At 33.1% G+C, this 137,108-nt stretch overlaps 22 protein-coding genes and 1 pseudogene across 37 annotated transcripts in view; 7 read left to right on the forward strand and 16 right to left on the reverse strand.

Moving 5' to 3' along the window:
* Positions 1–7,254: 7,254 nt before the first annotated feature.
* Positions 7,255–10,582, reverse strand: LOC127240241 (dehydrodolichyl diphosphate synthase 6-like). The gene is made up of 3 exons (XM_051258798.1): positions 10,459–10,582; positions 8,799–8,846; positions 7,255–8,299 (listed from the first exon to the last, which is right to left on the reverse strand). The coding sequence occupies exons 1-3, from the start codon at positions 10,483–10,485 to the stop codon at positions 7,367–7,369; spliced, it is 1,008 nt and encodes a 335-aa protein (XP_051114755.1). The 5' UTR covers positions 10,486–10,582; the 3' UTR covers positions 7,255–7,366.
* Positions 10,495–13,553, reverse strand: LOC127240240 (probable serine/threonine-protein kinase PIX13). Of its 2 annotated transcripts, none has more exons than XM_051258797.1 (6): positions 12,613–13,553; positions 12,049–12,377; positions 11,767–11,902; positions 11,522–11,664; positions 11,323–11,446; positions 10,495–10,805 (listed from the first exon to the last, which is right to left on the reverse strand). In XM_051258797.1, the coding sequence occupies exons 1-6, from the start codon at positions 12,686–12,688 to the stop codon at positions 10,495–10,497; spliced, it is 1,119 nt and encodes a 372-aa protein (XP_051114754.1). In that variant the 5' UTR covers positions 12,689–13,553. The 2 variants fall into 2 exon arrangements, with proteins under 2 accessions (XP_051114754.1, XP_051114753.1); XM_051258796.1 differs by lacking the exon at positions 12,613–13,553 and adding an exon at positions 12,485–12,601.
* Positions 13,554–15,729: 2,176 nt separating this feature from the next.
* On the reverse strand, positions 15,730–17,139 carry LOC127240242 (HMG1/2-like protein). The gene is made up of 8 exons (XM_051258799.1): positions 16,979–17,139; positions 16,828–16,881; positions 16,619–16,732; positions 16,467–16,524; positions 16,331–16,375; positions 16,163–16,243; positions 15,988–16,077; positions 15,730–15,907 (listed from the first exon to the last, which is right to left on the reverse strand). Exons 2-8 carry the CDS (start codon positions 16,872–16,874, stop codon positions 15,884–15,886), a joined length of 459 nt encoding a protein of 152 aa, XP_051114756.1. The 5' UTR covers positions 16,875–16,881; positions 16,979–17,139; the 3' UTR covers positions 15,730–15,883.
* A 3,567-nt stretch (positions 17,140–20,706) lies between these two features.
* LOC127240561 (N-acylphosphatidylethanolamine synthase) lies at positions 20,707–25,454 on the forward strand. 2 transcript variants are annotated; one of them, XM_051259287.1, is made up of 5 exons: positions 20,707–21,025; positions 21,223–21,350; positions 21,865–21,959; positions 22,460–22,597; positions 24,865–25,454. In XM_051259287.1, the coding sequence occupies exons 1-5, from the start codon at positions 20,820–20,822 to the stop codon at positions 25,156–25,158; spliced, it is 861 nt and encodes a 286-aa protein (XP_051115244.1). In that variant the 5' UTR covers positions 20,707–20,819; the 3' UTR covers positions 25,159–25,454. The 2 variants fall into 2 exon arrangements, with proteins under 2 accessions (XP_051115244.1, XP_051115245.1); XM_051259288.1 differs by having other exon boundaries at positions 20,708–21,025; positions 21,874–21,959.
* A 202-nt stretch (positions 25,455–25,656) lies between these two features.
* On the reverse strand, positions 25,657–32,113 carry LOC127240555 (serine/threonine-protein phosphatase 7). Its single transcript, XM_051259279.1, has 5 exons — positions 31,507–32,113; positions 28,784–29,275; positions 26,940–27,086; positions 26,420–26,527; positions 25,657–26,193 (listed from the first exon to the last, which is right to left on the reverse strand). The coding sequence occupies exons 1-5, from the start codon at positions 32,038–32,040 to the stop codon at positions 26,092–26,094; spliced, it is 1,383 nt and encodes a 460-aa protein (XP_051115236.1). The 5' UTR covers positions 32,041–32,113; the 3' UTR covers positions 25,657–26,091.
* A 2,093-nt stretch (positions 32,114–34,206) lies between these two features.
* On the forward strand, positions 34,207–36,951 carry LOC127240654 (uncharacterized). Its single transcript, XM_051259453.1, has 2 exons — positions 34,207–34,539; positions 36,611–36,951. Exons 1-2 carry the CDS (start codon positions 34,256–34,258, stop codon positions 36,813–36,815), a joined length of 489 nt encoding a protein of 162 aa, XP_051115410.1. The 5' UTR covers positions 34,207–34,255; the 3' UTR covers positions 36,816–36,951.
* A 2,090-nt stretch (positions 36,952–39,041) lies between these two features.
* On the forward strand, positions 39,042–52,964 carry LOC127240080 (protein GRIP). Its single transcript, XM_051258532.1, has 22 exons — positions 39,042–39,386; positions 39,652–40,193; positions 40,428–40,543; positions 42,124–42,293; positions 42,791–42,884; positions 45,053–45,139; positions 45,249–45,329; positions 45,529–45,654; positions 46,354–46,462; positions 46,551–46,630; positions 47,423–47,551; positions 47,641–47,741; positions 49,000–49,133; positions 49,248–49,345; positions 49,420–49,539; positions 49,694–49,718; positions 49,830–49,888; positions 50,399–50,470; positions 50,788–50,835; positions 51,476–51,581; positions 52,340–52,398; positions 52,560–52,964. Exons 2-22 carry the CDS (start codon positions 39,728–39,730, stop codon positions 52,659–52,661), a joined length of 2,382 nt encoding a protein of 793 aa, XP_051114489.1. The 5' UTR covers positions 39,042–39,386; positions 39,652–39,727; the 3' UTR covers positions 52,662–52,964.
* Positions 52,965–53,301: 337 nt separating this feature from the next.
* LOC127240081 (serine/arginine-rich splicing factor SR45a-like) lies at positions 53,302–57,145 on the reverse strand (annotated as a pseudogene).
* Positions 57,146–58,069: 924 nt separating this feature from the next.
* Positions 58,070–61,159, reverse strand: LOC127240683 (cation/H(+) antiporter 2-like). Of its 2 annotated transcripts, none has more exons than XM_051259484.1 (4): positions 60,965–61,159; positions 59,818–60,816; positions 58,710–59,626; positions 58,070–58,599 (listed from the first exon to the last, which is right to left on the reverse strand). In XM_051259484.1, exons 1-4 carry the CDS (start codon positions 61,115–61,117, stop codon positions 58,314–58,316), a joined length of 2,355 nt encoding a protein of 784 aa, XP_051115441.1. In that variant the 5' UTR covers positions 61,118–61,159; the 3' UTR covers positions 58,070–58,313. The 2 variants fall into 2 exon arrangements, with proteins under 2 accessions (XP_051115441.1, XP_051115442.1); XM_051259485.1 differs by having other exon boundaries at positions 60,961–61,108.
* A 149-nt stretch (positions 61,160–61,308) lies between these two features.
* On the reverse strand, positions 61,309–64,347 carry LOC127240687 (UPF0548 protein At2g17695). 4 transcript variants are annotated; one of them, XM_051259492.1, is made up of 5 exons: positions 63,874–63,947; positions 63,607–63,777; positions 63,331–63,529; positions 62,432–62,662; positions 61,309–61,538 (listed from the first exon to the last, which is right to left on the reverse strand). In XM_051259492.1, the coding sequence occupies exons 1-4, from the start codon at positions 63,930–63,932 to the stop codon at positions 62,456–62,458; spliced, it is 636 nt and encodes a 211-aa protein (XP_051115449.1). In that variant the 5' UTR covers positions 63,933–63,947; the 3' UTR covers positions 61,309–61,538; positions 62,432–62,455. The 4 variants fall into 4 exon arrangements, with proteins under 4 accessions (XP_051115449.1, XP_051115447.1, XP_051115451.1 ...); XM_051259490.1 differs by having other exon boundaries at positions 61,309–61,543; XM_051259494.1 differs by lacking the exon at positions 61,309–61,538 and adding an exon at positions 64,292–64,347 and having other exon boundaries at positions 62,265–62,662.
* A 183-nt stretch (positions 64,348–64,530) lies between these two features.
* On the forward strand, positions 64,531–69,485 carry LOC127240684 (thiol-disulfide oxidoreductase LTO1-like). Its single transcript, XM_051259486.1, has 7 exons — positions 64,531–64,795; positions 64,928–65,225; positions 65,737–65,993; positions 66,091–66,203; positions 67,910–68,057; positions 68,784–68,921; positions 69,100–69,485. Exons 1-7 carry the CDS (start codon positions 64,658–64,660, stop codon positions 69,178–69,180), a joined length of 1,173 nt encoding a protein of 390 aa, XP_051115443.1. The 5' UTR covers positions 64,531–64,657; the 3' UTR covers positions 69,181–69,485.
* Positions 67,844–74,641, reverse strand: LOC127240685 (probable prolyl 4-hydroxylase 10). 5 transcript variants are annotated; one of them, XR_007836352.1, is made up of 9 exons: positions 74,308–74,638; positions 74,122–74,206; positions 73,694–73,791; positions 72,928–73,025; positions 72,307–72,436; positions 72,006–72,193; positions 70,674–70,758; positions 69,954–70,043; positions 67,844–67,862 (listed from the first exon to the last, which is right to left on the reverse strand). XR_007836352.1 is itself a non-coding variant. In XM_051259488.1 (9 exons), the coding sequence occupies exons 1-9, from the start codon at positions 74,502–74,504 to the stop codon at positions 69,809–69,811; spliced, it is 990 nt and encodes a 329-aa protein (XP_051115445.1). In that variant the 5' UTR covers positions 74,505–74,641; the 3' UTR covers positions 69,130–69,808. The 5 variants fall into 5 exon arrangements, 3 of the variants coding, with proteins under 3 accessions (XP_051115445.1, XP_051115444.1, XP_051115446.1); XR_007836351.1 differs by having other exon boundaries at positions 67,849–67,867; XM_051259488.1 differs by lacking the exon at positions 67,844–67,862 and adding an exon at positions 69,130–69,844 and having other exon boundaries at positions 70,691–70,758; positions 74,308–74,641.
* A 1,064-nt stretch (positions 74,642–75,705) lies between these two features.
* Positions 75,706–76,839, reverse strand: LOC127240632 (uncharacterized). Its single transcript, XM_051259412.1, has 3 exons — positions 76,291–76,839; positions 76,160–76,211; positions 75,706–76,050 (listed from the first exon to the last, which is right to left on the reverse strand). The coding sequence occupies exons 1-3, from the start codon at positions 76,431–76,433 to the stop codon at positions 75,883–75,885; spliced, it is 363 nt and encodes a 120-aa protein (XP_051115369.1). The 5' UTR covers positions 76,434–76,839; the 3' UTR covers positions 75,706–75,882.
* A 614-nt stretch (positions 76,840–77,453) lies between these two features.
* LOC127240754 (NEP1-interacting protein-like 1) lies at positions 77,454–80,623 on the reverse strand. The gene is made up of 5 exons (XM_051259596.1): positions 80,344–80,623; positions 79,726–79,904; positions 78,454–78,537; positions 78,196–78,363; positions 77,454–78,102 (listed from the first exon to the last, which is right to left on the reverse strand). Exons 1-5 carry the CDS (start codon positions 80,510–80,512, stop codon positions 77,980–77,982), a joined length of 723 nt encoding a protein of 240 aa, XP_051115553.1. The 5' UTR covers positions 80,513–80,623; the 3' UTR covers positions 77,454–77,979.
* Positions 80,624–83,108: 2,485 nt separating this feature from the next.
* LOC127240188 (la-related protein 1C) lies at positions 83,109–89,403 on the reverse strand. Of its 2 annotated transcripts, XM_051258713.1 has the most exons (6): positions 88,371–89,402; positions 87,637–88,213; positions 87,413–87,560; positions 87,212–87,302; positions 83,952–84,023; positions 83,109–83,690 (listed from the first exon to the last, which is right to left on the reverse strand). In XM_051258713.1, the coding sequence occupies exons 1-6, from the start codon at positions 88,851–88,853 to the stop codon at positions 83,547–83,549; spliced, it is 1,515 nt and encodes a 504-aa protein (XP_051114670.1). In that variant the 5' UTR covers positions 88,854–89,402; the 3' UTR covers positions 83,109–83,546. The 2 variants fall into 2 exon arrangements, with proteins under 2 accessions (XP_051114670.1, XP_051114671.1); XM_051258714.1 differs by lacking the exon at positions 83,952–84,023 and having other exon boundaries at positions 88,371–89,403.
* Positions 89,404–99,373: 9,970 nt separating this feature from the next.
* LOC127240199 (rac-like GTP-binding protein ARAC1) lies at positions 99,374–103,349 on the reverse strand. The gene is made up of 7 exons (XM_051258733.1): positions 102,831–103,349; positions 101,565–101,652; positions 101,314–101,423; positions 101,134–101,197; positions 100,009–100,073; positions 99,858–99,923; positions 99,374–99,736 (listed from the first exon to the last, which is right to left on the reverse strand). The coding sequence occupies exons 1-7, from the start codon at positions 102,927–102,929 to the stop codon at positions 99,638–99,640; spliced, it is 591 nt and encodes a 196-aa protein (XP_051114690.1). The 5' UTR covers positions 102,930–103,349; the 3' UTR covers positions 99,374–99,637.
* A 565-nt stretch (positions 103,350–103,914) lies between these two features.
* Positions 103,915–110,519, forward strand: LOC127240198 (cell cycle checkpoint protein RAD17). 2 transcript variants are annotated; one of them, XM_051258731.1, is made up of 12 exons: positions 103,915–104,256; positions 104,750–104,807; positions 105,179–105,258; positions 105,337–105,384; positions 105,997–106,053; positions 106,197–106,299; positions 107,370–107,680; positions 107,775–108,126; positions 108,836–108,958; positions 109,067–109,262; positions 109,337–109,397; positions 110,121–110,519. In XM_051258731.1, exons 1-12 carry the CDS (start codon positions 104,047–104,049, stop codon positions 110,334–110,336), a joined length of 1,815 nt encoding a protein of 604 aa, XP_051114688.1. In that variant the 5' UTR covers positions 103,915–104,046; the 3' UTR covers positions 110,337–110,519. The 2 variants fall into 2 exon arrangements, with proteins under 2 accessions (XP_051114688.1, XP_051114689.1); XM_051258732.1 differs by having other exon boundaries at positions 107,775–107,892.
* Positions 110,520–111,203: 684 nt separating this feature from the next.
* Positions 111,204–115,515, reverse strand: LOC127240197 (protein ALTERED PHOSPHATE STARVATION RESPONSE 1-like). Its single transcript, XM_051258730.1, has 4 exons — positions 114,467–115,515; positions 113,378–113,583; positions 112,385–112,608; positions 111,204–112,306 (listed from the first exon to the last, which is right to left on the reverse strand). Exons 1-4 carry the CDS (start codon positions 115,161–115,163, stop codon positions 111,532–111,534), a joined length of 1,902 nt encoding a protein of 633 aa, XP_051114687.1. The 5' UTR covers positions 115,164–115,515; the 3' UTR covers positions 111,204–111,531.
* A 2,112-nt stretch (positions 115,516–117,627) lies between these two features.
* On the forward strand, positions 117,628–120,611 carry LOC127240533 (thiosulfate sulfurtransferase 18-like). The gene is made up of 7 exons (XM_051259256.1): positions 117,628–118,046; positions 118,140–118,213; positions 118,306–118,376; positions 118,863–118,916; positions 119,043–119,711; positions 120,043–120,164; positions 120,239–120,611. The coding sequence occupies exons 1-5, from the start codon at positions 117,880–117,882 to the stop codon at positions 119,136–119,138; spliced, it is 462 nt and encodes a 153-aa protein (XP_051115213.1). The 5' UTR covers positions 117,628–117,879; the 3' UTR covers positions 119,139–119,711; positions 120,043–120,164; positions 120,239–120,611.
* Positions 119,341–125,282, reverse strand: LOC127240532 (O-fucosyltransferase 38-like). Its single transcript, XM_051259255.1, has 11 exons — positions 125,019–125,282; positions 123,954–124,032; positions 123,620–123,687; positions 123,212–123,300; positions 122,843–123,020; positions 121,919–122,047; positions 121,515–121,651; positions 121,091–121,304; positions 120,810–120,994; positions 120,029–120,121; positions 119,341–119,698 (listed from the first exon to the last, which is right to left on the reverse strand). The coding sequence occupies exons 1-11, from the start codon at positions 125,226–125,228 to the stop codon at positions 119,575–119,577; spliced, it is 1,506 nt and encodes a 501-aa protein (XP_051115212.1). The 5' UTR covers positions 125,229–125,282; the 3' UTR covers positions 119,341–119,574.
* A 309-nt stretch (positions 125,283–125,591) lies between these two features.
* LOC127240098 (uncharacterized) lies at positions 125,592–130,186 on the forward strand. The gene is made up of 11 exons (XM_051258565.1): positions 125,592–127,053; positions 127,227–127,337; positions 127,438–127,470; positions 128,179–128,356; positions 128,448–128,629; positions 128,759–128,895; positions 128,969–129,064; positions 129,202–129,271; positions 129,393–129,467; positions 129,564–129,609; positions 129,761–130,186. Exons 1-11 carry the CDS (start codon positions 125,866–125,868, stop codon positions 129,820–129,822), a joined length of 2,178 nt encoding a protein of 725 aa, XP_051114522.1. The 5' UTR covers positions 125,592–125,865; the 3' UTR covers positions 129,823–130,186.
* Positions 130,187–130,294: 108 nt separating this feature from the next.
* Positions 130,295–132,506, reverse strand: LOC127240417 (uncharacterized). The gene is made up of 3 exons (XM_051259095.1): positions 132,354–132,506; positions 131,834–132,192; positions 130,295–131,194 (listed from the first exon to the last, which is right to left on the reverse strand). Exons 2-3 carry the CDS (start codon positions 132,168–132,170, stop codon positions 130,503–130,505), a joined length of 1,029 nt encoding a protein of 342 aa, XP_051115052.1. The 5' UTR covers positions 132,171–132,192; positions 132,354–132,506; the 3' UTR covers positions 130,295–130,502.
* A 623-nt stretch (positions 132,507–133,129) lies between these two features.
* The window catches only part of LOC127240582 (ultraviolet-B receptor UVR8), a 6,877-nt gene continuing 2,898 nt past the window's right edge, over positions 133,130–137,108 (reverse strand). For 2 of the 4 annotated variants that reach the window (XM_051259325.1, XM_051259322.1), the window contains 10 exons: positions 136,698–136,740; positions 136,565–136,610; positions 136,423–136,469; positions 136,216–136,318; positions 135,303–135,357; positions 135,133–135,199; positions 134,884–134,920; positions 134,693–134,772; positions 133,671–133,782; positions 133,130–133,574 (listed from right to left, as the gene is read on the reverse strand). In XM_051259325.1, the coding sequence (XP_051115282.1) occupies positions 133,567–133,574; positions 133,671–133,782; positions 134,693–134,772; positions 134,884–134,920; positions 135,133–135,199; positions 135,303–135,357; positions 136,216–136,318; positions 136,423–136,469; positions 136,565–136,610; positions 136,698–136,740 (598 nt within the window). In that variant the 3' untranslated portion in view covers positions 133,130–133,566. The remainder of the gene's footprint in view (positions 133,575–133,670; positions 133,783–134,692; positions 134,773–134,883; positions 134,921–135,132; positions 135,200–135,302; positions 135,358–136,215; positions 136,319–136,422; positions 136,470–136,564; positions 136,611–136,697; positions 136,741–137,108) is intronic. The other 2 variants (XM_051259323.1, XM_051259324.1) reach the window with 2 other exon arrangements.

Raw genomic sequence — 137,108 nt, forward strand, 5'->3', positions numbered from 1 at the left:
ACAAATGTCATTACCTTTATATCACACATACTAATAAAATTATTTTAGTCATTTCAATTTTATTTCTACTATGCAAATAGATATTTAATTTCGGGACGAATGGAGTATATAATTAAAAAAATAAAAAAAAACAAAAAAAAAAAAAAAAGAAAAAAGAAAGAAAGAAGAAGAGAGAGAGAGAGATCTCTCAATCAAACTCTTTTTATAAGTACCAACACCTCAACATGCAATTGCCGCAGGTCAATACATTATCTTTGTTGGGGAAATAAATAAAATAAATAAATAAATACGCATAACATAACCAACGTCATTTGTCACAACAAACAAACAAACAAAACAATCCACGTTAATTAAATATTTCCCTAAATTAATTATATTTTTCCGATATTTTCTTTAATTTATTTAACAATAAAAAAAATAAAACTAGCAAAAATAAAACGAGATTAAAGGTTTTTAAATGAAATCCAATAGGGTACAAAAATTATTTAAATTTAATGGTAATAAATTTATTTAATTACGTATTAACACTCAATATTATTATAAAATAAATAAAAATGTGTGTACGTATATGTGTGACTAGCGAGCAGTAGATATTTGGGTTTGGTTTTATTTTTTGTATTAATGAAAAGAAAAAGGGAGGGAGGAAATAGAGGAGAGATGAGGGAGGATGCAGAGCAATAAATGCAGCAATAAATGAAGGGAAGCAGAGGACACGTGTACAACCAAGAGCCAGCTGGCAATGTCACGGCATTACCGTTTGAGGCAGTTGGGATGGGGTGTCCGTGCGCTGGACACCTCTGCTCGCATGCACATAACCAAATACTAATACTAATATCAATAACATTTATTTATTTATTTTAATTTATTATATTTAATATATTTATTTTTTATATAAAATAATAATTTTAATTTTAAATTATCGACCTAAAAAATATAAAAGAACATTCCAAATTTTTACTAATAATATGCCAACAAAAGCATTCCAGCTAAATAATTTTAATTTATTCAAATTTAAATTATATCAAGCGACACATATGATGTTATATAAATATATTTGTTGTGCTAAAATTAATAATATATTATATTATGTAAAGTTATATATTGTGTCATTAAAATATACGTGGTATATTATATTACTGATGGGTTAAATAAATAAATTAAAACCAAAAAAAAAAACTTAAAAGGAAATTTATTTCTATGTCGATTTTTTTGTCAATTTTTTTATTATACTATATATATTTTCTTTAAAAAAAAATATGTTATTGTACTTTATAAAATATTATACTCTTTTCGTTCAAAATTAATTAAATTATTTTGTAAATTTAATATGTTGTAAATCAATTCTTTTTTCTTTTTTTTTTTGATTAAGGGGTGTTTGCCAAATAATTTTTTGAAGAGCTTTTAGTTAATAACTTTTAGTTGTTTGACCGGTCAAAAAGCTAATTTAGGTGTTTGGTAAATTAGTTTTTTGGAATAGCTTTTTAGACCAAAAAGCTAATTTCTGAAAAGCTAACTTACCCAGCGTTTTGAAATAGGTTTTTCTGTAAAAAAATTTTATTCCTTATATGCCCTTAAAAATTTATTATAAATTTTACACAAATAAATATATTTTGATTATTTATTAATTATATTAGTTATTATATTATAGTTTTACTTTTATAAATTTAAAATAATTAATTTTTATATAAAAATTATTTTAATTGTAAAATATATAAATTTATTAAAATCAACATAAAATAAAAAATATAAATATTAATAATTTATTTTTTATTAAAATTACATTATATAAATTTTATACTAAAAATAAATTAAATTTATTGAAAATTATAAATATAATGAACTAATCGATAACTAACATAATAAATATATACACGAAAAATTTATTATTTTATATTTTACATCATTTTCAATAAAAAAAAAAACTATTTGTATATTTTAATAAAAATATATTATTTTTTAAATCTAACTGTAATAAAAATAAATACTTTTATAACACTTTTACAATTTTCAATAACTAATAACAAAAAATTTTAAACATTCTAAACTCAAAAAAACATAATTGAATATATTAGAAACAAGAATAAAATATAAATGTTCTCAATTGTCATTTTACGTATAAACAGTTAATATCAAACATTTGTTTTACCAAACATTTTAATACAAACAGCTAATCGAATCATCTAGTCAGTTAATTGAATCAGCTATCAGCTAACAGCTAACAGCTATCAGCTAATTGCCAAACACGCCCTAATTGTATTTCTTATATAACCCTTTTTATTTAAAAAAAAAAAAATATGTATGTCACATATTATTACTATATATATAATATCATGAACTTACATATAAAATACTAATAAAATTTTAAAAATATATGAATATAAAAGCTTTACATTTTACATCTTATTTCCATTTTATATAGCACATATAAATTTATTATTTAAAAATATATAAACTCCACTTGTATTTTCCGAATTTATTTAAATATTAGCAATAATTTTGTAATTGTATATAAAATAAAAAAAATTAATGATATTTTATACATTTATTATAACAAAAAATAGTACTATAATTTTTTGAGACAAAATGAAAATAATATATATATATATATATATGTATATTTGAATGAGGTAGTATGACATGAGTATAATTTAAGAAATGCAATATTTACTACACATGTTCTATAAGCAATAGAGCAACTTCAACGTGATAATTAAATTGGAAATTCTCGAAAGTTATTACAACAAACTCCTAAATATAGAAAAATCAAATCAATAATCATGCATGTTCAATATATATATATATATATATATAATTAAGAAATAAAATGACTAATTATCTCATTCCAATTTAATAAATAAATATAAAATTAATTTTAAAAGAAATTTCATCGAATGATGAGATTCCATTTGCCCTAAATTGAGTCGGATCGATATCAAATTTTTTGTTGAAACGTGACTTGAATTTAGCGATCTATCTGATCCGAAACTAAAATGAAAAAACTGTTTCAATTGGTAGAGTTCTTTTTGGGCTTATATTAATTAATAACAAATGGATTTAGGGTTTAGGGTGTTTTGGGTATTATAATTGCTAGCCGTATGATATACTCAGTATAATAAAATCTCTCCGGTTCCTACCCGTAGATGTAGGTTGACACACTGTAAAACCTCCGTATTTTTTATTTACCTTCTTTTTCATTTTCTTGTAACACTTTTGTTACTGTATTATCCTATTTATAATAAAATAAAATTTTATTTTTAAAAATATTGAATGTTATCAAATATAATAATTTGTACAAAAATAAATAAATAAATAAAAATTGTTGTATGTATGTATGTTTAAGAAAGGGGCCATGTGGAATGGTGTTTACATCTCAATGAGACGAGAGTATCGGGTGAGAGTGAGAACCCGTGACATGTTTCCTTACCACCCTTCTTCTGGGCCCCCACAATCCTTTATCCACACATGACAGTTATAACTGTAATGCTATTTTCATATTGCTCCGTGGGTAGACTATTTTTTTTAGTGACAGTAACGGACTTTTATATCATTAGTGAAAATTTTTTGTTGTTTTAGTCTTTCGGCACCGGAGACATTCGCGTGGCTCACCGGAAGTCACATATCCCGCAAGGTCAACGACACCTGGCGGATACGTGGATTTTACTTTTTTAATTGTTTTAATTTTTTTTAATTGGACCAAATAAAAAAATTAAAAAAAATTAAATTTTAAAAAATAAAAAATAAAATAAAATCCTCGTGTCCGCGGACACGTGGCCTCCGACGAGCCACCCAGGCGTCTCCAACACCAGAGAACTAAAACATCGAAAATTTTTCACTTATAAGACTAGTTTGCGACATGCTCCACTTACGAGACTAAAATGATAAAGGGTCCATTTACGGGACTAAAAAAAAGTGAGCCTGTCGCAAACTAGTCACATAAGTGAAAAATTTTCGCTGTTTTAGTCCTCCAGCGCCGAAGATGCCGGCTTGCCGGAGGTGACGTGTCCGCCAGGTCAGCGAGACCACTGACCTGGCGGACACGTGTATTTTTTTTTAATTTTTTTTAATTTTTTTTAAAACTTATTTTTAATTTATTTTAAATTTTATTTTTTTATCTAGTACAATTAAAAAAATTAAAAAAAATGAAAAAAAGAATAAATCCACGTATCCGCCAGGTGTCGCTGACCTGGCGGGACACCCGGCGGACACGTCACCTCCGGCGAGCCACGCGGATGTCTCCGGCGCCGGAGGACTAAAACAACGAAAATTTTTCACTTATGGGACTAGTTTGCGACAGGCTCCACTTACAGGACTAAAATGATAAAGGGGTCCAATTACGGGACTAAAAAACAGTTTACCAAAAAAAAAAAAAAAAGTTTACCCTTACTCTATTAGTCATAGTACAAAGTTTTAGATAATGTGTAACTAGTAAGTAATTAAAAAAAATATTAGTTAAAAATAATTATGATTTAATAAAAGTAATTATAGATTAAGATTAATATGACTAAATAGTTTAATTAAACTAAAAATATATATAAATTTTAAAATATAATTAAAGTATATAGTTGTATTTATATAAAAAAAAAAGACAAATTGTGAGACAGATAAAAATAAAATTATGGGACAAATTAAGTGGAACGGAGTAAGTAATATTATCATTAGAGTTTGAAGGTTTTTTCTTTTTTTTTTTAAGTTTGAATTTAGATTAAATTTTCTTTTGTTATTAAATAAATATACTAAATGTTGTGTTTGTTTTGTAAAATAATTTTTAAGAAAAATATATATTTTTTTATGTCAAATGTAAATAATTGTGTATATCTTAAAAAGTAATGAATATATTTAATTTATTAATATTTTTTGGTAAAAAATATGTGGAAGAAAAGAACAGAAAAAGCGTACTACTTTTGTTATGTATCAACGTAATCATTTATCTACCTTTCTTTGTTACATGTACTGAAAATATTTTTTGATATAAAATAAAATATTTATTAAATATAATAATTTTATACAAATAAGGATAAATAAATAAATAATGCAGAAATATAGCTGAAAACACAAATTAAGAGTTTTATGAATTTTTTTTCTCAAATTTATATTATTTAATCTGCAATAGTTTTAAATATTATATTTAAAATTAATTTTCTATTTTAAATATAATATCAAATATTATTTCACAAAACAATTATAAAATTTAAAATTAATTTTCATATAATTTTCAAATTGTTTATTATGCAATATTGCATTTTTCATAGTGAAATTATGCACAATTTTTAATAATTAATTAAGTAGTCGACATTATTATTATTATTTCAAATTCGAATTTTTTATTTAGGGTTAGCTGTTAGCTGATTCAATTATCTGGTTTAACTAGCTGATTCAATTAGCGGTTTGTATTAAAAGTGTTTGGTAAAACAATTGTTTGACATTAGCCGTTTATACATAAAATGACTATCAAGTACATTGATATGTTATTTTTTAAAATATTTAATTTTGTTCATTTTGGTTTGAAATTTATAAGAATTGTTGTTATTAATTATTGAAAATTATAAAAATATTATAAAATATTTATTTTTATTTTTATTATTTAGATCCAAGAAATTTTTTTTACTAAAAAATAATAATTTTTTATTAAAATTATGTAACATATAAAATAATAAATCTTTCGTATCTATATTTTTATTATGTTAATTATTATTTTAATATATATAAATAAATTAATAACCTTTGTTTTTTCTATTTTATTTAGTTTTAAATTATATATTTTACAAATAAAATAATTTATATATAGTAATAATAATTATTATTATTTTAAATTTACAATAAAAATAAATATATAATTTAATAAATTAAATATATTATAAATAATTAATAAATACTGCTATAAAAATATATTTATATGTAAAAAATAAATAATTAAGTTTCAAGGGTAAATAAAAAATAATCAAAATTAAAATGAAAAAGCTCTTTCAAAAAGCTGGGTAGACGAGCTTTTCAGAAATTAGCTTTTTGGGTCCAAAAAGCTATTTCAAAAAATTAATTTACCATCAAACAGCTAAAACCTTTTCAACCCTAAAAGCTCTTCAAAACGCTGTTTCCAAACACCCCTTATTATTATTATTATTATTATTATTATTATTATATTGTAATTTGAATTTATAAATATAATAAAAGCGCTGGATTTGATGAGAGGAGCACTACAGGCCCATTACTTAAAAAGGGATATAGCTCCTAAAATTCTTTATATATAGCATTAGGTTTTTTAGTTTTTATAAAAGAAACTACAATAAAAATTAATATTTTAATGAAATAAATAAATTTCATAATGAATTTTTATTTTTTTTTATATAAATTAATTATTTAAGTAGGAGTATTTTTTTTAAATAATTTTATTCATAAATTTACTAATATATATGTTCAATTGTGTTTTGTTTTTATTGTTCAAATAAAAAATATAAAATCAAGTATCTACAAAATAAATAAATATAGTACATCCAATATCACTTAAAAATATTATTAATATATAAACATAAATATAAATTAATACACATCAATTAATCTAAACTAAATATATGGAAAATTTTATTTTATTAAATATGTAAATATTATAAAAATATTTTAATTACTTGTAATCCTCCGTCTTTAACGTTACAGATGACCCTTCTCTTTTTTTGTCCATTTATAAAAATTTACTCATTTCTATATCTTTAATAAATTTATCTATCTTAAAAATATTTATATCTACTTAAAAATATTACTCATTCAGTTCCAAAATTATAATTTTAATTGGGTTGGACACTACGTTTAAGAATATTGATATTATATTGGTAATTGGTAAAAAATATACTTAAAAGATTTTTTTTGTCCTTGTGAGTGTATTAGTTGTGAGTGTATTAGTGTAAAAAGTAGTGACAATTGTGTAATAAAAATGAAAAAATAAGAGTAATTTTATGGTGATATGATTATTTATGGAAATAAGACTATTATTTTATGACAAGACAAAAATAGTAAACAAGACTATGATATTGGGATTGAGGGAGTATATAAAAACTATTTATGTGTTGTAAGGAGAGATAAAGAAAGATAATGTAACAAAAATAGTGACATTTGTTATAAATAAATCATAAATGTTAATGAAATATTTAGTAAAATTATTACTTTATAATTGCGCATCGTAAAATAATAATGTGGTATGGACAAAATATAATATATTTCATATAAAAAATAGTAATATTTTATTGCTAATGAAATTATCTAATAAAATAACATCAACAATAACAACGCAAAGCAAAGCCCGAACAAAGGTAAAAGTATATAAATAATTCCCCCATAAGAACGAACAACACATTTCCGAGTTCTTTGCTACACCAAGTCAATTTTGCTTCCGTTTCTTCTCAAAGTAAAGATGGTTTCTCTGAAAGTTCAGCACCGCCCACACAAGGTGGCGCAGCCCAATCTCCGGCCACAGCGCTGACGGCGAGTACAGCAGGCAGTTCGTGGTCTGCCACAGCAAGAAGTTGCTCAGCCTCGTCTCCCCGGAAGTCCTGATCATAATATCCGGATCCGGAGCCACTCCCATCGACATATGTTTCTCCACGTCCGCTAGCTTGATAATCTCCTCATCTTCATCTTCGTCTTCAACTTCATCTTGTCCGTTGCATTCGCCATTTTCTTCCCCCTCGACGACAATGTCCCCGTCTTCATCTTCTCCTCCGATCACTCCGGCCAATCCCAACTTCTCGTCGCAAGAAACTTGAGCAGCATTCGTGATCTCATCCGTCGAAGTATAGGCGACGCAGATGAGAAGAATGCTGTTGCTGTTGTTCGACGTCGCCTTCATGGCGCGCTCGGCGGCTGCGCGGACGGGATCGTTCAAGAGCTTCAAGTTCCCGATGAAATAGACGCGCACGCCGTACTCGTTCACGAGGCTTTCTTCCTTGATCAGCCCCTCGATCTTCTCGAGCATAAGATCCATCACCGACTGCACTTCCTCCGGCCGCCTCCTGAAATTGTCGATGCTGAATGCGTATATCGTCACGTACTTCACCCCGAGCTCGTAGCAATACTTCATTATCGACATTAGAGCTAGAAATCCAGCTCGGTGACCCATCCCGTCGCCAAGATTGTGCTTCTTCGCATACCTCCGATTCCCATCCAAAATGAAGGCTAGATGCCTCGGAACCGGGCCAATGGACAACACCCGAAACAGCCATTTTCGCATATAGGAAACTGAATTCCCCAAAAATTTAACACCAAGATTATCCTTCTTTCTGTCCATTAACAGATAAGTAGCCAATACCCGCGCCTGCCCTGCGCCGTATTCGACAGAATGTATTCATGTAGCAGAATTATTCAAGTAAAATGATACAGAGTGATTCATGGCTAGTCACAATGTAGAGATAAAAATGTATCAAGTGATTGATTGTTGTTGTTCATAATGCAGATGAATTTGTTTTTGTTCGAATTTATTGATTTTTAAGCATGATGTGGTCTAAAATGCATCGACAATTCAAATCATAGCAACATTTTATTGTCACTCAAATCAACAAACGAAACCTAAGTGGATCAAACTCAGCCCTAATTGCACATAAACTACGAATCATTTAGGGGCAAATTTTGAAACAAGAGATTTCTCGGAAGCAGTTCTGATGAAATTGAGGATTCAAATTTCATTTTGACGATCAAACTTCTTCATATCGCACAAATCACTGTCAAATTGCATCCCCCTAATTTATTCCATTGAATTTTCAAAAGATCACAAAACCGCCATTCCCCGATCAATGCTACCTACCTACGTTACGTACCTTTGCTGCTGAGTATTCCGAGGAATCAAAAACAGAAGAACAACAAACCTGCAACCAAAACCAAAAAGAACATTGAATGAAATGAAATGTTTCAGTGAGCAAAAATGAACTGTGTGCCGTAACATCAAAACGATATTATATCATTGAAGCAAGAACTATGCAAGGCAAAAGAACACCCCCACCCCACGCTCACGCTCACGCTCTTGGGATGGCCAATTGAGAACCAGAAGGAAAGCAATGGCGGAAACGGTGGAACTCACGGCAGAAATGGAGAGCGGCGCTATGGGGAACTGGAAATTCACAGTTTCTGTGCTGTGTTGTTTTGTGTGGGTCCTTCAATTTCCGCTTTGTGTATATATATATACGATTTTTCGGCAAACTTTTGAAGTAGGTGGACCAATAAATCAAAGATTTTATTATTATTATTTTATATTTGTGGAATGATGTGAATTAATTGTTTTATTTAATGTAATTAGGTGGTTTTATATGTATGGTAAAATTTATCATCAGATTCAAGAATGTGACCACATCCTATTTGATACAAAGGAGTATTTTATGTAAATCTTATTGATTGATTGTGACGTTAATGGAAAATTATTATTGGAAAATATAATCCAATGAGATATGGACAGTTTAATTGAGGAAATAAAAATTAATAAAAGGAGGTACTTACGGCTAATCATCAGTTAACCCTGTCTATAATATAGATACATTTGGCCATTCGATATTTTGCTAATTGAGTCAATAATTTGACCCAATTAACACATATTAATAAAAATAAAAATAAATATTTTATGGCATATGTTAATAGAATACTTTCTTTGTTTTAAACAATAGACACATTAGGTTCCATTTAATTTGTTCTAATTTTTTATTTTTGTTTGTTCTACATAATTTTATTTTTTTATATAAATATAATTATATATTTAATTATATTTTAAAATTCATAATTTATAATTTTTTATTTTAATTAAACTATTTAGTCATCTTAATCTTAATTTATAATTATTTTTATTAAATTATAATTATTCTTATTAATACACTTATTATTTACTTATTAATTACATATTACCTAAAAGTTCTTAGCTATATGAGACAATTTAGTTGGGAAGAAGGGTAGTGTTATATTGATAGTGAGTGTAAAAATATTTTTAAAAGATCAAAATACTCATACATATAATTATTACAAAAATTGATGATAATTTTTTTTTAAAAAATGAAGATTAAATTAACAAAAATAAAATAGAGCTATAGAGCTATTATTTTGAAACAGACAAAAATAATAAAATAGACAAAACAGTATAATTTTAGGAATGAGAAAAAGAGTCTAATGGTGAAGCCATTAATCTATTCTTCTATAAAAAATTAAAATTATTTTTGTATTATTATATGATTGAAATGAATATTTTGAATGGATAAATAAAAATTATTAAAAAATATTTTAAATTATGACTGAGAGACTATTAACTAGTCTAATACAAACACTAGTGCAACTTTCAATCCGAAGCTTCGTGCGTAAATAAATACAGATGAACAATGGAGACAACGATAAGCTATGTACAAACATCGAAATAAAAATAAGAACAAAGATGATTCCCGAATGTGCAATGCCATGGAAGAAAGCTTGTAAGTATATATATATATAGAAAGGCAGTTCTACCCGAGATTTCGTCGTCGTCGTCGTCATCGTCGTAGTCTATTCCAAAGCTGCAATGGCTTCCAAGGCGATCACAACCTCTTTCATGGAGGGCCTCTTATTGTGCTCTCTCTCCAAGCATCGGAACGTCAGGCGAGCGAGCTGCTGCAGCGCCACCACCGAGCACTGCTCTTGCAGCCGCGCGTCGACAATCGCTTTCACCTTCTTCTTGCACGAGAGCTTCGGTTTCATCCAATCCACCAAGTGATGCCGTCCGGCGGGGCGACGAGTGTCCACCGCTCGAAGCCCCGTCATCATCTCCAGCACCACCACGCCGAACCCGTACACGTCGCTCTTTACGTATAAATGCCCTTTTGTTACAAACAATACAGATCAAATAATTGAGTTCGAAACAATGGAGATATGCATATAGATGGCAGCGTTACAACACACAATGTCTTAACAAACAATACACAATATTAATATACTCTCTCTGTTCCATAACAAGATATTCATTTACTATATTTGCATCATTGCATTGTACTCAACATTAAAAATAATCTTATATTTGTATAATTTTTTTTGACAAATGACATTATATTAGTATTATAAGACACTAATAAAATTCATTTTCTCTTGATTTATTATACGTTTTGATATTATAATTAATATTCAATATATATACACTAAAAGTAAATAGATACTTAATTACGGGACGGAATGAGTAATATAAATACAGCTCATGAACTAACAACGCATAATATAGTTTCACATAACACATACAACTGATTAGGCACATAATATACTTTTATCAATACATATTGTGTATAATAAAGACATATGTTGTTTCGCTATTTTACGTGTGCTAATTTGAGAGAGAGATCTCACCCGTTGCGACGTATTCAGGCGCCGCGTAGCCGACTGTCCCCATAACTCGCGTCGTCACATGAGAATCCCCGCCAGATGGCCCGAGTTTGGCCAATCCGAAATCGGAGATCTTGGCGTTGTACCCCTAAAATCCAAAGAGGAATAACAATCACAAAAGTTGTCATTTCATTTCCTTACGAACAAACTAAAGAGATCTTACGCCGTCGAGGAGAATATTTGATGCTTTGAAGTCTCGGTAGATAACATGCTTGTCCGCGGCGTGCAAGAACGCGAGGCCCCGAGCTGCTCCGAGCGCTACTTTGAGGCGTACGTCCCATGAAAGTGGTTCGATGGCTGCACCTCCTGCACATCCAAGAAAACCAATTACATATAACCTCGACTACGCGATCATTTGACCATATAGTATGGTATCGATCTGCTTTTCGCCAAGAAATAGCTTCTCACTTCCAAAAAGATGGTTTTCGAGGCTCCCCTTCGACATAAACTCGTAAACGAGCAGAAGCTCTCTGTCTTCCCAACAGTATCCCAAAAGCCTCACTAAGTTCGGGTGCGAAAGTTGCCCCAAGAAGATCACCTCCGACTGCATTCAGCAACTTATCGATGTAGTAAAATTCGATTCTATAGGATAACAAGCTTCGATTATCCAATATTTTACGCAATCGACAACTAATTAACAATTCAACAAGTTGAAGCTAAGCAATGGCATCCATGGTAGGTATATCATACCTGCCATTCCTCGAAACCTTGTGTGCTCTCGGGGTTCAACTTCTTAACGGCGACCAACATTCCGGTGCCCTGTCTAGATGGCGCGAGGGTCTTCGAATCAACCCATCCTCGGTACACTGCCCCGAAACCTCCGATTCCGAGCATCATGTCTGGCTTGAAGTTACGTGTGGCACTCCTCAATTCCGAGAATGTGTACATCTTCAAATTGGACAGCGGCATTATTCGCCCTGGATCGCCGTCGCGGGAAGCAGCCGGAAACTGGCCGAGGCCACGGCTGCTGTTTGTGGTTGTGAAAAGGCTTCCGGCATTGTTGAAACTAGACGACGTACCTAAGTTATGTAGAACACAGAAAATGCAGGATTAACTAAACACAATCATTTTCAAATTCAATCGATTCTCTGAGGAAAGCAATCCAGAATTGAAACTCAAACAATACCGAATGAATATTCATCTTCATCTTCAACAAGGTAATTTAATGATTTGTCCAACAATTGAGGTTCGCGAATTAAAGGTAACTGCTCCATCCTCATGAAGTTCGCGAATCAAAACGGAAATAGATTATACCTGAAGTCGGAGGTCTGGTAGAGTTAATCCGACCATTGGAGCCATTAGCAGGACGACATCCGAAGCAATTCCCCATAAGATATCAAAGCTCGTCAAGAGATCTTCTCTGCACTGTATATATGCGAAAATTACAGAGAGTGGAGGAGAGGAAAGGATGACGATGAGGAAGACGACGATTATGATGCGAAAAGTCGTTCACGGAGGAGTTTGGGAATGAATGCGTCTGCGACTGGAGACGAGATTCATGGAAATGTCTCGGCGGTTTCGATGCCTCAGCAATTCTACGCGCCATTGACATTTTAGGTGCTTCATTCACTTCATTGAAGGTTGGGAATGGACGGACCCACCCTCCCCACCATCGCCATCACCACTACCATCGCCATCACCATCACCATCGTAGTACTTCTTCCTTGTACCGCAAGGTTGAATAATTTTCCTGCTTATTTTACTAATGATTTCACATTCAACTATACTTCAATCTTCAGAGTATCCATCCTTTCACCCCTATACATTCGTCAAACCTGCACTTTCTTGTTCGCTAAGCTGGTTTTGATGAAGAAGAAGAAAAAGAGTAAGGAGGAAGAAATTGAATTTGAAGATGGAGAATTTTTTTTTTTTATGTTTGTTTTTGTTTTATGTCTTCTCTTTTTTCGATTTTAAATTTTAATAAATATTAATGTAACTAATCACTTTTGATCGACTTTAATTTATTAAAATTATTAACGTAGACTATATTCAATGTAACGCTTTTATCAAATCAAAATAGAACACAATACGACCAATAACATCAGCACAAAGTCAATGCTAACACAGGCACAAAGTCAATACTAAAAATTAAAAATACTTCCTCCTCCATGTGTCCACATTTTCATTTTATGTACTCGTATCTTATGAAAATTGATCATGCACCTTAATTTTATTTAAAATTTTTTAATTAATAATTTTATATAAATATGAGATTATTTTAATTTCAAATTATTTATATTATAAAATAATTATATTTACTGATACATCTCAATTATTTAATTATAATTATAATAAATTTCACGTGTTTTACCATAATACTCTAGATAAGACAGAAGGAGTAAAATAAAAGACCATCTACTTCAAGAACTTTATCTGAGTCAACTATCTTTTTATTTTTATTATTTTTTAATAAAATATATTTTATTTTTTTTGTGTCGAATACATATTATAATTATACGGATGAATGAAGTATTTAATTTTACTAAATTGGGATAGATCAGCCACGACCCGCTATATAGACTCGGGCTCAACACAGTTCACTAACGGTGTGTTTGTTTGAAGGATTTTGGAGGATTTTCACTATTCATCCAATTTTTTTCCCCCAAAAATATCAAATCAAACACCTATTTTTCATTTTTTATATTATACTAAAAATCAATTTTACATTCAAAACATCACATCAAACCCTATTTATATCACATCATACAACTATTCAAATTCAAAATTTTTACTTTTCAAATTCCAATCCAAAATCCAAACCCCCAAACAAACACACCCAAATTTTTACAACTTCTTTTCTACCTCGTTCTTCTTCCTCATTCTTCTTCATTCATTTTTTTTAATTTTAAATCTACTAAACAGAACATAAATCAGAAATCTAAAATTTCTATTTGAAATCAAAATTTAAAATAAATTTAAAAAAAAAAAAAAAAGAAAGAACTTACTGCAACAAAAAAATTAAAAAGAAAAAATAAAGAAAAACAAAAAATGGAAAAAAAAAAGATAAAAAAAATTGAAGGAAAAAAAAAAAAAAAAAAAACTGATATTCAACCCTTTCTTTGTGTCTCTTCTTTCATTTCTCTTCTTTATTCTCTTTTTTTTCTTAATGAAGAAAAAAAAAATGGGGAAAAAAGAAAAAAAAAAGAAAAAAAAAAAAGAAACAGCTAGAACTGTTATGACCTGAAAAAAAATTAGAGAAGAAAAAAAAATTGAGGAAAAAGATGTGTGAAAGAAAAATTTGGAAAAGAAAGAAGGAAGAAAAAAAATTATGAAGAAGAGAAAAAAAAAGAACAGAAGAGAGAGAAACCATATGGACATAACAGTCTAATAAAGCTAAAATTTAACGTCGACGACATTGTGATTTAAAAGAAAAGCAAGCGTGCACATTTTATAAACCACAAATAAATTTTTTAAAATTTTAAAACTACAAAAAATTTTCAGCACTGAGGAATTTTTTTTGCTATTTTGAAAAAAAAAAACAAAAAACAAACAAAACAATCAAACACATCATCAATTCAAACAAATTATTTTTGTAAACCCATGCTCTTAAGAGTATTCTGTTACAATATTCCACTAGATTTGCTCTAACCAAGCCAAATGGAATGACAAGTTGTCGCATGGCCGGCCAAAGTGCAACTATTCATAATCTTAGACCAAGTAAAAACAAAACTGTGTTCTTTGATACGGTTAAGATCCCAATTGGAATCGAACAAAATAACATTGAAAAAATGACATACAATATATGATATTGGTTTAAATATCCCATATGTTAAAAATCAATCATAGGACAAATTATATAAACCAATATCATATACTATTCATTCATTTTCTGAGTCATTAACTTATAATTCATATGAGATCTATATTAGATATGCCATCGACACAGTAACTATTAATTCAACACACAATTACAGAAACCTAAGTTCTTGATCAGACCACAATCAGCGCCTCCATAGAAACTACAATGTTTAACATCTAAAACCTTGATACTGATCCAAACAAAAATATCCCATCATAACCATACATGTCTGCAAATTAAAATCTGGATTTTGGAACAAAGACGTATGAATACAATAATAAATGCAACCACCACAAGAATCATACCACATCTTTCCAAATCCAATTTAAATAGAAACATATATAATTTAAGAAGTGTTATTCCTTTCATATGCAAGCATGGCATTAAAATATAGAACAGAGAATAAAATCATATTGCATTGCTCCACTAGTAGGAAACTTCCCCAAAACCAGATTTATGCAAATAAATTAAGAAAAGAATAATGGAAAGATATTACTGCACTAGCTAAGGAGTGGATTATCATTGAACAAGTGCATCTTAAAACAGTACATAACCAAGTATAAACCCATCTATTTTAATTTTTTTTTCTTTTTTTTTTTTAAAGAAAAGCAAGAAACCCACCAGAGTGTAGTAGCATCTACCTTGTTGTAGTGGGGGTGGGGTGGGGTTTACTTGTTTGTACAATAAACGAAGAACTAAAACACAGCCTTACTTTTCACCAATTTTTTACTCGTCATCATCTTCATCATCCTGCATGTATATCCAAAATGAAATTACTCATCAAAACAGCAGAAAAAAAATACTCATTAAAAGAAGTGTGTGATCTGTACCTCTGCACTGCCTTCCTCATCGTCCTCTTCATCATCGTTGACTTCAGATCTAGATTTGTCGGACTCTTCCTCGTCCCCAGGTCCGTCGGCCTGCAATTCAATTAGTATAATCTTTTTCAAAGTTGAAAATCGGTTTGCATGATTGATTGTATTGAAGATCTGAGTGAGATATTACTAATTTCTTGTTGTACGCCTGGAGGTTTTTTTCATACTCTGATTTTCTCTTATCGGCTTTAGCTATGTAAGGAGCTTTTTCCTGAAACAAAATTTTAGGAAACTCAATAATTAAGAACAATCCGTAAGCTCTGACAATTTACTTCGCCGTCGGTGAAACGATGCTTACTTCATCTGACATGGATTTCCATTTTTCGCCTCCTGCTTTACCGACCTATAATAATTTTTCAAAGACAAAATTCTAAACTCAGAAAATAAACTGCAAGATCTTCACAAATGATGAATATAAAGAAGAAATCACTCACGGCGGCAACGGATTTGTTGTTAGGGTGTTTCTCTTTGTACGTCTTCCTGAACTCCTCCCTTCGTTAAATAAACGACATATTCAACACTTCGCGTACCGAAACCAGACGAAATTTCCACGAAATAACATATAAACAAAAAAGGTAAAACATACATGAAAACGAAGAAAGCACTAGCAGGCCTCTTAGGCTTGTTTGGATCCTTCACTGGCTTCCCCTTCTTCGCCGGCTTTTTTCCGGCTGCAGCCGCTCCTTTCTTAACAGAAAGTCTACAAAGTCCACCATGGACGAAAAATCAACACAAAAACAAAAAATACCAAAAACTATAAATCAGATCTTAACCAAAAATTGAGTCAAAACTCACTTCGCATCGGATTTTTTCGTCTCCGCTCGCGATCTACCTCCCTTCATCGCTTCGCTGCAAAACAACAGCGAAAAAAAATTTAAAAAAAAAAAAAAACGTTTAAATCGTCTCGAAATGGTGCGGATTCAGCGGCGAGCAGCTCGGAACTGACCTAGAGAGAGAAAACCAAAAGACGTGGAGATGCGGTCGCCTTAGCTTTGCCCTTCTTCGAAATCGCAATGAAAGCGAGTGTACGTATTACCGTGTAAAGTATAGAGATAGATATATGTGAAGGAAATGCTTTTTTTGAGAGGACTCAAAGGGAAAAGCCCATCAAAAAATCCTTCCGATTTTTATACAAGGCAAAATGGAAGCGCGGGTTCGGGCGGGATTTCAAATTCCTACTGCCACGTCATCGATCCGCGCCAAACACATCGCAGTGCTGTGATTGGCTGGGATGTTGACCTCGCTCCCCCTCTCCTGGCTTTGTGTTTTCTATGTGTTTGTTGTGAAGGCCTCTGAGCCGTCCGATGGAGTGCTGGCAGGGCATCAGGGTGATGTGGCGTGATCTTGGGAATTTAGTGGTTAGTGTAGGGGGATTGTGTAATGACCAAATTAGACTTTGTGAAATGACGGTTATGGGCTCCGAGTGGTCGTTGGGGCTTTTTATTTAAACAAATGTGGATAAGCTTGATGTGATCGAGATGGGTGCGTGGTATTGGAGGCTCTTTTGGTAATTTGCGTCTAAGATATTTTCGATCTCAATAATTATCTTGTGTGATAGACTGAAAGTGCTGTTTGGTAGTAGCATTACAGAATTAGGATTTAGGACGCAATGTTTGGTAGCGAAATTATGTACTGTGCTATGTTTACATAGGCTATCTTCTTCCATTAAAAATTTTTCTGCGTATTTTTTTTTTAGTAATATTATATAAAATATATTCATACAAAATATATAGTAATCTATTTTAATATAAAATATTATATTTTATATTAATGACATTTTTCATATCTGTCATAAAATTATTTCAATTTCAAAATAATATAATGAATAAGGGTGTATTTTTTTTCCTATTCAAAAAAAAAATACTCCCTCTGTCCCATAAATTAGTAAAAAGTACGGATAAAAGACGTTTTTGTCCTTATGAGTGTATTAGTGTAAAAAATAGTGGTAATTGTGTAATAAAAATGAAAAATATGGGTAGTTTTATGGTGATATGTTTATTTATGAAAATAAAACTATTATTTTGGAACGAACAAAAATAGTAAATAAGATTGGGACGGAGGGAGTATATTTTTTAAAAAATATATATTATACCATTCACTAATTTTATACTCCCTTCATCCAGAAATAAAGTAAATATTTATTTTTGACGCGGTATTTAAGAAATATTATTATTTTAATTATAGTTAGTAGTTAAAAATAGTGTAATAATATTTTTGCTCTTGTTTTTTTGTGTAAAAATAATGATGTGATGTAAAGTAAAAATATTTATAAAAAAAAATAATCTACTTAATAAAATATTTACTTTATAATTGAATATCTCAAAATAAAAATATATATACTTTGTGAACTTACGGCGGGTTTGAAGGAGTATGATTTACACAATTACTTCTCTAGTATAAATATATATATATATATTTACAAATAATTTCACTAAACAAATACACCCTTTTTTTTTGTACGAACACCATGCTTTATTATTAACTCTTAAATAATTTTTTATAATACCTACTATGATGCACCATCTATATAAAAATTAAATAAAAATGCTTCCAAGTCATAATTGAACGATGAATCCTCCAAATATGCTTATTGGTGCATATGAATTGATTTTTGATAAAATTTTGATGGTGATTTAATTGCGCCTTGTATGAGTGCAAATCAAATTATTGACATATTATAATATTTAAAACTAAAGGTAAAATCACACTATTCAATCTACTAACACATCTGATGAACTGATAAGCATTCTCATAGCCAGAATCTACCATGCATGAATAATAATTTATTTGTATATTTGTTGCCTTGAAGTTAGCTAATGTAGAAATTGAATTGAGATTTATTTTGATATAATTATTGACTAAATTTTAGTGATCATACCTAATCTGGAACTCTAAAGGTAGGTCAAGTTAAATGTCGTGGATTAACAATTGCTCTGTGTTTCTTCTTCTTCTTCTCTTTTTTTTTTTTTTTTTTTTTTTTTTTTGTGCATGAATTGTAGAATAATTCAGAAACTACCTATCTCTGCTGATATGTGGATAAATTTTGATGTTATTATTCATTTATTGTTAAATTAAATGAGATTGAAACCAACTATAATAAACAAATATAATACTATATTTATTAAAGTCGTATAGAGTTTCCGAAGTGAAATATATGAAGGTTAGCTAATAAGAAATGGAAGATACAAAAAATATATAGAATTGAATGATGAATCCTCCAAAAATACTTATTGGAGCTTATGATTTTATCAATAATTATTAATTGATTGGAGATAAAAAAATAAAAAATAAAAAATAAAAAATAAATAAAATTTGATGATGGTATAATTGCACCTCATATGAATGCAAATCAAATTATTGACACTTTAGTGTTTACTGTTTGAAAGTAAAGTTAAATTCACACTATTCAATCTACGGACACATCTGAGAACTCATAGTCATAAATAATAATTTATTTGTATATTTGTTGTCTCCAAATTAAGCCAATGTATAGATTGAATTGATATTTATTTTGATATAATTATTAACTAAATTTTAGTTATTATGCCTAATTTGGAACTCTAAAGCTACGTCAAGTTAAAGGTCCGATTGGATTAACAATTGCTCTCTGTTTCATTTTATTTTTTACTATTTTTAGTGTGCATGAGTTGTTAGATTAATTCAGAAACTACCTATCTCTGTTGTTGTGCGGGTCAAATTTGATGTTATTATTCATTTATTGTTTGATTAAATGAGATTGAGACCAACAATAATAAACAAATATAATACTGTATTTATTAAAATCGTATAAAGTTCCCGAAGTAAAATAGACGCAGGTATGTGATTAATTGATGAGAAATAGATACAAAAAAATATATAGATTGAACAACGAATCATCAAAAAATGCTTATTGGAACCGATGATTTTAAAATCAAGAAGGATTAATTAATTGGAGAAAAAATTTTGATAGGTGATATAATGGCACCTTATATGAATGCAAATCAAATTATTGATACACTATAGTGTCTACTGTTTAAAAGTAAATTTAAAATTGACACTATTCAATCTATTGACAAATCATAAATATTCTTAGAGTCAGAGTCTACAATAAGTGAATAATAATTTATTTTATGTTTGTTGTCTTGAAGTTAAATCAAAATTTATTTTGATATAATTATTGACTAAATTTTAGTGATCATATCTAATTTAAACTTTAAAAGTAAGTGAAATTAAAAGTTGAATTGAATTAATAATTACCCTGTGTTTCATTTTTTTTTACTATTTTTAGTGTGCATGAGTGGTAAAATTTAGGACCTACCTTTCGGTACATATATGTGGGTAAAATTTTGATGATATTATCCATTTATTGTTTTTAATTAAATGAGATTTAGACCAACAATAATAAATAAGTATAATAAAAATACATTTTATAATAGTATATACAATTCAAGAATAAACTTTTGTTCTCAAGTTGAATTTTTTTTTTTTAAAAAATTAAAATTTGATGTAATATTTTATAAAGAAAAATTTAAATGCTCTTTTCGTCCTAGTTTAATTTTTTTTTAAATACTAAAAATATTTATAATTTAAATAAAAATAAAAATAAAAATATTTTAATATTAATATAAATTATTTGTTTTTTAAATGATTTAATTAAAAAATACTTTTATAAAAGTCATAAAACTGAACTAAAGACTGCCCTTTTATGTTGACATCGACAAGTTGGGGTATATAAATTCAAACCAACGGCTTGGCGTCGGCGGCGGCGGCGGTGGCGGTTGAGCACCATACGAACGAGCGCCGGGGCTATGAGGACCATGGAATGGGCGGCCAGGAGAGATCACCTCAGCGGAATACCCCGAAAGATTATATTCAATGCGGTCGGAGCGTTCGCCAAAGTGGTGGCTAATTTCCTCAATACCACAACCGTCTACAACCTCGAAACCCTCCTTCGGCTAGCCCGACACCGTCCGCCGCACGTTCCTCTTCTCACAGTCAGCAATCACATGTCCACGTCAGTTACTCTCCCAAGTAAAGTTGTAATTTCTGTTAATAGCTTATAAAATTCAGTTTCCTTTGTTTCTCAGAGAGGTTTGCGAGGAATTTCATAGACTGCTTTGGCTTCGGACTGAAGTATTGGTTTAATTCTTTGCGTCGTTGATCCGGTGGTTGTGATTCTGAAATGTGATAAGTTGAATTACTCCTGTTCAGGTTGGATGACCCAGTAATGTGGGGGATGAAGGGTTTCCCTGTGACTGATGCAGAATTGGGGAGATGGGTGCTTGCTGCTGAGGACATATGCTTTAAGAATCCAGTGTTGTCATATCTTTTCAGACTTGGTGTGATATCTGTAGTTTTCCACTCTTCAAAGTTTAATTTGCAATGCTGCATCTGACGATTGATATTTGCCTGAGTACTTCCGCTTAGTTATTACACTGTTCTTTATATCTGGAAGTGGAGAATCCACTAGATTTTTTGAATTTGATGATGCTCTTGAATGTATGATATTAGTTATCCTGCATGTTATAGGCCAGTCCATACCATAGTAAATGAATTGTTGGTGGTGGCTCAAGTTAAAAGATGATTTTTAGTTCTAGGCACTTGGATTGAGATAATTATATTCTGAAATAGCAGCTAGTAAAGTGAATTCCTTTTTTTGATGTTTTCTTTGTAGGAAGTGGACATACATTCTTAGGTAGTAGCTGAGGGTTTTAGTAGCCCTTCTGGTTTAGTTGGAAATGATAGTAATTAATACCTATTCTCACTGCTAGCTATTATTATCCTTCATGTTGATTCTTAGAATCTCGTCTTTTTCTTTTTTCTTTTTTAGTATGCCTCATTCATTAAGTGTAGTGTTCACAGGGAAGTGCATTCCCATAACAAGGGGAGGTGGAATCTATCAGGAGCACATGAATGAAGCCCTCGACCGCTTGATCGATGGAGCTTGGGTACTCTTCTCATTATCATGCCCCTTTTGATGTATTTGAAGAACGAACTGCCTTCCTACTGGCACATGTTACTGAGCACACACTCACATCTGTATGTTAAACACTAGGCACTAGAAATTCCTACACTGAAAAAAATTGCATGGCTATTTGTAAAATGTTGTTGCTGCTGCTGCTTTTGTTGTTGTTGTTGTTATGTTTAAGTTTAACAAACCATGTGAATATTTTGGCCATTCATCATGTTTATTGGGTTCAGAATTTGAATGTATAAAATATCCACTTTTGGGCATTCTAACCCATGGAACTGTTAGTAGCACAGTTGTACTGGGTTCTCATGCCATTGATTTTGTTACTCAAAATTTCATCATGTGATACAGAGTAGCTTATCATGGTTTTACTGATCATTTCTTTACTAGGCTGTACAATTGTAAACATCATATGCACTATGGAAGAATCATTGTCTGGTCTAATTATTACTCCATCTTATTCTGTCCAATTAACAGCTGCATACCTTTCCAGAGGGGAAAGTATGTCAAGAAGATGCACCTATTCGGCGGTTGAAATGGGGAACTGCTAGTCTGATTACACGTGCCCCTGTAACTCCAATAGTTCTACCGATAGTTCACCGAGGTTTCGAACAGGTATTTTTTCTGTCATTTAAGTTACCATGTAATGCCTACAACAGAGGTTGGATTTGAGTCGTATGTGATTCCTGATCTTTGCATGCTAATGGAAACTATCGTGTTCATAGTCTAAAACAACCATGAATCCTATTCACTAATCTAAAACACATGGACTGAATAGCTTAGCCATCAATTTCCAATTTGTTCATCAAACAGTTAGATTGTGTGTTTTGGTAAAGCACGTTCAAAGTTGTTTATAATAAACTGTGATCCAAGAATAGCTTTTGTGCTGAGATCTCCATAATGCCTGAGTAATTACTATGATTTTCTCCATGCACAATGCTTGACTTTGGTTTGCATACAGAATATTCTTTCTCTTTTAATCTCATTGGCCAACAAAGAAAGATACTAGGGGCCTGTTTGTTCGGCATCTTGTTTCCCATCTCGCACTGCAAACACTATGCTTCTCAAAATTCTCAGGGATTTACTTACAATATTATATTTCTTTCTCATTCAAAATTCCCTATTTTTATAATATTTATATATGTTAATCATATATAAATATAAATATCTTTTTTATTTACTTGTATTATGTAAATGATATCGAGAGTATATTTTATTGAGCTACCATACCTTTTAAATTTATTTTAACTAAACAAATCCCAAAACTTGAACAAACACCTCATTCAAAAATCAAAATCCAAAATCCCTCCAAAATCCAAAACTCAGCCCAAAGGCCAAACAAACAGACCCTAGATCAGTTAAATTATAGAGAGCCCCAGTACCTAGAAAATACTTTAAAATAATTTATTTATTTTTCAGAAATTGTAAAATTCATTGTTTTTGGGTTTTGTTTCCTTTTATTTTTTTTATTTTTTAAGCTGTATGATAGGAATGATTGATTCACTTGTGTGAAGAATACACTTATAATCAAATCCAATTACTTTGGTGGGCAGGATAAGAGCTTGTTGTTGTGTTGTTATTCTTGTGTATTTTTATCATATATTGATATTAGACTGCCCATCTGATATTTAGGACATGGAAATTTATCCCATGCATTCAATATACGATGCTTTAAAGGTAAATAAAATTTTTTATTCGATTCAATATGTGAATGTAAACATGACCTTTGTTCATGAGCTCAAATAGCATGATATGCTCAAGCTAATATTTTGTTTAACTTTGTTGCATCCTTTTGAAGATAAACTTCTGAGCAGATAAAATGTGGTGTAACTAAGAACTTTAGTTGACGTTTGGCTGTCCGCTATCATATCTGATCAATCAAAAGTATCTCTATTGGATGGTATGTGAATCAAGAAACATAAATGTGCATAATATTTAAACTTAGAACATGCAACTTCTATTAACTTACTAAGATGCAGTTGAATCTAAGAGGTTTGGGTATGGTTTGTATGACTTGTATGTATTTTGCAAGTGTTGTATTTTATTGTTTTTGGAATAGGAAGAACTTTGAAATTGTTTGGTCAATGTGTGAATCCTTTATAATTGTAAATTTTAGAAAAACACAGAATGGATCTTGTTTAGGATCTCAAGCTTAAGTGCAAAAGATGAAGTGTGGGACAGGTGTAGACTGGTTGAATGATCTTTCTCAAATCTTGTCTTTCCATGTATATCAGCTGAGTGAACCGGGGTGGGTAAATAAAGGCATTGGCACTTATCAGGGACGCCATATTTTTGAAACAAGTTAATTTATTTCACAAATACATCTTCAGGGAACTGTTGCTATTATGTTTGTGCTTGTGGCTATAAGCTGTATGCACGAGGAAAAGGTTGTCACAAAAGGTGGTTCTGCTGAGAATTTCATGATTGTGGACACCCATGATTTCTATATTGCCGTTGACAAACTTGAATAGTTTTGTCACATTATTATGTGTTTGCCAGTGATGTTAAGAGCTATGAGTGAACGTATAAATCCAGCCATTGTCTGAGAAATAAAAACTTCGGACAAAATCTTAAGTCTATGGCGAAATCAGAGGAAATCTGGCTTTGGAGTGCTATGCCAACCTGAAAGCATGGAAAAGATGCTTCTTAGTGCTATGTTGTGATTTTCAAGTTGAAGTTTGTGAGTCACCAAATTTTCGACTTTTGTGTGATATTCATCTTCATTCCACTTAATTTCGTTACACTTGAGCATCAACTAGCATTTATACCTATTTCATACAAAAAGGGGAGAAATCAAGCATGCATGTATGTATGATTGGTGAATACACTACTTAATACTATCATACTTTCATTTTCATTTCTCTTGATTCACCACATTGCAGGTTCTCCCCGAGAATTATATGTTTGGAAGGCGTCCGCTTGTTCCATTGTGGAACAAAGACATAAGAATCGTCATTGGAGAGCCAATGGTATTCAACATCCCTAATCTGAAGCAGCAGGCTGAGCAGATGTCAAGGGAGAAGGATACAGTGCTCCATCATCATGGATGGCCCGAGACACACTGTGGAATGAACGAGGCTGTGCAACAATGCCTTTACACTATCATATCCGAGCAATTGCGAGAGGCTATGCAGAAGCTTTGTAATGTCTGCAAATCGAGTTTCAGAACAAACTGATACTTGAGAATGATTTTTTTTTGGAAAGAATTGAGAAGCATCCTAACAGGTAATATGTTTTTTGTTTAGTTGGATTCATTTTTCAATTTGAGAGTGTTTTGATCTTAGTGAAGATATGATATGCATTGAGATAGGTGGGAAGAAATCCTTTCCTCAAGTCATATTTTTTTGGTTTATGCAGACATTAGATAGAAAAATAAGCATGAAATTTGGTAACACAGTCTGTACTGGCAGCGAATGTATTTTGGATTCTGTATTAGCTTCCAACTTTGTCATATATAATATTGACTCTTGATTTTTTTAACCGTGATTGATTGGTTGATATTTATTTTTTTTAACCTTGATTGTGTAATATAGCTTGAAGGATTTTGAGAATTTTCCACTATTTATACAAATTTTTCTCTTAAAAAGTATCAAATCGATCATTCTACAACTATTTTAATTCAATTTTTTTCCCATTCACATAACAATCCAATCCCAAAACCAAACACAATGATGTCAAATTATTATATGCAAACCAAGCACACCCCAAAGTTTCATTCCAAATATAAACTTCTCAAGTAAATAAATAATATTAATAATAAATTAAAGCTCCAAAAGACCGAAGAATAAACTTCAAGTAAATATGATACCTCACATATCTCCAAATCAGAAACATGGCAAACTCATGTACAAACCAGTCCCAAATTACTCAAAATGTATATATATATATATATATATAGCTCAAGAGCAAGTAAATCTTCCCCTGGCCACAGCATTCTCAAAGCATAGGTAGGCGGTTGAATCTACACTCGAAAAAAGGGGCTGAGATAGTAACATAGCAACACCCTCTCTCGACAATACACACCAAATACACACAAAAGCAAAACCGAGATAAGCTCATTCACAAAACTTCATTTGTATGGTAGCGACAATGCCGGTGCCTCTGCCTTTTCAAGCAGCAGGTTGCTCTGCTCCAGACTCCGGCACCATCGATACCATGTCCAACTCTTCATCAGAATCGATGACATCCTCAAAATCGTAATAAGGGTTTACCTGCCATGATTATCACACACAAGTTTAGACATAGTTATAAATCTTACGAGCTGCATTTGAATTACTCGACATCGTTAAAAATCCATTGCAAATGTTCCATTTAATGATATATTGAACTTAAGTGAGAAGTTAAGTACTTTTTTTATTCGATTTTCTTCTGGCAGGTTCTACTCATGTGACTATCATAAATTAAAACAATATTTTCGAAATCAGGTGGAAATGTTACCTTCGGTCTTGGGGTAACCGCTTCAAAGGTATGGAAAATAGGTGTGTCGAAGTTTGGTGGCTCCAAAATAATATATGCTCCTTTGTTTCGGTACCTCTCTTCTGTTGCCTGTGGATCACATGAAGAATATGGTTTTTATTCAATTGAATCAAGCAATTGGGTAAGTGGATCCTCCGGGTCAAATTACCGGTAACATATACATATTTTAAAGCACTATTCTATTGTATCTATTGCATCATAATTTCAGTAATTAACGAAGACTATTATTCTAAAAGTAAACAAGGGCGAGGGTGGGATATATTTTATGCACCTTAAATCACTAGTGAAAAAGCCTAAGAACATATGAGTTCATCCAAATCAGGAAATGCAGACAACTGATTTGTATCACTGAAATGATAGTGTGTAACCTATCTTCAAAATTATTACAGACGCCTCATAAGGTAATATCTAATGGATGATGCTACAATTCAAATTTAAAGAGCAGCGGAAAAAATGCATCAATGTAATGAGAAGCAGTCACCTGAAACTGTGGATAATCAGGGGCACTGAATAATGTTATAAGCTTTCCAGATTCTACAACATGATCTATAGTATACCCTAAATCCATTCCTCCAAGGCCTGGTCGTTTTCCCCTGGCATCAGGACCCTCATGTGACCTGATAATCAACTGCAATACCCAAAGAATGAATTTAAAGGGGCATATAGCTATACAACAGTGATAAACAAAGGCAATACACATTCGACACCAATAAAAACAAGGATATCCCTTAAAAATTTCATGATAAAGGACTTCGCAGAAAGAGATTCTGTTATTATTTGTTCCGCATATTATGAATTATGACTGTAATACAGTTTGATTCTAGTGCAATTGTGCTCGAAGTTCAATTCACTTTCCATTTCTCCAATTATAGTTGAACTGCATAAATGGTATCTGTTATCAATTAGTAGGAAAGTTCAATCATGATTTTCTAGCATAGCATCAAAGCGCAGTTTTTTTGTGTTTTTTCCTCAGAACTGATGAAGGTTTTTCATTCCCTTTAATTATATGAACCATTGATATTAGTCATGCCAATTGGTCATAGCTTCTTGCTGTCTCTTTAGAACAAAAACAGTTGAGTCATCTACTCTCTCTCTCTCTCTAAAAATCTCATTGTTATCCTAGCTATTACTAAAGCTGTAAAACAAAGGAGTTCTAAGTGAGCTTGACTAAGGTTCATTCAAATTTGTTAAAAGCTCGTTTGCAAAGTTAAGTGGGTCGAACACAAACACAAATTTTAGCTCATTATGCTAACAAACAAGCTCAAACCATGTTGGCAACAATTGATAATGTTTGTTAATAAAATAAATTACTATTATTGTATTAAAAGAATATACATTTTATACAATATTACACTTTATTTTATTTTATTTTTTACATAAAACTATTAACAAAATTTATTATTAATTAATTAAATTTAGACTTGAAATTTTAAAAAATTAACTAAAATTTAGTTTAATGAGCCGAGCCGATACAAACAAAAACAGTTGCTTAATAAGTTGTTACAGTAAAAATCATGTCTATTCAACTTGGAGGGATATATTAAGAAGTTCAATTATAAGATTATTCAATTATAATGTACTTCTAAATTTTTGTATCTTTGTTTCCTTACAACAAAATCAGCACCATTAGACTATAGTCGATGATGTCAAGTGTTTCAGTTAGTTTCTATTTGTACTATAATCTACATATGGTGCTCTTTTAAACAATTAGTAATTTTTTGATTAATAACAGAAACAGAAATCACATTATTGCTGAACGCCAGATTTGGATATAATTTCAGGCAAAAATACTCACAAAGGAACTAGTTCATAAAAACAGCTTTTACAAAATTACAATTTTTTTTCTTAGATACCGAAGGCAAATTAAGTCACCACTAAAATTAACCATCACTATTTCTCACAATTACATCATCCAATTAGTATCATCCAAGCAAAGGAAGTTTCTACTGGAGTTTCTCCAATTATAAGATGAATCCAATAAGCATGGTGTCACTGATTTAAGGATCCTTCTCATCAGTACTCAAGCTCATCAACCAAATTAGATAAAGTCTAAGCTACATAAACAATAAGAATTATGCACTTTAATTTGTTTCAAAATTATCCTAAAGTGAGTACGATTTAAGAGATTAGAACAGTCATGGTTTTTACTCCAACAACAAATAGCAGGTATCAGTCATATTCCCTGTTCAGTAAAGATTGCACAAGACAGTTTTTCTCAACTAAAAATGAAGCAATCAAGATGGAAAAAAGCCTGAACAAAAAGCATTTGGTATGGACTCGCACAAAGAAGTTGATTTGAATGTTGCGCGTAAGAATATCGCATACCTTTAAATTGTACTTATTTAGAAATTCTGCAGTGCAATCTGGACCCCACAAGAGACCAATACCTCTCTCGGTGTTTGGAGAAAGACCAGGGTTCATTGATGGATCCGACCACAAAACGTCACCAGGAATCAAGTTTGGACCTTCCCAGGGAGGATCGAGGACAGTTCGTCTAGCTTTTCCCAACTCTTCAAAGGAACCAAGAGTTAGTGTCTTCACATCAGGGTTGTGAATAACCTTCCGATTCTTCTTCTTAGACCTTTTAGATGGAGTGACAGCTGTGCTGCGGAAAAGCCCTCCATGTGCAGTGTAAACGTGCCCAGCTATGAGGGAAGCAAGCGGAAGTCCTTCGAAACAGCCTAAACACTTTCTGTAGACATGCTTTCCATTGTCTCCATATTTAGATAATACTTCTTTCTCAAATCCGTAAACAGAAGTGCAATACTTCGACTCATGGTTTCCACGAAGTAAATATACTCTCTGAGGCATTAGAACCTGCGAGAAGTAAATAAATAAAAAACCAAGCGCATACTTTTATGCATAGGTCGAGTTTATCAGTTGGAAGTGATTGCAATTTCATAAACTTTCTTTTCAAGGCTAGTTGATAAAAAGAAAGAACTCAATACAATGAAAGAAGCAAATTAATTAGAAGTTTAATTCAGTGTTTATCCACCTTGGGCATGCCCCTTTTTTTTGGAATAAATAATAATTACATCACAACTCCGGTGTATTCAATGAAGAAATAAAACAGACATTATCTGTAATAGAATGATGCAACTTTATAACAGCACATCCAGTGAAACACATCATCAAAGATTATAAACTAAGGGAATACATTAATCTCAATTATTTGATAATTCATATTAATTGCTAATGACAGCCTTAACCACGAACCTTCTTACATCATCAGTGGCTAAAAATATATGCCTCTTTCGGAGAAGCATTTAAAGATTATGATTCTTATTTTAATAGTACCCTAAATTTGGTTTAATTGAAAAATTGAAATTTGACTTAGATCTTATACATAAATACAGCACTAGTTTGTTCAGTAAATGGTAAGAGTCAATCTAAACTTTCACCATGGTCTCAAAGCTCAACTTTTCACACAATCCAAATTCGTCTCGGCATCCATATGCTAGTGCAAAAACGGAAAAAAGTAAACCCCAACCAAAACTGAAGCTTAAGCAGGATCTGAGCACTACTGCACTCAAATCCTACCGAAACCATGGCCACTTACTAGTCCCTATTTCTACAAGTTCCCTTGCTCTGGTTATCTCTGATAAAGAAATAGAGCTGTCAATGTTAATAGAACACTAGAATATTTCAAGCGCGCCAAAGAAATGACAACTACGTTCTCTAGTTGCATGTACCATGCTGTAGTAAGAAAGTCTTATATATCACTAATATATTTAACATAGGACCTTAGTCTATCAAGAGTGGAATATACATTAAAGAAGACTTTATGTTTAATATCACCTAAAAAATTGTTTAGAAAGAATTTGAATTCTTCTTCTATATATAAATATTGTGGTAGCTAATCAATCTGGTGCTCATTTAAGGTTTACAAGTTTCCAGTCAAAACCTCACCCATCGCAGAAACCCAGATAACGCCCAACCAGAACCACCCGCAAACCCTAACTCATACGATACTTCAAGCATCCTAGTTTTGCTTAAACTTTTGCTTCTAGCTGTACCCAATATGTTAATGGCTAATTTTCAGATTCTTTGGTACCAAAAATTACACGAGTTGTTACCTATTTGTTTTCCCGAAGAACCATAATTTATGAAAAAAATCATGATCACTAACTACCTCTGTCAGCTTAATTTATGACATCTACTTACGATCATGTAGTTTACCTGCCATTTTTCTGTCCTGCCATGAGGGGCCACTAGGGTTTTGATGCCATTCACGATTTACATGCCATAATTATGCAATAATCTCTTCAAGTTATCCAATACTATCACCATTAATTAGATCATCATGATATTACACGTAAACTACTACTACGCAATTCAATAATGAACATATTAACCACTGTCCTCATTGATTAGTGTAATCAAGGCAGCCACATTTCATTTCATTTCAAGGACACATAAATATTCTTTCTAGGAGTTAGAAGCCTTCTAGTTCTACCAAAACTTCCCTTTTAGGATACACTTCATCAGGGTAATATTTAATCCATAATATCCACATATTCAATGGGGCTCGATACACAGAATGCCAGTCTAATTATTCAAGACAAGCATCCATTACAAAGAGAAAAATAGACAGCATGAACATAAGATTTAGGGTTCGACCTAACTTCCCAACTGTCGACGGAGCAGCATCAAATTCACATTTCCTTCCAATATAGAACATACATAGTAGATATATCCAAGATAATAAAGCAACTACATGTGGCTTCTCCACCGATCTTCGATTCACAGATATCTAACCACCCACCATAATCATATAATCAGTTCTAGTTTCCCTTTTCCTCTCTAAAAAGTTACAAGAAAAGTGTAGAGAAATTTGCAGTAGCTTGTTTGCCAGATTCATATATTACCATACAACAGCAAAAGGCAGAATTTTAATCCAAGTTAGTTGCTTAACTTCATCTCTAACAACTACAGAGAATCAATAGCCACCTAATCTTCCTCAATGCCACAAAGAATCAACACATTCTCACCTCAGATGAAGAATCCATAAATCAGAAGCTGAAAAATTAAAAAATAAAAATCCTAACCTTCCAAGCCAGTAATATCAGAAAAACCTCAAGCCCCCAAGCACCTCGATCCACATAATCCCCATTAAACACGAAAAACCGATCATCGCCTGGATACCCTGCCTCTCTCAACAAGAACAATACATCATGCAGCTGACCGTGCACGTCTCCAACCACTACAACCCTCGAACTCGAACCCAATCCGGAGTCCCCATCAATTGTCACGCAATTGGGCTCTTTATGCAAAATCTTCGATGCGGTGAGCGCAAGTTTGTCGAAGACTGGAACAGGGAGCACGGAGGGAAATTCCGATGGAGATAGCGCTTTTGAAGCCCAGTCGAAGGCCTGCATCAGATTGGTGACCCAAGCAAGGGTGAGGGCCCCTCCGTCAGGCCATGTGATGGCGATCGGCGGAAGCGGGGAGGAAGGCCTGGGGGTAGCGGATGGAGACGTTGTCTTTGAATCGGAGGAAGTGGACGTGGAGGCGGTAGAGAAGAACTCCTCGTCGGAGGATGGCGGCGGCGGCGGCGCCGCAGCCGGTGGAGAAGAGGTCATACGGGCGTAGTGAAGTGGTGTGCTGGCGAGCAAAGTCGTGCCTTCGATATTGGAAATGTCCTCTTCTCTCCTCTTTTGTTTTCACATGTAAAGTTTAATTGTGTTTGTTCGGGATTGGAGTTTTGAAATGGGATTTCAACAGTAAAATTTTTGAATTTAAATAGTTAGTAATACGATATAAAAAAATTTTGATGCGATGTTTTGAATGTAAAATTAATTTTTAATATAATATAAAAAAAATATTTAATTTAATTTTTTTTAAAAAAAAATAAAATAAACATTGAAAACTAAATCCAATTCCCATGACAAACACACCCCAGGAATTAGGGCATGTTTGTCAAGGATTTTATACGAATATATAAAAGGAAATTGTAAATCGGGATCTCAAATAATTTTTTTTAATATGTAAGTTATATTAATAAAAATATTTCTTAAATCAAAATTTAAATAAAAAATAAATAAATTTAATCATAAGTCAAACAAACTCTTTGGGTATATTTGACTTGTGTTTCAAATACAATTTTACGGTATTAAAAATATTTTATATTTATATTGTATAAATATTACTATTTTTATATTAGATATTTTGTCATTTTTTTTTAATTTGTAATATTAGGTATTACTTCATTTGTCATAAAAATTTGTGCTCATTCTTTCTGCATTATACAAAAGTATTGAGCATAAATTTAGATAAAAGATGTAGTAATATAATAATTAAAAGTATTTAAAATTTATGCACTATTACCAATAAAAGTATATTATTTTATTTTGTGAAATATTATATCAAACTACTATTTAAAACTTAAATAACACTTTTGCGTCATTGTACTTAATATTAAAAATATTCTTATATTTGAATAATTTACTCGAAAAATGTCATTGTATTTGTATTATAAGAGACTAATAAACATATTTTTGCTTTTTTTTTTCGTGATTTCTACTGCGTATTAATAATTAATATTTAAAAATCAACACGGTACAAATGGAGTATTATATTTTTATAAATGTAAAAATAAAAATTAAATTTTAATATAATATTTATATTTGGGTTTACTTTGTTTTATTATTATTATTATTTGGATTTGAACTTTTTTTTTTTCAAATAGTGTTAGTATGATATTTTATAAAATATATATATATTAATAATAGAATTCAGGCTAGTTTAAAGAAGTCATAGAAAAAAAAAATTAACTAATAAACAAAATGTTTGTATTTTTCTTGCAAATTAAACCCGATAGACAAAGCGATGGTTTGAAGGTATTACCTCGTGATTACAAGTCTAACCCCACACCATCAAACCTATTATATCGTAGTTATAAGTCCAACCCCAACCCCACGTATAGGGAGACTATTTTTATAAATTTATTGGCATTTTTTCCAGTCTCTGAAAAGACATTGCACAACGGTTACGCTGTGGAGAGTGTATTTTTGTGCCAGAAGAGACGTAACTTACTGTAGGTGGGGCTTCGTCCGGTTTAAATTTTGGGTGTGTTTGTTTGGGGATTTGTCCCAAAATTTACTATTTATTTAATTTTTTTTCTACAAAATTAAATCAAACACTTATTTTTTATATTATATTAAAAATTAATTTTACATTCAAAATATTACATTAAATTTTTTACTATTCAAATTTCAATTCAAAATCCAAACCTCCAAACATCTCTCCTTTTTTCAAATTGAGATTTAGGGTGTGTTTTGTTTGGATATTGGATTTTCAATCCACTATTCATCCAATTTTTTTCATGTTACGACCTAGTACATGGCCGTGTTCACTCCCGCATAATTCTGTTTTTACAACATGGTCGCATTCCCATACACGTCCGGAACATAAGTGTATCTAATTCTTTTGCACTAATTTTACATATACATGTGGCGGTATCTTTTCCAGACACTTTCTAACGAGAATTTCACATAACTCAAGCATATACGCACTCATTTGGAATCAAATTAAGGACCAAATATGTCTCGTAAAGAATGATTTGGTGGATTTACATTTTCATTATTTTCAAATTTATAAAATTATAGAGAAAAATACATTATCACAAATAAATAAAATCACCCCGTTGGCCATTGGATAAATGACTTATTTGTGGCGCAAAAAAATTGTGGATTTCCTAGCCTCAATCACCCATTGGCCATTGGATCATTCTTCTACTACACTCTGCGCTACAGCCATGGCAGCAAACCTGATAACCTTCTATATCATCTTTACGAAATGGCTAGTCTCACAACTTCCGTGGGCCTCTCTTTTCCCAATTCGGCCTGCTTCAAAGCTGAGTCCAGATACCATTTTACTTCGTCGCCGCCGTCCGTGAAAGCCGCGACTAGGATCACCCCGGCGAAGGGATTGGTACGGAGATACTTTAGCCGCCGCACTCTAGTTTCTCCGAATCTCAGAATCATGGCTTCCGCAGTGGAAACGGAGCAGCAGGGCGTGAAGATTGTCAGAAACCCTTCCGAATCTCAGCTCTCCGAGCTCGGTGTTCGGTCTTGGCCGAAGTAAGTGATTCTCCTTGTTGTTGCTCTGTCTGTTCCGTTTCTTTGGCTGATTAGTTGATTTGTGGCTGGTTTGTGGTTCGTCGTGGTTTTTGAGGTTGTTACGGATGATTGTTTGGTGTATATATGCTTGAGTTAGGGTTATTCGCCATGGATGTGGTTAGGGTTATTAGTTCGTTCTGTTAGGAACATAGAAGTACTATTTCAAGCTAAACTTAACAATTTGATGAATTATTGTGAATCATTTCGACTGCTAAAATCAGCCTGGAATTGGATCCAACTTGAACGTAGACAACTAACTGAAAAGCAATGGATCTACAACATTGATGAGATCCTTGTAAGAGATACTATGGATGCTCTTGAAACTTGAAAGACAATTGTTAGAATTAGAGTAGTTAAGAGGGTTGGAGGGATTGAATAGATAGGTTAAAATAATCTAAGTAATTTAAACTACGAAAAAATTAAGTTCCTTATTTCTTGAAACCGAAATCAACTAGTATTTGGTAAGTAGAAATGTATTGGGTCAAATAAGTGAATTAATTGAGATTTTTTCAATTATCTAGACTTGTAAATTATTAAGTTTTGGGTTGATTCTGTATAATTAAAGTAGCAAGAAGCATGGTCGAGGCACTCACTAGTAAGCCACACGCGCTCAGACCGGTTACATGTCACGAGTCGAGGATCATGGATCTTGAGCTTAGTAATTGCTTGACTTGGCAATATCAAGTTTTGCTTGAAAGCACAATAGCCATTCCAAAATGATTTATTTAGTCTCGAGAACAAAGTCGAAGTCCAAATTGGAATGGTTCAAGTCTATTCGGATAAAAATCTATTCGTTGGTTTAATTAATGACAATCATGATTGTCATTAAGATAGTAACTATGGTCGTAAACTACCCCAGTTACCTTATCCCCTGAGCCGATAAAAGGGCTTTCCCTCGATTCGGTTTCACGATCAAATTTTAATTTTGTTTATTCTCTCATATTATTTCTAACAGGGTGTCGATTCAAATTGTATAAATCTATTCTATTTTGCTATGCAACGAATTTTACAATCTAACCATAATTCTTTTGGCAACTTTTAAGTGATGCCATTTTGTTGAAATAAAGAAATTTGTCTAGTCCGGTTCTGATATTTGTTGCCGACAATATTTAGTGGGGTTTTTTGTGGTTTGAATGATGTTTAGTGTAGTTAAGGATCTGTTTTATGGGATGCTATTTGTGCTTTAAGAGATTGCACCATATACCATTTTCTTAGATATTACTAAGTTTAACTCTTGTATGGGGATTTTGAGTAATGTCATTTTGTTGGAATGAAGAAATTTGTCTAGCCCGGTTCCGATATTTGTTGCTTACGAAATTTAGTGGGTTTTTTGTAGTTTGAATGATCTTTTTCTAAAAAAAAAAATTAAAAAAAAAAATTAATTTTTTCTTTTTTTTTTTTTGACAATGGTTTGAATGATCTTTAGTGTAGTTGATAGGGAGCAGGGATACCGGAGGCGGGGATGGGCTTAGGCTTGCTTTCGCAACCTTGGGTTTTTATTTATCACCCTTTTAATATTTATTTAGCCAAGCTTTTAATTATGAAATTTTATTTTTTGGGTTGGGTCTATTTATTGTTTATTGAATTATTTTAGTTTTACTAACCAGGGGTTGAGGAATTTTGGACATACTGTTGGTACCGTTTTATTGTTCTTAGGCAAACGATTGATATTGTTTAATTCTTCTTATTCTTTATTTCGTTTCTCTCAACAGTAATTTATGTGATGCCATTTGTGCTTTAGGAGACTGCATTATATATCGTGTCATGGTTGTTAACTGCGGCAGATTAACACTGCTTTGGCTAGACTAAGCTTTCAACTGTCCTTTACAAACTATCTTTATTTTACTGTCTCAGCTGTCACTTGAACTATAGCATATGTTGTCGATGAGTGTGATATTTCGGTGCATATTTTTTATCGCAAGATTTGAGTGAGGAAAACTGAAAATTTTGAATGTGTCTGCATTTTAACCGTGGAGTTGTATCACACTTGGTTTCTAGCTAGCGAGCTTTGATAATTTGTTTATGAAAATAGGTGGGGATGTCCTCCAAGCAAATTTCCATGGACATATTCTTCGAAGGAGACGTGCTACCTGCTGGAGGGGAAGGTGAAGGTGTACCCGGAAGGATCGGATAAGGCAGTGGAGATCGGTGCAGGCGACCTGGTTGTGTTCCCTAAGGGCATGAGCTGCACCTGGGATGTTTCGAAAGCCGTCGACAAGCATTACCAATTTGAATGAATCAGTTGCCTAGCTAGGTACCCTCTGCTCTTATCTTGTTGCCGGTATTTACTTGCTACATTGTGTTATGTTTATGTGTTCATCGTGAATTTCTTCGGATTATAAATATGATGAATGATCGATCCATTTCTGAATATGATGAGGTGTGGCCTTTCATTTTATATATAAATGAATGCATTTTATATGTTAGTATTTGGGAAAAGTACGTTTAAGTTGCTCGGGTATTGAGTAAATATTAAATCAAATATTTATTTTTTATTTTTTATATTATATTAAATAATTATTTCAAAAGTATATATACTCGGTGATATTGGTAAAGATAAAGTTTACATTAGTTCATATTAAAATCCAACTCCATGTTATCACAAAGTTTGTTCAATCAATTTATTTTTTTTGCCGATGCCATGATTTTTTCATCGTTATTATAAACAATACAATATATATGTATATATTAACATACTAAAAAAAAAAAAAACATTCATCGAAGTGAACATGCCCTAATCATCATTTAACACAAATTTTTCTATTAAAATGATCACATTCAATTTTATTAATGTATATGCACACATAACTAAATATATTATATAGAGATATTATATATATTGAAACCTAAATAAAGAAAAAATCTAATTAATCACAATCAAACAAGCAATAATATTTAATTTCACTAGCTGATGATTGATTAATTCAAAGTGTGGAAATTGATTGTTATTTATTTATTTTTTTTCATTGGGTAAATATCTGGTTGAAGGCAAAGTTTAGAAATGTCAGGCTCTGAACTAATGACTTTGAACACAAATTAACCCTGTATCATTATGGCATTCAAAACTGAACAAGTTAGAATATTATTATTATTATTATTAGAGGGAATTGATTTTTAGCCTCAATCCTTGTTATTATTTTAGAATTCTAAACGAGACATCGTATGAAAATTGTCCTATAATAATAATTATTATTTATTTTGTAAAAATGGTTTTTTATTATCGAAGTTGATACATCATTGATGATTTCGGTGCTAATGTGTATGATCCATCAGTTCTATATGAGCTATAATTGAATTTTTAAAAATAAAAAATCTACTTGTTGTCCACATAAAATTGACATATTTGACATGACGCCAAATCAGCACCAGCGAGTCACATCATTAACCACTTGTCAATTCCAGTAACAAAAGATTGTTTCTCCAACAATTTATGTCAAAAGTTAACAAAAATTGGGTTTAGAGTATTAAAATGATAATAGAGATCAAATATAAAATAATTTACTTTCTTTTTTATTATTATTAGAGTAACTTGATTTTTAATTTTGTACCTCACATCTGTTATTACTTTAGAACTCTATATATACATTATATAGAAACAATTCCGCAATTATATTTATTTATTTTTTTGTATAAATGGTTTTATATAACTATAATTGATATGTCGTTGATGATATAGCTCGCAGTGCTGATCGGGCGCTAACATGTCTGATTCATTAGCTCCACGTGAATGCAAAGTAAATTTTTTAAAAATAAAATTTACATTAAAAAAAAATCTACTTGTTGTTCATCTAGAATTGATTTATTAAATCCTTATGATCGACGAAATCACATCATCAATTACGTGTCAATTCCGATGATTACCCTAAAAATAAATCATCAATTAAGACTAAAAAAAATGTTTATTATTATTAATGATAACTCTCAATTGCTATTATTCAACTGTAGTCTAGCTAAATTATCGATCAAATTTAATAAATTAAATTCGATAAGACAAATTATACTTATGTGCTTATTGTTATAATCACATATTAATATAATAAAATACATAATATAATTCATATAATAAATATTACTCTTTTTATTATAAATTTAAAATGTACGTCAAAAGTATATGCTAGAAATTAAAAAAAACCTGTTTTTTTGTAAATATTTTTATTTTATGGAATTCTCAGTACATTTTAAAATAATATAAACCGATAAATAATTCATGCTAATTTAATTGTAACAATTTATAACAAGCCATTGCTGAATAGGGCTATCCCACCCTATTTTTTATTTTTTATTTTATAATATATTAATTTGTTCCTATATATGTCTCGCTCAATAATTGCTAAAAGTTGAATATATATATATATATATATATATATCCTTCAAATCCCTATAAAAGTTATTCAAGATAAATAAGAATTACCATGTTCATTACACAGTCACACACCTCTGTTCTATTCTGTTTTTACCTTTTTGGGGGATGATATTTAACCCTTGAAATAAAAAAGATTTCAGTTGAACTTGAGAAAATTGGCCATGAAGAGGGTTATTAGTGAAGCTTGAAGCTAAGGAGGACTAAATTATGTGATCGTAGCTGCGTGTGAAATGCGTGGCAGAGTGCGGGTTGTGATGCGCCGGGAACACAGCCCCCATTTTCAGCGCTGATTGGTGTTCTTTTGCGTAAATTCCAATCTGATTTCTAGATCTGGAGCTCCGCCTTTGCTTGCTCATCAATCCCGCGACTTTTGAGTTTCTCGGGTCGGAGGTGGCCTCTGATCACTCGCGGAATTGCTTGATTTCTGACCTTTCCATGATTCGATGTAAGCTACGGTGTCACTCGATTCTCGATCCTAATGGCCATGGGTGCCTCGACAGAATTATGAATTGCTTGATATCAATTTTCCGCTTTTGTCTGTTTATTTGCTTAATTTATGTGTCTTTTGATCTCTTCTCAAGTTGATTTTGTTTGAATGTTGAAATTTCTCCAGAGTTTAGGGGAACGTCTAATCATTTCGATGCCAATGCTGTTTGCTGTATCTGTTTAATTTTCTTATAATGATTGTATGCTATTTATAAATTTCCCAGCTTAGGGCGAGGATAGCTGTTCGAATAACTAACTCAAACCGTACGGAAGGCCTCTTCAACGGGCTGGCATTGAATAATGTCTGAAGAGGTTGAGGAAAGCAGTGTGGCAGTGGAGAACCATGATGTAGATTCGAAAAAACGTGATGGTGATCCGGGTAACTCAAGTAATTTGATGGATCAAAGTCAAGTCAAGGAGAATGGATATCACGGGGACATGGATTCTAATTACGGTCAAGACGAACTTGTACAGATGGTGGTAGAACTTAATTTCCAGAATGAATATATGAAGTCCCAATACGAGGGGTTGAAGGATCACCTGCTGCACTCTGACCAATCTGGTGGAAGAGAAGTTCAGGTTCACCATGTTTTGGGTGGTCAGGATGATCAGAAAAAGCTTGGTGGAGAATTAGAATCTCTAAGGAGAGAACTTGATGAGGAAAGGCAAACACGAGGTGCTGTGGAAGAGGCTCTGAAGCATCTAAGAGCAGCACATTCTGAGGCCGACATGAAAGCACAAGAGCTATCTGCCAAGCTTGCTGAAGGTTGGATGATCTTTTAGATATATATGTCAGATCTGAGATTGTCAGTAGCATTAATTTTTTTGTGGATTCAATATCTGTACTTTTAACCATGGATATGGTCCACCTTTAAAAAAAAAGTTGGATTGGTTTATAGCTTGATAGTTGATCAATAAGTGAAGATCAAATCTTGTTCTTTATCTAGGTTTATTGTTCGTTTGGACTAACCATTAAATTTTTTTTATTATTTTGGCACAGTTCAAGAGAAGATGAATCAAGAAATAAAAGAGCGGGATGAGAAATATTCAGAGCTCGATTCCAAGTTGAACAGGCTTCATAAAAGAGCTAAGCAACGCATTCAGGAGGTTCAGAAAGTAAGCTATCAATTTCACTTTTACTCATGTTATCCAGATATGTTGATTTATGATTTACCATTCCTCATTCTCCCTCTTTTGGTTTTTTATTTGATTGGCTTAGATGAGACATCACTATCATGGGTTTGTTCGTTACCTCATCAGTTAATTTGAGTGGTAGAAATAATGTATATTCTTGGTTCGAATGTTTATGTATAATTTGTGTTTTTCTATTTCTGTTTTCTCTGTGTTTACAACCCCCAACACTCCTATTTATGCATAATATGATATAATGGTTGAATTAATGATTAGTATAGTGGTATATATGTATCATATGAGTTTGTCGCTGTGTTTCTGTGTGTGTTTGTTCATTAGTTTGATTATGAATGGGGTGTGATAGTTGAATTCTGATTGTTTGCATTATGCAATGTTTCTTCCTGCATTAAGCCACAATTATTTGGTGCATTTTTGTTAACTTCAATAACTTTACTGGTCAACATGATTGTTTTGAAGCTAAAATGTCTGTAAGGTAGTAAGATACTAGGAGCCACCCTGTCCTAGGCATGGTGAAATTTACAAAATTAGTGGACATGTATCTCTTGTTGGGTAGGACAACTCCATCATGAAAAAATGCCTTCCATACTTTGGAACTTCTAGGAGCTAAACACTGATAATAAGATGCGTAAGGGCTGTGTTGGTCATCTGTAACTATCTGTGCCAAGACATCTGAATGGTTTCAGTGAAAAATTTGATCTATTCTATATCTCCACTTCCCAGTGTTCTGGAAGCTTTTATCTGATGGTTTTCTACATATCCTAAAAATTGATTAATCTAAGTTCCTAGCTTGTATATGCTGGTTTAAAGCTACACAACATACACTTACCTTGTGCTTTTATTTTGTTTGGTTTGTTCTCTCTCCTTTACATATATTCTCTTTTGAATGTGAGATGAACTTTTTTTTTTTAAATGTTTTGATTAGAGGGGTTCCTTTTACACTGAAAGTGCTTGGCATAATTTGATACTGTTTATCATTTGTTCTTTCATGCACATAAGCATAGATGGAGTTATCCATGTGATACAAAATAAAAGGAACTTGGCTTAAGTCAACTTCTTGAACTATTGGTATCCAAATTTCTGAGATGTAGCACTGTCATAAAGATTTTACTAGTTTGTCCTGAGAAAATTGAATACATCACTTTTAGTTCCACATCATTTTGGTAAGTTATGTTTGTTGGGTTGGCTGCTCCATGGTAATTGTTTTGACCCATTCAAGAAGACAATTTTTTTTGCCCCCTCATTCTGATGTTAACAAATCAAACAGTATAACATTTTTATCATTCATCATTGAGCTTATCTGAAATCCCATTAGTCTCATAATTAACTAGGAACTAGAGAACAGCTAATGGTATTAGTTGTGTACGCTCAACTCTAGTTGATAATTCTTTGGTATATCCAGTCTATCAGCCCCTGTTTGTCACTGTAAACATTCTTGGTCAACCAGGTTTAATGTTCTTATGGTAATAGTGTTTTTCAGAAGGTTAAGCGTTGCAATGAAGTTTCCTTTAAAGGATTCAGCTATAATTATGGTATTCCTTTTTCAGGAAAAAGATGATCTTGAAGCGCAGTTAAGTGAAGTTAAAGAGAAGTCTGACCTTGCGTCTTCCCAGCTGTCGGCATTACAACAAGAGCTAGATCGAACAAGACAACATGCAAATGAAGCACTGAAAGCAATGGATGGGGAGAGGCAACAACTGCGCAGTGCTAACAACAAGTAGAGTCTCCAGAAAGCTTTTTTGCTGTGATTTTCTTTTCTTTTATTAACTTATTATCATATCTTCTTTTTCAGTTGATCATTGATTTTCCTTTTACAAAAAAAATGATGTTTATCAAGATGGTTATTGTTGTGAAATTTAAAATTGTTTATATTAAGATTTTTCAACAGTGGTCACAATCATTCTGCAGTTCAGCGCTGATAGTTCTCCTGGATATAGCGTTTACTTATATTGTATTACAGCACAAGAATTATGCTAAGTAATCTGTATGGAAGATATGACATTCTCCACACCAGAAATATCATCTTACATGATTTTTAAAGTTATATTAATTTATTTTTTTGAAGTGGAAAATTATTTTAAGTGTGCTTTAAATTTCTGCCTTTGTATTTGGATTAAAAAGTTCTAGTAGATGCTTATTAGAAAAAGTTAGTCATTTACACATCAAGACATTCTTTTGTTTATTTGAAATTGTTTGATGAATTTCTCTTTATAGACTTCGAGACACCATTGAAGAATTACGACACTCACTGGTACCCAAAGAGAATGCTCTAGAGGCAATGCAGCAGTCCATTCAAGAAAAAGATCAGGTATTTCCTTATCCATGGTAAAGGTATCATTCTTCTGTTATTCTATCTTAATTATTTTTAACCTTGAATCCATTTACTTATAATTGATAAAATTCGTAATAAAATGTTTTCTTTACCCCCTCTCATATGAATCTGTATTGCCTTTTCACATATATTCATACACATTCTTTGCCCATATTTTTCTCTTTAACATAATCCATTTTTTATGAGTTTATCTTACTCCCCAAAACTTAATAAAGTTTATGTGCTTACTTGTCAGTTGTCACTATGTCATTGAGTGAAACTGGCAAATAGTGTTAAAAACAAATTGTAGTGTTTTCCATTATAATAAAGCACCCTATATAATGACAATATAATAAGCAAAAAGGAAAGCATATTGATATTCTGCTTTCTCTTGGGTACTCAGGTTCAAATACCTATGGATTTGATGTTTGCTTAATGCTTTCTCACCTATGAAATATTGTCAAAACAGTAAATATAGACTGTATATTATGGGTGTGTTGGTTTGGGGGTTTGAATTTTGAGTTGGGATTTGAATAGTAAAAATTTTGAATTTGAATAGTTGTATGATGTGATATAAATAGGTATTGATGTGATATTTTGAATGTAAAATTGATTTTTAGTATAATATAAAAAATAAAAAATAGGTGTTTGATTTGATGTTTTTTGGGGGAAAAAATTGGATGAATAGTGTATTTAAAATCCAATCCCCCAAACAAACACACCCTACATGTATACTGAAAATTTCACTGTTAAACATAATTGGTTCAATAATACTTGATTCCATCTAATGTAGCTTTTAACTAGGAACAAGGAAACATCCATTGGTAATTCGTTCACACGGAAACAAACATTGCTCATCTTTTGTATTTTAGATGTTAAGAAAGTGCAAGAACAAGATTTAACACTTATTTCTGAGTCCTAAGTTGATTGATAGAAACAAACATTGCTCATTTTTTGTATTTTAGATGTTAATAAAGTGCAGGAACAATTGGCATGAATGTTTGATGCAACTGTTGCACATACTTATAGGTCCACTCTTGTAGCAGTTAAGAGGAAGTTGTGTTAGATAGTAATTTTTCTACTATGATAGCATGGATAATGCAAACATTAAAAAATATGATGAGTAAGTTGGTTAATCATAATAGCTGTTTTTTTGCTACTACTCTAGCTTGGAAAATATCAAGAAATATAATGGAAAATTTGGTTAATCATGGGTTTGTTTACTTGTGTATTTTTCTAGTTTTTGTGTTTTTGGTTTTGATGTTTTTGAGGTGAAATAGTTCTTAAATTTGATGTTTTGAATAAAAATAAGTGTTGATGTGATGATTGTGAAGGAAAATTGAGAAATTGAAGGGGAAAAAGAAAAAAGAAGGTAAACAAGCCCCATAATAGTTGGTAAAACAAATATTATTTGGGACATTTAATCCACTTGAAGAAGTACCTCATTCGAGACTCTCTTCTTTCTGGTATTGAATTCTTTCACTTATGCTAATATATAATTATTACTTTCTCTCCAAAAAGAAATAAAAAATAAAAACAACTTATTTGGCCTTCACTGATGAGCAAGTGCCTGAATAATGTTCAGTTTTGTTGATCAGAAAGGTCAATCTTTTAATCTTTTTATAATTGAAAGTTAGGGTTCTGTTGTTACCCCATGTATCCCAAGACTTAAGCACAGGCGCCAGTCTATATATTCTTAATTTCAGGCATAGGCTCAAACAATGTCCTTTAGTAAATGCAGTGTAATGTCTGCCTCCGTGGCTCCATCTATATAAATATTGATTTTTATACTAACACAATTATTTTCTACTTAGTGTCAACATTTGTACATATAGATAAAGTAATTAAGGGTGTGTTCGTTTGTGCTTTTGTTTTTGTTTTTGGTTTGATATTTTTGAGGTGGTGAAAAATAGTTGTTGGATGTTATGTTCTGTATGAAAATAGATGTTGGCTGTGATGTTTTTGAAAGGCAAATGAAAGATTGAATAATAAAAAAAAATAGGAGAAAAAAACATGAGAACAAACCCTAAATTCATGAAGTTTATGATTTGATTATTTGTTGCCTATATATTTACTAATAAAAAGATTGACAATTTAGTGTCTCGTTAAGAGTATTTACCTCATGTATATGTATGACAATATGAGCTGTGTATGTTTTCCCCTAGATGTTGGAAGAGATGCGAGGTTTACTTCAGGCAGCTGATGAAAAACGTCAATTGTCAATTGAGGAACTCTCTCTAAAGCACCAAAAGGTAAAGTGCGTGCTCTTTTTACTATTTTGAAACTTAATTTTCTTATCTTCAGGTCGCCCTACTTCAGATTGCACCTTACTGACTTTCTAAACTTCACTTGTACCTAAAGCAAGTAGAGGATATGCAAGCTCAAATTGCTGAAGTTTTGGCGGAGAGAAGTCGAGCAGCTGAAACAATATCATCTCTTAGGGTATGCTTCAAGATCTTGCTCTTTTTCATGATTTCTGATAATAATAGTGTTGTAGTAATTTTATAAATCTTTTCCTGTGTTGTAAAAGTTTTTTCTGAATATTTTATTGTCATCTTATTACTATTCCCATGCATCCTGCAAGCAGGAGTTAATGAGGCCCCCAGAAAATATCAAGTGCTAAATATTTTTCTATTTCCAGACTTTGGTTGCCGAGAAAGACACTAAAATTGCAGAGATGGATGCAGCTTCAAGTGGTGAAGCAGCACGGCTTAGAGCTGCAATGGAAACTTTAAAGGGAGAGCTAACTCATATCAGAGATGAAAATGTAGGTTTTGTACTCTGCACATATTTGCCATGTTGATGTAATGAATTAGGCAACAATGGTTTTCCTACCCTGATAAGCTCCCATCATAAAACAATTAGTAATAAATATCTTCTGCATAGGTGTAGAAATTTCGTTCATATATCCAGTATCGAAGTATTTCGTATTAGTTATTCAACTTATACTAAAATGTAAACATCTTCTCATAAAACAGGCATGATTTTTACTTGAGAAATATGGTTAAGATGTAGTTCTTACTTGTCTGTCCCTTGACCTGGTAATTATTGCCTTATTTTATGGGTCAACCAACATATTAAGTTATCCATAATTATATGGAATGCCACCATCCGTCCATGCACGCTTTTGTTTATCTTGGTGAATATATGATATAGGTTTATTAGCTTTCTAAGAGATTGGGTGGTCATTGGAAAGGATGTTGCTTAATATACAAAAACTAGTCCCCCATTATAATTGAATGATAAATTTTAAAATATGGCAAAAAAATCAGTAGTTGGAGTTAAGCTTAATTCGTTTAAAATTGTTGGATAGTGCTTGTTTTTTCTGTCTGGATAATTAATTATAATATTGGTTTCAAGTAGTGATCCAGAGCGCTGTCATTTAACAATGTTGCACTGTAAAACATAAAGTATGTATTTAACATGAGCGGATGATGTATACATCTGTTTCTTATGTCACATTCAGGAGAAAGAAAAAGAAGGTTTAGAAGCCACGCTCCAGTCCTTGAGATCAAAGCTGGAGATTTCTGAGAGTAGCAGGATACGGGCTGAAGTTGAAGCAGCGAAATTAAGAAGTAAGTCTTCCTCCTCTCTCTGACACCTTAGTTTTCGGTTAGGGTATGAATCACCAATTTCATACATATGTGCATCACACATATTCAGGTCAATTGGAGTTGGAGCTTTCTGTTCAAACTCAGAAGCTGAGCGCAAAAGATTCTGAGATTAACGAAGCCAAAGAAAAGGTTCTTTTCTCTTTCCTTTCTTTCCCTAACCATATTAAATTCCCACTTATGCCAAATATAAGAACACTTACAGCTCTATTCTTGTTTAATTTTGATGAATTTGGCTGTCTATATTCATCTAAAACTTAGACATGGAAGTTAGTTAATCTGATGACCAGTTTCCCCTAACACGCTACAACTAAAATGTTGCTCAGGCTTTATTTTTCATCCTATGGCATGACTTCATTGTAATTTATATATCTTATACTACCTCCGTTCGGCTCTAAGGGTCTCATTTACTTTTTGCGTGTTGATCTTTGAATATTAATTATTATATGAAAACGTAGTAAAATTAAGGAAAAAGAGCAAAAATACTTCTATTAGTATCTGATAATACTATTGTAATGACATTTATACAAAAAATTATATAAATATAAGAATATTTTTAATGTTAAGTACAATGACACAAAAGATAAATGAGAATCTTAGAGTCGGACAAAGTGATTATTTAAGTCTATAAAACAATTATTGTTTAATCCATGGAAAAATAAATACTTAGTAAATCGTCTATTCAAATATTGGTTTATGGTTTTATAAAATGTGGAACTGAAGTTGAATTTTATAAAATGTGGTTTTGGTTATAGTTTGTTCACAAGTCTTGTCTTTGATCGAAAACTGACGGGTTTGAACCATTTTTGGAACCATGTGGACAAGTCTAATTGTGTCATTGTGATGAGTTCTTTAAAAAAGGAAAAAAAAAAAATCTTAAATTTCTCATCTATTTATCTTCTTCTCCATGGTTTCACCTTGTAGATAAAGAGCATCGAGAGTGAATTTGCTTCATACAAAGTTCGGGCTCATGCATTGCTTCAAAAGAAGGATTCAGACCTCGCTGCTGCTAGGGACAATGATCAATTAAAAGCACTTGAGGAAGCCCTTAAGGTTAAAGCAGTGATTTAATTACTTGTCAAACATACATGAAAGTATCCTTGATATAAAGTATTGAATTTCTCTTATTTCATGGTATTCAGGAAGCTGAGAAGGAGATATTGTTAGTATCTGCAGAGAAGGACAAGGTTCTCCAAGATGTGAAAGATGCTTTGACTAATTCTGAGAAGGAAATTTCCAGCAGGTGACCATATCATATACTACATCATGATATGTGGATTGCATGTGCATATTTCAAATATCCTGGATTTATATGCATAAAGCATATAATTTTAATCTTCATAAAACTTTGATGGTTTGATGAGCGGAAATTGGCAATCCCTACTATCTGGTATTCTAGTTTATGCAATTCAACTTATTTGATCAATTATTAACATTTTCTGACATTGCGTGTATGTGTGCATGTATAATATTGAATCAAAAGGAAGATCTTGTTCTGTTATTTGTCATTTGGTCAATAATAATGATACTCCCTCCATCCTGTATTTTTGTTTTTATTTACTTTATATCTACTTTTTACATGTAGATTTTATAATATTATTTATATTATATATGTAGTGCAATAGAAGAGTGACATAAAATTTTACCCCTAGTGATGTTTTTGTAATGTAGTTCAATTATGTTGATGGAATTGTTGTGATAATAGGTAAGATGTATTTTTTTTCCCTTTTTTTTAAAGACCACAGTTACTAAAAAGAAAATGGATAGATTTATTTAGGACCGATCAAAATAGCAAAATTGATAGATTGATTCTGGATGGATGGAGTATATATATTTTGTATGCATATGTATTAACACTAATTTTCATTAAATTCAATTTTCTTCTTCTTTAAAACTTCTAATAAATTAATAGGTTTTTCTAACAAATAGATGTGATTCATCTGTGTACAACTATTATTAAAATTAAAAATTAACATGGGAGGAATCCAAGTGCCGAGCTCTATTCATTGAACATAAATGAAAAACCATGAATATAATATTTGATGAGTTCCTATGTATCACATCATTCATCATCGGCAGAGACAATATCATTCTGAACAATAGTTTCTCAAGAGATGACATTCTATATTATGTCAAATTCATTATTAGTTGTGGTGAATGCAGTTAATTATATGTATGCATATTCCTATGCCTGCACACATGCTAGACTTTTTTGGATAAGTTGAAAACCGTCAGCATCACTTGAGCAGTTATTTACTACAAAAGATGTTAAAGAGTTACTTATAAATTTATAATATGTACGGTGACAATCCCTCCTGGGATTCAGGAAATGCAGTCCTAGGTATTTCATGAGCATCAGTTTGAGAGGTTTCGGTTCACTTTTTTCTTATGTATTCAGGTCACTTCACGTGAAATTGAAATTCTTGATGCTGAAGGAATTCATAATCAATTGCTATGTTCAATTTCCCATTGCTCTGATTTATTTACTTGGACTTACACAGGGATGAAGCTCTCAGCACTGCTGAAAAGCAGATCAAGAGCTTGCAACTGAAGTTGGACTCTGCTCTTTCCATGCACCAATCTGAGAAAGAAACATGGGACAAAAGCCTACAAGATGTTGAACAAACATGGCGATGTACCTACACAATCTTCCCCTTCTAAAGCTTATTCAGATAAAATATTTTCCTTTGTTTTTTAAATTCTATGCAGGTAGATTATGTTTTGACCAACTTGAGTAATGTTTGCATAGTGAGATGTGAAACACTGGAAAGACAAAGCGAGGAGTCCTCTAGCCAAAACTCACTAAAAGAAATAGAAGATTTGAAGTCAACTTGTAAAAGGCTGAAGGTAGAATCCCTTGCTGTTATCTTTAATATTAAATATTGTATTCAATTCTTGTAATTGAGCGTTCTATTCCATAGGAAGAACAAAATTCTTTTCAAGATCTTGCTGATAAAATGTTGGAGGAGAAAGACAAAGAGATATCTAGGATTTTGGATGAGAATAAAAATCTTCGTCAGTTGCTGGATTCAAAGTCATCTGTATGCACTTCTTCTCTAAACAAATTGTATACTTTCAGTTTTTTTTTTTTCTGTCTACGTATTCTTATGTAGTTGTTACGAAATTGCTCTAAAAGGATGGCAATAAGATTGCAGAATTAGGATGAGAATTTTGACTCCTGTTATTAATTTTCAGGTCGAATCCCAGGATGAAAGAACAGGTAATAGGATCTGTTTTCAAGTTGTGAGTGTGGTATTATTGCCAGAACTTATGTTAAACCTAACAAAAAGTTGACTTAGTCCAAATTTACCCTTTGGATGGATGGCTGCAGCTTTTCAAAAGCAGGAAGCTTGCAATGCTAGTACTTCAATGGCGGAGCAACAAATACTAGTAAGCAGCTTCTCTTTCTTGGAGTCTTCATTCTTCAGTTAATGTTCTTGACACTGAAGCATGTCCTTTCTATAGTTTCTGTATCTCTAACAATCTCATGAACTAATTTCTAATTGTGAATGGTTTTGTGCGCACTGTATTTTATGATAATTATTGTGACAAACTGCTCTTTAGTGGAAGGATTGGATTGCTTCATCTTTATCAGCTAGTTTTTTAGGGAAATTCTGTTGTGACAAAATGATGGAAATGGGATATACTCTGTAGAAGAATATTTCTGTATACTTCATTTGAATATTGTACAGACCTATGCATATCGAATTAGAAACATTCTACTCATGTATGTAATCTGCAAGATGCATGAAGCTTTTTGTCATGCTCTAGAGAACCACTGAAAATAAGTGATTTCGCTTTACTCTGATAATATGAAATCTTTCCCTTTTGGGGCTACACTCAAAGTTTCCTGCACGAATCATTTGGAATCATGTTTTTAAAGAAGAGTTGTTATTTCAGATTTTGGCTAGACAACAAGCACAGAGGGAAGAGGAGCTTGCTCAAACACAGCGACATATTCTTGCACTTCAAGTATGTCACTCTGCAAAAAGCTGGATGAGAATTACTTAATACATTCTATCGATTGCTGCAATTCTATATGGATTTATTACTATTTTTTTTTCAATGGAAATAAACATCTAATTTAGATCAGCGAATAAATTTTGGGGACCATACAGGGCTATCTTAATATGATTGGGAGTAGAAAACTGAAAATAATATCTAAACTAATGTTAAAAAAAAAAGAATAAGCCAGAAAAACTAGTAACATTGCTTATTTTTATATTTTATTTTCTGCTGAACCTTGTTGAGATGAATAAACACCTGAGCTTTTAATGTTTTGAATGCAGGAAGAAATTGAGGAGTTGGAGCATGAAAATCGCCTTCACAGGCAACAGGTACTACATTATGCTAATTGTATCCAATCGAAGCATCTGAGTATATGTGAATGAGAGTGTCTACAAAAGTTTCTAGGCTTAAAACGTACAGAGTCATTAATTATGAGCATTGAATCACTTTTCATTTGGTTCTATCTTATATGGTATCTTTTAACTAGCTCAATTCAAAGATTATCTAATAATGACTTTTGGCTATTGACAAATGTGAACGAGGATCATGTCTACAAGTTTGTGATATCTGAAGTATACTGTATGTTTAAACACTTTCTGTTGCTTAAATGCACTCACTGATTTTTCAGTGTTTTCCTGTATAACACAATACACGAATAATTTTTTCAAAAATGGTGGCGGGCAACACATGAACAAATGACCATTTGGATGAAAACCTTGATCTCGCTTATATGTTCAGTTTTATCCCTAGATGTCTCAGTTCTTAAACATGACTTTAGTTCTTGTCATAGAATGCCAATGCCATTGAAAATCTTAAATTTATCTTTCTAATGCATTTCACCCAAGCGAAGCAAGTTGAGTTCTTCCTTTTGACTGCATTCTAAAGAGATTTTGACTCATATTTTAATTGTAGTTTTACCACTTGAAATGAGATCGATTATTACTTCATTAAATCTTTCTTGTGATGCAGGAAGCCATGCTGAAGGAGGAGCTCCGGAACATGGAGAGAGTGCAAAAGAGGGAAGGGGTGGACCTGACATACCTTAAAAATGTCATCTTAAAGCTTCTAGAGACTGGTATCTTTATATCCATTTTCCTTCGTCGCCCCTGCTTTTCCATTTGCATGATTCCCTTCCCCAAAACATCAACTGCACAAAATTTGTGGCTTTAATTTCTAGATTGAACAATAACAATAATTAGACTTTTCTCTATATTTAATGTTACTGACCAGGGTCAAAAAAATTTCTTGAAATTCTGGTTTTAAAATTACATGTGAATTATTTAGTAGGGCATCTCCTTTCCTTAACCCCAATCTTAGTGTAAGTATTTACCTATTCCATTAATGACAATATAATTTTTCCTAAGATTTATTTGGAAGACAACAATAATTTTGGGTTATATTCCTACACTTTAGAGGTATTCGAAGGTTTTCAACTTTTTCCAGGGATAGAATTTGTAATCAGGCTACTTGATTTGTCATCTAAGCTGTCATGGTTTCATAAGATCAATGATCTATTAGAACACAAGAGCCTTCAAGTGTTTAAACATGCCAAATCTATTCTCATTTCAAACTGCGCCACAAGTTAGGATGGAGAACTCGCGCGCGAAAGCAACCTATAAACTGATGCAACAAGGGAAATAGTGATTGTGCTTGGGAATTTTTCGACAAACAATGTGGCTCACAAAGCAGATCACATGAAGTCCTTTTCTTTCATTGTTGGCTGCCTAATTCGAGATATTTACGATTTTGTTTTCATTACTGTTTTAACTTTTAACTGCTGGTTTGGTTGAGCAAATGCATGCTCACATAAGATTTTTGTGTCCGAATTACTAGGTGAAGTAGAGAGGCTTCTACCTGTAATTGCAATGCTTCTTCAGTTCAGCCCCGACGAGGTAATTTTGCCCTTTACCTTTTTCCTAGTCGATGCTCTACTGTTGCATAGACTGCTTACTTCCCCAACTTCCAATACATTCTCACTAGCCAAAATCCACAAATGTCGATCCAAGAGCTAATAACCCGGGGTACATATGTGTATGTATTTGTATTCTTGCAGATGCAGAAATGTCAACAAGCCTATCGCTCTTCAATGGAAGTTGCAGCGAGCCCTTCAACCGATTCTGGGAGGTCACTCTTTTCTCGACTCACATTTTCATAGCAAATTCGAGAGTGTAGAGGTGAGACACGGAGAGAGATTCCGGTGCTGCTTCATTCATTCCATTCCTGAATTTTCCATTGTTCATGCGATGCAATGCAATGCAAATATTTTAGATTGCTGTCTTGAGAACAGAATACGCCAGCGAGCAAATGATGATAAAAATGATAGCTTTAGAGACAGTTAACACAGTGTAGCGTGCAATTGGTTTGTTTGGTGGTTACCAAGTGTTTGTTGTACAAACTGGATACAATTTTCCATAACCTTCCAATCTCTCCATTATTATTATATTATCAATTCAATTAATTTAACGTGTCATTATTTGAGTTTTTTCTTTTCCATGAATTTTAACTACATTTAGTACAATCTTTGTATGTGAGTTTCGTGGTTATTATTGGAGGCAGAGGTGATAATTCGGCCTTATTTACTTTGATAATCAATTAACTGAAAGTTGTATATATTTTTGTTCTATAAAATCTACCCTATTACTTTATATATATATATATATATATATATGAAATCTACTTTTGATAAAGAGCAAGAAAGTGTTCCTGTGACTTGCACTAGGACTCCAGGCAAATTTAAAAACAGTGGATGTTTTCTATCTAAATGTGTTTAAACATGCAGGCACCACGACACCATAGACAAGCCAACTATTGAACATTAATATTGCAGAAACATGTAGCTAACACACGGGAGTCAGAACCCTAAAATAAACCAAATGCTTCGGTCTTAAAGAAGTGACAAGAGAGCAGAACACACATAAGACATAACAAATAAGAGACAAATAGCAATCGAGAGGAGGTTGGAATCTCAAACCTAAGCAAACATGACTTAAAAGCCCTCACAACAACTCTCATGTAGAAAAGCAATCGCTACTAGCTTGATGGTACCTTTTCACCGGGAACCACGTGCATAGTTTCTTTCAACAGGAGAAAATGACCTGGACCTTTCTCTTCTGTACCTTCCCCCGGATGGGGACCGTCTAGGGGAGTAATCCCGTCCACCTCTGTAAGGGGAGCGCCTTGGAGATCTCCGGGGGCCATAATCATCACGGCTTGAACCCCCACGGTATCTACCACGATAACCTTCAGCAAAGCAATATGTTAGTTTTCATGTCAAAATAAATGGTAACCCCATGTAATGACACAAAACAACTCACCATCACCCCGAGTGCTGCTTTTGAGCCCAAGATAGTGACCAGGAGTGGGTGTCCTTGCTCGCTTCCTCCGTGACTAAAAAGATAAATATACATTGTCTTACTTCGTGTAATCTACTTAAATTAAAGCACATTTGACAGGTTGAGTAGAGATAGAGAAAAATCATATTCTGCAGGCACCATCACGACAAAGACTCGGAAAACTACACATACGACTCTAATTAGCTTTTGTAGAATGCATATGAGAGTAACACACGCTTGAGGTGACTCGGAAAAAGCACACTTACGACACATTTGCCTAATTAATAAAATTATAGAAAACACGAAGACAAAGAAGATATCAATGCCTGGTATGTGATACCATAAAAGCTTGATTACAATGTTGTCAAAGACCGTTGATTAATTGAGAGTTGATTGTTTGCTGAGGTTGTATAGTTGTTGGGCAATAAAGATGCTATTTAGTTGTTGATCAGATGCAATTGAAAAGCTGTTTTAGCTTGTGGCGATGGATGGGACTGATCATCTTTGATTTCTGCCAACATAGCTGACGGAATATCTTCTGAATATAACCAGAAAACCTTCAGGTCAAACGTATCGATTTAACAAAGTGGCCAGATCAGACGCCAGTTTCTACCAGACTAGTGATTTACCTTTTCAACAGTTATGTATCGGCCTTCCAACACTGATTGGTTGAGATGTTTGATGCAGCGGTTGGCATCTTCAAGGGAGTCCATAGTAATAAATGCAAAGCCACGAGATACTCGAGAACGAGGCTCCACAACCAGAAATACTGATTTCACCTATAGAATGGAGCCGTAAAGAACATGAGTAGTGCAAAAAAGTGGTTCCAGTAAATGCAAAAGGTATTTAAAGAACATCAGAACGATTATAAGATTAAAATAAATAAAAAACCAATAAGTTATAGTTATATCTACAGGTACCAACAAATCAATAGAGCTTCAATATCTTCTATGTAGAAAAAACTGGCCTTACTTTGCTCAGCATTTCATCATACCAGGATTAAAATGTGTTTATGCGTAAGATCAAACCTTTCCTTCCCGAGAGAAATGATCTTCAAGGTCTCTTTCAGTAACCCTTGTAGATAAGCCAGTCACATAAAGAGTATTACCAGGGTTACCAGCATCAACCCTGCACAGGTACCGAGGTAAAGCAACAACACTCATAACTATTACTGTCAATGGATAAGAGTTTGACCAACACAAAACATATTACACAATACTGCATCTAACCTGCTACGACCTCTTGATGCAGATCTGGACCGGGACCTGGACCTGGGTCTTTCCTTAGGTCTAGACCATGACCTAGACCGAGATTTGGACCGGGATCTTGACCTCGATCTAGATCTTGAGTTTTGCTCCCATGGAGAAGGGGAGCGAGCATACCTAAAAACAGATTGCATTAGGCTGTACTAACTGTCAACTATAATTGGAAGGGAACATCACAATTATAACTTCTTGGATCCTAAAAGATACAAGTATTTCAGGAACCTATGGAAAATAGAAATTGCACGGTAATCAGCTTGCACCACATTCAAAGAGAAAAACTATCCAATCAACTCGATGACATAAGTTCTCAAGTTCAACATAGTAGATTGATGGACGACACAAACTGCTCCACATCAAAGTTCAACATAGAATTATATCATAAATAAAATGATTATTAGTAATTTGTTTGTCCATAGATTTAAATCTTCCCAAAAATATGAATACAGACCTACCAGGCTACCACACAGTTTATATTTATTTATTTATAACCGATGCAAGTGAGTTTATATTCTCAAAAAGCTTTAGTCATTTAATAACAAAAGAGATTCACGCAATCTCCCAATCAAAACGGGGAAAATCCTTTTAAGGAGGATTTTCCTTCTAATGTAAACTTAAAAAAGCTTGCAGACAAATTTCATAAATTTCACTTCTCACATTCCAATGGTTGAACAATCACAGCTGCATCCAACATGCCAAGGTTGTCACGGCGCCCTTTTGCGGCGTGGCGCCTGTGAACCGCCATACCGCCATGGCGATAAAATGGCGAACACAGCGCACATGTATAAAATCTTTTATATATTATATGTTATAAGAAATTAATGACTATAATTATTAATTTTATAGTAACATGCCAAGAAAATACAAAATAAAATAAAAATAAATAAATAATTTGAAATTTAAAAATAAATAATAATGTAAAACCCAAAAGACTAATATTAATAGTATAATAAATGAATAATAGAACTACCAGAGCAATGAAGTAGATAACAAATTAAGAAATATAAGAAATAGTAAAAAAAAACTCCATGATGTGATGTGCGGCTATTAGCGACTAGACCAGAAGAGAGGGGAGAGAGATGAGAAGGGGAGTGGCTGCACAAAGCAGTGAACATTAGCAACTAGACCAGAAGAGAGCAGGGAGAGAGATGAGAGGGGAGAGAGAGGATGACAAGTTAAGGTTCAGTTTCAAGGTTGATGTCGAAGCGGTTTTGAGGCTTGGGTTTGGCTTTACAAGGCTCTGGGCTAGCCTTTCCAGTGCCATGGCATCGCCCTGGCGTTGCCACGGCGTTGCTTAAGCACCTCCAAACACTCTTCTGTAATAAGGCGAGGCGAAGTGTTGCGGTGCCCCCTAAAAGGCGCCATGATGCCATGGCGGGCCCATGGCGACGCTGTGACAACAATGCAACATGCTACTATCGAATCAAACACGGCTTTAAAGCATCATATAACCAAAATAACTTATGAAATGAAAACCCACAAATGAACCACCAAAAACAAAAAGGAGACAAAACTCGAAGGTTACAACCCGGAAGGATAAAAGATTACTGACATTTAAATCAAACAAGCAGCCTAACTCGGAACAATTGCGCGACCAAAAATTACAAGCATCCAACCTAGAATCGTACCTAATAAATAAAACAAAACCCTAAAGGCCGTCGAACTCCAACATATAGATCAGAAACACAAGGACAAATATAAGGAAACGGAAATCCAACCTAACGAGGGAAAAATCGGAAAGAACAAACAGAATACAAAAGTCTTACCGTTTGCGAGGAGAATCGGCCTGCAAAATAATCAAAATTCACGATATTATCAACATCTACCATCCGGAGAAAAACACAAACGAGACCAAATTCTATTGAATCAGATAGAGATCTCACCATAGCGCAGCAGTTGGAGATGAACAAACCCTAAACCCTTTCGCCTGGCTCACAAGGTGAAACTGCAATCTCCTTGACCTTTCAAACTTTCTTAAAATCGAAATACAAATATTTATTCGATTCGATTTGCGAGAGAAAGAAAGATCTCGGGGTTTAATGTTTCAGTTATTTGCAGTTTACACCCTTCTTAAATAGTTAACTTCGAAATAACCCACATGAAAAGTGAATTGTGCATTTTGCTCCTCATAACTCATAAGTAAAAAGTGTAAATAAAAAACAAGAAAAAGAAGTGTGTGTTTCTTTTTCAAATAAACTAAAAACAAAACAAACAAGCGATTTTGTCATTGATTTTGTATGTTATTTAAATAATATTTTAAATATAATATTGTAAGATAAAACAATAAATAATGATGATATAATTTTTATTTTTTATTTAAAAAAAAACAAATAAATAATTTTGCACTTTGTAAAAGTATATTCAATTCAAAATTTTATATAATTCAATACTTTAAATAATAAATCAATTCACAACTAGAGATTGAATAGTTACGATAATAAGAGAAATTATAAATAAATTAGGGCAAAAGAGGGCAACTATTTAAATCCCAAACCCTCAAAAATTTATTTCAATCCCAAATCCAACTCCAACTCAAAGTTGCCCATATGGATAGGCCCGGAGTGTTATTTGAAATCTTAGTGAAAAATTTCTCTCTGTTTTTCTTGAAAAAAAATATTAATCCAAGGACCGTAACGATTTGAATTAAATTAATTTCAACTTAAAAATCAATTAAAATTTTTAGTATAACGGACCGATTATGAGTCAGACCATGAAAATATGCTCATTAGCATAGCGGTCCAGGTCGATGGGCCCAAATTGATTCTAAATTATTAAGTCGAGAGAGAATCCATCTGATGACTCGTAACTAAACTCAGATCTATTTTTTAAATTGGTCCCCATTCTGGACTAGATTAAAAACAAGCTGGATCCGATCCGGGTCCAAGTCGACCCGGCCCACTTGAGCTCAAACATCTCATACAACATTATCATTACATTACAAGCAAGTATTCATAGCATCCAACAAGACAGACAACAACTCCAAATATTTACATTACAATAACAATTCAAATTCACATTCAAATTCAAATTCAAATGAAGACATCAGATGAGAATCAGCATCCAAACCAATCTTTTAAACTCACTCACTCACTATTAATCGATCATCAATCCATATCCCATCATCCCTTCCTTCCTTTCTCAAAATCAAATGTATATATAATTTGTATGTTGCTGTAATAAAAAATGACTTACAAGATCCAAAGAAATTCTCTGTCATTGATCTTCATCCCCACCCTTGGAAGCTCTGTACTGCTGAACAACTAATATCGAACCACTGCAAAGATCGAAGTCTGACGACGCCAAGAAATCGCCCACCTTCCCCAGCTCCGGGCACTCCTCCCAATCGCTCATCCCGTTCGTCAAAACGCAGCTCCCCCCGCTCCCTTTCCCCACAATGAACATCGAATACATTTCCGACATGTCTCTCAGCTCCGACGCCGTCTGCCTCCCGTCCTCCACGTATTTCTCGACGTACCCTACAACACCCGACGTCACGTAGCTGCATTTGTCGATGGTAACCGGTCGTTAGAACAAAAAAAATCTCGATTCATGATCAATGCGCGAATATATTGAATCAAGCTATTTGAAACGTCGAAATCGGGAGGATACCTGTTAAAGAAGTCGGTCATGGCAGCGTTGTCTGCGTCATACTCCGATGCATGGTTCGTGATCGCCATCAACAAATCCTCTTCGTTATGAGCAACGTCTATTTCCCTATTCTCCATCGGCATCGTCCTATGGAGGAACCGGATCACCGTGAGGTTGATGTGATGGTGCATCCCGATGCGTTTACTGAGCCCCAACGCTTCACGATCATCCGGACCACCAAAAAACAGCAAAGCCATGTGTTGCAACGAGCCAGTTCCCGACATATGGGACATGCTAGCAGTTAGCCCACGGTCGACGAGGATGCCGACCGAACACTTGGCGTGGCACAGAACTTTCTGGTTTGTAGCCCTGATGCCCTCCTTGCCAGATTCGAGCTTCCCGTCGATTCTCTGGTGCTTGTGAAACGGTAGGATGATGATAGAGGATCTTTTGTCCTCTGCAAATTCGCACACATCGGCGTACATGGTAGCGAAAGGTGCGACAATCTTGGCTTGATGGATAAGTAGCCCAGTTTCGGCGTAAAAGATATCCACGGCTTCATTAATTTCCACCACGTCATTTCCGCCATAATTATCATCGTCGCTGAGTTCATCTTCCTCCTTTTGATTGTAAAGTAAGTTCTTTTTGGTCCTTTCCGGTAGCTCGATTAAATGCATCAAGTAAGGAGTAATAGCAACGGATTCAGACCCTCTACAACTCGAAATCAGTCCTATCATGGTCGCCACGGGACGAGGACCATGCACACAAGCCAGCAGTTTTAATTCACTCTCAGGCGATTGAAATTCGAAAGCTATATGCTTATAACCAAAGATCTCAGTCTCTCTCCTTACCATGAAGGCTATTACAGGTCCCCAAATCAGTGAGTTTATTACCACGGCTATTATCATCAGGTTGTAGAATACCTGGCTTGACATTACCTGCAACAAATAAAAACATTCGATTTCCCATTTCAGCGCATCTTAGCATTGCTGCCACAGTTGAACTTGTTCTTAGATATCTTATAGAACTATATTGTAAACTTCTTTTCGCTATTCAAGTGAGATGATCATTTAACAATTCTAATGATAATGAAAAGGAATTGATGATAATTGCAAGTAAAGACGCTTACGGTACTCTCCAAGCCAACGGACAGAGCAAGCAAGTCGACATGGCCTTTCAAGTTCATCAAGAAAGCGAGAAGTACGGCTTCATTTGGGGGGATTTTGAGGTGAAGGCAAGCAGCTATTGTGCCAGTTACTTTGCCTCCAATGCTCAGAAGTATAATGATCATAACTATGGCAAAGTTTCGGAAAGAATTGATAAGTGTAATGTCCGCCTTGAATCCACTATACCCCAAGTACAGGGGAAGAACGAAGTTGTGGACAAAATACGAAAGCTTATTCAAGAGTGTCCGGTATGACTTGCCGCCCCTTGGAAATGTCGCGCCAATGAGAAAACAAGCAACCACACTGCTGAATCCCATTGTTTCGAGAATGGTGGCACCGCTGAATAAGATAGCCAGAAGAACAGACATTCCTGTGCTCCTCAGGTACTTTAGATTCCTGTGTCTCTTATTGAGCCAATCCGATAAGTGCATGTTAAGGAGGATAACCGATATAATCACAATGAAATGCAGGATGCCGTAAAAGAACCACTTAAGGCCATTGTAGCGGTGCTTCTGCTTGGAAATGATGATCAACAAAAACACAGCATAAGCGTCGGCCACAAGGGAAGAGGATATAGCCAACCTCCCAATGTCAGTACTTGCAAACCGGAGATCATGCGCCAGACGCAACACGAAAGGCGACGCCGTGTTCGACAAGATTATGGAGAGCGTTAAGGCCATCACAGCCACAGAGCCATGGCCTCCTATCTCTTGGAATATAAAAGTGGTCACAGATAAGGCAAAAACGGTGCAGATGAAGCTGCTTGAGCAAGAAATGATGAAGGCCTCGCGTAAGTTGCGCCTTAAATAAGGGACATCAGTCTCCAGCCCAATCAGGAACATGATGATGATTCTGGAGTAGAGAGCCATGGTTTCATAGTAGTCAGTAGAAGAAATGGTGAAGAAGAAACCCTTTACCCCATCTATGTGTGATAAACCGGATGGCCCCAGCACGAATCCTGCCTGTGGTCAGCCAAAAAATGCAATGTCAGAACCCTAATTTGTGGATTGAAATAGACAATTAGACACAAAAAATTTCTCACCAAAATTTGGGAATTGAATCGAATGCTGTATGTATGTATATCCACATGTGTTCTGGTGACGTACTTACGAGGATTTGCGCGACGGGCGCCGGCTGCCCCAAGGGTTTGAGCAGAAGCTGGAAGAAATGCGAGATGACAAGCAGACAGGAAACCTGCGTGCCCATGGCGAGGATGGGGTTGAAAAGCTCCTCCTTGCTGAAGCAATCGCCATCGTGGTCCATTCTTCTCCGACGGCCGCGATTGATTGCTTCCTTCTTGAAGCGAAATCAACGAGCTAAAAATCCAAAATACAAATTAAAAACACGCCAGACCTAGACAGGGATAATCCTGGCATCAAACAGGGTCGGCTATGGCGCTGCAGCAGTAGCACCGGTAGTATTCGTTCTTTGTCTTCTTTTTCTGATTCCGATTCTTCTTTTTCTTCTTCCTCCTCCCACAATCGCTTCTGCGACATTCTAGTCTGGTCTCTCCGACGCTGGTTTGCTAATTTTAGGCTGTGGAGATGATGAAGAAAAGAAAAGGAAATCCGTTGGGACTGCAGGCGGTTTGCTGAAATAACCCTTCTGTATTTAGCCATGGATGGGCGTGTTTGGCGGATGGCAAGTTGGCAACACAATATCCACTTCTTGTACTCTCCTCCTGCTTATCTACATCAAATTACACAATGTTAGATTTTAATATTTCTTTCTTTTTTTTTTTAATCAAAATCTATTCTTTGAATTTCTATTTATATCAACCCTTCATTTAAAACATAAATAAAGTCATTAATAATTATAAGCGTACAAACTTACGCCCAAACATAGCCCATGTTCACATACAGTATTTTGTTCAAGAGTTTCTATAGTAGACAACAATTCTTACAAAAATATATCTAATTTCTAATATCAAATATTAGATACAATAATGATTTCTAAAGAAAATTGCAAAATCTGCATGTTGAATTATCATTTTTAAATATATATATATATTTTTTCACTTTCACAATTTAAAACATTACTAGTACTACAAAAATTATGTTTATCTTTAGGCGCCGAAAAACGCCGTATGCGCTTTCGTGTCATGACCAGCTCATACATGGACGTCGTCGTTGCTTGTATCATCGCCCACGTAATCATAGGACAATTGGTTCAATTGGATAAAATTGAAAAAAAAAAAAAAAAAAAAACAAACAAACAAACAAACCCGGGAAGAAATTGTTTTTCGACGCTAATGGGCAAAGATAATGACCGAGGTATATATCCACGTATACACTGGATATGACACAAAGGCCCATATGACAGTCACTTGCGTTTTTTCAGCATCATAAATAAAAAATAATGTCGGAAGTATATGTCATAAATTGTAAAAATAAAAAAAATATATATATTCAAAATAATAATGGGATCTAAATACAGGACATTTTTATTTTTTGCAATTTTTCCTTATTTTTATTGTAAAACCAAAACACAATACTAAAGAAAGACATGTATAAACAAAAGCTTTAATGGTGCTGAAAAATTGCCAAATATATTATAACACATAAGCTACAGACATACCATAAGAAGCAAAGGGTGGTTTGTTCAAGGAACACTACTTGCATCCTCTAACTTGGGGGATAAATGTTTCTGCATTGCTAATGTAGAGTCGCGGGTGAACCGCTTCTGCATCATTAGTACATATGGATATCCGATTGCTGATAGGATGTGGTCAGGCTTCGAAAATGAAAGTATTTCATACCAAACATTGTTCTTCTCATCCATTGTGATCGAGAAGCGTTCTTCGCCTGCCTGCATTCCATACCAACCATTCATTGGCCACACATAGCAATAGAATTTGAAACAACAACAATAATAATCAAGAATTAAAGTAGCTATAACAGTGTCTTGACTGTGCACATGATGGAATTAAAGTATTCCTAGTTTGTTCTGATATGTGAATCTTGTTAGTTCGAAGGGCTCAGTTTGGACAATACCAAATGGGGCCAAAAGAGACAGCTCATTTAAGGTTCACCTTGTTCTTAGCTATGATTGTTTTGATTTTTTACGCGACACGATCTGTCCAAGAAAACACCATATCCTTTAGGAATGGCTTCCATAATCCATACATTTTCGTGAACTATATCATCAGCAATAGATCTATGACTCTTGATTTCAGTCAATATTTATATAAGCAACCGCAGGATACAACTTTAAATGATCCACATCCATGCTACAAAATCATTGTCCAAAATTTGATTTAATAGAGTAAAGCTAAACCACAGGTATTGTATGTTTTTCGAAGGTTTGTTCTCATGATCATCTAATCTTACAGGAAACAGTAATTGCCATACAGAATTCGGAAATGGGAAGAACTAGGAGCATATTTGAAATAATATCTTTCATGTCCATTACCATATTGAAATATGAAGAGAGGGATCATAAACAGCATCATGATTGAAAATCGAAAGATAAATTACCAGGAGATGTCCTCGAAGAGTTCCACTGCCAAAACTAAACGAAGCCGCGTCAAAATTTGAGTTTCTGGATTCATCAACATATATAACCTGTAATGGCATCATGAGCCATGGGAAAATTGCCTTGCTACACACACAGATCTTCGTCCCACTCTGAATAGGAGTCTTTGGATCGACAAATGCCCAATTCAAACTAAAATGCCTGCAAAACAACAACAATCAGTTCCGAATTGCAATCAACATAATGCTATTGACTTCATGGCTTTCGCGAAACATAACCTCCAATTCTGCAGAGCACTCTTGCCTTTCTCGAAAGTGTCGAGACCTGAGCCAACTAACACACGAGCATGGTTTACAAAGAAACTACTGCCTGATAGCTTCTCTTTTAGTGTAACTACAGGTTCAGCTGTAGCACCATTATAATTACTGTGATAATTGAAGGAACCAGACCTGTTGAGGAAGCCATGAGAGGTGCAATTGTAAGCATTCAAAAATAACATAAGAAAGGTATATATAATATATAAATCAAAGAGCAGGAAAAGTTACATTGCAATGCAGGCTTTCTGTTCTTTCTGAGATGGACGAGACCAGCACAAGAAAATCATCTTTATCTGCAGTTCCTAGCACAGACATTTGTGTAGCAAAGATAAGAGCAACAACAACAAAAACGTAGGGAAGATCGAATTAGGCGAGGCTAAAAACAAATTATTTCCAATATGAACATGAGTTTAAACACTTATATCTATATAATCCTAAACCTCAGCAGCTTACTAATTGATTGTGAGCTGCGATGACATGAAAATGAATTTGCATCCATTGACAAGCAAAAAATAAAAAAATAAAAAATAAAAATAATATGTGCTTGAGTCTTCAATTGATTTAATAAGATGCATAAATCTCTGCAGAAAATAATTGCACGGAGAAAGACCAAATTGAAGAGGAAACAACCAACAAACACACATACCTTACCAAATTTGGAGAAAGTCGAAGCAGAAAGGAAGAGCTGTTGAAGACGACGATGGACTTCAATCTTGGGCCGGGCTGGTAGATAATTCGGCTATTTGAGAATATTATAATTGGGCCGGGCCACAAATTGGGCTTTCTGAGCATAGTGTATTTGCGCTTGAGTGATATATTTAATTGGGCTTTTGTTAATTTAATCGTAGTTCTATTTATAAAAATTCATTTATTTTATTTTATTTTAATTTTTCAGAAATTTTGGTTAGAACGAAGAACCAATCATCGCTTCTGCTATCTTCATAGGCCAGAAAACGCCGCCGTCGACGACGACGAAAACGCAGTACAGTGCGCCGGCCGAGTAGAGGAGCTAATGTTGACGGCGGCGGCGAGCTGCTCGGCGATATCATCTCCTTCGATTTATTTTCGTCGAGCTTCAAATCTTTCTTCTGCTACTGCTACTGTTGCTGCTTCTCATTCCCTTTGCGCTGTTTCTCTTCCCCAATTCAAGGTTTGAGTTCCTGATTTCTCTCTTTTCTCCCTTTTCTCCCTCATATTTTTCATTTTTTGTGTGGCCGTGCGTTTGAATTGCTGCCAATTGGTGGTGCTTGCAAGTTTGTAACTGATTTTTGCCGGTGGGCAGGGGAATGTGTTGATTCGAGTTAGTTGCGTGTCGGAGCGCAGTGAGCAAGCCGACCAAACCGAGGCTGAAACTGTGTCATCGCCTTCTTCGTCGGAAACGCCGTCTTCTTCTGCTACTGTTGATGGCGATGATGATTCAGGCGTTTCAGTTTACAAATGGTTAGTAGGTCTGGGAGGAATTGGGTTTTTGGAGACTGGATATTTGACTTACCTGAAGCTCGCCGACACGGACGCGTTCTGCCCGACGGGAGGGGGCTCTTGCACCTCCATCCTCACCAGTGATTACTCTAATGTCTTTGGTACTCCTCTGGCCTTAGTTGCTCTTGAAGTTGAAATTGCGTAGTAATAATGTTTGCTTTGTGCATCTGAATTTAATTTTGTAAATCTAGGGCATAAGGATTGTTGCATTTCATGCAATACCTGTTGAATGGAGAATTCTGTGCTCTGGTTGGAAATGCTGAAATCAATTGCCATTCTGTATCTTCTGTGCTTGCCTGCTGAATTAATACATGCTTTAACAATGAATGAAACCTGCTAATAGTATCTTCTTTGTGTCAATTGAATCTCTTTTGCATAATGCGTCACAAGCTCTTCTTGATATTTCTAGTTGAACATTTATGTTGGTTTTAGGGGTTTTTCTCTTGGCACATGTTTATGCATATTCACTCGGCGGTGATATTCCTGTTTGATGATCCCTATATTTGTTATTTTCTTTCTTTCCTTTTCTATTTTTCATATATCTTTTTTTGTTCTGTACTATTTTCTGGTGCAAATTAAGAAGAATCTTAACATCCATGCTTTTCACTTTAGGCATCCCTCTTCCATTGATTGGCATGCTTGTATATGGTCTAGTCACGGCTGTTGGCTTCCAATTGGGTGGTACGGAAAGGACATTTGAGACGCAGAAAACTTCTGGTGAAATTATCTTACTTGGAGTAACTAGTTCCATGGCAGTTGCTAGTGCATATTTCTTGTACATTCTGAATACTGAATTTGTTGGAGAACTGTGTATATATTGTTTGACATCAGCGATATTATCCTTCAGCTTATTCTTCATCACCCTAAAGGTTTTTCTCTCACATGATCACTATTCTTTCTTTTGAAAATGTTAAGAGATTTGTGCTATGACTAACAATCGCAGAGAATTTTTGGTTCGATTTGCAGAGGTTTAGGCTACAAGAACTACAAAGTGTATTGGGCTTGCAGCTATTCATAGCTTGTCTGGTCGTTGTTAGTTTGACTGCATCTTATAATGTTGCACAACCAGGCCCCTCAAGGTAACTAAATGCTTCAATCATATCCTTAAGTGATGGCTTTTTAAGATAAATTGAGGTGTGCTATAATAAAAGGTAGGTTTGTTTGCTTTGGCTTTTTTGTTGGCTGGTCATTTGATGGTTGCATTGGGACATTTGTATGTGAGTTTGCCTTATATAGTATGCGGGTATACTCCTAAATCAACCATATCCTTGTCACATAGAAATGTGCTCACTTTCTCCTTTTACCCGTCATCTAAAAATATTCATATTTACTATTTTAGTAAAAAAATCATATTTTTTGTATTTTTTTTATTATAAAAGCAAAAAGAAACAATAAATACACACCCATATTAAAACATACACCCAAAGGTTTGCGCACATTTTAGGTGATGGAGAGAGTATTTAAAGTTTGCTCACATTAAGCTATAGTGAAAAAAGAATAAAATAAAATAAAGTCATCCCAAGCTCTCCTTGTAAAGGTCTGTGTCACAATAAGGACTGTGGGGAAAGGATATTACTCACATAGTCTGAACAAAATACAAATGGTCATTTTTATGTTGAGGGTATTTGTGCTTTGCAGAAAAGGAATATTAATGTGAAGAAAATGTTATCATATTTTCATATTAAAATATTGACTGAGTATACAAATATATCTATTACATTAGAAGATTTATATTTACTATAATAATTTATAGTCAAATATTAATATTTAATTAAAATTTAAACTTTGAAACACTATAATAACCAATGAAAATAGAGTAATTTTGAAGATTTCTAGAATATGGACAACACAATCCATTTATACATGCTTGAGTGATTATTGCATTTCTCCTTATTACTCTATTTTCTTTTGAGTATAGATTTTAAACACTGAAATTTTTGGATGCTTCTCTAGTGATTTGTATATTTCAATTCTACTGCCTCCCTCTAAGTTTATGTTTGATTCTCTTTGCTGTCTCATTGATCATTGATATAGATGTCTGCATATAATCTAATTCTCGGGTTAGATTTGTATGTGTTCAGTAATTCATTGATGATTTAGACAATGGCCTCAAGGCACATTTATGGTATTTGAGAAAATAGCTTGATATTCCTATAGGTGGCAAGCACATAGCTGTTAGCTTTTATCTTTTATCCTTTTAACGTCTATGCTATACATCTTTATTAACTATGCTCCATGCTTTTTCAAGATCAATAAATTTTCGAAATATGTCTAAATGTTGTCTTCAGAATGCTTACATGGGCATATGGTTAATTTATAATTCTCAGATTTCTTTTTCCTTTTCCAACCTTATTGTTTTTTTCTCCATTCATTATGCCTTTTCTTATTATGGAAACTTACCAAAATTACTCTCATTATTATTTTTAGCTGAGTTATACAATACTGAGGGATGTCTGTTGTGGAATAAGATGGCAAAATTGTGTGTGAAGTTATAATTAACTAGAAAGCATTGCTGTAGTAACACAATAAATGAGCCAATCTATTTTCCAATTATTTAACCTGCGATTATTTTCTATGGTTGCTTCACATTTGTTAACCCCATGGCAATGGTTGTTTCGAACTATTCAAACCTTAAATATCTCCTTACTGTTTGTCCATGTGTCATCCCATAGATTTGTCCACAATCTGTTTTGAACTTTTGATTAGGAAATTGTCTGCAGCATATACTTCGCGAGCATCTGCACTGTTGATTTCTGTGTTAATTTCATTATCATATGTTTGATAGATTGGCAGATATTGAAATTCCATATTTTGAAACGGAGGTCCAAACAAAATCAAGTCCTTTGGCGATTTCTCTAGCTAATCATCTACGTTCAATTGGAGCCAAATTATATGGAGCTTTTTGGTGTACACATTGCCATGAACAGAAGGAGGTACTGTTAGGAAACTATGGATCTCATTTAAGTGAATAGTTAAAACTTTCAATTTTTTATGCAAGCAATATATACATACATATATATATATATAAACTAGCATTCTAACCCAACCTTCTAGAATCCAAATCCTAATCAAGATAGATTCTTACTGTGGAAATATACTTGATGCTTCAGGTACTTTTATTAAAATTAAAATTCAATCCTATATCCATGTATAATAATATTTATATATAAAAACATCCTTAAAACTTTTTACTTCTCTATATTATGGGATCATGATAGTACACCTTTGGCAGTTCTGGTTCGATGTAGATAAACCCGCAAGCAAGATGGGTATGATTGCTCATTTTTCTGTAGATTATATATTATTAGTGTATTAAACTCCATTCTCTACTAAAAAAATCAAAGATCCATAGAGTGAAATCGGTGTGTTTCTTTGATGAGTTTGTTATTAAAATAATGTATGATTGAATGATTTGTGAAAGGAGAAAATGTATTTTTTTTTTGGAAACGCAGGGTCCAAATAGTACAGATCTGGGGTTTTGAGGTAAAAGAAACAAACCCCCGATATCTTGGCGGGCAACTAGCCAATGACCTTAATATTATTGCTTGTAGTGAAAACCTCAATAGTTGAACTATGATACTTGAGTAAAGGAAGTAAATGTAACAATTCATGTGCTAACTATTTTTTTTATCAAATTTATTGGATTGTGATATTGGAAGATATTCGGACGTGAAGCTGCAAAATTATTGGACTACATAGAGTGCTTCCCTGATGGAGCAAGCAAAGAAACTAAAGTGGCTAAGGCATGTCAGGATGCTAAAATTGAAGGGTTCCCAACCTGGATTATTAATGGTCAGGTATGTATGCATGATATCTTTCTTCCATAGATGTATGAAGAATTCCTGACCTATTTTCGTGTTTTCGATAACTTTTTTTTTTTTTTTTCTGGCCTTTCAAACTCTCTCATCTATGCTATATATTATATATTCTCTGCTACCATTTTGGACCTGTCGATTATACTTAAATCTGCTGCAGGTTTTGAATGGGGAGCAGCAGTTGTCGGAGCTAGCTGCAATATCTGGATTTCAACCTGAAAAGCTTACTGAATCAAGATAAAAAATTTCGATATTGTCCACAGTTTTTGTGCCCTGCTCTGCATCTACATTATTAGTAGCTTATCTTGGTAGGCAATGCAGATGCAATATAGGTATCCCGGGGAATGGAATCTGTTATTTCCAGTAAGCATTTCCTTTTGTAGAAAGATCCAACAGGGATGGAAGATCAGTGGAAGATGATCGAGGGAGCAAGATAAAGTAACTTTGACGTCTCTAGTTAGTTTTTGCTGTTAAAACTGTATCTGTTACTCGACACTACTCTTGTATATATACACACATATATATTGAAGATGAGGATTGTGCTGATTCATTTTTCCCACCTTCCAGTAGAAACATTGAACAATTCAAAATTAAATATCAGTGAATTCTCTCTAGATCCATATATAAGCATCATAAAATGATACATCTATGGTTTAAACTCAATATATCTACATCATAGTTCATTGTTCAATAGCTCGACATTGTGCTGATATTTTGTACCATTCAACCTATTTCTTTTACGACTGTTAAATAAATAACGTTATTAGTTGATTCAACAACAATATTTTTAACCAGATTCAACACATAATTCTCTCATATTACACACATGCACATTCGTATTCATTTTACTTCAATATATTAGAAGGGCCTCAGCTACATTCCAACCAAGCGTGTGAACCAGTAATCTGTATTATTATCAGCTTTTTCAAAATTTCTACATATTAAAAATTCCTCAGACTCCATAGTAATGTCATTAAATACTTTCCCGATTGTTGCAATAACTTTACAATATACCTGTTCAGTTCCTGAGATGGCATCCCTGAATGGGAGGTTAGCTTTGACGAGAAACGATATTGGTGCGAAATCCTTACCCACGATAGTCCACTACAATGCAAATCCAAAATGACTTAGTTCCATAAGTCCCATTCAAACAACATTATTAACTTCCTATTGGCGAGAACCTACTTTATGCACTGGTAAGGCTACATTCTGTTTTTTCTTTTTTTTTTTAAGCTCGGGTTTCTTTATAGTATTTAGTTAAGTCCTCATGTAAAGTTCACCTACAGGTGTTTTACTTTAATTTTGTTCATTTCCATTCTTTGATTCACTTCTAGTTTCCACGGCTAGCTATACCAAGACTGTATAGAGAGGCGTGCAGCCGTAGATAGAATTTCTAATTTTGATCACTCTGTATGCAGAACATAGTATTAATAATGAGTCAAAACTAATGAGTCACTCATATAGTATTAATTACTTTCTAAGCTCTCAGCACGAATTCTAGTAATCTAACATAGCATGAGTGAATTATGTTAGTTTTGATGGCTAAAACATATTGGGAGACTAACATTGCCACAAGTTAAATTCAAATTGAAAATTCAGCACTATTTGGATCACAACTAAAATAATTGCTCAAATAAAACTAACTTGCAATGGACATATATTCATATATTTTGTGGCACTAGATATGCATGCATGTATGTGTACAGTAAATAAGATTATCGTATATTGATTTACCATATTGCAAACTAGACCTTGTACTCGTGTACACGCAGCCATTTTGTGGAAGACCATTTATTCCCCTTTATGACAGGGCAGCCACCTGCAAGAGAACATATCTATAAGCATGTTGGTACGATACTGCCGTGGTAAGTTGCATTTTCAGAAGTCGGTTGCAATATCTCATCAAATTCTAGTCATTGAGCTTAATAAATCTTTGGGCAATTAACTCATTAGCATATTCCCACAATCTTTTATGTACATTGTTGAAAATTATACCACAAGAATGATTACTTAACCTATTAGTGTTACCAACCTTAAATTGGGGAAGTAAAATAGATTTTGTTAGGGTGTGTTTGTTTGGGGGTTTGGATTTAATTTCCACTAATTCATTCTATTTTTTCCCCCAAAAAACATCAAATCAAACGCCTATTTTTCATTTTTTATATCATACTAAATATCATTTTTTTCATTCAAAACATCACATTAACACCTATTTATATCACATCATACAACTATTTAAATTCAAAATTTTTACTATTCAAATCTCAACTCAAAATCCAAACCCCCAAACAAACACACCCTAATTAATCCATTCGGGACGGATAATTATGTCACTATTCTTTTTTTTAATGTTTGGTAACTTATGCATCATATATAATAAACAATTTTATTCATCCACAATTTTATTACTTCAATAAATAATGATCTTTTCATATTTTCTTTAATAAATTCCTTACAATACTCGTACTTTACTTTTTTAATGTACCCTACTTTATTAATTTATTTCAATATAAATTTATTTATATAGATTAAAAATTATTAAAACTAAATCTAATAATTTGAAAATAAATCAATTTAAATTTTATTATAAATAGAATTATATACTTGTTCACATAAATTTTTAATTAAAAATATTTCACAATATATAATATAATTTTTATATATAAGTAAATATAAGCTATTGTTTATTATTACTCCCTCCGTCCCATATACCATGTCCACGTTGCCTTTTATGTCCGTCCCACATACCATGTCACTTTCCTTTTTTGGAAAATGATTACACACTTTAATTTCATTTTAAATTTTTTAATTTTTTTTAATTTTAATTAAACTAATTAGTTATCTTAATCTTAATTTATAATTATTTATATTATAGAATAATTATTTTCACTAATACATTCTTAATTATTTACTGATTACACCCCTCCTAAAATACAGTGTCTACAGTGTAGCAGACACGGTATCTGGAACGGAGAGAGTAATTTTTTAGGAATAGCAATTGAAAATTAGTGGGGATGCAAAGAGTAAAAAATAGAGTAGAGAACCACGACTAGAACCACAACTAACCGTGCAAGCTCGATGGATCCAACGATGCATCTGGGTTCATGCTCCAGAAAAGCAGTGCATCACCTCTTTTGGGTTTAATTGAAAGCCCTCTTTTTCCACATTCTGAGAGCTCATTCCACCAGGGCACAGAACTAAAGTTCCCTTTGGCAGCTGGAAATACAGTTTCTCCCCCTTCTTCAACATCTGACCTGTAATGCACAATAGAAGCCAAGCATTCAAGGAGCACATGTCAAACAAAGAAATGGGATGTTTTTTGCTTAGGTTTTTGTTTTGTTTTTTTTTTTCTTTAAAGGTCACTTACAAGTACATGAGAACAGTAGCAATGCGCTGGCCCCCATTCTGGGTATTGAATTCATCTGAAAAATAATCGTAGTGTGGCTCGTACTTTTGGCCTACTTCATAGTGGAGAACTTGAAGACCTTCACCATGCTCTGTTCGTCATAAAGGAAAGTGAAAGTATGTTCAGAATGTAAATATTACCAACACATCAAACATGAAACCCAAAAAAGGAGCAGCTATCCAGGACAATTGCTAAATTTAAAGATAATGTAAAAAACATGATACTGATATTGCCCAAAATTGGCTGTTATTACTAAATAGGACTAGCATCGCACTTTTGCTAAGGTATGACGACTGTGATCGAAAATTAAATCTTCAATGATTCACAAGAAGATAAGAAGTTTCTAAAAACATGATGTAACTTATAAGCTTCATGCTTGTAGTTGAGTTCAATCATCAAAAAGATACACATAATGTATTGTCCAATCAAGTTCCACTTTTTACTTGATCCATTGGAATCCCTAAGCAACTCTACATAGTGTCTGATCCACCAGATATGACCCCTAAATGTTTGTAAACATAAAATTTCATTTATGACTTATCAAAGATAATATATTGTTTCTGTTAAGTAATAAGTGCATACCAACAGGGAGAAAGGTAAAATCCGCAATTCTTTTCTCAATTTTCTGCACGATTGCATCACGACCTCTATCAAGAAATGTTCCAAAACTTGTACGCACTCTGCAAGAAAAAATTTCATATGACAAGTAGAAAGAAAAGTAAAAATACATAGAAAATGATTAAAAGTAAAAATACATAGAAAATGATTGACTTTCTTTCAGACTAATATACTTGCAAAACAGACACAAAAAGTAAGCCAAATCAATATTGTCCAAAGGTGGATCTTGGGACAGATCATCTAATATAAGGTCAAATATGAAATTAGGCACTTAAGGAAATTGACGGAACCAATGTTGATTTTATACATGAGTGATATGGAAGCAGCACAAATAGCACCACTGAGAAAAACTTAGATCCAAGCAGGCCACATTAGAATGAATAGTGATCTTGCATTTGTGTGTAAAGTGACATCTGTTTCTGACATTTTGGATCAAGAATTTAAATTCACCCTTATTTATTTTATTAATTATGCTGTCATAGAACTATTTCCACCACTTCCTCATAATAATTTCTATTATTTTACTTGTGGTCCTTCAAGTAAATGTCTTGTTTGAGTATGACTGGACCAGATTATGGCCACAAGACACGTGAGAAAGCTTTTGATTATTTATATGTGTCACACTATCTATGTTGGTAATCATTTTGTTATTCATACAGCGGAGCAGAATTATGAAGAAATTTCAAATAAGGATTGCTGAATATTTAATTATGGATGAGTGTCGGCATACCTGCTATCTACACTTTTCCCAGTGTCAGAATCAACAACAGTCGACTTTTCCATATGTGGCGCTGCAACACTGATAAGATATTCACACTCCTCTTTTGACTGCCATAAAGGATGGAAAGATTTCAGCAAACATAATTGATGTATAAAACCATGCTAACGACTTTCTGAAAAAAATAAAAAACAAAAATTTTCGCAGATGTTCCAAGCTTGATCGTTATCATTATTGTCTCACCATTCCCATGCATTTTTCATGATTAATAACTAATCTTGAGGTGAAAATAAGATAAAAGAATCATCCAATTGTAGCATTTTAATCAAACTCACCTGTCACAGTAATGATTCACTACAGATCAATATCTGAGCAGATAAAAACAGGTCATTTCAACAAAGGATTGATAACTAAGAAGAGATTCGAGTATCAGAAATTACCAAGAAATTATGGAAAACGGAGGCTCTAGGCTCCCATGAAACAATTTCAACCCACTTATCACTACTTTCCCCATCTCCATCACCTCTGAAACAATCAACCAACCCAAAGCACGCAAATAACAATTAAAACCCTAGCTGTAAACAAAACATTCCAGAATTCAACCCGTAGCAGGTCAGCGCGCTTACGATCGAATTAAATTGCGAGCGATGGAATTGATATCGTGGACCTCGGGAGAATCCTTGGAATTGCCGCTGGAAAAGGAGAAAATTCCGAAAGATAAAAAGATCGCAATCAGGAACGATACCATTAGAAGCGCACAAAGAAACGCCGCTTTCCGCAGCGGCGCAATCCTCCCGTAGTGGTGCCTGCTCTTCCCCGCCATAATTGATGGTAAGTCGGCAATTGTTGGACGGCGGAATCCAACAGCTCCTCCGAGTCCGGAATTTGTGAAACCCCCAAAGCGATCATTTTGGGAAGAAGTACAAATACGTACGTACGTACTCTCTCAGTAAGTCAAGTCAAATGGTTGCTGTTCTTGTCGCCAGACAAATTAATATTTTTCCGTCCGTACAGAGTCGGTGAGTTCCACTCGGGCCGGATCGGGCCGGCATTTACATCAATTACATTTTACTACCACATTTTGTACTCTTATCAATTCTAGTGTGTTTATTTTGACAAAAATTTCTTAAATTATAATTTGACTTTGTATTTTTTAAAAATTAAACCAAAAATAAACACACACACTTTTTGAATTTTTTATTTCAAATTTAATTTAAATAATATTTTAATTATAACATTTTCTTTTAAATTAAAATTTTTGTATTAAACATCGAAAAACTATACTATTTGAAATAATAACCAAACACATCAATTATCTTTAGTCTAGCTATAGGACTTTAATAAACCCAGTTTTCTCTTAAAATTTGTATAAACATAACTTATAGGTATAGAAATAAATAAATACTTTTTTTGAATTCTTTTTTCTTTAAATTTTTATTTTTTATTTAGAAAAGAAAACATTATAATTCTAAATTTTCAACGACAAAAATCTCATCAAATCTAAAAAACATCAAAAATAACATTAAACACTTTCATCCAACAAAAAAGTCTATCCGTCTTGTGAAGTTTTGTAAGGAATAACTTGGTGCAGAATAAACCCGTTTGAGCAGAATAAACCCGTTTGAGGTCATGTGTTCAGAAAAATAGTACTATTATTTTATTAATTAATAAAAGTGTGTAAAATATTTTAACGTTTTAAATAATTATATGTGTAATGATATATTTATAATTTAGGTAAAAATTAACAATATTTTTATATTATTGTATAATTATCTTTATTACAATTAAAATAAATACTTTTGAATATGACAATTTAAAATAATTTTTAAAAAAAATACTTTAAAATAGAAAAAATATATATTAAAATTTCAATAAGTGGTTGTGTAAAGAGTGTAAATATTTAGATAAAAAAAAAATATATATATATATATATATTATTGAAAGCTAATGACAAAAACACCCTCTTAACAATATTTGAGTCTACAATGGGATATGTTGACACATATACAGTAGCCGTTATTCAACAGTTACGTTGTCTTGTATGCGCTTAAAAAACTCACTGAACACATACATATGATACGATATTATAAACCCTAATTAGGGTTTCCTTTCCTTCGAGCTAAACCCGGTGCATGACGATAATCGAAGAATTACACCAAATTTGTAACATATGTACGAGATGATAGTGATCTAGCCTAGCCCTAGGCCGATGTTTTGTACGACGGGAAGACATCCGTGTAGGTGTGGCGACGTATTTGGAGAAAGTGATTGTCGTGGACTAGAGGATTCTCGCATCTTCTCGGCGGAGAAGAAGATTCGCACCACCATCCGCCGCCCCCGCCTAACTCTGTTTCCAAATCCGTTCTCACCTGCGTGTTTATCAGGTTCGTTATTATAATATTAATCATCGACTTAACATTGTGGAAAAATGTGCACCTAAATCGCGGGATAATATATATATCGATAAGATCCAGTTACCTTGTCGTCAATAGTGTTGAGAATGCCTCTCCTTCCATCACAATTTGTTTGCCTGAAATATATGATATTCAAATCAAACAGTTTCAGAAATATTTATTTTGAAAAAAATTAGTAACGTAAAATAATCTTACTGGTGATTGGTGCGAAGGAGGGAATGCTCAAGGAACTGCAGCGACGGCGAGGTGGATCTCAGGCGACGGGGCTTCGGGCACACCGGAGGATTTGCATCCACATTCTCCGATTTCACGCTATTCTTCACATCCAGGTGATGCATTTTGTTTTCGATTTCCAATCAAATTAATTAATATAACAAACACACAAAATAGAAAAAGCCCTAACTCGCCTCGCAGCCGGTTGCCTACGATAGATCGGAGCTTCTTCCTTTATTTGTTTTGCATAGCCATATTATTATATGCACAGTGCACTGTATGTAGGTATGTATATTGTAGTGTATGAAAATATCATGAGAATGACAATAGCAGAGAGGCAGGCAGAAGAGTGAGAGATAGATAGATCGATGAATGGGAAGATTAAATTAAAAAAAAAAAGTTAATGAGAGGATGAAGAGGGAGAAATGAGATCAGTTGTGGAGTGAGCTTAGTCAGTCTCTCCTAATTTCTCTCTGTTTCTTATCTTTCCTACATTTCATTTGTGCCATGAGATCTCATCACGTTTTGGGTTAATTAATCTTTTATTTTTTTATTTTTATTATATATATATTGCTATATACACACTGAAATTTAGACATAAAATGAGCTAATTTAATTGTATGGTGAAATGAATTCATTTGATACAGTGAGTGTTCATTGTATTGCAATCAATGTGATTTGGTAGTATTAGAAATTTTGTAAGTTTTATTTATTTATTTATTACAGTGCCAGCATTTTTTATTTTAACTTATGACACACGTGATTCAGCTAATATAACCAAAAAAAAAAAAAAAAACTATTTTTTTATTTTCAGCAAAATTATATTTTCTTTTATGTCAGTTCGACCTGATGGTTAGGAAGTGAATTTGTGATCGTGAGGTATAAGTTCAAACACCGACGTCTCCAAATCTACCTGTCAGATATGGTTTGTGTAACTTATCCGATATTAAATTCGGGCGGAGATTTATCTAGTATACATTTTTGGATAGTGGCTACAGCTTCCAATGTTACCAAAAATAAATAAATCTCAACCCAATTTTCAACAAAGTTCATATTTAGTTCAACAAGAAACTCTTCAACGTCTCACATTGTTCAATACATTTTATACATAATTTCAAGTGTAAATAAAACACTAACTTCGAAAATAGAAACAACAATTAAGTAATGAACATATGTAATGCAGGTCTAGTACATATGCCAAATTGCTACATTTTACCTTAGAAGCCATTTAAAGTACTACGTTTCACATTTTTTATACCGAAACCTTTTATAACAAAACAATGCGCAACGAGCATAACCTACGCTACAATGAGCGCAAAAAGGTTCGAATTTTAACCAATAGAGCACGGGTCCTTACTAACACAAACAAAACGACCATAGGATCAATCCATATCGACAACAACAACACTCAATCAGGACACATAATAAAGTACCAACATGGGAACACCAGCACAAGTCAAAATTTCATTTTATACAACAGACACAACATAGAGCTCAAGCTGGTGTTCGAATTTACATACATACAAGGTTACATCACAAAGGGAACACAAAAATGTACTCTACGACCGAGGGAGAGGGGGGGGGGGATGTGGTGGGGTCGTCAATCAAATAAAGGAAGTCCTACGACTTACATGGAACCGGCATTTCGTGTAGTGTTCAGCAAAACAAGTATCAGAGGTCCCGTCTACACAATGGGCACGAACCGTGTCTCACCAGCCAAGTGTCGATGCAAGGTAGGTGAAACATGTGGTCGCAATGTGGCAAACGTCGCACAGTTTCCCCCAGCTGAAAGTCCTGAGTGTTGAAAAAAGTACGGATTCATTAAACCAGTTCGAAGAATCGGTGAAAGATCAGACAAGGGATTGGGGGGGGGGGGGGGGAGAGCACCTGAAGGCAAACAGAACAAGAGACACCCTCGCCGGAAGTATCAAAGCTGTCATCTCCAGTGATTGTGAATTTCGGGATCTTTTCGACAGTGTCGACCAACAAACCTTTTGCCCCGCCTGTATCAAAAAGGTTGGGGATTTCTTCAAACGGTGCTTCAACAGCTCCCATCTGATCAGTAAAAGGAAATTATCCGAGTCAATGAAACTGATTCGAGTATTGGTAAAAATATAAATGGAAGGCAATCGAGCAGACTCATACCTGACTTTGCACTGCACTAAGCATTGCTGGACCAATACGTTCACGAACTAGTCTGCCGCTTAGAAGGCTGGCTATGACATCGATCTAGACACCAGTAGATTAGAAGTCATAATTTAGCGATAAGGACACCCATTCGACCAGTCAGAATTAGAATTTTTTCAGCAGTTAATTAAAAGGAAATAGCCATCTAGCAATCATGACAGGGCTCGTTTACTTTGATGTACTCTTCGATATTACATTATAAAATACAACATCAATATTAAAAAGTACCGCAAAGTAAACATTGTCATAGTGTTGAGTGGTAGGATCGTTTGAAAATCAAAAACAAAAAAAAATTGAAATATTGAATCCACATGTTTAACATGAAGGATTCGGGCTTTGATTAAAAATAGGCCATTGTATAATAACTAAGCTAATTTATGTAACAAAATAGTCATCTGGAATTATAATCGCATCATTAAACATGCACTAAGAGAACGAATATTATAACAGAATCTGCCACATAATATACAAGTGTGGAAATCTATATACACATAATTTATGAGTTTCTTAGGCCATTTAAGTATGTGGTGAAAATATATCACTCGAAGGATATTAATGGAATAGAATAAACCTAATGACATGAATCAAAATCATATTATTCATAATATCATAAACACCCAATACTGGTGAAGTAAAACTCTGTAGATATCATGTTCAGAGCCACTATTGATTCGTTACACTAGTATGTTTATTTAATGCATAAGATTGATCTATTGATTTACTCAATATTATGATATTTTACATTCATTATAACATTTAATTTTAGTAGATGATAAGTATAATTAAAAATAGATAATCCAATATAATTCCATACTCGTATCCTATCATTTATGATCAACCAAGAGGAATCAGTAGAAATCTTGGCAAAGAGTTGAAGATGGATAAAACAGGCTTTGTTATGCCCAATATGATTTAAAGATCCATCGGTTAATTGAACCATCCAGTGCCACAGTCTGCAGAGCCCGGTGACAGTTGGACAAGCTACAATAATCCTAGATTGAGTCGTATAATTATATTAACCAATTTTAGTGAATTCCTTACAGATTGTGATCGGCAGCCACAGATGGAATGCAAAAGGTCCAAAATATGTTTCCTATTCGATGTTTTGATTTAAAAGTGCCGTGTGTAGGTTGTGCACCTGATAAATCCAATTACAAACGAAACTACAAATACCGAACTAACACAGCACAAATGCAACTATTAAAGGAATAAGTATGTGTAATTTCTCACCAGATAGAGAAGACAACCCAGCCCAGATTCATCAGATTGCCATAACAGCAGCGAGGATTCGAAGACTTCAATAGAGAAAACAGCTCCGGAAATAGCCCCAACAGAAGCTCCTCTAATAAACCCACTTTCAGTCTCTTGGCCAATCAGTGCTCCTGTCATTGCTCCTAACAATGTACCTACTGCAAACACAAACCAAAGTTCCTTCATCAACATGAAAAAAAAAAAAAAAAAACTACTAAGAATTGCATTTGCTCACCCAAACAATTCTCCAAATCAACCAAACCATTCAAATACAAAATTCAGCACAAATACACGCGGAGAAGATAAACAACCCCAAATTGAAGGAAATTTTCAAACCTAGTTCACAAACTTAAGATTCATTACCTAACCCCCAGCCAAAGAGATCCAAAAATGGCCAATTCAAAAACTACCAATGCCAAACAAGGTTTACGGATTACGAGACAGCAAAAAAATCAGCCCAACTATCATCGGAAAACCAACAGAGGAAGAACACATTCATAGATCGCACAGACGAACAACAACATCGGATCAAAAACAGCAACCATCATGCACACGAACTCAATTACAACAAACAAGGCGAGAGAGATCAAAGCATACCCAAGGCGAAGAAAAATGTGAAGATTGCGGAGAAAACATTCCCAATTACAGCGGAAACAGCGCATCGGACGAATTCTTTGATCCTACAAGGTAGAGGGCGATAAGATCCGGGTGATGGGGATGTAGATGAGGCGGGGAAAGGACGGGATGGGTAGGCGTAGAAGGCCATGGATATGGAATCATCAACAACAGTGGATTCTTCTCATTGGCAGATTGGCGATGCGGAAGGAAGGAATCTCTACTTTTGGGAATCGAGGGGTTGGTTTGTTGTTAGGTTTTATTTCCCCAATAACTGTATCTATATATATAAATATACAGTATAAATTCTCAAGAATTTTATATACATTTAAATACTACTCCGAATTTTTTTGATTTTATTTATTTCTTTTCTCCTATTGAAATATTAGCGTTTTTTATTTTTTATCTGTCTAAAAATAAATTATTATTTCATAATTTAATAATGGTACCATTTAAAAAAAAAAAAAACATCATTATATTCTTGTATTTTTAAAATAAATATAAAAAAATATAAAAATTAAATATTCTCAATAAAACTATTTATACACAAACTTTAATTAAATAATCAAAATAATAAAATGTGCCATACTATGAGTATGTTTCTTTTGACTTAAATCTCAATTTTTATTAATTGAAGTTTATATTTTTTTTTAAAATTTATTTTTCTCACGAAATATTCAATTATAGAATTTTAATATTAAATTCAAATTAATTTTTTTTTTAAATCATAAAAACATATATATACGTGTGGTTCTTCACAATTTTCAAAAAGATTCAAACATTCATATTTAAATAAAGCTTGTATTTTCAACTCTTATATTAGCATATATAATTATTTTTAAGTCAAATGTAACTTTAAATGAAGTTTAATTTTTATTATTTGTGTCTCTAATAATCGAAATGTTCGATTTTTTTTTTTTTTATAGTTGACATTCTTTTAAAATAATTAAAGTATTTTGATAACATTAAATTGGTTTGGATGGATCCATGTTAGGTTTCACATCAAATTAAGTGAAATTTTTGCTCCGGAATGCTAAATTTTGACTTGACTAACATAATTTAAAGCTGAATTTAATTGAGATATAAATAGTTAGTATTTATATATATATATATATATATATAAATAGTTATAATCCCTCAGTCTCGTAACGATAACTATGTATCTATTATTTTTTTCAAAAAAAATTTAAAAATATTAGTATTATATTAGAATATAGTAAAAATAAAATAGAAATGATTAAAATAATCTTATTAGTATTGTGTGATATAAATATAATAACATTTGTGTAATATATTGTAAGTTGTAAAGATATTTGTAACGTTAGGTAGATAATACAATTACTTAAAAAAATAAATAGATATTAGACGGACTAAAATAAAAAAATAGATATTTTATTATGGGACGGAGGGAGTATTTAATATTTATTTTTTATAGAAAATATTATATTTAATAATTATCTTTTACATAAGTTTTTTATAAAAAATAAAAATAAAATAAAATAAAATCATAACACGCAATATAAATAGTATATAATATTTACTATACAGGCGCATATGAGGCATCCGTTATAAATGAAATGGTTGAAATGTGTGTGGCGTGATGTTTATCCAGTAATTTATGACATTTGTTGAGCATAAAATTACTGGAATTTAATGAAGTATTTTACAACTTCGGGCGTTGATTTAGACAGTTTTTGAAGATTAAATGGAGATTAAAGTGGTTTTTACAAAATTAATGCAATTTTTGGTTTGATTTTAATATTAAAAAAAAATTCCTCGGAGAATATCAAATCAAAACACATCATTTTCATTTATTATATTATACTAAAATTTAAATTATACATTAAAAATATCTTATCAATATATATTTATATCACATCAAATAACTATTTCAAATTAAAATTTTATTATTAAAAAATTATTTAAAACCAAAACCCGCAACTAAACATGAAATCATAATAATGGATTTAATTTTTGCAATTTCAAACTAAAATACAGTTATTCACTTTTTCCCTTTAGAATTTTTAATAATAATATATTATTTTTTTTTACAAAATATAATATTAAAATACTATTTAAATAAAATATCATATGAAAATATTCCTTATCCCACATAAATTTATTTTGAATTTTCATTTCCACGTAATGTCTTTTTTTAATTAATAATTATATACTTTAATTACATTTTAAAATTTATAATTTATAATTATTTAAAATTTATTAAAATTATTTAATTATTTTAATCTTTATTTATAATTATTTACATTATATATAATTATTATTTTTATTAAAATAAAAATATATTCTCAAAAAATACAAAAAAAATTGATAAATAAAATAAAATAAAATTAAACAAATGTAATAATAACAAAATAACAGTAGAATAATTATTTGTTATTATTATAACTAGATTAACATAAATTTAACATACAGACCTTTCTTTCAAAAAGCTTGAACAATCTGCTATATACTCCCTCCGTCTAGATAACATTGAATTTAGCTAAATAATTTAATTAAAATTTAAAAAAACTAAATTTTAAAATTTAAAATATAATTAAAGTATATAATCAATTTTTCAAAAAAAGAAATGAAAAATTATATGAGACGGACGAAAATAAAAAATTGAAACAAATTATGTGAAACGAAAGGACTACTATATTTCAAATTTTAATATTCTGACTAACCAACAATAAATAGAACATCTAAACAATGCACAAACAAGCACAAGTAAATCCATGAAAGATAAATAGGAAACAAGAGTGACATAATCACCTCATATATGAAAAAATAGACCTGAAGAAGCTCAATCCACATGATCTTCAGTGTCATAAAAAAAGCAACCCTGCATATTATTCTGTCGATATCATATAAATATATATATATATATATGTTCTCCTTCCCTCTTCAACAAGAAGTTCGGTAGTCTAATGTCTCGAGGGAAATCATGCCAATAAATAATAACCAACATATACGGTTGGGATAATATATTCAGCCCAAGCTGCTGCTAGGTCTTTCTGCAATTTTTCTCAAAAGGAAAACATCCCAAAAGTTGGGGGTGCAGGGTGCAGGGTGGGGGCGCAGAGTTTGAAAAGCTTTTTCATATGGAAGAATCCAGTGTAGAGGCAGAGTAATCAGAGATTGTGCCAATGGTGTCATTTTCGCCCAGACGACGTAGATGCATGCCTCTATGTGGCTGCATTTTCATTGAGCGAAATACTGCCGACTTTTGATGCAAGGACATCCTGGCTAGGTTCATGAATCAAATGTGCGGGTTGAGTCGGTGGCATTATCCATTTAATCCAATCATTTCTGCGCCTCACTTTATCACCCTACAATGATACAAAGATGTAATAATATCAGACAAGCTACCCGAAACAAAAAGGTGGGTAAGTAAATAAATACATACGGCAATGGAAACTGAAAATTAAACATATTTAAATATTTAAGGGACTAAACAAATGGTTTGCCAAGATAGTGACTATCCGGCAGATTCTTGCCTTTCTAAAGCGATAAAATTATAAACACCATTCTTGACAATAAACTCCATGATAAAGATACTCAACAGAAAAACTAATTCAAACACAAGTCACCTGTACTTGCACGACATTTGAAGCTTGAATAGCATCCAGTATAATCTGGATGTTATCCGTCAGCTGCATGACCTGTAAAGACGGGAAAGACAAAATTCTTCACAGAAGGTGCTTAAAAGAACTGTGTTAAAAAGAACGAAAACCATATTGATTCTATAAATGCTCAACCCAGTTATTTACATGTAAAATGTCAAATTTTCATAGAGAGAAAAACAAGAAGCCAAGGCTTAAATGAAGCAAAATCCAAACAAAGAAATTGAATCCGATTATGGATATTATAACCTAAACATTAATTGCATTGTAAAATAAAAGGGGAGCATTCTGTGATAGTTCAGTCCTAAAAGATGCACCAAAGAAACGAGTTGCTAAAACTTTGGGCCCTTTTCTGAGGATTCTACAGTCCAATTGAAAATAGCTTTTGCATCAGAAATGTTTGAAATTATTGAATTTCATGCTCGAAGTACATGTGCTTTAATCAGAACTCTCATGCATTACATAAGCCTCTTCCAATAATTGGCAACACAAACACCAACACTGAAAATAACCACTTATGTGCCTTCTTTGACAATATATTGTATTGCCAGAAAAGTGATCATTTTTCATTTAGATGATTGTAATCTCCATCACTCAATAATTAAAACGAAGAGGAGCTATATGTTAATTCTGCAATTTAACAAATTTCTAGGAGGAACCTCTCCTGTATGCTCCTTCCAAAACTATCATAAAGGAAAACACATAAGTGCTCCATTCATTAGTTTAAGTCAAAGAAGTAAAGCCTCACTTAAACAACATTATCTGCACACAGTTACCAAAGGTTCGTAGATCAGTATCCACTTCAATAGGGCCTAATATGACGAGAACAGATAAACTATTAAGTGCATAGATTCTCTATCAGCTAGCACAAAAAAACAATAACCAATAGATAACATGGGTATTGCAGATTGGTGCTTCCAGAAATCTTTTTCCCAGATGGCTACTCAATTCTACAAAACAGATACGATCACACTTCAAGTCTCCTTAAGGAATCCTAGATGGTATGCTATAATAATGTTTCTAGTAATACAAATTATTTTAGAAAATACACATGAATTAAATATTTTTAACATATAAACTTGGAATATGTGTGTTTGTATATCTTGACAATTTGATACTAGACTTATTAAAAAAAAAAAAAAAAGTGAAATTCTAAACTTATTTAGGACATTTATTTACACTATAAAGATGTACATTCTATCCTAATGGAAGTAGAGAATTTCCAGTTTTTCCAAAGAAATTAGTAAATAGTAGTATAAAACTATTCACATTTAATCCACTTACAAATGTTGTAATCTTATTCTACAATGAATACAAGTTATTCAATTTGATCCAAAAGCAAGATCCATAACATGATCTTTCGGTTTAAATTTTTCCTAAAAAAAGTTATTTCAAATATCCAGTTCATCTTTAGACTCTTATGGGGGGGAAGAACCAAGAAGAGCTATGACACTGTACCACACAATTCAACTGCAAAAGAAAATATATAGAATACAACACTGCTAGTTGACGCACACCAATGAGCAGCACAGTATACTTGCCCATGTAAGTAAGAGACTTCAAGGCACTGCTGCACTCCAGGAACTGAGATTTTGGCCCTGTAGTGCTGTCATCCCTAGGTAAACAAATCTAGATATGCCTATAACAGGCTCTGGTGTGCACAGGTGTATAACCTCTCCATTTGCACACTTATTGAATGTGCAAACAAAGTAGCAGGCTAACCATAGTTGCACACTGCCATCCATCTACAAGCATTGCAACCATTTGTGGTTATATCGTTGTGTGCACTATTTTATCCATACAACCATGGGTTTTTAAACATGTTAAATTTACTATTGTTCCACACTAGTGGTCATAATTTCTTTGACAAATTACTATATCAAGTCGTCTTTTACAGATGACTTTTTTCTTTCTTCAGACATTTTGGATTTATCCTACAAAATGAATTCTTTAGATTATCTTTATTTCATGTATTATGAATATGTTCCATATCTAAACATTATTCATAGAAAATATGCAAAGTCCCTAAAATAAGCATAAGAAATTATTAATAATCTTCACAAAAATTAATTATAAATGAATTCCTTGTAATGCACAGCAAACATAATGACTGTCACAAATACAAGTAATAAATCTAGCCTCGGATGGCATAGCTAAAATTAGAGATGAAGATCAACAACAAATTAAAGAAAGCAGAGAAGTAAAAAATAAAATAACTAGAAGCAGAGGATAATGTAGTATAAAAAATTAATGGAACGAATTCACACACAGTTAAGCAATTGTTAAAATGCAAAATAGAATTAGAATTTAGAAGGGGGAAAACACAAGTGATTTCTACCCTCTGGTTTATTTTGAAAGAATGCAGAAGGGCAATTGCAAGCACAGAATAGAAGGCAGACCAATCTGCACCATTTAAGCTTTTGGTCAAAGACTCAAAGGAGCTCAAGACAAAAATCATAGTGTTCTTTAGTGAAGCCAGCAGTTTACCATAAAAATGGCGCTATAACAGTATTCTACAGCATTGGCAAGTGCCATAAACAACTATATACCATGCTGCAAATCCTGCTGCACTTAAATTGCTGAATAATTTTATTAATGACTTCCATTCTAAACTAAACATCATGGGTAAGGACTTACTCTTACCACAAATAGCACACTTTACAATATCCTTTATTTCTATAAGCTAGTCATTTTCAGATCCTTTAGGAGGTCCTAATTATATATCCTATGCACATGCTACTACTGTTGTCAAAATCGTGGGAAATTCGATAACTAACTCTTAGACCAGCCAAAACTGCTAAGCTTAAGTTGCAAGTGTTTCATCTATAAAAGCTTAAAAAAATACTTGGTACAACACACTCTTACACTACACTTTATTTCTAGTATAACTTCTTTAAAAATTTCTAAAATCCAAACAACTGGTGATGATCATGCTTTTCTATTTATTTTAACATGTCCGAATTTAACACAATCTCAAGTCTCCCACATTCAATTTAAGGTTTAGATAGCATAATTAATGCTGTAGATTATGTTAAGTACTAAAATCCTTTTAATATAATTAGTGTTTGATTTTCTAATCCTTTCTATATCCATACCTTACTTAACCAACAAAAAGATGAATCATTTAGACCTTAACCCAAACTATAATAAATCAAGGATCAGCTAATGGATCAAAGTTTAAAGTACTTATTAAGTGACCCCCCAGTTATAAGTTTGAGCCAGCTTACTTTCTTGAAACCTGCTATTAAATTAATAGAAACCCATCCCTCATTGTCCATGTTCTGGCGCAAGAACGTGTCTTTTACCAAGTTCTCATTACTGCAAGGAATAAATGTCAGCCAATCAGCAGGGCACAGCCAACAAGTTAAATTATTCAAATGATTCCATAAAAAATTAAAAAAAAAAAAAAAGAGAGGAAAGGACAATACCTAAAGTAGTAATCTATTTGATTCACTATCTTGGTAGCCAAGTTGGGATCGGGCATGGGAAGATATACTGGTGAAATTGGAACCATAGGCATGGGTCTAACTGAATCTGGAAGAGGCCCAGGGACATAATATACAGGTGTTGGCATTTCTGCAAGCAGCACCAAATCGTCAGCAGAAAGTATATGCATAAATATTAAAGAACGACTCCAGTTCAGACATCTTACCAGTGTAGACCATCGTAGGAAAGGGCAGTACCAGAGGAGGAATAAAAGGTGCATTTGGAGCTGATCCACGTAAGAAGGGCCTTGAACCAGCCCCCCTCTGATGGGATGCCTGACCGTCTCGGCCACCAAAATTTCTCTGTGAAGCACCCCAGTCCTGCTTTCCACGATCCTGATCACGTCTGCCACCATTGCTGTGATGATAAGAATTGTCCCCTCGAGAAAATGACCCACTATTATTCCTTCTAAAAGATCCACGATGCTGCTGCTGCTGCTGTTCATTTCCGCCATGAGATCCACCTTTCGAACCACCATCCCTTTGGATGCTATCCCTTGCAGGCTCTCCCCCAGAACCACCAGATTTTCCAGTATGCAAAGGTGGCGCCTCGGCCACAGCACCTGCAGTAGGTGCTTGAGATAAGCTACCATTCGCGGCAATGGTGTTGTGGCTTAAACTGCTACCACCACGCTGCTTCATCGACTTCTGTCGAGTAGGGGTTGCCGGATTTGAACTTGAATGTGGGCTAGATATGCCAACATTAACTTTTTTCGGTGACGACAAAGAACCTACTGCCACATCCTATTAATACACATAAGCAGCAATATGATGGGTTAAAAATCATTCACAATATCCATCATAATAACTACAACCATAATGCATCAACAGAACAAGCCCAAATATCTATATCTATATATATATATATACATAGAATAAAAAAATTAAAAAGACTGAAAACCTGCGAAACAGTGATTGGTCCATGGGAAGGAGCTTTGACAGAATATATAGGAGATGATTTGGGGGAAGCACGAGCAGATTCTGAGAGAGCAGGCCAAGATTCTGCACCCATCACTGCACCCACCTCCGCAGTAGGGCCATTGGACGGCTTGTTCCAAGCTCTCTTGGCTGCACCGCTATTATCATTGTTGTCCACCAGAGCATCTGCGCCGGCCGGGACAGGAGAGCCATCCTCGCCCAAATAACTAGAGTCGGCCGTCACTGTGTCGGCTTCCTTGGACTGGGAAGATTCAAAAGAGGCAGTAGAAGAAGAAGTAACAAACTGCTCCGGATCAGCAGTTTCCGATAAAGAAAGAGGAGGAGGAGATAAGCTTTCGGATGGGGGCGGATTTCCACGCGCAGCCAAAGGCCGCCGCGTCTGGCGACTCCGTGGAGAATTCTGAGCTTGAACAGGGGATGTTGACGAGTTCGACGCCGCAGCCATAAAAAATTTCCGGGCAATTGCTCTCCCAATCAACAAGCCTTTACGATTCTTACAAACAGCTCAAGCGCACAGCGTCAGACCAACTCCCCCGCAACGACACTCGGCCGATTCCAAAAATTAGGGTTTTCTCAATTCCCAAAAATGGATAGGGGTTTCAATTGCTCGCTCAAATCAAACCACTTTTTCAAAGATCAAAGCACTGAGCAATGATTCTCCAAAATCCGACCCCAAATCACCCAGGTCGATTCCAGCGACCGACCAAGTAATCCCAAAAAATAGCAAGATTAAAGGTTAAACAAAAAACAGGAAAGAAGAACAAAATAAAACAGAAAAAATAAAAATCAATCGAATCGAATCGAATCGATTTCCAACTTTCCAAAAATGCGATCAGAATCCGATCGAGAGACGGAAATGGAGGATGGCGGAGCGTTCCTCCTGGCGTTCCTTCTTCTCTCCTCTTTGGGCTTCTACAGAGAGAAAAAAGAAACCCTCTCTCTCTCTCTCTCTCTCTCACACACACACACACTCTCTCTCTCTCTCTCAACTAGGTATCTTTCTGATGCTTTGCTTAGCAATAGAGATTACCCATTTTCTACTTTCATTATTTTTATTATTTTTTTATTATTATTTTTTATTTATTTACTGCAGATAATTAATTACTGCAGATAATTAAAAACGAGCCGTCTTCTTTCTTTCCCATACGCATCTGTAATAAATTACTACTAATTAATTGCATAAGCGTTTGTTTATGCTACTTACATCATATTAAGGGTGCATTTAGTTACAAGTTTTAAGTTGAAAGTTACAGTTAAAAAAATAATTTATTAACTAATATTTAATTTATTATAATATATGTAACTAAATTAAATTTAAATATGTATTAAAAATTACTCTCTTCGTGCCACATACCAGGTGCACGTTGTCGTTTCTCTCCATCCCACACACATCTTAACCTCATTTTAAACTTTTTAATTTATTTATTTTTTAATTTTAATTAAACTAATTAATTATCTTAATCTTAATTTATAATTATTTATATTATAAATTAATTATTTTCACAAATATATTTTTGTTTATGTATTGATTATACCCCTCTTAAAATACTAATATGTTAATCAAAATAGAAATAAACCAAACACACCTTAAATTCTTATTGGTTTGCCAATAAGATAAATATATTTCATTTCCTTTAGTCGAATCAAAATATATTTATTTTTAGCAAATTAATCTTCTTATATATTATAAATATTCTCAAATTTATACTCAATAAACATAAAAAATAATTAAATAATAATAAACACAAAAATACAATCAACTACTATTTATATATTACTTCTTGAATTCTTTATGTCTGTATACAAATACTAATAAATAACAGTTTTTCAATGTAAAAATAGAGTAAAAAAAAAAAACAAACAAACAAACACACTGAAGATAATATAAAAATTTTGGTAATAAGAAAATTTAATTAAAGATTTAATGAAAAAAAAAAAAAAAAAGTTGATCATGAAACATTGTTTCTTATTGGTGAAAGTGTAAGATAATAAAATTATGAACATATAAATTTGTCTATTGTAATGAGTTATATATAAGTTTAATTGACAATAAAAAAATATTATATTTGTAATTTTAAATTAAAATTAATATCGTATTTATCCTATAGAATTTTAAATAAAAATACATTATTTTTTTAAAAATAATATCATATCAAAATATTATTTAAATAAAATATTAAATAATCTAACCATTAATTTCAAATTATAACCAAACTAATATATATTGATCCATTGTTAGTTTATTATATAATTTTTAATTTTTGACAGATAAAAATAATTAGACTATTTAGTGTTGTTTGGTCATTTAGATTTTTATTTAAAATAATTTATTGAAGCGAACAAACTAATTTTTTATTTTTTATTTTTAAAAAAATAATTGATAAATCTGCAGCCCTTCATATGGCTAATTAAATCTTCTTCTTTTTTTTTTTTTTTTTATTTTTTTTACAATAAAATTAGTATAGTTACATCCTATTTATTGTAAATAAATATTAAATTAATGATAATATTAATATTTAAATAGGAGTATTAGATTTGTTTATTTTATTAAAATTAATAATTGAGTAAATTTATAAGTCTAAGTAAAAAAAAATAAAAATTAATTTAAGGAATGAAGAAAGTATTTGTAACCGTATAATTTTATTACTAGCCAATATATATACTAGTAATATATAATATGGTTTGTTTGATTACAATAAAAGTATAATATATTTTTTTTAAAATATAATATCAAAATATTATTTAAATAAAAAATTTAAATCCACGTCCATTACAAATTACAATAAAATAAATCTATATTTATCATATAAATTTTATATTAAAAATAAACAAAATATAAATATAAATATTTCAAATTATAAAAAAAGTAAAATAATAGATTAAAAAATACATTCTAAAAATTGTGTTTTTTTGTTTATGTTTTAAACTTAAATCAATATTATTCTCTTTTATAATTTTTGATAAAAAAAAATAATAATTGAGTGTATTACCTGCAAGATTTTGACTGTGTTTGTTTGGGGTTTGGATTTTGAGTTGGATTTGAATAATAAAAATTTTGAATTTAAATAATTGTATGATTTAATATAAATAAGTGTTGATGTGATGTTTTTGAATGTAAAATTGATTTTTAATATGATATAAAAAATAAAAAATAGATGTTTGATTTGATATTTTTGGGAAAAAAATTAGATGAATAGTGTACTTTGGGTAAAATTCCCCAAACAAACACACCTATTCTCAATTTTTTTCTTTGAAAAATCAAATTAGACAAATTTTTTTCCAATGAAAATGCATAGGAATAGGATGAGCAAACCGAACACATCATTGGATTCCCAACGAGTAAGTGTCATTTTTCAAGACATTTGCTACCAATAAATTCTCTAGGAAAATTTGTATTTTCAAGTCTTAAATTTCGTAATTAGTGTTTGTATAGAACTTATTGAATTTTATTTTATTTTATTTTTGCATAATTGGTCATCAACATGAAGATGGGCATGTGACATCTATTTGGTACGTCAAAGCATAGCGTATCTGTAAAAAATATATATATTTATGTGTCCGGTGGATGATGTCTATTTGGCGAATATGTGTTTTTCGGCATGCCAGACAGATGTTATATGCATATCTTCGATGTGCAGAAAGAAAAATTAACTTATGAAATAATTTTTATAAAGACTTAGTTATTGAACTAAAACAACAAGAAAGCCACGGAGTTAAAAATATAATTTTTCCTAAAAAAATGAGATTCTCTTTTTTGTAATTTTATTTTATTTTTACATTAAAAAATTTTAAAGTTAATTATTTATTATATTATTTTTTTTACAAAACATTTGATAATAATTTAATAAAATGAAGGGTGTTGTCTTTGGATTGTATTATGAAATAGTATTTGATTGAGTATTGGATTTAAATAATACTCTCTCCGTCCAGCTACAAAGTATACATATTTCTATTTGGGGACATCCAATTACAAAGTAAACATTTCATTAAATACCGCACTTTTTTTTTCACAAATACTCTTACTTTACATCACATCATTATTTTTATACAAAAAAGCAAGGGCACAAATGTCATTACGTTACTTTTACCTACCCACTATAATTAAAATACTATTATTTCTTAAATTCTGCGCCAAAAATAAATGTATACTTTATCCGTGGACGGAGGGAGTAGTATTTGGTTTCATTATATAGAATTCAAATAATAGTAAAATTTAGGAGATAAAGTTTTTAAAAAATGTCCTAATTGTTTATAATTTTCAGTATTTTTACGGGAAGATATAAATAATTATGAAATAATATTTTATGTGAATTTTTAGATTTCTATTGTTATAGGTACGGATTCTATTTTTTTGGAATCATATACATAAAACAATTTGGGTATGGTCCTGAATATTGTATTCAGTATCATCCTAAAAATATATCAGTCGTTGGATCAAAATCTTAATCAGCGGATAATACTGTAGTTAGGGGTAGATATGCAATTTAATTTTAATAATTAATAAGTCAATACTTTATTTTAACATAAATTAAGGGAATATAAATACAGATAAATGCAAGTCGTATTCATAATTTTAGTCGGTTCACATAAAAAAAAAAAAAAAAAGATAACTACATCTTTCACTGACATCCATCCAAGAAAATAAATTGTGAAGAAATTGGAGCGTGAAACAAGATGAAACAAAATGATGTGCATTTTGGTCTGTTCTAGTGTGTTGTAGACGAAAATAACGCTTTAGAATTTACGGAATGGGGTAAGTTTTTTTATCGATCGAGAAAGTAAACGAATTTTTATTACATCATATACCTATCTTCTATACATCATATTCTAAATAAATATGCATCATAGTCGTATCAGTCAATCAACGTATCAATAGTTGCACACGAGAATTATTTAATCAATGACGGGAACAATAGAAGACTTGCATACTTCCATTAGTTCAATTAGATACATTAAATTTATCATAATTATCGAATCCAATATTTGTGCGAATGATATATAGCCTGAAATTAAAAAGAAATTGTTTACATTATTTTCTTAAGACGATTTTAAAAGTTATTATATTTTTGTAGAATTTATGTAAGTACTCACTTAAAAATTTTAATTCTCTAATATAATTTAATTGGTTGCTCTATGAAATTATATTTGAAACCAATAAGATAAACAATATATTTTATCCAAATTTTAAAGTGTTAGAATTAAAATAATTTGCCCTTAAATTTATAATCAACTTCTACAAATATGAAAAGTTGAAACCGTCTCCAAATTTAATCATAGTTATTATTTTTTTATTATTTAAATGTCTAAAAAACATATAAAATATTTATCCAATCATATACTACATAAAAAAAATAAAAGCAAGTAATTTAGTTACTCAATATTCGCGCAAAAGCGACATCATAATACTATATTCCGTAAACAATATTACATTAAAATAAACAGCATACTTTATAACAATATATATCATTTTGACTCTTCACGTGACGACTATTGGACAAATGCATCTTTTTCAAGCTCCAATGTACAAGTCATATTGTAGATATGCGCATAGACAAATATTTGGCGTGCAAAAACAAATACAAAAAGGCAAAAAGTGATCATCAAATATACAATACATTCATTATTGCCGCAATAAAATTTACCCCAATAATAAACGAATATGTTCAGAAGATGTTGTCACTCAATTATACATATAAATATAATGGTGAAAAATATATATATATAACATAATCCATCATTTAAACTTGACTAATACATCATAACTATGCAATATATAAATCATAAAATGATATATCATAACTATACGTACAACATTCCTATATGCAACTTACATCATTTATATATGATGTATATCATGTCTAATGAAGTTATATATCATATTTATAAACATAATGGTGAAAAATATATATAACATAGTCTACCATTTAAATTTGATCAATATATCATAACTATGCAATATGCAAATAATAAATGTGAATTATAACATGAAATAAAAGTGTGCACAATAAGGTTTAGTATCATCAGTCTATCGTGAGTTAAACAACATATGTGTTATTAATATACATCGTACGTGTTCGGAGACCAACAAAAAGATTATTAGGAATAACTGTGTCGATATTTTTTTTTTCTAAAAAAGACTAATCAATAATGCACATGCACGCATGATCACCATACAAACATTACATAGTATTGAAAACACAACCACCAAATCTGTCCGCTTGGCCCAAACACCTTCTCGTTGTTGAAATATGCTATCTTTCTTGGTGATGATACTTGATTGTGCTTAGTTGAATCCGTCATTGGAAGATTCGTAAAATGTGAACTTCTAAATAAAAGAGGAATTGCGCGTCGTCGCCAACTTCCTTCAAGTGCGAATGTGCAGATATAGAAGGAATCGATGGCGGCGGCGGTTATTTGACGGCAGCAGGAATGGCCGGAGAGGTCGGCGGCAGCGGGGGGCGTGGCTGAAGAGGTTAGCAGCGGCGGCGGACTGTGTTGCAGACGGAGGCAAGAGGCAGCGCGATGGGAGAGGGGTATGTGCACGGTGAATTTAGGGTCTGGTAAATAAGATAAGATGGAGTGAGAATGATTAAAAGGTTATTATATATATATATATTTGATTTTTAATTTATTTAAATAATTGTCATATCATAATCGACGAGTTGATAGAATATATCATAATACATTTATTTGGACATCGTTAAATTAAAATATATAAGAAAAGTATTTTATGGAAAACATCGTAATAATATTATAGAGACATCATCTTATAATACTGTATATATCTTTATAATTTGAATTTATACGATTTTAAAAATAATTATTTGCAAATGTTTTTGTTTTGTTTAAATAAAACTTAATCCCGAAATTATCGAAGATAGTTACAATAATTTTTTCTAATTGATTTTTTATTAAAAATTAGATATCTTAATTAATTTTTTGAATTATCAAAATACTCTCAATCAAATTCAATCGTTGGATTGTCAGTAGAATTGATCCAATGATTAAAAATAATCATTATGCTCCTGAATTTTAATCAAACATCAGAAAAATACCAAAATTCTAATTTAGCAATAATAATAATAATAATAATAATAATAATGATAATAAACACTATGAAAAAAATACAAGGATATATACACATTTTTTTAATTTATTTTTTAAGTTTAGTTTCAATTTAGTTGTATAATATACTATTTTTATGATAAAATATTATGGTTTTATTTTTTCTATAATTTTTTTACATGTCTTTTTTTTAAAAAAAAAATAATTAATATACTACGTATATTTATTATTTTATATTTTCTATAGAATTAATTCAATTACATTAATATATATATATATATTTTTAACAATTACACAAAACAAAAACACTGTATCTAAGCTATTGTTAAAACGACACAAAATAAAATTCCACACATACAAACCCATCATAAATAAAAAAAAAAAAATAGTCTCTATACATAATTTTACGAGCGCTTAAAAAATTATTTCGAAAAATAATAATAATGCTTAATTAAATAATAATATATATATATTTTTTTCTGATGTTGACTGCTGAACAGATGTATTTGTTTGGAAGTTTGAATTTTGAGTTGGGATTTGAATAGTAAAAATTTTTGAATTTGAATAGTGGTATGATGTGATATAAATAAGTGTTGATGTGATTTTTTGAAAGTAAAATTAATTTTTAATATAATATATAAAAAAATAAATAATAAATATTTGATTTGATATTTTTGAGAGAATTGAATGAACAGTATATTTGGAAAAAATCCCCAAACAAACGCACATACTTACTTACTTATTATTATTGTTATTATTATAGAATTGGAAATTGGAGGGGCAAAACACGTGGGGTTCTTTCTAAAATACACATTTCGTAAAATAAAAGAAATCATAATTTATAAACTATGCCAATATCAAATAATCTAAAGTTACTGATTGACTAGTTAATGTTATTTATATATTTATTTATACAAACCATGTGAATATTTTTATAAATTGGAGAGGACATTAATAATATTTGATGAGAAGGAAAATAAAAACATAAATTTTGAAATTTTTTTGATAAAATAAAACATGATTTATAGTCTATGTTTCAATTACGGTGCAATAAATTATTTTAATTAAAAAAATATATATTGCAAGTTTTGTTTTAGTATAATATATATTGAGAAATTAATATTGAAACTTTCATTGCCCAAATATAATAAACAAATTTGTTACTGTTATGAATTTAAAAAAATAACCACTTGAATTTTTGCAGATGATTATTTTTAATAAAATAATTATATATATATGTATATTTTTTTTGTCAGATCAAGATTCAAAATAGAAAGATGCATTGGTAATAGGGTTTGGATTACTAGTCACGAACTACCATATAAAGGCCAATTTTCATAATAAATAGACAGTATTACGATCTGACACTTTGAAAATATAAAAAAATTACAGTACGATAAACTCATAGTAATTGCAATTTAGTGTCAACGAAATAAATACAAATGCACAAAAGTAATAAATGACACACGACTTTGTTAACCTAATTAAGTTATAATCAACTTACATTCCGATATATCAATTTAGGGGAATTTTCACTGTCATCCTATCATTGTATTACAATATTCATCAACTACAAACACTTCTCTAACCCTAATTTTTCATCTTTACTTTGCAAATCCTACACAAGTACATTAGCAAAGAGTAAGACAATCGATTAGTTGATTAAGATCTCAGATTGATCCTCCGATTCTTTCAATCTCTGGCGACTTCTCCGACAACTTCAAAGTTGAGTAAACTTAAAAAAAAAATTTAGAAAATTAGTGGAACAAAATAGAGAGTATGAAATACACTTTCTCTCACTACAACAACTCTCATCAATGTACATATTAATTAACTCTGTATTCTTTGGCTGGTTAATCAGCCTCAGAGTTGACCACAAGAAGACAATATAATTTATTTTTTTCGCACTAATATGAAATGTAGTATTTTCATGATTTATCATCTATCTTTTTACAACTTAAATCAATTATCTTATATTTCCTAGACACTGTTAACAAAAACCAAAAAGGATTGCACAGTCGTCCCGTTGAACCTCCGACGCTTCATGTCACCTGTCACACATAGTCCGCTGTCTTGCCTGTCGAATCTAATTTGCAGTCATCTTATATAGACTCTGCACAGACTTACTGTATGTACTATTTGTGCAGCACTTTTCGATGAATGAAAAATTATATACCAAATAAATAAGAGATTTTTCATTTCAAACATGATGTCATGATGTGTTTGGTTTGTGATTATATTTTTCTTTTATGTTTGTAAAATTGTTTAATATTTTTGTAAGAAATTGTATGTTTTTAAAATGTGATTATCAAATTGATGTAATCAAACTATATATATATATTTTTATGTGAGATATAATAAATCATTTCGGTTATAAAAAAAATAATATATTTAACATTCATCACAAATTATGTAGCATATACTGTGTTATATAATATATATGTTGTATGAGTTATATATATTGTGTGTGTTGTATGTTTTATTTGTTGTATTGAAATAAAAATATTTTGTACTAAAGAGTAGAACTTAAATTGATGAATTTTCTTTTATATCGGCCCCAATGTTATTTTTGTTTTATTAATACTTATGTTATTACTTCTATTTTAAATTAAATTTCCAAACAAACATACATGAGTTTAATTTATTTACTTTTTACTATATAATTTTTGTAATTATTTTAAAAATAAAATACTTTATCCGTCCACTTAAAAAGTGTAAATATATTACATTTTGTACAGAATTTAATAATTGTTTTTTTTTAATGATAATTGATGAAGTTTTGGTATGTAAAATCTGCACCTATAGTGTGTGGATATTGACGACAATGATTATATATATGTAAAAGTATTTGTAATACGCAGTGGATCTATACATATTTTTTAAAAAAATATATTTTGTATTAGAATAATAAAAAATAACAAAATATATACCTATCGAGTGGATCGAGGAAGTATTATTATTATTTTTTGTTTATCCAAGTATTTTTTGTACTAATACGATTCTAAAAATATATTATTTAAAAATGCAATAATATATATATCCAATCTATTTAAAAAAAAAAATCAAAAATTCAATATAATAATTACTTCAGATTAATGTTCCAACTTAATTAAATCAGCAAACTCTAACTGTCGATTTAGGTCGGATGCCACATTGAAATTTTCGTCAATGTCTATACAGTAAATACTAAAATTAATTACAATTATATACAATAAGACTAAAATCAATGAATTCTTTTATATAAAAAACCTGATAACCTTTGATATTTTGAGTTTATTATTTAATTTATATTATAATATTAAAAACAAAAAATTAATGTAATAGTTTTTACTCCCTTTCTCCCAAATAAAAATACCTATATTTGTCTAACTTTTAACTTCTAATTTTTACACAAATTATAAATATACCACTCCATTACACATATTTTTTAATCTAAGTACAAAATAATAAAATTCAAATAGATAAATGAAAAGAATATCATTATTAAATAAATTTTAATATAATATAAAATAAATATTTATTTTGATGTTGAAAAAGAAAAAAGATTTGGTGAAATAAAAATTTTGATAATTTCTTCTTAAAAACACACACAGCAAATGACTTCCAATAAAAAATAAGAAAATGTTAACATGCAACTTTTTTACATACATATTTACTTATCTTTTAACCCTATTCATCAATAATATATATATATACATTATATATTTAATGTATATATATATACATTATATATTTAATGAAATATTACAGCAAATAACTATATATATATATATATATTTACTGCTATTAAAAGTTTTAAAAACTTAAAAATCTCTACTTAATCAGAGCCAAAGTATGAAAACTTGTGCAACTTAAATGAATAGACAAAGGAATTACAGGCAAATTAGAAGAAGCATAAGATAAGTAAAGAGCATCACAATCAACTCTGCAAGAAATCAAATGTGCAAAATTATACAGCTTAGAATCAAAATGCATAGAGGAATCCATTCTAGGCAAATTAGATATAGAATAATAAGCACAAGAAATCAAAGTATGATGACAATCTATGTGCGCCAAGGAAAATCCGCGGGTTAAATTTAATTCAAACCTTAAAAAAAAAAAAAAAAAGAAAAAAAAAAAGCCCCAAAAAAAGTACATAAGAAAATCGAACAGATTAAAGGGAAATTACAATATAGAGCAGGTCTTGGCTTTTCCTTTCTTCTTCTTTTGCTTTGGTGGCTGAAGAACAACTTTGATGGCTGCGTCGAAAACTCCTTTCACATTCTGGAATAAATATGAAACAAAAATCAATCTTGTATGTATTATTATACACATTGGATCGAAGAATTGAAAATGGTAAAAGATAAGAGGGGGGGTGGGGGTGGGGGTGGGGTGAATTGCATACCTCTTGGGTTTTTGCACTGCATTCGATGTAAGAAGGAGCATCAATCAGTTTTCGCAGTTCCTCGCCCTGGAATTCAATTCTTGTATTAATAAGAGAGGATTGAGAAACAAAAGAAAAAAGAAAGTTGGACGAATGTGTGCATTCAAAATACCTGAGCTGTAGTGATCGGCACAGCCCCTGGATGATCTTCAATGAATTGCTTGTCATCCCGAAGATCTGAAACTCATAAAAACATTATAAGAAACAACCGTAACTTCAGCTAGGCGCTTTGTGAAGTATAAGCAATTTTGAATCACAACACAATTAGGTAGAGAATGAAATTGTTATAGATAAATGATACACCGACATTTAGGTCTCAATTAAGATTATCAGGTTTATAAGATGATCTAACAAGGATGGCTAAATAAAAGTTAGAAATATATAAACTATGGAAACAAAAAATTAGAAAAAGAGGGTGAAATCTATCAACAATACTCAACAGAGGCGATCTCGAGCTTTCTCTTCCATCCATGGTTGCTTACATTTAACTGACAGTATCTGGAGACTAATCTTTCAGAAATACTCTCAGTGAAAATAACTCGTCTAGATTAAGTCAACAGCAGTTACAACTGATAGTTGAAAAGGTATCAATAACATATGTTTTAATAACGCTGCCTTTAAACATAGTACCCAAGAATAAGTAATGTGACAGCAACACATCATGGTACATTACAAACTTACAGAAAATTATACATAAAAGTTTATTCAAATACCATTCATAGGTAAAAATTATGATGAGTAAAACAAAAACAAATTTGTATGAACTTCAATCAAATCTTTACAGAAAAGGCAGAAGAAGAGACTCAAGTTGCGCTCAGCACAGTAGCATTTGTTGAAGCTTAAAAATACCATAGTACAAGAACAGCATTCAGACTAGGTGTGCATATGCCATGGACAGCTATAGAAGCATTGCATACGTAAGCTGTAACTTGAATGAATAAACCTCAGGTTGTCATGACATATAATAGATGCGCCATGCTAAAATATTTAATTATCACCTAGAGCAGTTATAATGCCAAAAATAATGAACTCAAACTACTTATAACAGTCGTCGTCCTCCTGCTTGTAGCATTAACTCCATCACATTACAAGTAACTTTTAATAGATAGATGCATATCACAACCATGCAAATTTAAAGTCCATAAATTATTAACAGCAGTTTCCACGATACCTAAGACAAATTTATTATGCATAGAAATTTATCAGTGAACTGAAGAAAAATTGGAACAAATCATACCAAGTTTTGTGCCAACAAGGACTATGGGTACACCAGGGGCATAATGATTCAATTCAGGAATCCACTGCAAAAGTTAAGTACAAGCACAAAAGACATATCAGGACAAATGAGACTGTTAGTTGGTAGAAAAAAGGCAAGGGAGACAACAAAAATATCTCGCACAGGTCACAGAATTGTTACCTTCTTGGAAACATTTTCGTAGCTTGCCTTGCTAATGAGAGAAAATGCAAGGATGAAAACATCAGCTCCGCGATAACTCAAGGGTCTTAATCTGTTATAGTCTTCCTGTCCTGTTCGACAAGTGAATATTGAAGGTTCATAAAATGTTAACAGGCATATACAAAGACACATTCCAGGAATATAAAGCTGCATGTACAAGCATTAAAATGCATAAACATATTTGCATAGGTGTGTGTTTGTGTGGTAATTACCTGCAGTATCCCACAGGCCAAGGTTAACAGTGGCTCCATTGACAACCACATTTGCACTGAAATTATCAAATACAGTAGGAACATAATCCTGTTTCATTCACAAAACCATATTAATATTGTCTCACATCATGCAGTATTATAAAAGATAGGTTAACATCCAACGAGATCATAAACTTTAAGTCACCTACTTGGAGGCATGCATAGGAATATATATATTTGTAACAACTCTTCAAATAGCAGAACCAGTTTCCATATGGTATACATTTCCACATTACACATAATTACTATAATCATTATAGCCTAGTGCGAGTTCTTCTAAGGATGTATGTTTAACGATGAAGATTATAAATAGAAGGAAAACACTGTTGATACTTAGAAACTCAATAGGTTAAGACACTAGAGTTTATCACCGATTCATAACTAGTAAGAAAATCACTGCTCATGAAGCCACATGGCATGAAACACAATAGATCTGATTGCACACAAACATTTTATGCATAAGTCAAGAAATCTGAACCTTATCAACATCACCCAGAATTTTCAAATCAGTCTGCGACATTAAGCAAATGCCAGAAACTCAAAATGTCAAATCTATCGATGTCTCACTAATTAAATTCAAAGACAGATTTGGTGTACATAATTTTATGATTGAATAAATCTAACATACAACCATCCAATTTCTCAAAGATTCTCCGTTTCAAGAAATTCCACAAAAACACAGAGAAAAAAATGTGACATCCAAAATTATCATGCTCGTCACCATGCCATATCTAATAAAAGCGGGCTCATGACGTCCCTTAGTGTGGAATACATAAAGACTTGATCACATACAAACAATTTCATATAAACCACATATAATCTGCACTCCATTAATATCTTATCATCATAGAAACAAGACACTGTAACATTTAGGCCTCACAGTATCAAATGCCCATGAACTTCCCACTAATCCAAGGATATCTTTCAATAAATACTTCAAAAACCAAATAATTTCATTTGTACATAGATATTCAATCTCTCAAAATTGTATTATTTTCAAGAAATTTCCCAAGGGCAAGGAAGATCTGCAACAACAAAACATTATCCGGAAGCAGGTTCAAAATCATCAAGCAAAACGGTTTATCCTATTCACAACAAAAATGATAATGAAAAACAGGGGAAAAACTTGAATATCGCAAGGAATTGAAAAAAAAAACGCGCACTGATTAAATTAAATGAGATCTACAGCAACAACAACAGCGATGATCAGGAAGAAGAATGGCAGACCGTCGGAAAGGTGTTGCTGGTGTAGGAAATCAAGAGACAAGTCTTCCCAACCGCACCATCACCCACCGTCACACACTTGATGAATCTTGAAGCGCTCATTCTTCCAAATGAAAAAAATTACCCCAATCTTCTCCACTCGCTCACTCCGAACCGATCTTCCCTAAAAGAGCCGATGCAATTGACACACGACTAGATCATCGCCCGCAATCGTCAGCCTAGGCATTGCTCCACCGACCAGGTTCAAACCCTAACCCTAATAACAAGACATTTTTTGCAATGCTCGGAAGAAGAAGAAGATAGATCGAAAATGGAGAGTCGAAATCCCGAGAGAGAAACAAAAAGGAGGTGTTTAATCCGGAAAGGGTGTGAGAGAAATTTGGGTGGCCATCCATCCTGCCATCGCCAAAAATAGGATTCCCGCGGAAGGAAGGAAGGGAATGCTGCCGTTGAAGCGCTCCTCCTCCATTAACGCTTTTCACGCAGTAAAGTCTGCATTTATGTCTTTCCTACCAACGGCTCCAAATACGGGTCCCCCCATTTCTCTTGCCTTGCCTTAGCATGTCATATTTTTTTCTTACCCCTGATTTTCGGAATATATCGTATTAGAACTGTGTAATAAAATAATAATTAAAAATTTTAAAAATATTTATTATACTATATAGATAGTAAAATTACTATAAATAATATTTTTGTTTTAAAATGAAAAAAATAAAAACTTAAAAAATATTTGTTTTGTGTTGTGATTTGAAGAAATATTTTTTGATATAAATATAAAAATTATATAGATAATATAAAAATAATGTTAAAAAAATTTTGAAAAAAACGAATCCATTATATTTTAATTTGAATTTTTTTTAAAAAAATTTGAAATATAAAAAAATTATAATAATATAAAAATAAGTAATTTTTTCCGAGAAATAAATCTATAGCACGTGGGACGGGATTTGGACTGGGCTAGCTATAATTTTCTCTTAGGCCCAATTTACATTACAAATTCGGGCTGGCACAAACCAAATTGGCCCATTTTCGCAATTGAAATAATCAGCGGATATATATGCACGGACAATCTTCCGTGGTACGCAAAAGAGAGCGTAAAACCCCGCGCCATTTTCAGATTCCACTGAGATAAACGGGAGTCCTTCAGTATTGGGTGCGCGGGATTTTTTTGTACTGAGGAAGCTGAAGCTCTACCAGACTATCCGAGGATTGACCTCCCATGGGGAAGGGGAAGAGGAACCAAGCCATCGTTATTTCGTCATCATCAGACGACGGTGAAGATAAAAGTAGCAGTGGGTTATCGAAAACCGGTCTAAGATCTTCGAAATCAGCACCCACGAGGAAAAACCCTAAAAGGGCTAAAAGGGTTTCGCAGTCGCATTCCCACTCCCGGCCGTTGGAGCTCTACGGTTTCAGTGATTTTGATGAGGTACATTTCTATGATTTGTGTTTGTCAATAGAACTTTGTAAAGGTTTGTGAAATGAGGAGTCTGCGTAGAATATTTATTTTCATTGATTTCAATATCTATTTTCATCAGCAAACATTCTCAAAGACCTCTCTAACATTTAGTACTTTTGGACTTGTGTGGTAGAGGAGGGATGCTGGAGCCTAGATTGAGTTTTGACATAGTTTTATGTGCCAAATAATTCTAATTTGTAGTTGATTGCACATTCCTCATTAGATTTTTATTTATTATCTTAATCTTAATAGAAAAAATAGTTTTGTGATCATTCTTGAATGCCTCATGGGTTTATATATATATACACACACACACACACACACGTGAATTAAAGAATTGTCACATCAGTTATGACTTATGAGTGGAATATCTAATTCCGCAGTTTTTTATTTTTTTATTTTTTTAATTCATTATTTTATTATGGGAACTTACATGGTTTTCTCTTGCCATTGCTATTTGTAGCTAAAAAAGTTATCTGAGGAATTTGATCAAGGGTTTACACAGTTCAAGGTAACATCTGGTATGCTGCTGTAAAAGAATTTTCCACGCGACTGCATTTGTTTCCAATTGTAGTTTGAGATAAATTTTCCTGTTTTTTATGATGAGACCTCACAATTTATAATTTTCTATTTGTTGATGCATGACTTCGAGATTTGAGTGCATCATTGATTCCTTTTGAAGTTAGTTCTTTTATATAATCCATGTTATCTCATGATCATTATGAATTTTTTTATTCAAAGTGTGCATTTGTCATCTCCCATTCCATGAAAAAGTCATTTTATATCAGTTCGTAAGTTAAATAGGCCATGCATTCTTCATGCACACTATATATATATATATATATTAAATTTTATTTTATCAAGTTTACTATAATTCAATGAATCCCTGCAGGTTCAAGAAGTAGCAAAGATCAATGGGTTGAAAAGTATAAACCTAGCTGCCTGGAAGAGCTTGCAGTTCATAAAAAGAAGGTATATATAGTTGTAAATGTTTAACTATGTATCTTATTATTTGATTTTTAATGCCTCTGTGTGCATCTTGACTTGCAGGTTGAAGAAGTTAAAAGGTGGCTTGAGGAGAAACTCCAAAATTCTGAGGTATTATATATCTTTGATCATAGTCCCATTCTTTCCTGTTAGAGCATATTACTTTGAGTAGTTGCTTTTCCTATGGATAAATATACAAGCTACTCTAGTCCATTAATGTTAGGTGATGCTTTTACTTTGAGGTTCAACCTTCATTAGCCTTCTGATGTTTGCTTTGGTTTGATCAGGGGTCCATGATTTTGTCACATGACCAACACTATTTATTGTAGACTTAAGAAAAGTGAATCCAAGTCAATTTAAATTGTGACAACGAATGACAATAACTTTTATCATCAACTTGTACCCATATTAGGGTAATAGGGTGTGTGCCTTTCAAGGGTTAATATAATCCTATATATTTCCTTTCCATTTGACACATTTGTAATTTTGTCTTATATTGTTCAAAATAACAAATTACATAGGTAAAGACACGGGCAATAACTAACCTTACAGCTTGATAGGCATGAAGAACTCATTAAAATATAATGATGGCACATGAACTTAGCTGAAGTAGTCTTAGTTTTATTAGGTTGGTTATATTTACACATAGTGTCAAAGTAGCAAGTAAACATTTTCTGCCTTATTCGTTTCTACACATCCAATATTGCTTTGGATTATGTACAGGTTAGTTCACGCAGTAACGTGATCCTACTTTCTGGTCAAGCTGGAGTTGGAAAATCTGTAAGCACTATTTTTCTCTGGAGTTAAGTTCATATATTTTTTTGAAGCATATCATTAGTATGCATTGGGATAATCTTTCTTTCTCAGCACATTCACTATTTCAATATATCTGGAACTTATCTATGATTGACATCATTATGCAGGCTACAATTTATGCAATTGCATGTCATCTTGGAGCGGAAGTGCTTGAATGGAATGCACCAACACCGACGATATGGCAAGAGCACCTGCATCATTCTAATTCTGGTATGATTAATTGTCTTTCAAGATGCGCACCTCGTTAGCAAGTACTACTTGTATCTGCTATTGTATAATGTAAGCGAAATGACAAAGGTCCTTTCAGAAAAGATTCCAAGCCTTTTCAATGTGTGTAAGCAAATTATCCAAATATGCAAACTCGTGTCATGTGGAAGAATGTTTTATTTCTTGTTCTAATGGGAAAATGTAGATAATTTTAAAAAATATCAACTGCATCTTAGAGGCCACATAAATTCCTAAATGTATACATGTAACTGCTTTGTAATGAAAAGATATCTTTTCATTTTTTTTTTCTTCTTAATCTCTCCTTTATTGTCACCTATCAATTTTTTCTCTATGTCATAAACCACTTGACGTGATTTTTTTGTTAGAAGGTAAGTATATTGAGACCTTTAGGGTGTGTTTGTTTGGGGGTTTGGATTTTAAGTTGGGTTTTGAATAGTAAAAATTTTGAATTTGAATAGTTGTATGATGTGATATAAATAGGTGTTGATGTGATGTTTTGAATGTAAAATTGATTTTTAGTATAATATAAAAAATGAAAAATGGATGCTTGATTTGATGTTTTTGGGAGAAAAAAATGGGATGAATAGTGTATTTAAAATTCAATCCCCCAGACAAACACACCCTAAATTAGATTCCACTATGTGATGAATTTATATATGGGACTTTGAATGAGGTAGAGCCTTAGAGGTTAGATTTGACCTCCACTGCTGTTTTGGGTTGGTGCAATGCAGGAAAGAGTAATGTTTTGAAGTTCTAATTACTGTAGACTTCGGAATTTCTTTCAAAACTTTGAATTTGATGCAAGTGTTCGCATGAAGTAATTCCCAGGTCAATTGCAACATCATTAATGCTTTTTTATACTTGTTTTTCTTAAGAATATATTATTATTAGTATATTTATTTTTATTTTATTATTATGTTGGTGTAGCAGCTTTTGGTTGAGTACAATATCTTGGTTAGGTATTGGGGATTGCGTTTTGATGTTTGGTCCCAGCTTCATTAAACTTTAATGTCTCTCTTTTTCATTATGCAACTCCTGGGATTGTCAACCAGGGATACAGTACATCTCAAAGCTGGACGAATTTGAAAGTTTTGTTGAGAGAATAAGGAAATATGGAGTGAATTCCTCATCTTTGACTCAAGTATCTCCATCTCCAGTTATATTTTTGGTTGATGATCTTCCTGTGGTAAATGGAAAGATTGCGGGTGGAAGACTCAAGAGATGCTTGCATCTTCTTGTGCAATCTGTTTGTCTTCCAACAGCCATATTAATCAATGACTGTGGTAGATCTGAGTATGTGGACCACGGCAGTCGGTATTGGGAAGAACTTCAGCTATCTCTACAAAATGCTGGGGCTTTTAAGGTTTTCTTCTCAACTTGTCCTAATTGAATCCTATTTTTTTTATAAGCAACCTTCTCTCTCTCTCTCTCTCTCTCAAAACATTTTCATCTCTCAGGTTACATTTAACCCAGTTACTGTCAATTCCATCAAAAAAGTTCTTTCCAAGATATGCAAAGCAGAGAGGTTTGAAGTAAGTGATGCTGAGATTGGCGAAATAGCAAAAGCCAGTGGAGGTGATATTAGACATGCAATTACATCTTTACAGTACTTCTCTTTGAAACCACATTCGGTGCATTCTACATCTCTTTCAAAGACTCTTCCAGCTAGTCTAGAAGATAAAGTGGCCGGAAGTGCTGACTTGGATGGTGGATTTCCAATGCCATTTGGAAAAGATGAAACCATATCTTTATTTCATGCTTTGGGTAAATTTTTGCACAACAAAAGAGAGGATGGAGGTGTTGGTTCAGGTATTCTAATATGACTGCAGTTGTCTTTAACTGCTTTATGTGTTTCGGATATCCAATATGATTATAAAGGCTATCTGGAAAAATATGATATGGTGCTTCACCCATTCTGCCTTGAGTTGAAACCCAAAATTTTGCTTAAATGAATTTCTAGTTTAGAACAATTGTAAAATGTTTTGAAGTATGACCATATGTCTTTGGCGTAGATGTACATTGGTTGGGTGCATGCTCATGTTTCATTCCTTCTCCTCTCATTTTTTTTGGTGTTTTTTTTTCCTGAACTTCTTGGTGAGATACTATGGTGGCAAGATGGTATGTGGGTGCACCTAAGATTCAACTGCAACCTAGATAAGCATGATCTTGGCTCTTTAAGATAAAAATTTCAGCTGCCAATTTGAGATGCTTAAAATAGGACGAATGTTGCGGTTTGGTAAGCAGTTTCTATATGCACAAATGTGTCTCATGTTGGTTTGTGTAGTAATAGAGTGACTCATGGTGCTACCTCATTGAAAGAAACATGGCCTATTGATTTACAATACAAGGCATTGAGATGCCAACGACGCATTTAACTTTTTCTTATATTAGTGTACCTGTTTCAACTGTTTGAAACTGAAACAGTTGAGGAATTATATCCACTGATTTGTAGGCAAAATTCGTTTGAATAGGAAGTTATATTGTGACTTTTCTGATAATAGTTTCTATTGTATTGTAGATGGAGCAATTCGTCTCAAGGAGAAATATGTCCGGTGCCCACTCAAAATGGATGCTCCAGAGTTGGTGCTTAGCCAGGCACATTGCCAGGCAAGGAGTGTTGGAGATTTTCTTCATGAAAATGGTAAAATTTGCTATGCAAAAAGTGATCTTCCATATGTAATTATGCTGGTAACATTTACAAAGTCGTTAGAATTCAGAAATTTCTTGTTTCTATGATTGTGCTTTACAGTTTTGGATTTTTTGAGCGAGGAGGCAATCGAAGATGCATGGGTTGTCAGTACGTATTTAAGTGATACTGACTTGCTCCTTAGTCCCCCAAGAGGATCTTTGCTTCGAAACTTTGAAGCTGAGAATCTCGTACAATCCATTGCTGCATCAGTTGCCGTTCGTGGAGTCTTATTTGGAAATACTAATCCAGTGTCTAGGTATAGTTTTAAATAGAATAATTTCGTTTATTTTTGGTGAATACTATTTTATAGCTGTCATTCTGGCAATGTAGGTGGCATGCTATTCGCCGTCCGAGGATTTGGCAAGTTGAACAATCAATACGGCTCAATAAGGTTAACTCCTCCCTAACTCAATTTTTTACTTGCTTCGAAGTTTGTTAGCATACTAAATTGGAGAACTTATTGTTGAATGAATGTATGTGCTTTGATTGATTGTGTTCTAACAAATATAAGTGATTCCAACATTAAATTAGAAATTGTGTTGCAACTGGTGTATTCTGTGTATACGCTAGAAATATATGCAATATAGAATCAATTGCACTCGAACACATGTACCCTATCTGATTATGTTATAGCTTGATGCTGCTGCATCATTATCTTAAAAAATTGGTTACTTATAAAAGATGTTTAATTAGCAAAAATTTACGTCTCTCCTAGAAAGAACACTTTGTATATTCGTCACATGCTCAATTGAGGTTAGCTTTCGTCATATTTCCCCAAAATCATCCTTGAGTCCATTGCAATTGAAAGTCCCGGTATATAGGCTCTGGGTTTTTTATTCTGTTTCTTTGTTATGTAATATCGAAAACATATTTATTTTTCGTATAAAACATCATATCCAACAATTAACTAAAATACAAATACAAGGTAAACAAACCCGTAGAATTCCATTGTTGCTTATGACATATATTCATCTGTCACAGGTGATCTTGGAATATTTCTTTTTAATATGCTGAAATGATTGCCAGTGTTCATTCAAGCTCATGTTTAGAATCAATCTATGACACTTCCTTTCATCTTTTTCTTATTTATATCCTCTCATTATTGATTCTGCAGTTTCAAATGGTGAGTGAAAGAACACAAGGACGTACCAGTATAATCTTGAATAGAACTTCGGCTATAGCGACTGAGTTTCGGCCTGCTCTTAATTATTGGCTCAGATGCCGAACACCCGAAAGTAATGAAGTTTATTCCATTCAAGACAAGCATTGTGATTCTGGTTTGGACAGCAATGCTGATGATGAAGATGAAGATGAAATAGAAGAGTGGTAAATATTTGTTGGGTAATGGTTTCTCTTAGTTCTATTTGTCTTTTGTGATTCTGTATATAAACTGTGTATCTTTGGATTGGATTGACTCTTCTAATGGTTGTATAGAGTGTTTCCAAAACACGGTAGTTTATTCAACATAACATAGTACTGTTGTAGAGTTTGTGGTTTTTTGTTGAGATCTCGAATTAGTTTTTTTTTTTCCTTTTTGCATTACTGATTTTTAATTTCATAAATTGTTAGATTTTTTTTTTTTTTGATTTAGCATTATTTATTAATATATTTTCAGTTCCAATTCAAATTACATTCTTTTATTATTTCTATTTGTTCTATTAAAAAAAAATCTATATTAATACCAAACTACATTTATTTTTTACATGGATTATAAATGCCATTGCACAAGGGTATCTAGAAAAAGTAATATTATATTAATGTTAAAATACTAAAAAAAAAATTAAATACTTATTAATAATATAATTACTTATAAAATGTTAGTATTATTTTTTATTAGGTCTGTTGGAGTAGGATTGAGAGATTATAATTTTTAAATTATGGCATCAAATATTTATTTTTTATTTATAAAAAAATAAAAAATGTATTTTAAATATTAGATTAATCCGCTACTTATATTTTAAAAAAATTAATAAAAAAATTATTATATAATAAAAATAATGACAAATTAAAATTAAAATTAAAAAAAAAATTATAAAATCTAAAATATGATTTTAAAATGTATAATTATATTTTTTTATAAAAAAAGAAGAAATTTATGTGGAGGGAGTGGTATTATATACCATTTCCTAAATTAAAATAAAATTTGAACATGAATCACGAGTTAAACTAACTAAATGGAAAAAATGACACAAAGACAGAAGAACAACAAAAAATATATATGTAAAGATAAAACTCCATCATGTGTCTGTCCTAAAACACACAGAAGCAGCTACAACTATGCTACACCAAATTTTCAGCACAACAAAAACAAACTACTAAACATTCCTAAACTTGAAGAACCTAAACTAAAACCTAAATCATCACTGCATTGCTAGGGAACATGTTGAAATCTTATTCTATAAAAGTCATCCCAATCGACCCTAAATCCCGGCATAAACACGAACACAAACACATATAAACAAACTCAAATTGAAAGGCTTGAAATCATAACCGTAAGCGTACCTTTTCTCCGATTCAGTTCCATTTCACGGCATCAACAATTTCACGTTATGCAGGTCGCCGGTGCTCTTCGCCTGATTCTGCACAGATTCGAATCCCTGCTTGCAGACGTTAGCGAATCCCGTCAATGCCTGAAAAATGTGCGGGAGTCCCATCTGTAAGTTGTTCATCGTCATTGCTCTTGTGACCCCGACTGCTTTCTCGTGCTTAGCTTGCTCATCCTGTGCCTTACTCCTAACCATCTCCATTTTCGCTCTTTTTTCCCGGATGGGATTCTTGGTCGTGGAGGATTCTAGGGTTGAATACGGGCCGAGCTTGTTTTCCAACGAACGGAGTTCAGCTGCCTTCTTCTCGAGCTCCTTATAAGCTGATTCGGATCGCTTCTTTTGTTTCTGTTCGTCAGCTTGTTGCACGACAATGGCGTGGATCATCGACAAGAAGCTCTTGATTCCCTCGGAGGCCACTTTGTCGGGGGCGTTGTTGATCGCGAGCTGCCATTCTTCGCAGAGGGAGTAGACGGCGGAGTCCTGCCCGGTTTTGTGGACTGGATTGTTGCCGACTTGGAATAGGGAGAGGCGTAGCCATCCCGTGAGGGATTGGACGTAGTCGCGGTGTGCTTTCATGAGGTTGCAGAAGGAGATGTGCCATTGCTGAGCTTCAAGCTCGAGCTGGAGCGTCGATTGGCGATGGATTTCGGAGGTCGGCTCGGTCGACGGGATGCAGTCGAGATACTTGAGCTGTTGGACGATGTGGGTCTGGACCTGATGGAACTCGTACATGCTTCTCCACATGTTTGTCAGCCTGAAACGGGACGAGTCTTTTTAGAAGGTGGCGTAGTTTAGATCAAGAATGGTAATTTGTATGGAGAAGAATACTGACCCTTGTATGAGCTCGAGTAGTTGTGGGTAAAGCATCGATTCCCTCAATTTGATGATCTCAGCAGAGATGGTTTCGATGGCTTGCGAGGCTACCAGCATCTGTGATTCAAATTTCTCGGCTTCCTTTTTTGCCTTCTCTGTCTTTATGTAATCGGCGTTCTTTAGCTCTAGCTTCCGGAGTGCGGCCACCTTTTTCTCGTGCTCTAATTTTAAGAACTCGGCATTCTGAAAGCATACAAAAGATTATGTGTCAAAACATAGATCACTGTCAAATCGTCGTGTTTATAGATCTTATTGCATCAAGAATCTAATAAACACAGTAATAACTTGATACTTCACTAGTAATAACTAGACACAAAAATAACATTTAGGTTGCTTTCTTTTGTGATTTTACCACATATTTTACTATTCAAATTCTTTTTCCCCTAAAAAAATATCACATAAAATAATTACTTTCTTTTTTATATTATACTACAAATTTATTTTATATTTAAATATAAGATAAATCTCTATTTATATCACATCAAACAACTATTCAAATTCAACTTTTTACTATTAAAAATCCAAATACTAAAACCCGCAAACAAACACACCCTTAGAAGTTTCGAAAATATGCCTATTGTAACATCATGTTTTTTTACACTCAAATTGTTCTAATAAATCCCTCAAGGGTTTGGATCAATTACCGATGCTATTAGAGTAAACAAGAGAGTATTTACGAAACATTCTCAAACACACGAAGGAAATATAAAAGAAACTAATTAACTCCCAAAGAACAACCTAAGAAAATGGATCTATAAGCCACTTTGACATGGCACATGGACAAACAAAACCTAAGCACGGATCGATTTCAATACAACATTATTAAAGCATGAGAGAAATCAGCAAAACCAAGATCCAATGTCTTCCTACCCTACCCTCGGAATAAGCGGCATTACTTAAAATTATGTATGGTTGATAAGATTAAACTTTGGCAGTGGCTAATATGATATACCTTGACCTCCTGGTAAAGTTTCTTCTCCCATGTGTATAGCCGCTCGACCGTTGAACAATGGTTGAAAGAGGTATTACCATTGAGTGGGCCTAATTGTTTTTCGAATGGATCTTCACAGAACTTCCCAAATGTGTTCCATTTCGCACTGCTAGAACCCCACGTCCACATTAGCGGATTCAAACTTTTGCCATGTCCATAGTCCTTACCTGCAATGCAGAACTCCATGATTAGAACACCACAAAATAATCTTTCCCTGTCGAATTAGATTTCTAATCAAACTCAAAATTCTCAAGTTCTCCCCCTAAAGGCTCGAATCCACTACTTAGATGTCGAATTTTCTACCATAATGCCAGACCACATAACCCAATCAAAGCTGTAGAGAAAGTTAAACCAGGAAACAATGTTAATATTGAGAGATGTGGTTTACTGAAGCTCAGGAATGTTGCCGGGCTGTCTTGTACATCCCGAGATGATGATCTAAACACCCAATATATAATCTTTCACAATCCTCCCTAATCTTGATCTACATTACCATAATACCAGATACCACATAAGACAATCAAAGCTGTAGAGAAAGTTAAAACCAGAAAACAAGGTTAATATTGAGAGATGTAGTTTACTGAAGCTCGGGAATGTTGCCCGGCTGTCTCTTACTTCCCAAGATGCTGATCTAAACATCTAATATATAATCTTTCACAATCCTCACTAATCTTGATCCACATTACACCAGCAATGTGCCCGAAAGGTATGACTCTTTAGGCCTGTGGAACGGCTTTTTAACAGAGGGTGAAAGTATGTTCACATTCTCAATGATAATTCAAATTCATTTATCAACAACCAGTTCTAAAAAGATTCCTGCAACAAATTTTCTATATAAATAGATCTGTACTGTACCACAAGGGCTCCACCTTCAACCTCCATGAATCTCATGGAACTAATTGGGGAAATTCTCCAACCTACTCACTGATTTAAATCATGGACAATTTTAACCTAATTTAATATTTGGAAGAAAGCAGAAAAAGTAAACATTACAGATGCAACAGGACAAAGAAAGGTTCACATGGTTAGCAATTTGCAGATGAGAGTTACCTGAAGTTGTTTGGCTATGGAAACTGCCGGTGGGGACTTCTAACAGCGACGACAGCGGCCTACCGGAATTGGCAGCCTGCAGGAAATAGTCGTCTAGCTCCTGGATGATCTCCGCCAGATCCTTGCTCTTGGTGGACACCACCACCGCAAGCTCGCTGCCGGTGGTCGTGTTGGAGGTGGACGTCGCCGTCGCTACAGACGGCGGTTGTGTTCCGGCGACGGTCGTCGCGGCGGCCTCCGACGCCGACGTCGTCGTCGCCTCCTCCTCCCATTCCTCCTCATCCACAGACCGTCCGGCCGTCGGCATGAAAGGATCCCAAAAATCCCAGGCGGAGGTGCCTGCCGCAGGCGGCGGAGGCGGTGGATGGATGGCGGAGGAGGTCGCCGTGGAGGTTGTCGTCCAGGAAGTCGGGCTCATCGGCGGGCGGGGATGGGGAGGGGGCGGCGGATTAGTGCGGCGCGGCGGACGAGGCGGAGATGAAGGCGGCGGCGGTAAGTGGCGACGGTGGAGTCCATTCTCGGCGGTGGCGAATTGCAGGAGCGCGGCGCCGATACTCCGCAGCGAGCGGACGTACATGACGTGCGCCGCCGCGAAGGAGTGGCGCGCCTTGACGACCTGCTTCATGTACCTCATCCTCGCCTTGCATCTCGACACCTTCTCCTCTCTCTCGATCAATCTCGAGTACCAACACCCCATTCTCCACGAACAATCCCCAATCTCGATTCAACTTTCAGATTCCGGCATTTCCAGTCCAAAATCCAACAAAAAAAAAATGCACGATTATCGCTGCAAACTTAAAAAATCAGAGGTTCAAAAAGCACACAATCGTCAATCTTCTTCTTCTTCGCTGTTCCGAACACAGATCGAAATCAAAACAGCACCGCAAATGGCGAGGCGGAAGGAAGCAGGCGCGGCTGCTGGTTCAGCGTTGGAATGAGAAATGGGAATGGGGAAGAAGACAAGAGTGTGTGTTTTTGATGGTACAGAGCAAATGAGCTGTTGGGCAGAGTGCCGCCATGGCTACCTTTCTTGCTTTCTCTCTCTTTTTACTGCGGTCTCTCAGTCTCTCAATTTGTAGTGAATTTACGGTTTTACCCTCGTCTTCTTCGTGTCTATCAACATTCTCTGTATATATATATTTTATTGCTATTATTTTTATAGTGGTTGAATTAATTACCTTTAAATCTTTAATTAATATTATTACATCTCAACTCTCAATGCAGATTAGAATAATATCAGTTTTTTTTTTTTTTTTTTTTTTTTTTTTTTCCTTTTTGGTACCAAAGTTGGGATAATGATAATATCTTTCCTAAAAATTTTAATTTTAATAAATATACAGATACACAGCAGTTAGATATATTTTGAAAATCTGAAATTGCTATAATTATATTATATAAATAATATTATAACATTTACACAATATTTTATTTTGTCATTATAGATATATTCAATTTGTATTTAGTACTATAAAGATATTATATAAATAATACTATAATATTTACCCAATATTTTTTTTAGTATCAATTAATTATTCATTTCATACATATAAATATATATATTTTTATATTAATTAATTATTTCAATATATTTTTATTTACTAAACTATAATTTTAATTTTATAAATTTTAAATGATTAATTTAAAAGTTAAAATTAAATCAAAATAAAAAACATAAACATTGTTAATTAATTAATGTATATAGTATTATATACACTTTACATTAAAAAGAAATAATAGAATAAATAAACTAACATTTATAAATATAATTGAATTATAAATTGATTAATAATTAATATTATACTAATATATATATATAAGATTTATTATTTTATACTTTTACACTATTCTTAATAAAAGTAATACTTATATTTTTTCAATAAAAATATATAAATAATTATTTTATAACATTTTCATACTTTCTAATATTAATAACCAAATTCCCAATATTTATAAACAAAAATAAATGTAGTTTAAAATGCAAATCAAACACATCCTCCGTGTCAACAAAGCATTTATTTGATCGAGGTTTACTCAGTGCGCGCTTTCGGTTAGTGACTACGGATTTCCACATCATATAAAAAAAAAATTAAAAATTAAAAATAAAGATATTCGAAGTAAACATATACAAGTTAATAAAGTACACCCCATTTTCATATTTCATTCCTTAAATAATAATAATATTAAATTATTACTATTATAAGACTTCATTTACAAGGCATTTTTAAATAAAATAATATTTGATGTGTGATTTATATAAAAAAATATAATATATATTATTTTAAAATAAAAATATATACTTTTTACTTTATGTAATGAGCTTAATTGTCTCTTTTTTATTTTCTAAAATTTTAGTAACAATTAGTCATTACAAATTAAAATCAATAATATTTTAAATTAAAATTAATACTACATTATTTAAATTTATAGTTGATTTTATATCAAAATTATTATTATATTATTCATTCGAAACAATTTTAATAAAAATATATATTTTTTTTCACCAACATAATATTTACTCAGTCCCGTAGAAATGTTACTGTTTATTTTTTGGACGTAAATTTTTTAATATTAGTATTACATTGGATTGTAGTGAAAAAGATAAAAAAAAAAAAAATGCCCCTAGTGTAATAGAAAAATAATGATATTTGTATAATATAAAGTAAGTTAAAAAAGTATTTATTATGTTACAACCTTCTTTTAGGACGAAATAAAATAAAAAATAACTAACATTTGAATTTGATTGAAATAAAAAATTTAAATAAATATTATATTTTAAATCAATTTTTTTTTTCAAAAAAAAGAATGAAGACATAAATTATTAAACCAAAACACTTTCTTTTTTTGGGATTTCTACCATCTCTATAAAAAATTTCATTTAAAAATATTAAACCAAACACTTTTTTTTTTTTTACATTTTATATTATACTAAAAATTAATTTTAATTCAAAATATTACATAAATTATTATTTATATCACATAATACAATTATTCATATTCAAAATTTTTACATTTAAATATGGATCCAAAATTAAAATCCTCAAACAAACAAACCCTAAAGGGACAATGGAGCATTATTTATTAAAATTAAATTCAAAACTTTTGTATATATTTTTATACGGATGTCCAAATTACTGTAATTGCCTTCTATAATTAACTAAAATTCGGCCCACGGAAATGCAATACAATGCAACAAACGCCCCTCCTTTTGTGCAGTGGTTTCTTCTACCTTCGTTGAATCTGAGTTTGCTTCTCCAATGGCGGCCGTGAGTGAATCAAGCTGCAGCTTCCTGTTCAAAGCTCACAGTATTAGTGAATTTCTCCTCTCCATCTCTCTATTAATGGCCGACCGAATCCATTTCTCTCCGGGAATTAATTAATTAAGGGTACTGCTTAATTAAGGTACGTACGGTACGATGGGCGCTTGTACTATTATGGCTCATATAGTGTTTCTTCTTCGGTTCTGGCTTCTGCTGTCATCTTCTTCGGCTGAAGACGTCGTCACCATCGATGTGAATGAGGCCAGAAGCCTTCTCAGCAGTAACGGCGGCGTCGATAATAATTACCTTTGTTTGGATGTCAGGTAATTGTTGAAGTACTTCCATGAAATCGTATTTGACTTTATGCTACTACAATTTGATAGATTGATATCGATCTCTGGAAAAAATTGAAATAGAACTGAAGAGGAATTCGGAAAAGGACATTTGGAGAAGGCGGTGAACATTCCGGTTATGTTTGATTCTCCTCGTGGTTCGTTCTCTTCATATGATTTTGTGTTATGATATTGATGTCAAATTGAATAGTTGATTTTGAGGATAAAAAAGATTCAAATTCATCTGCAGGTATGGTGAAGAACCCTAATTTCATAGATCAAGTTCGGTCTCGTTACGGCAAGGAAGATCGGCTGATTGTGGTACGATATATGCGTCGAAATATATATATATATATTTTCATAATAAAATATCTTTATCATACATTATTTTTAATACTAAATTCAAGCCAAAATTTACACAAAACCAATAAAAAAAATATACCTTGTTTACCAAAACTTCACTAAGAAATTTGGTAATTATTTTCAGAAATAAATATTATTAATATTTTAAATGAAAAAATATATGTAAAAAAATAATAAATAATACTTCATCCATCCCACTTTTTATATCCACCTTTCCATTTACGTCCGTCCCATTTATTTTGTTATTTTTATTTTTTGAAAAAAAATTATACATTCTAATCTTATTTTAAAAAAATTTCCTCGTAAATTCTCGTATCTACGGTAAAACAAACAAAATATGCTGACGGAGGGAGTAGATAATTTGGGAAGTGTTATGCTTGATGCATTTTCTCTTATATTGAAATATATAATTTATTTTACACAATGTTATCATGTTAATTTCAGAGCTGTAGAAGTGGAGTGAGATCTTTGCCAGCAGCTACAGATCTTGTCAATGCTGTAAGCATTTTTAATTTTAATTTTTATTAATTTTTTGTTAAAATAGTAATTTAACAAATCGAAGAACAACACATTCGAATTATTACTATTAAATAATGCAAGCGAGGGTAAACTTGTACTTTGCAGGGGTTCAAGCATGTGTGCAATATGAGAGGAGGATATCTGGCGTGGACTCAGAATGGATTTCCAGTTGTAAATTCACATAATGAAGAGCTAAAATAATAATAATAATAACAATAATAATAATACACAAGTTTTTTTACTATTTTGTCTCTGCCTTAAAAAAAAAAAAAAAGAGTACATTTTTTTCACACAGACATCTCATCAAACATTATTTTAATACAAAACTCAAACCAAATTTGTGATTCCCGTTTAACTAATAACTGAATATTTCCAGCATGAAGTGCAAAAAAAAGGAAAAAAAAAAAAGGAAAAGAAAAAGGTTTGATAATTCATTCCTTCATCTCCATCCTACTAAACTAAGGGCAGCAAATTTTACAACCCACCTATTTAATTCTGAATTTGAGATCGACTATCAACATTTGAGAAGTAAAAATAATAAGTGTCACCAATTTTTAATAAAAAAAGACAAAAAATCTAAATCTATGCTAAATTTAAAAGGCTAAAAATACAAGGGCAATGCCAAATACCTCTCTGCCTACTCTGATGATTTGCATATACATTCTGGGAATGGGTTTTGGTAGAATGGTTCCTCGAGTCTCAATCTTGCGCGGCCCTTGATTCCAGAAGGAGCACCGTGTCTTCTCCGTGGGGCTCCAGACCTGAAAATCCGAGGTGAATTTATAAAGTTTGTCGAAGTAAATGAGTGTTAAGATGGAACCTTTTTTTCTTTTGTTTTGTTTTTAATATGAAAATACTGTAAAAGCAGCCTAAGATGGAGACTAGTGATTGTTAAAACTTGCAGATCTAAGCTTCACTTTAATCAGTTTTTAAAATACATTAGGGATGAAATTGAGTAGTCCATGGCTTTTCTTTGCTATAATAAGGATTTTCATTCTCATGATCTGAATCAACCACAAAAATTGACACTTGAATTGAAGTTCCGTAAGTAGAGGGCACATGTATTAAGCTATGAGAAGTAAAACATGTACCTATTTCTATGCAGTTGCCTAACAAGACGAGAAAAGGATGACATGTTAAGAGTTCCAGCCTCCAATTTATCGAATAGTTCAACCAGTCGTTGCCTGCAAAATATATCAGTCAATGATGCGCGAACCAAAAAAAAAGGTTATGAAGTATGATGGATTTCGACTTTTATCAATTCTCAAAGGTGCCTAACCATACCAATCTGTCTTTTACAGGAATTATTTTCACATAAGTTTAGATGACCCGATACCAAAAGTAAAGCGCGGTTTAAATTGAGATTCACATGTTCCTTGCGTGCTGAGACATGTTAGACATAATTCGCAGCATAACAGAATATCCACAGGAGGAGAAAGGACACACATATCAGTCTATGTAAGTAACACAGACAGACAATTTCAACAATCATGCTAACCCCGGCCGTACTGATAAAAGGGTAGATACCCACTTTTTGACAAACATGGTTTGTCGATTAAAAAATATATCCAATGTGATAATGAAAACAAAGGAATTGAGATGGTGGTATTTAGGAACTAAAGCTTTTCTTAAGTTGAATCAAATCTGCACTTTTGCTGCAGTTTATTGAATTTCCCCATTGGCACCGCTAGATGCTCATTAGCTAGAGTTAACATAAGATGATGTCACTATGTTTATATAGTAAATAAATCTATGGGGGGGTGGGGAGTGGGGCATGAGAAGAATGAAAAATACCACACCATATCTATGTAATACAGAAAACAAGGGACTAGCTTAGATTATGTAGCAACATGAATTTGATGCCAACAATACCTGTCTGGAGTGATCGTTTTCCGATGCCCTAAGAATCTGCGATGACCTTCCACTGCTATTGCCATGTTCCCAGAATGGGATGGAACAAAAAGATCACTCTCTAGCGATATTATATAATCAAGGGCGGCGGATTGGGTTGCATGATGGGAAAAAGTTTTTAGTTCTTCTTCGGTTGCAAGCATTTCCTGACAGGAAAGAGAAACTCAGTAAGGCTGCTTAAAAGTATTGGTTTTGCAGATAATGCTCTCTAGTACTAGTAAATTGAATCCAACTCAACTAACTTTGGAAACTACGTTTGGAAAGCGAGATGTCAGCTCTGAGAGATGTCTGTCACCGCCATAAATTTCCCCAGCAGCAATATATATCAAGGTAGATGGTGGGTATCGGAGAGCTTGAAGAAATATTCCAACCTCTTTGGGTGTTAGAGGGCAGAGGCCGCCAATTCTTTGTTCTATTGGATTGATATTCTTAATCTTCCAATGATTTGTCTTCTCCCTGACAAATCCAAGAGATACAAAAAAAATGGCAATGCATGAAATGTGGCTCAGAGAAATAATATTGATACCTTAAGACATCAGAACTTTTCAAAGAGCAGCAGCCAAATGATGATAACAAAGTTATGTGGAAGGTGAATAATTTCAAAGCAATGCTGAGATTTAATGAATTCATAATGTCACCATATACGAAGGGAAAAAAGTGTTTCACCTCATCACTCTGAGCTCCTCTGATTCTGCATCACTGAGGCCGTAGGTACATCCAGTAAATGACAGCATATCTTTCTCATAGCGTAGATGAAGCACAATGTATCGTTCTGCACGTGATCGCAGTCGCCCCACAAGCTTCTGTGGTGTTCACTGTCATTTATACTCATAACCTAATATAAAGGTAATCCCCGTAGGAAACCTCTTAAATGCTTGAGTAAAAGTAAAAAACAGTGTATAATTTCTCTACCTCGGCTTTGTAATATGACTATAAAAAACTTTCCAAACCATTACATCAATGCAGTGAATGGTTGTAAACATTTAATGGGAACATATTCAAGCTTTCTCTTAATTGATTATCATTGTCCTATTAGGTTTCATATTTAAGGGAATAACAATGGTCTTCACCTTTGCCAGATTTTCGATGGAAGGAGAAAAACGAAGAGCATGATACAGAGCACGGCATCTTAATCTCTGTATATCAAGAGGCAGGTCATTGTTTGCGAGTCTAGAATCTGATTTTGCAACATGAATTACCTACACAATATATGAATAGGTCAACCAAAAGCATAAATAATATATTGCAAATATACTAACTTGCAGTTAAAGAGAAATCTAAGATTCCAATGTCCTACTTTGGATGCATGTTTTCCAAAATGCTCATATCAAGGCAGAGCATCCCAAATCTTGTGAACCATTTTAATATCTTTTCAGTTCCATGTTCATACAGCTGAGACATTCCATAAGCATCTTTCAGTGAGAGAGCAGGTATTTTATTTGTTTGTTTATATATTTTAGTTCAAACTTTGCAAAAGATATTTTGACAGTGTTTAATCTAGAATTCAAATTTTATACATATTATAAGAAAACAAACCATCCTGTATAGTATTGCGTTACTTGTCAGGTTGAATTGGGCAGGTCACTTTTTTTCTAAACGCTTTACCTTCAATGCAAAGATAATGTTTTAATTTGTTAGGTTGTTAAATGAGTTTGGATAGCATTTTGTATAAAGGGATTTTTGAAATGCAACACTTATTGTAATGCATTTTTTGCCTTCTTTTTAACGTTATCTTGCAGTGGATTGTAAGGCTGTTCAATTGGAATCATAGCAATATTAGCATTTACCTTTCTACAAACATGAATGCTTATGAACACTAGGTCTACCAGTTTCAAATCACTAAGCATTATTTGTTCCAGACTAAAGTAAGGATTCACATGATAACACTATATTAACCTTCCTTTGCTCAATGTAGTAGTTCCCCACAATCATATATATATATATTGGTACATAAACATTAACAAGGTGGATTATAACAAATGCGAGATACTTGCCCGATAATCTTTCCATAATTGTTTCATTTCCTCGTAGTAGCCCACACCAGACCATGAGGTGAAGTGCTTCCTAGCTCGAGGTAGAGATTCGAGTTCTTTAGGAAGCTCCTTCACAATCCTCACATCTTGTTGTAAATGTTTAATGAAATGAGGTTCATCAAATACATCAGAAAATGTACTGCAAATAATCCAATGTTAATTAACTCGAAAGCAAGCAAGTACTCATATACGACATCTATAAGCATAATATTATGATATACAATAAGACAGCCCTTGTGACAGCCACATTTTTTTTTTTCTGATATATAACAATTAATAAGTTGGTATCTGGGCATGAAGCAAAAAATAAATTTCAGCAAACCCACATACCTTGTATCTTGCCAGAAAGAACGCTTGTCCAGTTGTGGAATCACCAACGTGGCATTCATTATGTGTGCCACAGCAACCATATCGGCTATCTAAAGTTATTGTAAAAGTGACAATAAAAAGAAAAAAAGAAAAAAGAAAAAAGAAAGAGAGAAATGAGATTCCTTGCATAAAAGCTAAGGTTGGAAAAACATCATGTTGAACTAATGCATATGTTGCAAACCCCCTCCAACTAAAAATTGAGACGTGGGATGGTTTGTAAGATATCAACTTTTCATTAATTTTCATATTATTATATAATAATTTTTGCTTAGGGTTTAGCGTTTGTTTAGAACTAATATGAATCATTCACACGGGTCATGGGTGAACTAAAATTATTCCACCAAAAGTTTACAAACCAAAACTACTTACCCCAGTGCGCATTTGATTCAGTCCTCCATTACTTCGGACAGTGATATAGCGATCCCAACCCAGCACAACTAAAAATGGAAAAAAGGTAGTTCAATTTTAGTGGGTCGCAGAATTATATCAAGGTGCAGAATGAGGCAGGGGTGGATGAGTGGCGTGAGACAAGAGAACACTTAGTTCACACAAATGTAGTAAGATTCAAGTTCTAATTTTCAAATCAAGCAGTTCATCAGAAATGCTTATGAAGATGGTATGAATTCTTTTGCAAATACTGTTAGTTAAGAACACCCTCTTACAAGGACAACAAGGTTAATTGTAGAAGAACACAGGACAGTACCTTTATATTTATTAGTTGGTTCAATGCATGGATGTAAACTGTAGCTAGAAGGTGTTTCCCAAAGTTGAACCTCTAATTGCTGCAAAAAAAATAATGGAAACTATTTGTGGGAAGCTTGATACATTTGAATAATTTAAAAGACTTATGATCACACTGTCGCAATTAGGTATGCCAGAACCTCAAGGATTCCTTGGAGTTGTCAAGACAATAGGCTATGCATAATGGTGGGTTTGCCAAATTGTACAGAAAGTGGATACAAATAACTCAAGGAGCTTTAACATAATGAATGATACTAACCACAGACACACCCCACACAAATGGAACTTATACTAGTCCAAAATGTTCTCTGCTTTATATCTTTCAAATGCTAAACACTAACAATCCATCCTTTTCCAAAGGACAGTGATTCTAGGAGTTTCAGATGTAATATAAAAAACTTAACAACAAATCCAATAATTCTAAATATGGTGTTATGTGTATTGATCTTTTGGAATTTTATTTAGCATGAGATCGGTGGCTAGGTGATTGAACATTATCCCTTCCTCTCTCAGCCTACTTCTCTCCCTATTCAGTTAATTTACTCTACCCTTCAAATTCCACCTATAATCTCTCTGCTTGTCAAATCTGGGCAATTTTCTTTACTCTTCTCCACTTTTTTTTTTTCCTTGAATCAATCACAATATATGGATTCTTCAAATTACTTATACCACTATATTTTTATAAACCTAAAATTGACAGAACTTAATGAATCCACCTCATAAACAATGTATTACCAACTATCCAATTTCAATGTAATAATACTACTAATAATAAAATCCCTCAAACATCCAAAATCCACCGGAGTGATCCACGAATCTCTAAAATTATCCAAAAAATGGCAGCCAACAATCAATCACAACGTCCTAACAGCTCCGATTTGCTTAATGCGGTAACAAACATAACGAATCAAATCAATAAATTAACCAACTTATAAAATAAAGAACGAGTGGGGGCTGGAGAGAATCCTAACAGTCAAATCCATACACGATAACAGAAATATATACAATATATATCAAATAAACGCACCTGCTTCGATTCGGACTTCTCAACTCTAAGTAGAGGCATGGCGTGCTCATCATCGAGAATATCCTTACTGTACAGTATGAAAACAAATATTGACAGAGTGAACAACAGGATCACATAGAGTGCTACTGACAGGACAGAAGATTTTATGGACTTTCGAGACGTCGACGGGTTCTTCAAGTGGCGAAGGCCTCTGTCTCTGTGGGTAACCATTGTCACCTCTGACGGACGACACCACAGGTTAATGGAAAACTCAAGCACACCTGTTCCAAACCACTTTTTCTCATAGCTTCGTCTTCCCTTCCTATGGGGTCCCACGTCCCTCAGATCTTTCTTATTGGACGGCTACGATCATCTCCCTTCTCATTAAATCCTGTCCGTTGATACCTTTGTTAGTTTCATCTGACGGTCGGAATTACTTGAGATTTTTGTAATTCAATTTTACAGGACCCTCCCGGCCCACAATTGGGCCCACCATTAATGGGCCAATACTGATCGGCCCAATCCACTATGATTCGGCCCAATATATATATTTACGGACGTATATGTACGAATCACGCGGGAAGGGCGATTTTTTTGTCAGCATATGGAGAGTAGCTGTCGCGGCGAACTTCGCAATCTGCGGCGACGTTGGAGACAAGGCAGCCGTCGTCAACATCGATGTTTGGACCTCGTAGGCATCGTCGTGCATCGACTATGTTCTCGCCGCCAGCCAGTTCATCACTTTGGATTCATCATTCTGACAAAATTCTCTCCGTATATCACACCCTGCTGCAATTTCATGTCGTGCCCCGGGTTTGGACTTTGGACCCGAATTCTTTGGAGAGTTGGATTGATCGATTCCTGATAGATGGACAGCTCGTTGCAGCGCGCCAGAAGAAGAAGCGGCTACGAGCCGTCGGATACGGAGACTGACTGGCATGAAAGCCCTAAGCGCGAGATTAGGCGGCAGCCGTCTGATAATGCGGCGGACTATGATCTTCTCAATCGCCATGAAATTGGTAATGGTACACCTCGGAGGAGGCACAGCAAGTCTCCGTACAGACCGCGTGGAGAAGCCGACGGTGTTTTGAAACCTGATTTGCGCAGAAATGTGAGCCCTCTTTCTCGAAGAACTTACTCTGATAGATATGTTAGTCCATTCGTGATGTCTGAACAACGGAGGGCAAATTGTAGCGATAATGCTGGTAAAGCTTGTCAGTTTTCGCAATCTGAGCGTAGGACTAATACTGATAATGATAGGAAAACTAGTGTCAGTCCTTTTGCAATGTATGATCGCAGGAGCCATTTTGATACCGACAAAGCTGCAGGGGAGTATTTCGAAGCCAGTAGGGGGCGTGAACGCTCGGGTTATGGTAGGCGGGCAGCATCCACCCCAAAAGGGAGGTTAAGAGTGAGAGGACAGCAAATAAGCAATGATCAAGGGGAGCATAAGAAAGAGCACAGAAAGCTTTCCCCATTGCCTAACAACCACAAGCATGGTGGCCCTTTGGGGGGTGAGATCAATGAAATGGTGGCAAAAGCCAAGATATCCCGTGGGTTGAACAGACATGCTGTTGACATTGAGAGCACTGATTCCATTTCTCCGGGAGATATTTTCTTCTCCCGGGTGATTCCATCTCATCCAAAGGAGCTTCTGCCCAAGCCACCGGGTTATGTTGATGCAACTGCAGAGAAGGCACCGTTCAACAATAATTCTCGAGGAATGTCACAAATGACCACAAATTCTACTTCTGGTGTTAGCAGGCAAAGCAGCACTTTAAGTGGCTCAACTACGACTACTAGTGCGAGTGCAAGAAAGTTTATAGCAAACAGGCGAAAGAGTCACTCAGATGTGTGGTTTTCTTGCATTAAGAAAGGAACTTGCAGGAAGTCCAATAAATCTCCAGAGAAAGACAGGCCTTTTGATGAAGCTTTGTTTATTAGTAATGCGGTTGTGGTTGAAAGATTGAGACCACTTTGGGCTGATAAACATCAGCCTGCTTTGTTGAGCAGGTTCACTTTTCACAAGCAAGAAGCACTGCTTCTACAGAAAATTGTAAGTCTCTACAGATGCCTTCACTAGGGATTCAAATACATTGTCTGTACTTCCACCCAAAGACGAGTACATATCTGTTTAACAATGGCACACTCTAGTTATCTTTTTTGACATTTAGCTATGACTGTAGTTAAATTTAATTTATTGGTGACTTACTCTAGATTGTTTCTTAGGCAAACAGTGATATCTTTCCTCACATCTTGATGAAAGGACCTCCTGGTACTTGTAAGAAAGCATTGACAATGGCACTTCTCCAAGAGATATATGGGGAATCTGTTTCGAATGTACGTCCTCTGAGATTGAATACACTTGACTTTATAAAGTTAACTTCAATTTTCTTATCAGTTAATGCTTTTTTTTTTGTGTTTTTTTCCCCTTTTGCAGATATCACACGACTTACGGTACTTTCACATTATGGTATGCTTGAAATTTGATAGGTCCTTCTCATGTTTTTATGTCTATTGGAAATGTTTTAAATTTTCATGTTCTGAATACCCATTGGAGTCATGCTCAAACCTGCTTTAGTTTTTTGCTTATTGCACATATGTCTATTATTAGTTTGAGTTGATGTTGAGGATGAATAGAAGGAAATCAACACTGTAGTCATTTATTTGAGAATATCAATATAAAAGTCGGTAGATGCATACATGCAAATGGATTGCATTACATGTTAGTTTAGTGCCATTCTTATACTCAGGCACTTGACTTCATTAAAGCACATTAGTGGCGACCACTTTAATCCACCTTTTACTATTATGAAAACTATAGCTAGTATAAATTCATTTTATTATATTTCTTTTTATACTGATGGTCGATCTGGCAACTAGCATGGTTGAACCACTTGCACCATGGATTTGGGAAGATGGTCGATCTGGCAACTAGCATGGTTGAACCACTTGCACCATGGATTTGGGAAGATCTTTATGCCATGCACCATTCACAACTGCGCACAGGACTGTGCTTTTTAACTCTCAAATGGTTGCTTTTTAAATCACCTGTCTGAATAAAATATAATACGGCCTTCCCAACTTCATAGCTTGTTGATCCTCCAAATTACCAATCTTGTCATCAATACTATTTTCCTTATTTTCTTGATCTTAATTTTATTCTTTGTTTTATAAACAGGAACCAAGGCCGATGCAAATTGTTGTTCCAGTTACTTCGAGCCCTCACCATGTGGAGCTCAATGTATACTCAGAACCAAAAGCAGCATATGCATTAACAGCCCTAGTCAAGAAAATAAGCAGCGAGCATGCGGCCCCCCCAGAAATAAGTGTTGTTCCTTTGAGGGCAGATTATAAAGGTGCATCTTCTCAATTGTATCATGAATGTGCTCCCGCTTGAAATTCATTGTCAGAAATCAATGTAGTAACAGATTTCATCGGCTACTGTAGTATTGGTTCTCTATGATGTTGACAAAGCTACGGATAACATGCAACACTTGATAAAATGGATCATGGACTGCTACACCGATTCTTGCAAACTACTTATCTCCTGTGAAGATGATGTAGATGTTATTGAATCTGTAAAGAGCCGCTGCAAGGTCATCGAAGTTGAACCTCTCAAAACTCATGAGGTAAAAAAATACTTTTTGCTGTTATTTTCATGTCCTGTTTTGCTTAGTCAACATGTCATCCTTTATATGTATTTTATTTTATGACATGGTTTTAAATCGTCCTGTCCCATTCTTTTATTGCCTGCATAGGTAATGGAGGTTCTTTCCCAGATAGCTAAAGAAGAAGGCTTTGAACTATCGATGAGTTTTGCTGCCAAGATTGCAAACAAATCAAAGCATAATCTAAGGAGAGCAATCATGGCACTTGAAGCCTGCAAAGCGCACAAGTACGTTAATCAGTGACAAGTTATTTTTATTTTTTTTGATCTTTTACTCTTCCTAACAAGCATGTATCTTCAGTTATCCTTTTTCTGAAGACCAACCTATTCCTCTCGGATGGGAAGATGTTGTTGTTGAACTAGCGGCAGATATTTTAGCAGATCCAATGTCAAAGAGGTTTAGCTTTGACTCGTTGTTGCTATTTTGCTAGTAATTAAAGATTTTCATTGTTACCGATGATCTTTGTAGCTTGTCTATCAATGAACTTTTTATTCAATATTTCTAACAGCGAACCTTATATTTCTTTTGGCTAGATTATTTATTGTAAGGGGGAAGATCCAAAAACTTCTGGCCGATTATGTTCATCCAAGATTAATCCTCCTGGTAATGTACTATACTTATAAGCGCCATTTTCCATGCTCCTTGTATAATTCTGGAGATGATTTTATTAGACAGACATTATGCATTTGCAAAATATGCAATTTCACAAACTGCTATATTACAGAAGCTTGTCGAGCAATTACTTCATGGCATTGAGGCTAGTCGGAAGAGGGAAGTTTACTATTGGTATGCTTACTACGTAAGTCAAAACCCCTTGCTATACTTACTAAACTCAAGTTCCGAATAATGAGGATCTGAAGGAACAACAAATGAATGATTTGAGTTTGATTTGCAGGATAAGAAACTCCCTATCGGGATGACTGCCTTATTAAAACTAGAAGGTAAAAGAACCACTTTGAATAGCTTGGTGACTTACATATGAATATACTATCGTTTTTATTTCAAATTTAACATTTTGTAACACTGGAATCAAACTCTTGAGAGTTTCGACTAGTTCTCTTAATGCCTCACTAATGTGCTCCGATGATGCAGAGTTTGTGGCCAAGTTCATGAGCATATACAGGAAGGGTTCTTCGGCAGGCCGCCAATTTTAGCACACATTTCAGGTGATGACTAAACACATCATAGATGGTTGTGATTTGGAGAAAGTAAATTTTTTCTTTTCTGCTTCAATTTGCCATGCTCGATTACAACGTACAACGATAGAAACCATTTTTGATGAACTTCAATTTTTTACTGAACTATCAAGTGCTCGTTGTTGTGTGCGACACTACTACGTGCATTAGTCACAACATTTGGATTCATTAGTGTATTTGTGAGGGAAAAGAGAAACCCGAGAAAGACCACACGCTTAGTCGCGTATGAGTAAAAATTGTGTGTTTATCATAGGCTCCGAGAAGTTCAAAATGATGTGAAATACACCTGAGATTCGATTGATTCTGTATTGTGTTATTCATGCAATGCCTATGTTTATCTTAGGAATTTTCTTGCATGTATTAGTCTTCGACCCCATACACCCGTCGTTAGGATAGCAACGACCCCCCAAGAATCGAACGATTTTAAGGATAGTCATATCATTCGAACTTCTAACTGTATATATCTTTTATGTCCCGTGAGTTGGGTAGGCTATTTGAGTAGCCAGTTCTGTCTACATAGAGCTATAGATATCTCATCATTCGACGAAGTCGACATAAATAAGGCACAAGTTCAAGTTTTAGGACACAAACATTCATAGTAACCTTGTCTTTAAAAGAGTTGGGAAGTTATGAGAATCTTACTGTTTCGGAGTCCAGACACGAAGGAGTCGATCGTAAAACGAGCACGTCGCAATCACCGGAAGATTCGGCGACGTGCCTCTTTGCCAATCAGCTCCGTATGCGAGCGAACCATGTTTGTTGTAGGTTTCGACCACTTCGATCTTATCGCTTTCGAACCTCACAATCGCAAAGCCATTGTGCATGCACGCTGCGAGCGCCCGTCCCGTCCTAGACGGATGGTGTTTGATCCTCCAAATGCCTCCGCCTAAACAAATTGACGACTCGACAACAGGCTTTGACATCGACCTAACATCCCAAATCCTCAAGTGCTCGTCGTAGCTCCCGGTCAACAGTGTATTCGAATCGCCGGGGCTTTTCGCGACGCAGCAAACGCCCATTTTGTGAGCTTTAGAGTTTTGGAATACCAACTTGGAAGGATCGTCGCGGATATCCCAACAAGCGAACTTGCAGTCGTCCGAGCCGGTGTACACTAGCGTTGGTTGCTGGATGTCGAATGAAGCAGCCCAGACCTCGAAGTCGTGCGCCTTCCAATCGTGTCGTATGCTCAGGCGGGACTCGTCGAGCGAGACTACAGAAACCGATCCATCGGAACGCCCGACTGCCATGGCATTTCCCGACGGATTCCAATCGATGTACAAGCACATTGAAGAGCTGATCATTTGCCCGCATACTTCGCTTAGACAATTCTCTGCATTGAACCCGAAATTCTTAGGAATAAACGAACTATCCCGTGTCGACAGAAAACAACACGAGTGAAAAAGGTAAGAAATGATCAACAACTTTGCCTTAAGATTGAAATCGGAACTTAAGCCTCTACATTCTCGCTTACAAAGTATGCGTATCAGACATTTAATTTTGATTTTTTTCTTCAGAAAACGTGAAGGCTAAATAGTAAAAAATTGTATACAAGCTAAAAAGAAACACACCTTATGAGATGTAAGAAACACAAAAATACGCGACCCTCGCCTTTAAATAGACCAATTTTGAACCTTTTTTCTTCAGAAAACGTGAAGTCTAAATGGTGAAAAACTGTATAGAAGCTAAAAAAGAAACACAAAACACGCGACCCTCGCCGGTAAATAGACCAATGGTATTGAAGCTACGACCATGTTTTTAGCCTCCAAACATTCGATCATATCATCGATAAAAATAAATACACGACCAAAACAAACCTTGGAGAGAAGTCGCAAAAATCAAACCACAATTGTTGAAATGATGAGGTAGTGAAGTCCGAGGCTTTCAAAATTAGGTTTCGAAAGTGCTTTTCAACTCACCGAATAATCACTATCAAGAACAAAAACATTAAGAAATCAAACACGACTCATACCTTTTATCTGCGAACCATCTGAACCACGACATTGAAGGCTATAAATCCTAACATAACCATCGGCGTCCGCTTGAGCAAGCAACGGCAAGCTGCTATCGGAGGAGAGTCTCGGGCTCCACTTGACATCGAAAATTCCGGCGGTTTCGACTGTCTGAATCAACTCAAGCAGACCAGCATCAGCGTTAACATTAAATAGCGAAATGCTACCTGACCGGCGAGGCTCATCGCCCTCTTGAAGGACATAAGTGGAGGCTGCTAGCACGTCGGAGCACGATTCGTGGGGACAGAACTCCACGGCATCTGCATTTCCGTCCAGGATGTAATGTCCTACGTCCATATGTATCTGTCTGTTTATCGATCTGAGTGTAAAGGAAACAGATGGGATTAGAAGAAAAGGAATTCAGCTCGGTTGCGCATTTCGTCGAACAGGTGGTGGACAAAAACGACGAATGCCTAAAAATGAAGCTTGAATTTAGAACAACGTTGAATTTTGGGAATCGATCGGCCAATGTAAGCTTACCAGTTGTGATTATTGATTCCCGAAGCTTGAACAAGGAAATTAAAGAATGGTTGCTGCAAATAGTTACCGTTAAGTTCGTTGGGATGAGAAGAAAGAAGATGAAGAAATAGGGGAAGTGTAACAAGTAGCCTTAGCAAATTTTTTATGCGTAAATATATATATAATTTAAAATTTTAATTTTTTTCCATGATTCGAATTAATTTTTTCTTTTTTGTGTTATTAAAAAATATTTTTACTTTCTTTTTTATTATAAAAAAAATTATACTATTTATTACACATTTTCATTAAAACTTTTACATATATATTTGGATACAAAATTAAATGGAGTGTTAAATAATATAAATACAAATGTGAAAATTAATTGAACTTTGGATCCGGTTGCTTTGCTTGGCACTGTTAACCTTTCTATTTTATTTATTATTATTATTATTATTATGTTTATTATATATAAATATATATTTTATTTATTTATATTCATATTGAAAATACTATTTAATTAAAGTATATATTTATTAGTGAGAAGGATTAAATAGAACAAATAATGAAGTGATACGATGAATATACTTATTTTTTTATTTAGGACCGATGGACAGTATAATTTATCATAGTTTAACTTATATACATCATGACATTATATATTTATGTTATACTCCTTTCGTCCGTCTCTATTATAGACACTGATGAAAGTATCTTTTGTAATTTTTTTTTTAATTTATACTACGTTTTGATATAATAATTAATATTTAAAATCTAATACGATAAAAAAAAAATGAAACTTTAGAGCCAAACTGAAGTAATATTAATATAAAACCATCCGGAAGATATGCCAACTATTACCCAGTCGGAAACGTCGCCGTTTCATATATTTCAAATCAGGCATTAAAACGGTAAACCAGAGAGCCATTAGCATAAAAACTCAAAACATCCAAATGAAGATAGGCGTGAACTTGCACCCTGTTCTGATGTGTTCATTTCATCCCCAATTCGACGTATAGATACAGACCTGTATGTGTGTATAAACATATGTATATATATATACCTCAAATACAATCCCAAGGACAGTTCGAAAGAACGGCAAAGCCACATAAAAAGTGTCACCATCATCATATATTCGACTCCGGCTCTTCCACTTATTCGCGTAGCCACGCTTTATGTACCTTCATAAAATTGTTTGCAAGGCTCCACAGAAAATCAATTACATGGCATGGAAATTTCACGAACCTGGAAAACAATGCGACGCACAACTTAATGATTATTTTCGATTAAGGTAGGATCGTTGCAATAAAAGGAAGAAATTGTTGGTTAAAAGGTGGATACATTGGAACAAGGCCGCTGTATGATTAAATCCACAAGATATTTGTGTAGCTTTGATGTTCTCGGGAAGGTTGAGCAACATCGGCTCGCTGTAGTCAACATCGTCGCCTTGTCCCTGGAAATGGCCACTTTATTTAGTCGATATAATGAAATTTGCATATGAAGTGGAACACAACACAAACAATATTAGGTATGTTTGGTTTGTGTTTTGAACACAAATCAACGCTATTCAGTCTGCACAGTTTTAATTTTTTTTTTTTATTTCTTCTCACAAAATACTGCATCAAAATACTATTTAAATCATAACTCAAATAAAAAACTCAATTTTTAAATCAAAACCAAACAAACCCATTGCTTCTGAAATATGTAATTTACTCACAAACTTATGCATGATTGAAATTTCTATATTTTTGGAGTTTCAATTTTTTTACTATGCAATAATTATAATTCTATACAAAATACATTATTTTTTTTACAAAACATCACATTAAAACCTCTGTTCAAACAAAAAAACAAGAACCGGAAAATTAAATCAGCCTTCAAAAGAATGTGCCGGATTCCTGAAAACAATTTCTACATTTATATCTCATTTAGTTTCCATGAATACTATAAATTAGGAACAATAATTTCATCAATTATTTGGAAGATGAGACCAAATCCAGACGAGTAACGGATCAGCCACTTACTCTTTGATTCACCAAACTAGGTATGTTCATTTGCAATAATCATGTCGATTCAATCCGTGAACAAACCAAGGTAAATCCACTAAACAAAATTTTCTCAAAACTAAAACACAACTGGCAAATGGAGATACTAGTGTAATATGGCGCAAATACTACTATCGAGTGTTCTTTTCTGTAATAGTGTTCGTGAGTGATTTATTCGATGGATTAGCTGTACATTTAATCAAATGGGCTCAAGGAAAATCACTCAACATAATGCAATAGGAATTCTCAACGAGCTGATTTGAGTAAAATTATGAGCATAAATAATTTTGCAAGAAAAAGTACGGTGATAAAACTGACCAATTGTCCTCCGGGAGAATGGCCATCATCTTTAAACGTTCCATTCGATCCACCCCAGCCCCATGTGTAAATAAAGCCACCTAGAGATTAGCAAAACGGCAAGAGGCATGAGCTCCAAATAAGAAACGATACCAAATTCAAACCAACAGAATACTTCATGTTAATTAGAATAGAGAGTTAGAAAGAATTGCCAGAAATTGCCGCAGTATGCTTCCAACCACATGATACCTGTTTACAGCAATATTGTATATGAAAACAAGAATACGCAACTAAATGTTGGCGATTAAATTGGAATGGAAAATATGATTATTTCAGCATTATTTTGATGCCTGTAAATGCGATTCTAGACATGCTTAGGACACAAATCAGGTAACAAGAACAAGAACATTGCTGACGACAAAGCATGCATCTAAGTTTTCAGGACAGTAGACATTACTAACCTTGGTAACTGATTGCCTCAAGAGTGGACCTTGAACTCTTTCAGGGGTGTAAGAAATATCTGTGCCACTGATAAACATTACGCCAATCAAATGAAGCACATTATTGCATAGAAAATAAATTACAACGAATTTCTTATATAACATGATTATATGTGAAGCATAGCATATACCCTATCCCAAGGCAACCGTTCTCGTTGGAGCCCCAAGTGTACATTTCTCCACCGTCTGCCATAAAAAGAAGTGTTTCTAAAACATTTTGCTTTACAGAGAAACTAGGCCAGAAAAGTGCAAGGAAATTGGTAGTGGTAATGAAATTGGATGCTCTTTGGACGTTTAAATTGATAGTATGTCAAAATACCTAATCTGAATAATATGACGAAATGCAAAAAGATTCTTTGAAGCTCAACAAGCGTGTGTAGATGCACAACTCCAAAATTACATAGTGGTTTTTATTTTTTATTTTTTTCGGAGAGTAGTAGTCTCACATGGTTGAAATTGAAGCCAATTTTGTGAGCTTGTGTTACATGGTTTAATTTTTATTATCGTATTCCTGTGTCTAGAATTTCCGTTATCCTCGTGGGATTTATCATTAGACAGCGCTAGAGAAAATTTTACACTAAAGTAAAAGGGGCTTCGGAATTGGAAGATCCCTAAAAACGATGAACGCACTCAACCCAGTACTTCTGTTATATCGATTAGGCCAGTATTAAAAAAGAAAAAACAATGCATTGTATAACTCCGACATAGAATGAGAGCATAGTCCACAAATAATTATTATTCAACTTAAAAGAGAAGCTATAGAGATTATATAATGTGGAAGTCCAAATATGTTTTTTTTTTTTTTTTTTTTTGTGAAAAATCATGAACTGGTTTAAGACATTATCCATATTGGTTTGTATAGGAACACATCTATATTCGAAAAGCACATGCTGTTTTCTCTTCAAACTATCCTTTGATGCAAGTTTCAATTGAGAAAAGCTTAATATTTAATATCTCAAATTCGGAAACAGGAAAGGTGTGAATTACTCATGCTCTTGTTTAAATGAAAATGAAATTAAAGCATATGTTCGATGAAAGGATTACTTGTGACAACACAGGTGTGATAACCACCACATGCAACCTCTTCCGAAGTTGGTAGCGGGCTAATCATAGATGGAGTCGTCGCACTTTTAGCTTTTCCAAAACCCTTTTGAAAATAAAGTTAATGATAATTAGACAGGAGAGTGAGTGGGAGTTTGTAGAAAACATTGTAAGAATCGGATTGCAGTAATTGATGAATTAAGATCATACCCATTTCCCTAATTCTCTTTCGCCAAAGAAATATACACAGCCATTTTCTGTGATATTTAACCAAATTTGAGAGCTTGGTTAAGCTAATTATAAGATAAAAAATAAGACGAGCACATTAACCGTAAATACACAAGTGAAATACCACAAATGCAGGTGGAGTGCAGCATCCCCGCAGCAACACTTTTGACCTAATATAGTGATTCATTGTTCTCAGACAGATTCTTCAAATGAAATATAGATTTTAAGAAAAAGTAAAATGGTAATGTAAAAACTACCTTGATCCCCTCAAGCCCCTTAATTAGTCGGGGTGTATACTCACTGCATTTGACCATAGGAACAACTTGATCAAACATCAGTCAGAAATTGAGGAAACCAAAAAATATATAAACCGGAGGTAGATAATGGATTGCTACTCTTGTCTGCGAGCAATGTCGAAAGAAAAAAAATAAAATTATTTCTTATCAGCTTTCCTAGTAATTTTTCAGAGACATGATCAGCAACACAGTTGACAAATGAAGAATTACAATCTAGAAGTCTTGTTTCAATCCATCAAATGACAAAAGCACATGGAGTTACTTTTTCTATGGAACAAACATCTTTAACAGGCAAATAGACTTTCTTTACCATAAAAATAAAAATATATATACTCAAAATTTCTTATTGTTTCACGAAGCAATACATGCTAA

This window comes from Andrographis paniculata, unplaced genomic scaffold (assembly GCF_009805555.1).
Source record: "Andrographis paniculata isolate CXL003 unplaced genomic scaffold, ASM980555v1 Contig79END, whole genome shotgun sequence".
NCBI classification, from domain to species: domain Eukaryota; kingdom Viridiplantae; phylum Streptophyta; class Magnoliopsida; order Lamiales; family Acanthaceae; genus Andrographis; species Andrographis paniculata.

Excerpts from the sequence above, each read along its gene's own strand:
- LOC127240532 (XM_051259255.1), bottom strand. The coding sequence starts at position 125,228 with ATGGTTACCCACAGAGACAGAGGCCTTCGCCACTTGAAGAACCCGTCG. Across the intron at positions 123,021-123,211 it reads TCTTTCTGGCAAGATACAAG|TACATTTTCTGATGTATTTG; the intron begins GTATGTGGGTTT and ends GATTATTTGCAG. Across the intron at positions 121,652-121,918 it reads CCATCGAAAATCTGGCAAAG|AAGCTTGTGGGGCGACTGCG; the intron begins GTGAAGACCATT and ends TGAACACCACAG.
- LOC127240533 (XM_051259256.1), top strand. The coding sequence starts at position 117,880 with ATGGGCGCTTGTACTATTATGGCTCATATAGTGTTTCTTCTTCGGTTC. Across the intron at positions 118,214-118,305 it reads TATGTTTGATTCTCCTCGTG|GTATGGTGAAGAACCCTAAT; the intron begins GTTCGTTCTCTT and ends ATTCATCTGCAG. Across the intron at positions 118,917-119,042 it reads CTACAGATCTTGTCAATGCT|GGGTTCAAGCATGTGTGCAA; the intron begins GTAAGCATTTTT and ends TGTACTTTGCAG.
- LOC127240654 (XM_051259453.1), top strand. The coding sequence starts at position 34,256 with ATGGCTAGTCTCACAACTTCCGTGGGCCTCTCTTTTCCCAATTCGGCC. Across the intron at positions 34,540-36,610 it reads GGTGTTCGGTCTTGGCCGAA|GTGGGGATGTCCTCCAAGCA; the intron begins GTAAGTGATTCT and ends TTATGAAAATAG.
- LOC127240687 (XM_051259493.1), bottom strand. The coding sequence starts at position 64,140 with ATGCAAATTCATTTTCATGTCATCGCAGCTCACAATCAATTA. Across the intron at positions 63,530-63,606 it reads AGTGCTCTGCAGAATTGGAG|GCATTTTAGTTTGAATTGGG; the intron begins GTTATGTTTCGC and ends GTTGTTTTGCAG. Across the intron at positions 62,663-63,330 it reads CTCTTCGAGGACATCTCCTG|GCAGGCGAAGAACGCTTCTC; the intron begins GTAATTTATCTT and ends TATGGAATGCAG.
- LOC127240684 (XM_051259486.1), top strand. The coding sequence starts at position 64,658 with ATGTTGACGGCGGCGGCGAGCTGCTCGGCGATATCATCTCCTTCGATT. Across the intron at positions 65,994-66,090 it reads TATTCTTCATCACCCTAAAG|AGGTTTAGGCTACAAGAACT; the intron begins GTTTTTCTCTCA and ends TTCGATTTGCAG. Across the intron at positions 68,922-69,099 it reads CCTGGATTATTAATGGTCAG|GTTTTGAATGGGGAGCAGCA; the intron begins GTATGTATGCAT and ends AATCTGCTGCAG.
- LOC127240098 (XM_051258565.1), top strand. The coding sequence starts at position 125,866 with ATGGACAGCTCGTTGCAGCGCGCCAGAAGAAGAAGCGGCTACGAGCCG. Across the intron at positions 128,630-128,758 it reads AACCTCTCAAAACTCATGAG|GTAATGGAGGTTCTTTCCCA; the intron begins GTAAAAAAATAC and ends TTGCCTGCATAG. Across the intron at positions 129,272-129,392 it reads ATCCAAGATTAATCCTCCTG|AAGCTTGTCGAGCAATTACT; the intron begins GTAATGTACTAT and ends GCTATATTACAG.
- LOC127240754 (XM_051259596.1), bottom strand. The coding sequence starts at position 80,512 with ATGGCCTTCTACGCCTACCCATCCCGTCCTTTCCCCGCCTCATCTACA. Across the intron at positions 78,364-78,453 it reads TTAGTGCAGTGCAAAGTCAG|ATGGGAGCTGTTGAAGCACC; the intron begins GTATGAGTCTGC and ends TTTACTGATCAG. Across the intron at positions 78,103-78,195 it reads CTTGTTCTGTTTGCCTTCAG|GACTTTCAGCTGGGGGAAAC; the intron begins GTGCTCTCCCCC and ends TTCAACACTCAG.
- LOC127240080 (XM_051258532.1), top strand. The coding sequence starts at position 39,728 with ATGTCTGAAGAGGTTGAGGAAAGCAGTGTGGCAGTGGAGAACCATGAT. Across the intron at positions 42,294-42,790 it reads CTGCGCAGTGCTAACAACAA|ACTTCGAGACACCATTGAAG; the intron begins GTAGAGTCTCCA and ends TTCTCTTTATAG. Across the intron at positions 45,655-46,353 it reads CTCATATCAGAGATGAAAAT|GAGAAAGAAAAAGAAGGTTT; the intron begins GTAGGTTTTGTA and ends TGTCACATTCAG.
- LOC127240417 (XM_051259095.1), bottom strand. The coding sequence starts at position 132,170 with ATGGACGTAGGACATTACATCCTGGACGGAAATGCAGATGCCGTGGAG. Across the intron at positions 131,195-131,833 it reads AGATGGTTCGCAGATAAAAG|AGAATTGTCTAAGCGAAGTA; the intron begins GTATGAGTCGTG and ends GGTTCAATGCAG.
- LOC127240199 (XM_051258733.1), bottom strand. The coding sequence starts at position 102,929 with ATGAGCGCTTCAAGATTCATCAAGTGTGTGACGGTGGGTGATGGTGCG. Across the intron at positions 100,074-101,133 it reads CCTTGTTGGCACAAAACTTG|ATCTTCGGGATGACAAGCAA; the intron begins GTATGATTTGTT and ends TATGAGTTTCAG. Across the intron at positions 99,924-100,008 it reads TGCCGATCACTACAGCTCAG|GGCGAGGAACTGCGAAAACT; the intron begins GTATTTTGAATG and ends ATTGAATTCCAG.
- LOC127240242 (XM_051258799.1), bottom strand. The coding sequence starts at position 16,874 with ATGAAGGGAGGTAGATCGCGAGCGGAGACGAAAAAATCCGATGCGAA. Across the intron at positions 16,733-16,827 it reads ACGAAAAAATCCGATGCGAA|ACTTTCTGTTAAGAAAGGAG; the intron begins GTGAGTTTTGAC and ends TGGACTTTGTAG. Across the intron at positions 16,376-16,466 it reads ACAACAAATCCGTTGCCGCC|GTCGGTAAAGCAGGAGGCGA; the intron begins GTGAGTGATTTC and ends AAATTATTATAG.
- LOC127240197 (XM_051258730.1), bottom strand. The coding sequence starts at position 115,163 with ATGGGGTGTTGGTACTCGAGATTGATCGAGAGAGAGGAGAAGGTGTCG. Across the intron at positions 112,609-113,377 it reads AACTTTACCAGGAGGTCAAG|AATGCCGAGTTCTTAAAATT; the intron begins GTATATCATATT and ends GTATGCTTTCAG. Across the intron at positions 112,307-112,384 it reads CTACTCGAGCTCATACAAGG|GCTGACAAACATGTGGAGAA; the intron begins GTCAGTATTCTT and ends GTCCCGTTTCAG.
- LOC127240555 (XM_051259279.1), bottom strand. The coding sequence starts at position 32,040 with ATGACCTCTTCTCCACCGGCTGCGGCGCCGCCGCCGCCGCCATCCTCC. Across the intron at positions 27,087-28,783 it reads TAAATAAGTACAATTTAAAG|TTGATTATCAGGTCACATGA; the intron begins GTATGCGATATT and ends TGGGTATTGCAG. Across the intron at positions 26,528-26,939 it reads CTGATTATCCACAGTTTCAG|GCAACAGAAGAGAGGTACCG; the intron begins GTGACTGCTTCT and ends TGTGATCCACAG.
- LOC127240685 (XM_051259487.1), bottom strand. The coding sequence starts at position 74,504 with ATGGCGGGGAAGAGCAGGCACCACTACGGGAGGATTGCGCCGCTGCGG. Across the intron at positions 70,759-72,005 it reads GGATCCATCGAGCTTGCACG|GTGGCTGCCCTGTCATAAAG; the intron begins GTTAGTTGTGGT and ends GTTCTCTTGCAG. Across the intron at positions 70,044-70,690 it reads TGCGTGTACACGAGTACAAG|TGGACTATCGTGGGTAAGGA; the intron begins GTCTAGTTTGCA and ends TTTGCATTGTAG.
- LOC127240561 (XM_051259287.1), top strand. The coding sequence starts at position 20,820 with ATGAGGACCATGGAATGGGCGGCCAGGAGAGATCACCTCAGCGGAATA. Across the intron at positions 21,026-21,222 it reads GTCAGCAATCACATGTCCAC|GTTGGATGACCCAGTAATGT; the intron begins GTCAGTTACTCT and ends ACTCCTGTTCAG. Across the intron at positions 21,351-21,864 it reads GTCATATCTTTTCAGACTTG|TGTTCACAGGGAAGTGCATT; the intron begins GTGTGATATCTG and ends CATTAAGTGTAG.
- LOC127240683 (XM_051259484.1), bottom strand. The coding sequence starts at position 61,117 with ATGGACCACGATGGCGATTGCTTCAGCAAGGAGGAGCTTTTCAACCCC. Across the intron at positions 59,627-59,817 it reads CCGTTGGCTTGGAGAGTACC|GTAATGTCAAGCCAGGTATT; the intron begins GTAAGCGTCTTT and ends TATTTGTTGCAG. Across the intron at positions 58,600-58,709 it reads ATGACCGACTTCTTTAACAG|CTACGTGACGTCGGGTGTTG; the intron begins GTATCCTCCCGA and ends CGACAAATGCAG.
- LOC127240188 (XM_051258713.1), bottom strand. The coding sequence starts at position 88,853 with ATGGCTGCGGCGTCGAACTCGTCAACATCCCCTGTTCAAGCTCAGAAT. Across the intron at positions 87,303-87,412 it reads CAAATAGATTACTACTTTAG|TAATGAGAACTTGGTAAAAG; the intron begins GTATTGTCCTTT and ends TATTCCTTGCAG. Across the intron at positions 83,691-83,951 it reads CAAATGTCGTGCAAGTACAG|GGTGATAAAGTGAGGCGCAG; the intron begins GTGACTTGTGTT and ends GTATCATTGTAG.
- LOC127240198 (XM_051258731.1), top strand. The coding sequence starts at position 104,047 with ATGGGGAAGGGGAAGAGGAACCAAGCCATCGTTATTTCGTCATCATCA. Across the intron at positions 104,808-105,178 it reads ACAGTTCAAGGTAACATCTG|GTTCAAGAAGTAGCAAAGAT; the intron begins GTATGCTGCTGT and ends GAATCCCTGCAG. Across the intron at positions 105,259-105,336 it reads TTGCAGTTCATAAAAAGAAG|GTTGAAGAAGTTAAAAGGTG; the intron begins GTATATATAGTT and ends CTTGACTTGCAG.
- LOC127240632 (XM_051259412.1), bottom strand. The coding sequence starts at position 76,433 with ATGCATCACCTGGATGTGAAGAATAGCGTGAAATCGGAGAATGTGGAT. Across the intron at positions 76,212-76,290 it reads CTCCTTCGCACCAATCACCA|GCAAACAAATTGTGATGGAA; the intron begins GTAAGATTATTT and ends CATATATTTCAG. Across the intron at positions 76,051-76,159 it reads TCAACACTATTGACGACAAG|GTGAGAACGGATTTGGAAAC; the intron begins GTAACTGGATCT and ends ATAAACACGCAG.
- LOC127240241 (XM_051258798.1), bottom strand. The coding sequence starts at position 10,485 with ATGACGACGACGACGACGAAATCTCGG. Across the intron at positions 8,847-10,458 it reads CGACGACGACGAAATCTCGG|GTTTGTTGTTCTTCTGTTTT; the intron begins GTAGAACTGCCT and ends TTTTGGTTGCAG. Across the intron at positions 8,300-8,798 it reads CGGAATACTCAGCAGCAAAG|GCGCGGGTATTGGCTACTTA; the intron begins GTACGTAACGTA and ends GGCGCAGGGCAG.
- LOC127240240 (XM_051258796.1), bottom strand. The coding sequence starts at position 12,578 with ATGAGGATGGAGCAGTTACCTTTAATTCGCGAACCTCAATTGTTGGAC. Across the intron at positions 11,903-12,048 it reads AAGGTTTCGAGGAATGGCAG|TCGGAGGTGATCTTCTTGGG; the intron begins GTATGATATACC and ends TGCTGAATGCAG. Across the intron at positions 11,447-11,521 it reads CAAATATTCTCCTCGACGGC|GGGTACAACGCCAAGATCTC; the intron begins GTAAGATCTCTT and ends TTTGGATTTTAG.